General features: G+C 42.6%; 1 protein-coding gene across 3 annotated transcripts; it reads right to left on the bottom strand.

The window, feature by feature from the left end:
- Positions 1-22013: 22013 nt before the first annotated feature.
- On the bottom strand, positions 22014-89378 carry B4GALT6 (beta-1,4-galactosyltransferase 6). 3 transcript variants are annotated; one of them, XM_062201505.1, is made up of 9 exons: positions 88992-89377; positions 68636-68752; positions 60053-60166; positions 46250-46374; positions 39512-39628; positions 29017-29204; positions 26180-26302; positions 25826-25927; positions 22014-25149 (listed from the first exon to the last, which is right to left on the bottom strand). In XM_062201505.1, the coding sequence occupies exons 1-9, from the start codon at positions 89104-89106 to the stop codon at positions 25002-25004; spliced, it is 1149 nt and encodes a 382-aa protein (XP_062057489.1). In that variant the 5' UTR covers positions 89107-89377; the 3' UTR covers positions 22014-25001. The 3 variants fall into 3 exon arrangements, with proteins under 3 accessions (XP_062057489.1, XP_062057491.1, XP_062057490.1); XM_062201507.1 differs by lacking the exon at positions 88992-89377 and adding an exon at positions 83601-83688; XM_062201506.1 differs by lacking the exon at positions 60053-60166 and having other exon boundaries at positions 88992-89378.
- Between the last annotated feature and the right edge of the window lie 54801 nt (positions 89379-144179).

The raw sequence follows: 144179 nt of genomic DNA on the forward strand, positions 1-144179 counted from the left end.
ACAGTGACATGCACAGAGGCATGTGCATAGACACACAGATATAGATGCACACACATGCAGAGATGCACACACCATGGGGGAGAGACACACATACAGAGACAGTGATGTGTGCATAGTAGGAGACACCCACCACACACACCATACCTCACACACAGGTGTACACACATAGTGACACATACATAGGGAGACACACAAACATGGAAAGGGGAGAGAGGAACACACACACAGGACCAGGCCTCCCACAAACACAAAGGGTGAGGCCAGACCCCCACACACAGAGAGGGAGACATACACAGAGACTGAAGAGAGACACACAGAGGGAGAGACACACACAGAGAGGGAGAGGAGGATATACACATCGATAGAAGGAGAAAGACACAGAGATGGACACACATAGAGAAGGGGAGAGGGAGACACAAGGGGAAACACACAGAGGAGGATGAGACACACAGGGGAGATAAATGGAGAGAGACAGTTTCTCACAAAGGCACACACGAAGGAAAAAGAGGCACACAGACACCCACGGGGAGACACTCTCCCATACACAGGGACACCCAGAGAGAGACCCCAACACACAGGGAGAGTGGTGAGACACAAAGACACACATACACAGGGACTCAGGGATGCAACAGTGAAAGAGGCACACAAGGGAGATGCATACACAGAGATGCACACAGAGATGCATACACAGAGATTGATGTACACACAGATGCACACACATGGAGAGAGATGCACACACAGGGTGAGACACAGGACGAGATGCACACACGCAGAGGGTGAGAGGCACACATATGCATAGAGGGGGAGAGAGGAGGAGAGACACAGAAGGAGAGAGGGACAGAGCCAGAGCCATGCACACAGGAACAGAGATGCACATACACAGATTCACACAAATGCACACTGAGAGACACACTCAGGTGAGAGAGACAACACAAACATTCAGGGGGAGATATAGGCACACATTCAAGAGGAGAAATGCATACACATATAAGGGGGAGACACCCACACACTTACACACAGGGAGAGATGCACATACCCAGAGGGGGAGACACCCACTTCTGCATATACAGGGGGAGACACATACACAGATGTACACAAGAGAGATACACTGATCAAGAGACAGACACACATAGGGGAAGCACACACAGGAGGGAGAAGGTGAAAGACATGCGCATACACCAAGAGAGAGACACACTCATTGACAGAGTTCACAGACCCAGGAATAGGGAGATGCATACTGAGACATACATGCCAAGAGAGAGACTCTGACACACACACTCTTGCATACCCCTAGAGAGACACAAGGAGACAGACACATGCAAACATAGACATATATTCATGGACAGAGATGCAAACATGCAATGAGACACATGCACACAAGGAGACATACATAGGTGCTAAGAGATACACATGCATGTACCAAGAGAGACACAGACATGGGGAGGCAGACAAACATGCACACAGGGAGAGGTAGACATACACACACCAAGGGAGAGACATGAACACACTGAGACACATGTACTGAGACACAAAGACATACCCACACACCAAGGAGGAGAAAGGTACACACACACATCAAGAGGCAGGCATGCAGCACACACTGAGACATACATACAACCGTAGAGACATGCACACACACAGACTCATTGAGAGACAGATGCATACACAGGGAGAAAGACACTCACACACATGCACCATGGAGGGAAGAGAGACACATTACCACACACCAAAAGAGACATGTTCACAATCCCAAAGACACATGCACAACACCTAGAGATGTGCAGACCCCAGAGAGAAAGACACAAACACACCAAAAGACTCACATACATCCCTAGAGAGATAGATGCACACAGCAAGAGACATGCACACACATATGTGTTGAGAGACACATACCAGGAGAGAAACGCACATGTACACAGGGAGAGAGACACTCACATATGGAGATGCAGACATGCACATACCAAGAGACATGCACACAACCCAATTGACATACACACCCCGTAGAGGGACCTGCATGTGCACACACACACGTAGCAAGACAGAAGGACATGCACACATTTTCATCAAAAGAAAGATAAACACACAGAGGGTGAGAAACACACCAAAAGAGCAGGTGAGATGCACATATGGGAAGGACAAGCATGCAGCAAGAAAGAGACATATGCATCGAGAGACATGCACGCACCAAGGCACATGCATACAGCGCAGGAGATGCACATATCCCAAGAGAGACATACACACTGAGAGAAACAGGGACATGTGCACACACAAACATACCTTGAGACACACACACACACCAGAGAAAGGGAGACACACACTGAAAGAATTGCTCTCAGGGAGAGGATACACACATGTATCAAGAGAAACAAACATGCACACACATATTGAGAGAAACCTATCGAGAGGCACACAGACATCAACAGACATGAAGAGAACATGAGAGGCACGCACTAGGAGAGAGACAGGTACATACCAGGGGAGAGGGAGAGAGGTACAACAGGCACACACAGGAGTGGGGGGAGAGAGGCACACGGGGAGGGCAGAGAGAAGGGCAGAGTGGGAGAGGGAAAGGGAGAGAGACACACCGGGTGATAGTGGAGAGAGGGAGAAAGAGGCAGGCATATATGGAGGGGAGCACACACTAGGGTGGGGGAGAGAGACACACACACATATAGGCACATACCAGGTTGGGTGGGGGGAGAGAGAGGCAGGCAGGCACATACCAGAGGAAGGAGAAAGAGATGAACACATCAAGGGAGAGAGAGAGAAATAGGCACACACCAGAGGAGGGGGTGGGAGAGACAGACAGGCACACATCAGGAAAGAGCTGCATGCACTGAGAGACATGCGTGCGCATACACACACACACGCACACAGACACAGAAGCATGCACATAAGGCACAAGAGAGGCAGGCATGCACACACCAAAGGGGAGGACAAGAGGCTTGTGCATGCTCCAAGAGAGACACACATTGAAGCAGAAGCATGCAGACACACAAACCAAGAGACATGTACCCCAGCAGACATGCACACCTCAAGACACACATGCATGAAGAGTGATAAGGACATGTGTGAGCACATACCTAGAATGGGACACACACACACACACACCCTGAGAGGAAGACACACTCACACCAAAAGAATGACACACAGGAAAGAGACGTGCACAAAGGGATATAGAGGGACACACATGCAAACAGGGACAAAGACATACATATACATAGACACACATGGAGAGAGACATGGGAAAGATACACATGCACATAGGGAGAGAAACATGCATGCAAAGACAGAGGGACATACCTACACACAGGGAAAGAGACATGCATGCATATATCAAGAGACGCATGCACCAAGAGATACCCATCTAGCCCGAGAGAGAGACACACACACATTGAGACAGAGGGACATGCACACACACATCCCTATAGTAGGGGAGACATACACACAGACCCTGAGAGAGAGAGAGAGGGAGATGCACACATTTAGGGAAAGGAGGACAGACACAAAGGAGAGAAAGAGATACAGGGAGACATTAACACACACAGGGAGACACACACAAGAGAAGGACACTATGGGAGACAGAGATTCACACAGGGACAGAAGACACACAAGGGGAGAGAGATGTATGCATACAGTGAGGGAAATGGACATACACACTGAGAGGCATGCACATACTGTGAGAGAAGCACACATCACAAGAAAGACACACAAAGAGACATAAATACATCCTGAGAGAGAGAGAGAACATACACAAGGGAGACAAAAAGATACAAACAAGGAGAGGGAGATGCACACTGAGAGACACACACACCAAGAGAGGCATGCATACTCTAACATGCACAGATACACACACCAAGAGACAATACACTGAGTGACACATTGAGAGACACCAAGAGGCAGGGCACACTCACACCAAGAGACACACACTGACATACATTCATACACTGAGAGATATGTGCATGAGGGGAGAGACATTCACAGAGGGAGATGCACACAGCGAGAGACATAGACATGTACAAGAAGATAAATACACAGGGAGAGAAACACAAGGATAGAGATGTACACAGGGGACACAGGCACACACATATTGAGAAAGGGACGTGCACACACCATGAGATATGCCCACAACCCGAGAGAGATGCTCATAAACACACACTCCAAGAGAGAAACATGTACATACCCACAGAGAAGACACACATCAGCAGAGACAGAGGGACATCATGCACAAATACCAAGAGGTGGAGACAGAAATGCACAGGAAGAGAGACACAGACCAAGACAGACACACACACACACCAATCGGGAGGGAGGGAGACACACATACACAAAAAAATGAGAGAGTCATATGGAGATGGAGAGATACACAGGGGCAGGGGAACACAAACACTGGGAAAGGAAGAGAGAAACACATAATACTGAGAAAGAGGGAGATACACAAACAGACATGCACACGTCTCAAGAGAAAAACAAGGAGAAAGTCACATGCATGCAGGGAGATAGACACATACACCAAGATACATGCATACTCTCCAAGAGATGTGTGCACACCATTAGACATGATACAAGAGACAGAGGGACATGCACACATACCCACCAAGAGGAGTCACATACGTAGGGAGAGACACACAGAGATGCATACCAAGGGAGAGAGAAAGACACAAACGCACACCAGGAGGCATACACACAGAGGTACATATGCACTAAGAACAATGAGCACACAGAGATAATGCACACATCTAGAGATGCATGCACACACCAGTAGAGGCACACATAGAGCTTCATGTACACATTGAGCGTAGCATGCTCATACCCAAGAGATGCACACCCCGAGAGACACACGCACACTGAAACCAGCACTCGCATACCGAGAGATATGTATGTGTACACACACGAGGCATGCCCACACTGATTTACATATCCACACACAGACATGCACACACTAAAAAGGCACATATACTGATAGATGCATTTGTACACAGATGTGCATGCATGACACATGCATGCACACACATGAGATGCACATGTGCACTTGCACAGAGAAACACATGCAACCCGAGAGATGTGAGTAAACACTGAGACATGTGCGCATTCCCCAGGGCAGAGATGCACACACACACTGAGACACAATACAACAATAGACACATATAGACAGATGCACATACTTGAAACACACCAACAGACACACACCAAGAAACATGTACATGACCTGAGACAGACACATGCACACATACACCAAGAGACAGGCACACACCCCAAGTGAAACTAAATCAGACATGCACACTGCTATAGAGACAGGCAGATACATACACATAGAGCAAGACAGAGGGACACACAAACACACACACACACACCCCTAGAGAAGGAGACATGCCCCATGAGAGAAAAGGAGATACTTACACACTGAGAGAGGGAGAGACATGCATATACACACAGATGCACACACACCGAGAGAGAGGCAGAGATGGGGGGGAGACATGGGGAGGGGAGAGAGATGCACACACACACACACATACCAAGACAGACACATGAATACACGAAGGGAGAGAGGTATGCACACACCCTGTAATAGAAATATGCATACTGAGGCACATGCACACATCCAGAGACATACATGCATGTATCCTTGGGGGGAGGAAGGGACACACACATACATACACCAGGACACATGCATGCACTGAGAGAAAGACATGCATGCACTGAGAGAGAAACACATGCACAAACCCCAAGAGATATTCACACATATACCACACACATGCACATCAAGAGAGACAAAAATGCACGTATTGGTAAAGAGATATGTACATTGAGAGAGGTACACACACATGCACATGCCCCCAAGAAAGACATGTGCACATGTGTGTGCACAAATACACACGTTTAATGAGACAGAGATGCATACTCGGGCATGTAACACTGCCCAAGAGAAACACAGGGAGAGACATACACATACAGAGACACTTAGTGCATTACCAACACTGAAACAAATGCTCACCCACAGAGACATGCATATACACACAGATGGACAGAGAAAAACACATTCATACACATCAAGAGACATATACCCATTGACAGTGACAGGGATACACATTCTGAGAGAAACACACACAACATGCTACACACATACACTGAGACAAACAGGTGCACACACTGAGATACACAAAGGGAGATGGACACACATGCACAGACTGAGACATATCTGCACCCAGTTGGAGACGTACATGATTGCACCAAGAGATCCCTCCCACACACACATCCTGAGAGACAATATACACATACACTGGGATAGAGACTGAGACAAGCACACTGAGAGACACATGCACATACCCTGGGATAGACATGCACATGCCAAGAGAGGGAGAGACCCATGCACTGGGACACACACATACACTGAGACAGACAGGTACATACCAAGAGAGACACAGATACATACATTGAGACACAGGCAGACACATCCAATAAGACAGACACATGCACTGAGACATACACATGTACCAAGACAACATGTGCTGATGCACACACATGCACTGAGACTCACGCAAATGCATTGGGATGTGCACACACCCTGAGAGACACTCACACCTCAAGAGACATGCATAAGCACATGCTGAAAGTGAGAGGGACAGAGAGGTATATGCCCATGTCAAGAGAAAAAGGCACATACCCACAAGATACCTGCATGTGCCAAGACATACACACATGGCACACTCAGATACTTGCACATCCTTATGGACAAACACATGTTGACACACATGCAGACATACACATGGAGATAAATGCACACCCCCCAAGATACACACATGCATGTGGAGAGACATGCATACGCACACACAGATGGGAGGATGATGAGAGAGACAGGCATGCACACACTGATACAATCGTGTGTATATACACTGAGATACAGGAACACACATGTTGAAAAAGACAGGGAGATGCACACACCCCGAGAAAGAAATACAGCAAAGGAGATACACATGTTTCCAGAGAAACAGAGGGAAACACGCACATACACGTACATGCATGCAAACCCTGAGACACACCAAGAGAGGCACACACTGTCATGCACACATACACGCACCAAGACACCACACACCAACCGACCCATTGACATACATGCTCACCAAGAAAAATGTGTACATGCCCCAAAATAATGTACACACACCTTGAGACATATGTACATTAAGAGAGATAGGCAAAAACAATCGAGACAGATGCACACACTCAAAACACATGCCACAGACACACATATTGGAGACAGACACACAGACACATATTCTTCAAGTGACATGCACATGACCTGAGACAAACACATGCACACATACACCAAGAGACAGGAACACACCTGCAGGAGTCCAGCTCCAGCCAGTCTAGGGGTCCCAAGGTGTGAGAGGTGTCAGCACATGAAGAAATGAGACACACACTCACAGCAAGGCTGATGACATGGCTCTGGCTCTCGAGCACCGGACTATTTTTATACCATAAGTCAAATAATGATTCTTTTTATCACAATAACATGTCTGTTGTCCTTTTTCTTAGAACCATTGACCTTGTATTTATGTTGCCTTTAGATTCTATGTCTGTATCTAGTTACAATTTCTTTGATCTTCAAGGGCATATTCAGAGCATGAGTTACAATCACAGGTGCGAGATAATAGGCTGCTCACACAAGCCAAGGCCTGGAGTGCTGTGGACCTATGCAGAAATTGGCTACACAAGCTAGAATGTTACCTTCCTAATCTAAGCTTTACTAGAAGCCCCAGTGTTCAAACCAGGCCCTTTCAAAATGTATCCCGTTTTGCAGTTCTTTCTGTAACTCTTTAACTTCTTTATTGTACTTATCTTAACCATTCACTTAGATCTAGTCCACAGTGTTGACATCCTAACTGTTGTTGTATTTGTAGCACATTTTGAATTAAAGCTTTAATAACATTTACCTTTTAGTGGGAAGCATATACCAAGGAGCCTGTTGCCTTTTAATTCTTACCCACAGATAGCTTAACCTTGCGTAAAGCATCAACCTTTTCTCCTACCTAACATTTTGCCTGATTAAAATTCTACACATGCATACACTGAGACACTTGGTGCCTACCAAGACAGACACACATGCCCACCCCAAGACATGCACATACACACTGAGGGACACAAACACATGCACACATCGAGAGACATACACTCATTGACGGGACAGAGCTACACATACTGAGTCCCACACAAACATATACAATAAGACAGGCACACACACGGAAGACAGTGCACACATACCCTGAGACAGACACATATGTACACACTGAGAGAGGCACATGTACCCAGAGGGAGACAGACAATAATGCGCCAAAAGAGACCCTCCACACACAAACACATGCCCTGAGAGACAATACACCCATGCACTGAGATTGGTGCACTGAGATGGAGGCACATGTGCACAGAGACAGACATAGCAACACATCAAGAGAAACATGCACTCGCCATGAGATAGTGAATGCATGTGCTGAGAGACATGCACATGCCAAGAGTGGGAGAGACCCATGCACTGAGACACAGACACATACACTGAGAGAGACATGTACACACCCCGAGAGACACTCCAAGAGACATGCAAATGCTGAAAGAGGGAGAGAGGCACACATGCACACACTGACAGGCAAATACCTGAGACATCTGCATGTGCCAAGACACACTCACATGCACACCCTCAGAGACAGACACATGCACACAGTGAGACAGACATGTAGACATACACCTGGACAGAGATGCACACACCCTGAGACATGCATGTGGAGAGACACCTACATGCACACACTGAGACATGAGCATGTTGAGACATGAGACAGACATGCATGCACTGATACAATTGTGCACAAGTATGTTCAGAAAGACACAGAAACACACATGCTGAGAGGGGGAGATGCACACACACCAAGAGAGACAAACCAAGGGAGACACAGACACATGCTTCTGGAAAAACACAAAGAGGGAGAGTGTCTCTCTCTCTCTCTCTCTCTCTCTCTCTCTCTCTCTCTAAACCAAGGGAGACACAGACACATGCTTCTGGAAAAACACAAAGAGGGAGAGTCTCTCTCTCTCTCTCTCTCTCTCTCTCTCTCTCTCTCTCTCTCTCACACACACACACCACAAACATGAGAGATACACAGAAACACACACAGTGACATACATGGAGTTGGAGGCACAATGAGATATGGATCGTCTTCCAAAATGACAACAGACGGGGATTCGTCAGTCCGAACCCAGGAGCCAGCACTCCATCCAGGTTTCCTGCATGGGTGTTGGGGGCATAAAAACATGAGCCATCACCTGCTGCCTCTCAGGAAGTTCCTTAGCAGGAAGCTCGATTAGAAGCAGAGATTGACCTCAGCCCAGTCATTTCTTTATGGAATGTGGATGTCCCAAGCCACGGCTTAATCACTGTACCACAATACCCACCCCTAAAAATCTTTATTTACATATACAAAGTCCATTTCATCACATAAGGAAACACTTACATCTGAGAATTAGCATGTGGAGACCTTTGGGGGCCATTGTTCAGCCTATGACGGCATACATGTATTGGTTTACTCAACACATTTATTAAATACCTACTTTGTACCATATGCTAGAGCTGTAAAGATGCATGGAGCCACAGAGTCTATTTGTCAGGAAGGGAGAGAGGAAAATTGGCATTGCCCTAAAATATTTAAAATGCTATGGTCAGGGCCAGCATTACAGTGCAGTTAGCTAAGCTGCTGCTTGAAAGGCCAGCATCTCATATTGGAGTACCTGTGTGAGTCCCAGCTTCTCTTCTTTTGATCTGACTTGGTGCTAATGTGTCTGGGAAGGCAGCTTGGGCTCCTGCCACCCACATAGGAGACCCAGCTATGGCTCATAGCTCCTGGCTTCAGCCTTTCCCAAACCACACTGTTGTGACCACTTTTCCCCTTTCTCTGTTTCTGTCTCTCCAGCCCTTCCCTCCGCCCGATGCTATTTCAAGTCATACTTTTTTAAAAAATATAATGACTGGTACCATAATAGAAATATGTGCTCTGATTCTTGGGGGCCTGGAGGCCTTGTAGAGTGGACAACTGTGTTTGTCTCAGAAGACAGGTAGGAAGCACCAGGGAGGTAAGCAAGGAAAAAACCTTCCTGGAAAGAAGACTAAATTTCAGAGGAACTAAGATTGGCGACAGGAGAAGGATACTCGGAGAAAAGCAAGCTGGAGTTGGGTGAGGCCCTTTCTATGGCTTGGCTATTAACTGGGCTATTCTTCAAAGCGCATGTATTAGAGATTTGGTCCCTCAAATTCTATGCTGGCAGTTAATGATATGATCTGTCTGTGGCATTTAGGTGGTAGGCCTAGAGGGAGGTCCCTAGGTCACTGAGGGATGTGCCCTCAGTAGCAGTTCTTGTGAAAGGGCTGACTTGGGACCAGCCACTCCCTTTAGTGTCTCATCATGTGATTCCATCACTGTTATCCCACAGCCTCACCAGTTGAACAAACCAATGGAGTCCACCTGATCTTAGACCCTAAAGTTTCAAAACCATAAGCCAAAATCCTCTTCTTCCCAAGAAGCTTGTCTTGAGTACTTAGCTAATGATAATAGCTGATGGCCGGCGCCGCGGCTCACTAGGCTAATCCTCTGCCTGCGGTGCTGGCACACCAGGTTCTAGTCCCATTCGGGGCAACGGATTCTGTCCCGATTGCCCCTCTTCCAGGCCAGCTCTCTGCTGTGGCCCGGGAGTGCAGTGGAGGATGGCCCAAGTGCTTGGGCCCTGCACCCCATGGGAGACTAGGAGAAGCACCTGGCTCCTGCCATCGGATCAGCGCGGTGCACCGGCCCCAGCACGCTGGCTGCGCTGGCAATTGGAAGGTGAACCAACAGCAAAGGAAGACCTTTGTCTCTCTCACTGTCCACTCTGCCTGTCAAAAATAAAAATAAAAAAAATAAAGATAATAGCTGATTAATACAGCCTCCTATGGAGTGGCAGGAGACTGACAGGCCTTGTTAAGAGCTGAAGGAGCCTGCTGGTCATGGGAGAGCTAGGGAAGCTGAACAGAGCAGCAGCCTGACCCGGTCATGTTCTCTAAAGCCCAGTCTTGTGACGGGGGAGACGGGATGAGGGGAGCTGAAGGGCAGGTGAAATTGCCTAGTGGTGGGTGTGGTAAATCCCATTCATGTTTCTTCTGTTTTAATTTACATTACTAACAAGGAAATGTTATGATTTAAAGTCCCTTTCCTGATCTCAAAGTATCTGATTTTATAATTTCTATTCAATTTTTTCCTCCAATGGAATTAGTGGCTATAATACTTTAGCTTCTAGGGCCTAGAGTAAGAACATATGGGTATATATGTGTATATGTGGTGTATGTATAAACATATTAAATATAATATTACTATATATAATTATATATAAAGATTATATATAATATTATCATATATTTCTTACTGTAGGCCCAAGAAGCTAAAGTGTTATAATACTTCATATATAAATAAACATATATTTACTCATAGGAAAATGCCTTTAAAATTTTTGGTAAAGAGTGTCTAAAAATTATTTATAAAATAATTCACTTCCTCCAGTGTATCTTAATATACCTTTTACTAATTATTTCCTTACAAAAGTAAACCACAAAATCATACCCGATTCTTTTTTTCCAATGAAACCTTTTATTTAAGGAATACAAACTTCATGCATTTCATAAGTATAACTTTAGAAATATAGAGATTGATCCTACCATGCCTGCCCTCCCACCCATACGCCCACCCTTCTTCTTCCTCCCTCTTATTCCCAGTCCTATTTTTTACTAAGATCTATTTTCAATTAACTTTATACACAGAAAATTATACTGAGTTCAACAATTTACATGAAAAAAAGAAAAACATTCCCCAATAGTTAAAACAAGGACTGTTCAAAGTCATTGCATCTCAAAGTTAATTTCACTCCTTTTTTTAATTAACGTTGAGGCACCCAAGAATGATACATCTTTCACGAGCACTTAGACATAACTATAATTTATGAGACATAAGAATATCCTCCACTTAATACATTAAAATAAGTCTTTGAGAACAAGATTTATCATTAATTAAAGAAACACATAAGAAAATAAGCAATAGAATTGGACACTTCGGCATAACTGAAACTTATGAGACATAAGAATTTCCTCCACGTAATACATTAAAACAAAATAAATCTTGGAGAACAAGTTTTACTGTTAACTCTTAGAATACAACTCTTTTTATTTTTATTTTTTGACAGGCAGAGTGGACAGAGACAGAGAGAAAGGTCTTCCTTTTACCGTTGGTTCACCCTCTAATGGCCTCTGTGGCTGGCACGCTGCGGCTGGCATGCTGCGGCTGGCGCACCGCACTGATACAAAGCCAGGAGCCAGGTGCTTCTCCTAGTCTCCCATGGGGTGCAGGGCCCAAGGACCTGGGCCATCCTCCACTGCACTCCTGGGCCACAGCAGAGAGCTGGCCTTGAAGAGGGGCAACCAGGACAGAATCCGGTGCCCCAACCAGGACTAGAACCCAGTGTGCCGGCACCGCAGGTGGAGGATTAGCCTAGTGAGCCATGGCACCAGCCAGAATACAAGTCTTGAGGACAGAGGTCCTGCATGAGAAGTTAGTGCAGGGTGACTCTTGTTGTTAATTTAACAATTAAAACTCTATGTATTGGGGCCGGCGCCGATGATTCTTCCCAATGTACCCACTCTCCCACCTAAACTCCCACCCCTCTTTCCTCCTCCTCTTATTTCCACTCTTTAAAAAAAAAATTATTTTACAGACAGTTAAGTAAAGAGTTCAACAAATTGTATGAAAACAAAAACCTGTTCAACAGTCAAGACAGGGGCTATTCAAAGTCATTGCTTCTCTTTTACAGATTGCTTTTTAGGTGCTCTATTAGTTATCATAGGTTAGGGAGAATATATGGTATTTGTCCTTTTGGGATTGGCTTATTTTACTAAGTATGATGTTTTCCAGTTTCATCCATTTTTTTTTTTTTTTTTGCAAATGACCAGATTTTTTTTAATGCTGAGTAGTATTCCATGGTGTACATATCTCACAATTTCTTTATCCAGTCTTTTTTTTTGACAGGCAGAGTTAGAGATGGAAAGGTCTTCCTTTCTGTTGGCTCACCCCCCAAGTGGCTGCTATGGCCGGCGTGCTGCACCGATCCAAAGCCAGGAGCCAGGTGCTTCCTCCTGGTCTCCCATGTGGGTGCAGGGCCCAAGTGCTTGGGCCATCCTCCACTGCCTCTTTTGACATGTATTTGGGTTGATTTCATGTCTTAGCTTTTGTGAATTGAGCAACAATAAACATGGGGGTACAGAAAACTCAAACGTGATGCTGGCTTCATAGAAAGAATTTGGGAAGGTTCACTTCCTTTCGATTGTTTTGAATAGCTTGAAAAGAATTGGAGATAGTTCTTCTTTAAATATCTGGTAGAATTCAGCAGTGAAGCCATCCAGTCCTGGGCTTTTCTTTGATAGGAGGGTCTTTATTATTGATTCAATTTCTGTCTCAGTTATAGGTCTGTTTAGTTTTCTATGTCTTCATGGCTCAATTTAGGTACGTTTTTGTTTCCAGGAATCTTTACCTTTCTCCTAAGTTTTCCTGCTTTGTTGGCATACAGCTCTTTGCAGTAATTTCTGATGATTCTTTTTATTTCTGTTGTGTCACATTTCCTTTTTCATCTATAATTTTATTGCTTTGAGTCTTTTCCTTTTTTTTTTCTTAGTTGCACCAATGTTGTATCCAACCAGATTTTCATTTCACTGATATTTTTGTATTTTTTTGTTTCAATCTTTTTTATTCTCATTTTATTTCTTCATACTAGTTTTGGGTTTGGTTTGTTGTGGATATTCTGGGTCCTTGATATGGACTGATAGCTCATTTATTTGGTACCTTTCCAGTTTCTTCATTTGGGTACCGATTGCTATGAACTTCCTTCTTAACAGTGCTTTTGCTGTATCCTATAGGTTTTGATACAATGCATTGTCATCTTCATTTGTTTCCAGAAATTTTTTGATTTCTCTTTTGATTTCTTCTATGGGTCATTAGCAGCATGTTGTTCAATCTCCATGTGTTTACATATGTTCTAGAGATTTTTGAGTTGTTGATTTCTAGCTTCATTCCATTGTGGTCCAAGAAGATGCATGGAATGATTTTTTTTTTTTTAATTTGCTAGGTTGCTCTGTGGCCTTGCCTATAGTCTATCCTAGAGAATGTTCCATGCACTGATGAAAAGAATGTGTATTCGCCACTGTGGGATACGAGGTTCTATACATATCCGTTAGGTCCATTTGGTGTCAGTTAACTGTTTCCTTGCTGATTTTCTGTCTGGTTGATCTGTCCATTGCTGAAAGTGGGGTATTGAAGTCCCCTTTTACTATTGAATTGAAGTCTATTTCCCTTTAGGTCTGTTGACATTTTTTAAGTAGCCAGGTGCTCTGTAATTGGGTGCATATACATTTACTATAGTCGCATCATCTTGTTGGATTGATCCCTTAGTCATCACATAGTGCCATTCCTGATTTCTTTTAACATTTGTTATGTTAAAGTCTATTTTGTCTAGTGTTAGAATGGCTATACCAGCTCTTTATGGTTTCTGTTAGCATGGACTATCTTTTTCCATCCTTTCACTTTTGATCTCCGTGCATCTTTGTTGGTGAGATGTATTTCTTGTAAGCAGCAAATAGATGGGTCTTGTTTTTCAACCCATTCACTCAGTCGGTATCTTTTAACTGGATAACTGAGGCCATTGTCATTCACAGTGACTATTGATAAGTAATGACTTGGCCTGGACATTTTTCCATAAATATTCCCTTTGTTTGCTTTGGATTGCTTTTGTATTTATACTAGTGGCTTTTCTGCCTTCTCATTTTTTCATAACAATGGCTACCTTTCTGTGTTTCTCTGTGTAGCACATCCTTAAGCATCTTCTGTAAGGCTGGATGAGTGTTGACAAATTCTTTGTCTTTGTTATGAAAAGTATTTATTGCATTTATAAATGCAAGCTTTGTAGGGTACAGTATTCAGGTTTACAGTTTTTTCTTTTAAGACTTGGACTATATCTTGTCATTCCCTTCTGGCTTTTAGTGTTTCTAATGAGAATTCAGCTGTGAGTCTAATTGGCAATCCTCTGAAAGTAATCTGGCATTTCGCTCCCTCCTATCTTAAAATCTGTTCTTTGTTTTACTGTGGAAAGTGACTACAATGTATCATAAGAGTCTTTTCTGGTCATGTCTGTTAGGAGTTCTATATGCTTCCTCTACTTGAACATCTCTTTCTTTCACCAAATTGGGTAAGTTTTCTGTAATTAATTCACTAAATTTTCTATCCCCTTCCCTCTTTCTACTCCCTCAGCAACTCCTAAGACCCATATGTTGGGTCACTTAATAGGATCCTATAGATCTCCAACACTTTTTAAATTTTCTATTTTCTTGTTGTTTTGTCTGACTGTAAGATTTCCAAAGATTTGTCTTCTAGTTCAGATATTATTTCTTCTGCCTCATCAAGTCTGCTGTTAAGAACTTCCACTGCATTTTTTATTTGATCCATTGAATTCTTCATTTCTAAAATTCCATTTTTATTTTTCTTTATATTCTCAATTTCCTGGGGAAAAATTTTAAGCATATTATGGTTTTTTTTAGTTTATGGATTTGCTTCTGATTTTTTTGAGTAATCTACAGTTAATTTTCTAAATTCCATGTCTGGCATTTCCTCAGTCTCTTCATCTTCACATTCTAATATTGAAATATTTGTGTTCAGGGAGGGGTCATGGTGCCTTCCTTATTCTTTTTTCTTGAATTTTGACTTATTTTTCTGCATTTGTGGAATCGATTTTTAACTTTTTCTTTGGTTGGGTTGGGTTTTATCTTCAGGGTTCTGCTTCTGTGGCTTTGTGGAATGTCTGCCCTTTGAGTTAATACCAGGAAGTGTGTGGTAGAAGTGGCCTGAGGGCCCTGGTCAAGGCTCTAGGGTTGGGCCAGTTTCCAGGGTAACACCCAGTTGGGCGTGGTAGAGCTCCAAAGCCAGCTATGCCCTACACCTTTTCATGTAGCAACAGAGGCCTCAAAGTCTTAGCACTTAGGGCTCCCACAGATGCTGAGACTGGAGGGCACCACTGGCACTGGCACCCCTCTGTCTCTTGTAGCTGTCCAGCCACCTTCCTGTAGAGCTCTGAGGCAGCAGGGACTGCAGACCATTCCCTCCTCTGGTAGCTCTGGATCCCAGTACAGTCCCTGGTCTAAATGCCTGCCTGCCACTGCTGCCAGCACTGCATTCAGGTGTCCCATCTCAGTGAGCTCTAATGTGCGCACCTGCAGGCTTCCGAGTTGTAGTATTGATTTAAAATGGCAGCCACCCCATCTCGGCAGGGTTGAGGGTTCTGTTTTGTAGAGATTGATTGGAATCGCCCATCCTCCCCCCACACACACTTCCACTAGGACCACAGGTGACTGCCAGCTCCCTGGGCTCCAGTCCAGACCCACACCAGGCTTTCTCTTGCTCTATCCCCACAGATTGGTGCAGATCGACACCCCCCCCCCAACTGTCTCAGAAACGCTCAGGCTCTCCAGGGCTGTAGTTCTTTGGGTGTGCGTTAGCACTCACCATGCAGGTTCAAGCCATTTCCCTCCTCCTGTGGGCCTTCCCAGGGGGTTTTCTCTCTTCTCTGCCAAGCATGTACCTCCTACCCTGTTCTCTGCACTGTTTCCTCCTAGCCCTTTCTCCACTAGATTCTTTTTACTTTGAAGCAACAAAACCCTTCAGACTGTAGGCTTGGAACAGAGAACGTGTGTTTACTGCTGTAATAAATAGCTAGATTTCTTTGGGATTAAAGTCTAGAGTTGGGATTTGGTTTCTATAAAGGTTATCAGGTGGCTGTGGATGTCTAGCATGTATGAATTTTATCTACTCTTCCTATTCCACTTCAGTAGAGCCTCAAATTCCCCTTAACCACTTCCACATCCTGATTGACCTAGAATGGGCAGGAATGCCTTGCAGTTGCTTTTCTACTTCTGCTATAAAACCTCTCCTCAGTAGTTTTTGGACTGATCCTCACTCTGAGTAGCTGTCAAGATCAAATGAAGGACTACAGGGAAAGAGTTTAGAGCATGCCTGGATCACTGAAGGCCTGTGATATGTGATATACTGTCATTCATGAGATATGTAATATGTGCTATATTATCTATGTGAAACATAAATATTATCCTATAAAATATTCAAAATAGTAAATTCTTCAAGAAATAGTCTTAGAAATAGTCTACCATAGGTCTCCAGCACCTTTTCCTATGAAACAATAACTGATGTAGCTTTTGAAGGGGGGGGGGTGGATTCACATGGTCCCAGGCACCCTAACAGATTCCATCTGAGCCGGGTTCTTAAGATTTTATGTATTTGAAAGGCTGAGTTAGAGAGCAAGAGAGACTGAGATCTTCTGTCCACTGGTTCACTCCCCAAATGGCCATATGGTGAGTGCTGGGGCATGCTGAACAAGGAGCCTGGAACTCCATCCTGGTTCACTTGTAGGTGGCATGTGACCAGATACATGGCTCATCTTCTGCTTTCCTCGGCACATTAGCAGGGAGCTGGATTGAAAGTGGAGCAGCCAGGGGCCTGTGCTGTGGCATAGCAGGTAAAGCCACTGCCTTTGGTGCCAGCATACCATATGGGCACTGGTTTGAGTCCCAGCTGCTCCACTTCCAATCCAGCTCCTGCTAATGTGCCTGGGAAAGAAGTGGAAGATGGCCCAACTGCTTGGGCCCCAGCACCCACGTGCGAGAGCTGGAAGAAGCTCCTGGCTTCAGATTAGCTCAGCTCCAGCCATTGCAGCCATTTGAGGAGTGAACCAGCGGATGGAAGACCGACCAACCTCTCCCTCTCCACCTCCTCCCCCTCCCCGCCTCTGCCTCTCTATAATTCTTCCTTTCAAATAAATTAAAAAAATGGAGCAGCCAGACTTAAATTTGTGCTCATATGAGATGACAGCTTTGCAGGCACTGGCTTAACCTTCTGGCCACAGTGCAGCCTGCTTTTTAAATTTATTTTCATTTATTTGCAAGGAGAGGCAGATTTTTCATCTGCTGGTTTATTCCCCAAATGCCTACAACAGCCAGGGCTGGGCTAACACAAAGCCAGGATCCTAGCACTCAATCCAGGTCTGCCACGTGGGTGGCAGGGACCCAAGCATTTGAGCCCTGAGGGTATGTATTAGCAGGAAGCTTGATTGGAAGCAGAGTAACTAACACTTCAAGCAGGCACTCCAACATGGGATACAGGAGTCCCAAGTGGTGACTTACCCACTGTATCGGATGCCAGCACATTGTGTGTCTCACTCCCCAAATCTTATGTTGTGGTTGTCAAACTTTACTCACCAGAACCCCCAGAAGGTATGCATAACTACACTTTGCTTGGCTGCACCTGGACTGTCCAATTCCACTGGCCTTGCTACAGGTTCCCTGGAGATATGCTTCTACTCGCCCAAGAACCACACTTTGAGAACCTGGCTCACAGTCTAAATATTTGAAAATTCTCATGAGTGTCTGCCAGCTACAAGCCTACATCCATATGTAGTCAACCTTGGCTGCATTTTAGAGCCACTTAGGAATATTTTGAAGACTACCCGACACAGACCAATGAAGTCGACTCTCTGGAGGGTGCTATCCAATGTAGCTATGGTTTAGGAACTTTCCACAAGTGATTCTGACTTCAACTAGCAGGAAGACGCACTAACCTGAGCAGCACCGAATGAACAGTTCTCAAAGGCTAAGTATCTCCTAAGTCACTGGACAGAGAATGATGCAGGTGATTTCCAGGACGTTGTTCCAGACTATTCACAGCTCCTCCAATCCTGAAACTGTACCCTCTGAGAGTCGATATTTTGTTGCCTTAGAGAAAAGTAATTTTGAAAAACTGAATCCATACTCTACAGGAAATCCATACTGCTGGAGGAAAAGAATTTCATTTAACCAAGGTTTACTGAAGTCTTTGGAGAGCCTAGGAAAGATGAAATATTTTTCATCTTTCATCATCACTTATTAGTGGTTCTTGTGCTTAGACATTTCACTCCAGTAGGGCTATGGGATTTAAAAAAAAAATTATTTGAAAGAGTGACAGAGACATAGAATGGAGGGAGAGATCTTCAATGGCTGGTTTACTCCCCAGATGGCCGCAATGACCTGGCTAGGCTCGGCCAGAGCAGGAGATGCAGCTGTTTCCCACGTTTGGCAGGGTCCCCAAGCACTCAGGCCGTCATCCTCTGCTTTCCCAGGCACAATAGCAGAGAGCCGGATGTGAAGGAGCAGCAGCCGGTACTCAAACCTGTTACCCATATGGGATGCTGGCATCACAAGTGGTGACTTCTTGTTTTTAATTAAGAATTCTTTTTTAAAATATTTATTTGAAAGGCAGAGTTAGAGACAGAGGCAAAGGGAGGGAGAGAGAGAAGTCGGTCTTCCATCTGCTGGTTTACAACCCAATGGCCACAATGGCTGAAACTGGGCCAATCTGATATCAGGAGCTTCTTCTGGGTCTCCCACATGGGTGCAAGGGCCCTAGCACTGGGACCATCCTCTACTGCTTTGCCAGGCCACAGCAGAGAGCTGGATCAAAGTGGAGCAGCCAGGACTCCAACTGGTGCCCCGTGTGAGAGGCTAGCACTGCAGCTTTACCCACCATGTCACAGCCCCAGCCCCAAGCAGTGGCTTAACCAGCTTGCACTATAACACTAGCTCCAGAGCTGTTTTTTGTTTTTGTGCTTATCAATAACACATCATTTTGATCAAGCTAGTCAAAACTAATTTTAATGAGACCAAAGCTTTTCTAAAGGAGAACAGTGTGTGCCTACTAGCAATCATTTAAGAAACACCATCTGTGGGGTGTGGCATAGTGGGTAAAGCTTCCTGCAGTTGCCGGCATCCCATATGGATGCGTTTGAGTCCCAGCTGCTCTACTGCCCATCCAGCTCCCTACTAAAGCACCTGGGAAAGCAATGGAGGAAGACCCGAGTGCTTGGGCCCCTGCACCCACATGGGAGACCCTGATGAAACGACTGGCTTCAACCTGGTTCAGCCCTGGTCCGTGGCAGCCATCTAGAGAGTGAAGCAATGGATGGAAGATTTCCTCCACTCTATAACTCTTTAAAATAAATAAATCTTAAAACACCATCTGCATCAAGTAGAATAAGGGATTAAAGACTTATGTATCTCACAAACCTAGGGGACTTTCCTTCTTTATGGATGACCCTTTACAAGACTTTTGCTCATTTTTCTATCACATTTCCAAGTCGGTGCTAAGATATTCAGAGGACAAAATGGGTCAGTCCCCTTTAGAAACCTTCACCAAGCCTCGGCAGGGGCAGGCTGAGCCTGGTACAAGTAAAGCAGGAATACTTGGCTGACCTTATCCCCAGACAAGGGGGGAGCCACTGAAAGGTTTTAAGCAATATTTCAAAAGATAAAATTTCTTTGGCACTGTGGAGGGATTCAAAGGTATAACCTTGCAGTAAGAAAACAGGAGAGGGGGCAGAGTTGTGGTACCGAGGGTTAGGCCGCCAACTGTGATCCCAGCATCCCATGTTGAAGCACCTGCCAGGCTCTGTTTCAGCCTGGCCCAACCCCCAGCCATTGCTGCCATTTGGAGAGTGAACCAGCAGATCTGTCTACTTCCCTGTCACTGCCTTTGAAATCTTAAAGTGGGGGAGGGGTCCAGATAGTTGTGGGAATGAACAGCCAGAGGGACTAGAGGATGAGAACTAAGGAGTTTTAGACTATGCAAAGAGGGGGAATGACTCGGATTTATACTTTGAGTCACAAAGTGATTGGGGAAAGGATGATGACTAGGTTTTGATGGGGAATATGATAAATTTGGCTAAGATGATGGCTTTAAGTTCCTGTAAAACAGAGGGGCAGGGTGACCAATAAATGGTTAATACAGATGAACTAAGAATAAACCTGTGTTAGAGATAGGGGTTTGGGAGTCCCCTATGTATAACTAAGGGGTCCATGTGGCTAAAACTTTGTAAGTATGAGATCACCTGCTGCATCTGGCTACTTAAATAGAACTTAGTTAAAAAAACTGTTTCTTACTCGTGCCAGTCACAGTTCAAGGGCTTAAGGGCCAGTGACAAGTCGCTAGGGACTTCTATACTGGGCGAACAGATTTCGAACATTTTCATCACTGCAGAACATTTTATCAGACTGTTGCACAGTGGCTATAGAAAGTCCTGATCAAAAAAGGACAGAAGGCAGAGGCATGACCCCCAGAGGATACTGAGGACGGGTGAGGAGGCCAACCCAAAAGCCAAGGGAGATGGAGGAGACAGGGACTCGGGCACTGGGACATATAAGTTGTCCACCTCTGATTGAGAGAAGGTTACTGGATATTTCCCAAGAGGTCACACTGTTCATAAAAACTAGTAATATTTGAGAATTCATTACACAAACCAGTTGATAAAAGTTAGTTTCGCAATAGGCTCTGGATTTTTTTGAGATTTCATTGTTTGCCTTAAAGATCTTCAATACTACTTGATGCCTGAAAACACGAAATGAGCTGACTATAACACTACAGCTGAGTGTGGAGGTTGTGCAGTAAGAACACAACTGGTACCTAAATGAACTCAGAGAATGTGAAATACTCATCATGGCAGAACAAGTTGTAGTGATGCAAAATCTCTCTGCAAAAGCCACATGGTGATCTCTCAATGTGTTTAAGCCGTGGTCCCCTTATGTGGCAACCCTAGTGTCACTCAAAATGAGGGTACTTCAAAAAATTTGTGGAAAGCTTCATACAAAAATTTCTGAAATCCACATGTTTTCTTTATACATATTTTCCGTAACTGATGATCCCTGTATTCACGAACAGTTCACTTTAAGAAACAACAAAAACTCAGGTAACTGAAAGTTCCTGAGAGAAAATAATTACATCTTCACACAAAGTCTTTACAACATTATATTTCATAAAAGACAATGATAAAAAAGTACAAACATCTCCATGAGAAGCAAAACAAAAAAATGAGAGTACAAGAAATTACTAGCATTTATTTCAGTGCATTTATGTAGAAGCCTCTCATTTAATAAATAAAATCTTAAGTACACTTCTTTCTGAAACACTATGACCATTGTCGTTATCTCAATTGGCATATTTGCAAATCCAAGGCAATAAATCTAGAGTACTATTTATTGGAAAAGTACACAAAGAAACTGACAAGCAAAGGTCAAATCAAGGGACACAAATCCGCTTTCACTTGTAGGAAGCCTCCAAAAGGAGACACTGTATTGGATATTTTCCCATTTTGTACTAAAATGAGTATCTTGGCTGGGAAAGACGGTTTTAATACATAGTTTTGTGTTTATATAATAAGGTAAATATTTCTTACTAACCACCTCTTTATAAAATGCAAACTCAGTTATCAAGTTCTAGAATTAAATCCAAAGTCCCAAATGCCTACCACCACTGTGAACTAGATATACCTTACAGCTGATGTGTGCACTTCTCCCCTTTTTTCTAACAGACCCATCAATCATCATTTCACTAGCTGAAAGGCACTAAATAATCTTGTTCCTAGTACCACAGGGACCTAATAGCTCCAAGTCAACAGATAATGGTTTCTTGACTTTGACACGGAGAAATTTATCAAGTTACCAGAGGATGTCTTCATAATTGCAGAAGGGCTTTACTTGCTTGACTTTTTGAGGAATGAAATTATATTTTCCAATAGTCATACCTAGCACTGTACCTGACAGAGGAGATGATCAATACATCATCATAATTAAACCCAGCAAGCATACCATAATGATGGTTTGCACCTATAATGCATTTGTTAATCTTTATGGGGTAGATTTATTGTCATACAATGAAGATAACTGGGTAAAGCTCTGTCACTCTTATGGAAACGCATAAAGGTCACTGTTTATAAGCAAAAATTTCAAGTTTGCACTTAAAAAGCGAAATTAAAAACCACACTGGTGAGGTGGTTTTCACAGGATGATATACTCTATTTGAAACTGAGGAAAGAAACAATATTGATATCCTGTTCTTAAAAACTAGTCAGATTTTCCCCCCAAAAAGTAGATACTCCTAGTGCTGAGTTCTCCTAAAACTGTAAAATGTATATTAAAATGAAAACAATACCAAAAGTGGACAGCTCCACATGAAATGAGAGAACTTACTTCCCTAACATAATTCAGAAAAAATCCTGATTTCCCCACCACTGAAATCTTAAGTTTTATTGGGCTAATAATGCTCCACTCTCCTACTCTGTTAGTGGCCAACAAATGTTAACATTCCTGATCTTTTTTCCATCCAATTAAAGAACTACATTGGTGATGAGAAAGAAAATGAACAAATTAAATGCAAATAACTTCATTTTCAGAAAGTTTGATTTTTTTCATTACTTCAATTTTCAACTTTGAAAATTAAATTTTTGAAGTGTTTCTAATAAGTATGGAAAAATTCTGTTTGGTACATTAACAGATAAGCTATCAGTTTTCTCAAAGTATAGGAATTTCAATTATTTGGTTTGTGGTCATTTTTTATTAACAGAATTACCATAGAAAATGATAACTTCAAAATTAAGCCTAGAACATGAGATAAATAACCATATTTCTGTGAAATGTCCATGAGGCAAATGTTATCCAAACATTTTATAGATTTCTATGATTCATTATTGCTGAAGAGTCACCTCAGAGACAAATTTGTTTAATTTGTGACATCTTAATACTTCTGATAACTATACTTGATATCAAGTATTAAGACTTGTTTTCAGATGTGTTATACTAATGCGCTTAAATAACTAATGTATTCAAGATAATTCTATTAAGTAATCTCTGGTGTTAAGATTTCCTCACTAAACATTCATTAAAAGTGAAAAAATATATAATTTGAATGAAACTGACTGATGTTAAAGGGTCCCTTCCAAAAGTGAAATTCTGTAAATCGATAAACTTAAAATGTTTTATTACTAGGCATTTGTCATAAAAATATAACATTTAATTTCTTATCTAATAGAATATTTGTATATTATACGTACTATGGGGTTTTCCCTAGCTTATTCTTTTGGAAGAAAAAATATTTTGGCTCTCCTGAACTGAAAATAATGAAAATGTTGTTCACTATGAATTGTTAAAAAAAAAAAAAAAGTACATAAACATATGACCTTGGGGACATTTGAAGCACAAAATCCCTGACATGGCAGCAGAGGTACATGAGACACTTAACACACACAGGTCCTTTCTATCATGTCACATGACAACTTGTAAGATTTTCTTGGTAATACTCATGCAATATGCATAAATGATATGGTTGTGATTCAGCAAAATCTGATGAGATTGCAAGCAAGGAAAAAATTAGGTAATCCTGGTAGGAAGGAAAGCTTCAAGTCCTTTCCTTCTTTCCCTTGAAAGCCCTAAGAAAGCGTGCCTTCTTCCACATGAGAGGCAGAAGGGCTAAAGCTCAAAACTAGGATAAGTTGACTGTATTAATTGGCCATCAATTCCTGACAGCGCCTTCATTTTCACACAAGGGTTAACCTTTGTTTAGTGACATAAATTTCATGTTTTCATGCAATTAAAAAACATCTATAAAAGTCCAATAAAGGCATAACCAATTACATGCAAACTGCGGCACATCTTATTTTCAACAATTTGAACACGTTAATTTATATCACATATGTACAAAATGTTTAAACGGAAATAAAAGCATTCTCTTAAATTATAGATTTTAGTATAAAAATCTTCTTGTAGGGAGCTCTCAACTTCCAACTCAAGCAAAGGCTTCTGGTTTTTGCAGTGCTCGCCGTGGGGGGTGCACCCCTAGGAGGGAGGAGGGGAGAGGAGTGGAGAGGAAGGGTGGGAGAAGGTGACCACAGCAAGTCCAGGCTGTAAACACTGAGGACTGGGCTCTTCCCAGAGAACAGGACACTGCCACATCCAGCCACCAGCCTCCATTCAGAGTCCACTGCAGGTTTACAGTCCAGCATTGTAGTCTGTCTGGCCCTGGGGGCTACTTCTAATAGTCTTCTATTGGAGCTAACTCTGGCATGAGGTTTACAGTTATATTCGTATACAATCTATCAACCAGAATTTTTGGTGAATATATTAAATTGTTCAGCCCATCGATGTACTGACGCTCTTTAGAATACCTTAGTAATTTATACCTATAGTGTTAGAGGAAAGAAATAGAGTAAAACATGTTCAAACAGAATACTGATGAGGAATACATCCCGTGTCAACTTAAGCATTTAAAACTCGTTACCATTTTTGGTTTTTGTTCATAATTAAAAATCTCTAAACCATGATTCCAAATTATTTTTACTAGTCAAAATATACCACATGAAAAAAGTCATTTTGCATTCCTAGACCTCCCTAAGAAACTAAATGTGTTATGTTTATGTGAGGAAAACACTTTTTCGGGGCTGGCACTGTGGCATAGCAAATAAAGTCACTACCTGTGATGCCAGCAACCCTTATGGGCATGGGTTCCAGTCCCAGCTACTCCACTTCCAATCTAGCTCCCTGCTAATTGCCTGGGAAAAGCAGTGGAAGATGGCCCCAAGTACTTGGGCCCCTACACCCAACTGAGAGGCTGGGATGAAGCTCCTGGCTTCAGCCTGGCCCAGCAGACAAATGACTGTGCTCTGACTTTTACAACATTTTTTCAAATAGTTATTTATAAGATTTTACTGAATTCTTTGTAATGTGGATGTATATGGGTATCTCTTCAGAATGAGGACAAAAGTGCTTTCCTTCCATAAAGTTCCCTTCAAATTTTAGGGTGCAATTTTTTACTTTGCACATATTAAATATCATTGAAACCTTGGAATCTAAACTTACCGTCCTAAAAATTGGACTTCCCCTCGATGGTGATGAGGAATAGACTTGTACTTTCCCAAGTCTCCCTCTGGTCGGGTTACATTATATCCAGCATAGTGAACTCTACAATATAATATATGGAAATGAAAATACAAAGAAATAAAATCTCACCAAAAATGGATGTTGAGTTAAATTTTAAAATGCAAAAGAATACCCAAACATGTATGCTGTCAATAATTTCAGAAGCCACTCAATGGACAAAACAGGATTTAGGAACGTCAAATTTTTCATGCTTTCATGGAATACACAAGAATGACTTACCTACCAGGATGAAACTTACAGAAATTCTACTAAGCAGTTTATACCCTAACATACCTGTTCCAAAGATCGTCATCTTCTCCTCCCCATCCCCAGAAGGCATTAGGAAAACCATTGATCTTTCTAAATTGTTCCACTGTCAGTCCACTTACACCACCAAAAAACTCTTTGTATGGAAGACTGAAAGAAAGCAGATACATCAAGCTAAACACAAAACCAGACACTCTGCCTTAATGCAACCAAGTTTTCAATCTTTCGTGTACTTTATACAGAAAACAGGGAGGCAGACTTGTAAACACATTATGTAGTATTTTGTAAAATGTAAACTATACCAAGAAACAATATTTTTATATTCCAGAGAAACAAGTACTTGTAGATATATTAAAACACAAAGCAAAACATTGGTAGTAGAAATTTATTTACTTCAAGGGATAACTTGTCTGACTTGACTGTCAAGGAACAGTTTTGTGTTTCATTTTTTTCTTCATACTATTTGCTGAACTCTTTATTCAACATAGTTAATCATATGTGTATAGTCAACTGAAGATCTCAAAGAGTGGGAATAAGAGGGAGGCAGAAGACTGTAATTGTAAAACTGTATACATGCCTACAGACTCACATCTAAGGATACAGTTTAAAAATCTGCCATGGGATCCCAAATCCCATTAAACTGGGTGGTAAAAATGCCATTTTATGTGTTATAGTAAACATATAGATAGGATTAAGTGTTAAAGTGATTATATAAATAGGATCAAGTGTCTGGTAATAATAAAGATAGGATTAAAAAGGGAAGAATGTTCCAACATGGGAAGCAGTCCACACAGCAGACTCAGAATGACAATAGTTTTAAGTAGCACTCTGACCTCAGAATCAGCCCTTAAGGTATTCTGGTCTGGTCTATCTGAAAAGCCCACAAGAGCATTTCAGGCATGGAAAGTCATCACACTGTGGCAAAAAATGTTCTACATGAAGGATCTCTGTGAGTGAGACACCAGTGGAAACATGGGGCCATCAAAGAAGGATGTACTCTTCTCTAAAGGAGGAAAGAACTTTCACTTCACTTATGGCCTTGTCTAAATACTAATGGAGATTGTTGATTCAAAAGACTTCCATAGCCTAGAGAGCTTATGTCAAGAGCCTCAGGTGTTCACTGACTTTATATGTGTGCTAATTGTTAAATTAACAACAGGAGTCACTGTGCACGAATTTCCCATGCAGGACCTCTGTCCTTAATGAGTTGCATTATGAGAGTTAACTGTAAAATTTGTTCTCAGTTTATATGTATGTGTACAGATTGTTGAAATCTTTAGTATGAGTTGGTCTTCTGTGTACAAAGTTAATTGAAAATGAATCTTAATGGAGAACGGGACTGGGAAGGGAAGAGCGAGGTGGAGGGAGGGGTATGATGGGAAGAATAACTAAGTTCCTGAAGTTGTACTTATGAAATCTGTATTCATTCAACAAAAGGTTTCTTTGGGGGGAAAAAAATTTAGTGCTTTAAAAGACTCAAATTGCACAGTATTTTCACAACTCTAAGTGAACTTGATTAAATATAGCATTAACTGTCAATGCAATGTTAACTGTTGCTAAAATTAATTATAAAAGCAATATTTACTATATAAAAAAATCTAGCATTTAATTTTGAAATAGCTACTTGTTCATATGTTTGAATTATATTCATAAGATACTTAACTTTGAAATAACTTCTTAAATTTGAATTTTGTTTCTTACTCTTCCCTAAATTCATACTCCAAGGAATTTGCCAAACTATGCCATGTTTTTACACTACATTTTTAATCCTCCACATTGTTAGCAATACAGATTGGTTTCCTGACATAAAGGTAGCATTCCCTGACCTGCATTCCTGAAGAAATTACTGCAGCCTAGAAGGTGCTACTAGGGAGTGGCGTGCCACAGCCACTGTAGGGGTGAAGCCAACGTGCAGCACCAGCATCCAAAGTGCACCTAAGAGAACTCGACTAGGACTACAGCAAAGTGTTGCACAGTAGGGAGGGGCACACGCCTCACATTGTCAAGGCGGGAAGAAATGCTGTCTGCCCACCAGAACTTGAGTGGCCTGAGGAACCAGATGGAGTTGGGGTTGCAGGAGAAAGCACTTTTGGTCCCAGCCCAGGCTAACAGTGCCCCGGGACAGTAACAGCAACCTGCAGCCTAAAGGCTGTATCCTCTCCAGGGGACTTCCTGAGACCCCTGTCTGGGAGCTCAAGTGTTCGGGGGTTACCTGGGACCTGCAGTGTTCTGGACAGGGTTCTTTGCCACACCAGGTGGATTATTCTTGCTCAGGCTAGCAAGTCATCACCCAAGTATGAATAAATGAGTGTATGTGACATATATAAGTCAGCAAGTTTATCCCATTCCACTTGCTGTTCTGCTTAAGTTTGCATGATATACAGAATGGCAAATGCTGAGATAAAATGAATGTATGATAAACTAAAGAATGGAAAAGGGAACTCAACAAGCACAAATCTTCCAGTGTTCCTGTCACATTGTCCAAAATGGGACACTAAATCCGGCAGCAGTGGTCAGTGTAAACTTACACTGCAGGGCAGAGGGCTTCCCAGCTCCAAGCTACTGCCAGGGGGAGGGATGGCAGAAGGAGCCCACCTGAGTTAAGCACTCTGAAGTCACCTTCAGAGACAAATACAACTAACCAAGGGCTATACCTGTAAGTGTGGGAACCAAAAACTCAATCCTCTACGTAAGGAACCACCCAGATAGATGACAAAGCCTGCTCTCTACGTCCTGGCTCCTTAGCAGGTACTGTTTAGGCTCCTGAGTTTAGGTTTGGTACCTAATGCTGCTACCAATTCAGTTCTACTCATAGGGCTTCGTAAGAATACTGTACCACATCAAGAACAGGCTGCACTACTCACATATACATGTATTTATCCAGCTTTGCAGCAAAATGACGGGGCATTTCTCCACATCCGTAATAGTTGCGATCATTTTCTGGTAGATGATCCACATCGTGGAAGATGACACAGTCCCAGCCATTGTCTTTCATGGCCTCTTTGAAGCCCACATTGAAGAGCATCGCACGGTTAAAAGGCTGTGTGCCAGTCTACACAGGGCAAACCAAGTGGAGAAACAGAAATGCTATGTCATCTTATTTTCTATGTATGTTTAACTTGCTGAGTCATAGTGGGATAATAATTATACCCAAATAGTATAAGCAAGTAATAAACATACTTTGACTTTGAAAAACACAATTTACCACATTATACTATACTTGAATAACATACTATACTTGAATAAAATAGAAAAAAATTACTATCCAATCTATTAGAACATAATCACATTTATGTAATTTATATTCTATACTTCAAATACATAAATAATTTATGATCATAAATTAATCATCAAAATATAACATAGGTTTTGTTTGTGGCAGCTTTCTGTATGCCATAAAGACTAAACAAAGAAGGAAGCTAAGAGGGACTCGGTGACCCTCTTATGTGACAAAGCAGGGAGACCTAACTTTGTACTTCTAATGCTTATAATAAAGGCCAACATTTTAGAGGAAAAAAACTGCAATTTTTTTTTTGACAGGCAGAGTGGACAGTAAGAGAAAGGTCTTCCTTTTTTGTTGGTTTACCCCCCCATGCAGGTGCAGAGCCCAAGGACTTGGGCCATCCTCCACTGCCCTCCCGGGCCACAGCAGAGAGCTGGCCTGGAAGAGGAGCAACCGGGACAGAATCCAGCGCCCTGACAGGGACTAGAACCCGGGGTGCTGTCGCTGCAGGTGGAGCATTAGCCTAGTGAGCCGCGGCGCCAGCCAAAAACTGCAATTTCTTACACAAAATCTGCTTCCTTTATTACTGAGCACTTTAAGGGACAACAAAATAGGAGTATATGACACAGAACCCAACCACCTACATTGCAACCACTTTCCTTCATTTACTACTGAAAATATATTAAGGTATCCTGGCAATAAGTTTCATTCTGCATCTAAAGAGAATTAGCACTGATATCTTAATATTTCTCAATCATTTCTAAAATATATAGAAAGATTATGACACAAGGTAGCCATCATGGGAGTTCTGCCTCAAGAGTGAAAAAATCTTTAATTCTTTGCAAGTGAAATGGAGACAATAAAAATAACATTATTTTACATCAACATAAGCTTCCTGCATCCACATGGGAGACCAGGAGAAGCTCCTGGCTTCGGATCAGCGCGATGCACCGGCTGCAGCGGCCATTGGAGGGTGAACCAACGGCAAAAAGGAAGACCTTTCTCTCTGTCTCTCTCACTATCCACTCTGCCTGTCAAAAAAAAAAAATTGTTTTTTAAAAACGTGGACGTCGGGGCTAGGGCTGTGGCACAGCCAGTTAAAGCTCTAGCCTGAAGCACTGGCATCCCATATGGGTGCTGGTTCTAGTCCTGGCTGCTCCTGGGAAAGCAGAAGATGGCCCAAGTCCTTGGGCCCCTGTACCCACGCGGGAGACCCGGAAGAAGCTCCTGGCTTCCGATCAGCGCAGCTCTGGCTGTTGTGGCCATCTGAGGAGTGAAACAGCAGATGGAAGATCTCTGTCTCTACCTCTCTGTAACTCTTCAAAAATTAAATTTTTAAAGATTTATTTATTTGAAATGTGGACATGATGCTTAAAGTTTGTAAGTAAGTTACAGCATAATCCATCTCCATCCCCCAAGAGCAATGCATTCCAACTCTTCAAGCTGTTTAAAATATGAAGGTAAATACCAGAATAGTCATAAAAGTTCTAGTATTTCTCGCCTCCTTAACTTTAGCCATGGTGTTGACTTATGATAACAGAAGGGCTGAGCCACCACACAGACTCCCTCCATTCTCCTAATACACAATCATTTCAGAATTCTTAGTGAAGCCATTTACCTTGTTAGAATTCACTGAGTCCCAAAGAAATGTTCACAGTAAACTTTTTTCTTAAACTAGGGTGAAGTGTGGTTTTCTACGTAGCTCTTATTCCTACAACAGGCCCAACAGACATGCCCCCATCTAGCAACGTCTTCTCCATCGCTCAGGCCCAATTCCCACTACCCTCGCCTCCAGCTCCAGTTTGAATCAGTCACTCTCTGGACGTCCGTGACTGTCCTCCAGGACTTCCTCACACCCTGGACCACCCATTTCTTCTAGTTGTCTAGTGTGCTGTGGTACAGCCTCAGTAGCTTTCTAAGAAGAGCACATGGAAACCACTGTGTTTGTGTGCGTGCACACAGGCATGTATGCACTCAGTGACAACCTCCCTCTCGATAGTTTTCAGTCAGGAATTTTATACCCAAATTACTTTAACCTAGGGGCAGACATTTGGCCTAGCAGTTAAGCCGCCAACTGGGACATCTGTATCTCATAACATGTGCATGCCCCATCAGGGCTTGTGGGTTCAAGTCCCAGCTCTACTCCCAATTAGCAGGAAGCTTCAATTGGTAGTGGAGCTGGGACTTGAATAATGTGTACCCTGAGATACCACAGGGGATGGCTCAAGTAGTTAGGTCCCTGTCACCACGTGGGAGTACTGGATTGAGTTGCTAGCTCCCAAATTCACAGGCATTCACAGTAATTGGAGATGTTCTCTGTGTTGCTCCTCCTCTCAATTTTTAAAATTACTTTTCCCTAGAATTTTAAAAACATGATTTCAGAATCTTCTGGCTGTTAAGTATTACTAGGAACATTCATACATTTTTGATTCATAATTTTTCATTTTTCCCTAATATAACCATTTTAGTATCTTGTATTCTAAAACTTCAAAATATACTTCTATAGTGGATCTACACTTATTTTTTAAGATTTACTTATTTGAAAGGCAGAGGCAGGGAAGAGAGAAGTCGGCAGGGGACAGAGATCCATCTTCTACTGCTTTCCCAGGCCATAGCAGAGAGCTGGATTGGAAGTGGAGCAGCCGGGACTGGAACCAGCACCCATCTGGGATGCCAGCACTGCAGGCAGTGGCTTTTACCTGCTACACCACAGCACCGGCCCCAAGAACTTTCTTATTCTCCATTCTTTAATTCATAGTCCAGATCCACTGAGTATTTTTAAAAGATTTCCTTTGTTCCCTCTATGTATCTATTTTCTATACTCTTCCCCTCCTCCTTTTTTCTTTTGTTTCCTCTTGTGGAGCCTTCCTTCAGACTCTGGGGATCCTTAGGGCTGGTGGTATGGCACAGTGGGTTAAGCTGTCACCTACGTTCTGGGTCATGTCCCGGCTGTTCCACTTCTGATCCAACTCCCTGCTAATGTGCCTGGAAAAGCAGCAGAAGAGGACCCAAGTGTTTGGGCCCCTGCCACCCACGTGGGAGACCTGGATAAAGCTCCTGGCTTCGGTCTGGCCAATGCAGCCATCCAGGGAGTTAACCAGCAGATCTGTCTCTCCCTCTCTGTAACTTGACTTTCAAAATAAGTGTTAAAACTTATTTTAAAAAAATCGGGGATCCCTGACTACCTATTCACATGTGAGAAGACACTAAAAAGCTGAGGGGCTCTCCCGATAAGTGAACAGGAGGTATTGCAAACCACTCTTGACTCGAACACAGATAATCCAAACAGATTACAGACAAAAGGTACATCCCTCACCCAGTGTCCAAAAGTGCACAGCTCTCACAAGGGCAGTACCCTTCCTGTTCCAGACCAACACTGGCAACAATACTTGACCTCCATTACTCATGTCTCCTATCCAACTCGCCAGCAAATCACACCACGTTTAAACCTACCTCCTCCACTGGGACGGTAGCCTGCCAGCATCGGCATCTCCTACCTGGACAGCTGCACGCTTGGATCATGCCCCGTTCTGCTGCTGCCAGAGTCGTCTTCCCACTAGATGAGTCAGACTGTGTCATTCCTCCACTCAAAACCCTCCAATGTCCCTGTCCTTTAGTACTTGTTTCTCGCCCCATTTCTCCAGTTTCCTCCCAGGCGGCCGCCTCCACCTGCTGTTCTAGTGACACTCAATCCTCTGCCCTCCCGGAGCACACTCCCTCCACACCAGCACGGCTTGCTCCTTGGCTTCATTCAAGGCTGTTCTGCTCTTATCTCACCCCAGAGAGGCCTTGCCCTTTTCTCTGCCCTCCCTCAGCCCTGGTCCTGAGCGCTACCTGACATACTGTGCAATTATTTACCATCTGTTTCCTCCCCAAACTGGAGGAGGCCTCCTCAGGTTTGTTCACTGCACGAACCCCTTTGTGCATGAAGGAAAGTAGGCTGCAGAGGGGTGTGGTAAGTGAAGAATGGGTCTTTTCCTCTGGAGACCTCCAAATATTAGATCTGGATCTCTTCCCTGGGGCTAATCTGTTTCTCTAATGAAGATCTTACGTTCTGCCACCTTTGGGGGATTGAGGGGTTCACACCTGACTGCTGGCTTCAAAAAGCCAGACAGCGAAAAGGCCCGAGGGTCCCCTGGGTCACACAGCAGGATAATTTAATCCCCTGGTCCTCAACCCCCACAGCACAGCTGTGCGACCAGAGTCAGGAGCTGCTCTGGCAAACTGTCTTCACGGGATAAATTTTTCCTGTTCTATAACAGAGTGACTGCCAGGTAATACATGCAAAGATGAGGACCTAAGGACTTGGCTGTTAAAAAGCTAGATTATAAAACACTCTCTCTGGTTTTGTCCAGTGCTTCAGCCTGTTTCCTAGGCCAGCTTTCAAGTGCTGAGATTCTCGGGGCTTTGTCCAGCAAACTGACCCCATCCTTCACCATCAGGTCTGAACATCCCCTGCCCTGCTCAGGGGCTGCCAGGCCCCCTCTGCTTCAGCACTGCCAGCAGGTGCTGAACTCTCCCAACCACAACTCTCCCATTGTCCTTGTCGATTAATAACAGATATTTTCTCTCTCTCATTTTAGGATGTTGGAAAGGAGAAGAGGTAAACTCACATGTAATCCTCCATATTGAATCGGGATTTCTGAGCTGCTCTTCAACTGCTTAGCACTTCTCTGGGCATTCATCCAGCAGAAAAATTACTCTCCTATTTTATACTGATCAATGCTGAGACCCAGTCTTAAGAGGTTTGAAAATAAAAATATGGGTCCTAGTCACACTGTTAAGACTTCTTCATTACATTCACAAAATCGATCAGTGCTACTGACCTCTCAAGAGAATATGCCTTTAAAAATGGGTAATTTGTCTCCCAACACATTTCAAAAAAGGCAAACTAGCAATTGATAAAAGTGACCTAGAAAGCTATAATACAGTAGAAAAAATTTTGTTATCAGATTTTAAAAGGTCAATTTTTGAAGAACTAATTCCAATTCTTGTCCAACTATTCAAAATAATTGAAAGGGAAGGAATCCTCCCAAACTCTTTCTATGAGGCCAGCATCACCTTAATTCCAAAACCAGAAAAAAATACAACAAAAAGAACTACAAACCAATATCACCGATGAGCATAGGTGCAAAAATACTAGCTAATTGAATCCAACAAGGCAATAGAAACATCCTTCATCTGGACCAAGTGAGATTTATCCCTGGTATGTAGGGGATGGTTCAACATTTGCTAAGCAATGTGATACACCACATTAACAAACTGAAGAAAAAAAATTATTTCAATAGATGCAGAGAAAGCATTTATAAAATATAATACTCTTTCATGATGAAAACTGTAAGAAAAGTGGGTATAGAAGGAACATTCCTCAGTACAATCAAGGCAATTTATGACCAACCCACAGCCAGCATCTTATAGAATGGGAAAAGTTGGAAGCAAATATCTACTAAAATCCAAACCTTAGCCCAGGATGCCCACTCTGACCACTGCTATTCAGTATAGTACTGGAAGTTTTAGCCAGAGCCATTAGGCAAGAAAAAGAAATCAAAGGGATATTAATTGGAAAGAAGGAAGTCAAATTATCTGTTTCCAGACGAGATAATTCTATATATAGAAGGGAACCAAAAGACTCCACTAAGAGACTCTCAGAACTTTAATTAGAGAGTTTGGTAAAGTTGCAGGATATAAAATCAACAACCTTGGTATATATAGACAATGCCATGGCTGAGAAAGAACTTGTAAGATCAACTGATCTATTCAAAATAGCTACAAAAAATGTAAACACCTTGGAATGAGTATAACCAAGAAGTTGAAAGACCTCTACAATGAAAATTACAAAACATTAAAGAGAAAAATCTTCCACTCACATGACTGGAAAAATTATCAATGTCCATACAACTGAAAGCAATTTATAAATTCAATGTAATCCCAATCCAAATACCAATGGAATTCTCAGATCTAGGAAAAAATGCCAAAATTCATATGGAAGTACAGAGACCCCCAAATAGCTAAAGCAATCTTAACAAAAAGCTGGAAGCATTACAATACCACATTTCAAGACATTATAGGGCAGTTATTATCAAAACAGCCTGGTACCAGCACAAAAACAATAAACCAATGGAACAGAACTGAAACCCCAGAAATCAATCCACATATCTACAACCATCTAATCTTTGACAAAGGAGCCAAAATCAATCCCTGGAGAGCAGTCTCTTCAACAAATGCTGCTGGGAAAACTGGATCTCCGTGTGCAGACCCCAAACTCACACCTTATACAAAAATCAACTCAAAATGGATCAAGGACCTGAATCTATGACCTGATATCACCAAACTACTAAAGGCTAATATTGGGGGAAACTCTGCAAGACACTGGCATAGGCAAAGACTTCTCAGAAAAGAGCCCAGAAGCACAATCAAAGCAAAAATAGACGAATGGGATTACATCAAGCTCAGAAGCTTCTGCAGTGCAAAGAAAACACTCAGCAAAGTGAAGCGGTAACAGAATGGGTGAAAATATCTGCAAAGTATGCAACTGATAAAGGATTAATATCCAGAATCTATAAATAGCTCATGAAACTCAACAACAAACAATCCAGTTAAGAAAGAAATGGGCAAAGGACTTGAACAGGCATTTTTCAAAAGAGGAAATTCAAATGGCAAGCAGACACATGAAAACATGCTCAGGATCACTAACCATCAGGGAAATGCAAATCAAAACCACAATGAGGTTTCACCTCACCCCAGACAGAATAGCTCTCATACAGAAATCAACAAATGCTGGCAAGGATGTCAAGAAAAAGGTGCCCTAATCCACTGTTGGTGGGAATGTAAACTAGTACAGCCATTGTGGAAAACAGTGTGGAGAATCCTCAGAAATCTGAAAATAGATCTATGTAAACCCAGCCATCCTACTCCTGATAATTTACCCAAATGAAATCAGCATATGAAAGTTATCTGTACCCTATGTTTATTGCAGCTTAATTCACAATAAGCAAGATATGGGATCAACCCAGAGGTCCATCAACTAATGATTCAATAAAGAAAATGTGAGATGTGTGTGCGTGTGTGTATACACACACACACAATATGGAATACTACTCAGCCATAAAAAATGAAATTCTGTCTTTTGCAACACAATGGATGCAACTGAAAACCAATATACTTAGTGAAATAAGCCAGTCCCAAAAAAGACAACTACCCTGATCTAAGAGTACAAAAAATGTAATTTATATGAGAAAAACTGATTATTGTTTATACCCTTGTCTCTACTCTTGAGGAACAGCTTTTTCTTCTATTTGTTGAATTCTTTACTTAGTGGAGGGTTAATCTTATGCTTAGGAAACAAAACAATGTCACTGTAAAAATAAAGGAGGATGGGGAGGGGAGGGTGGGAAGTATCATTATTCTCCTAAATATGTTTATATGAAATCTGTCTACCTAATTTTAAAAACTGGAAACAAAGAGGCTGGCACAGTGGTGTAGCAAGTAAAGCCACCACTTGCAGAGCCGGCATCCCCTGTGAACGCCGGTTCGGGTTCCAGCTGCTCCACTTCCAATCCAGCTCTCTGCTGTGGCCTGTGAAAAAGAAGATGGCCCAAGTCCTTGGGCCCTGCAACCATGTGGGAGACCTGGAAGAAGCTCCTAGCCCTGGATTGACTGTTTCAGCTGTTGCGGCCATCTGTGGAGTGAACCAGCAGACAGAAGACCTCCCTCTCTCTGCCTCTGCTCTCTGTAACTCTGCCTTTCAAATAAATAAATCCTTTTAAAAAATTGAAAAGGTTAATTTTGATATGCACTTAAACATCACTGTATGCATAGGACATAAAATTTGAGAGGTTATTTACAGAAACAGATATTATATTAAATATCAAGTGTTTCTGGGGAGAAAAAAAGGCAAAAAGCTAAGAGTGAAAAATATTCTTCCACATAGGCAGATCCAGAATAAACAACAAAGCAGCTGGAAAAACTAACAATCTTAAGAATAAAACTGAAAACTTTCTAATAAAAAAAGGGTATCTAATCACATAAGAACACTATTTTGTTATTTATTGACAAAGAAATCTTAGTAAGCATTTTTGGTAGAAATAGGCAGATACAATGGGACAAAACAGACCAAAAATGGGCCCACATACTTGACATATTAACTGAATTTTAACAAAGGTATCAGAGCAATTCAATAAAGAAATGGTGATGCGACAACTAAATAGCCATGGGGGGTGAAGAGAATTCTGCATCCTTACCTCATATCTTATACACATATTAACTGAAAAGAGATTTGACAAACTCTTAAGATCTAAAACTATAAAACTTCTGGAAGAAAACAGAAAACCTTAGAGAACAATTTCTCAGGTACAACACAAAGTGCAAGTTAAAAAAAAAAAAAAAAAAAAAAACCTTGGGGGCGGGTGTTGTGGTGTAGCAGATTATGCCTCTACCTGTGATACTAGCATCCCATATGGTCGCCAGTTCGAGACCTGGCTGCTCCACTTCCCTCGAGCTCCCTGCTAGTGCATCTGGGAAAGCAGCAGAAGAGGGCAAGTGTTTGAGGCCCTGTACCCACAAAGGAGACCTGAAGCCTCTGGCTCCTGACTTGGACTGGCCCCGCCCTCGTTGTTGCAGCATGTGGAGAGTGAATCAGCACATGAAAGATCTCTATCTCTCCCTCTCTCTCTAACTCTACTTTTAAAGAAATAAAATCTTAAAGTTGAGAGATGACTTTTTGAAAACAAAAAGTTTGAAAATAAAAGTATGTTCACACTAGTATACAACTCCTAGTTTTTTTCCAGCACTACCACCAGGGTCTCATTCAGACATCCCTGATTGCCTAATGAGGTTGATCCAATATTTACTTTCAAAGCTAGCCAGCAATTACCCCTAGTCCAAGAGCTTTTCGATCAAGAATTACATATGGACACAGGCATTTGGCCCAGAGAATAAGATGCCAGACTAAAACACCTGCTTCCCACAACAGTGTACCTGGGTTCATTTCCAGCTCTGCTTCCCAACTCCAGCTTCCTGCCAATGCAGATATTGGAAGGAGCAGTGATTTAGTCCCTGCCACCTAAGGAGACCTGGATTATGCTCGTGGCTCTAGCCCCGGCTATTGCAGTCATTTGAAGGCTGAACCTGTAGATGGGAGATATCTCTCTCTCTCTCTCTCTCTCTCTCTCTTGCAAACAATGTGTTATCTACATTCAATTGTATATTTTTTTAAAAAAAACCCTTCATTTTCTGCAGTTAAATCCGTGGGTCAAAACCTGCACCACCCTTTCAAAAGTAAACACTGGAATGTAACTCAGGGGATTTTACATGCTTCCATATACTTGAGAGTAGGACTTTGAGCTGCACTCCAAAGCACACCAGTTGTAAGGATGGGGGTATTGAGTCTCAATGCTCCCATATAGTCTAGATTGAAAAATAAGCTGTTCTTCAATTAAATGAAACTATAAGAAGTTTTCAGGAATAAAGCAAGCCTAATGAAAATATACAAAGGCACACTCCTAAAGCCTCAGGAAAATTTAATCCTGTAAGGTAAATACCAGCTGTACCCTTATTTTAAAAATTATAGTGTGACAATTTAATGTTTAGTGTGTCATTAAGATGTATTAAGGGCTATCATACTAATGGCAAACATAACAGCTGATAAACTCACTTAACTACTATCAGAAAATTAAAATTATTACCAGAAAAAAAACCAGAGTCAATATAAAATATAAATGTACGCAACTATGAAACCAAGTATCAGAGTTTCCTAATTAGTCTTAAGCTAATTGTTTTAGTCAAACTAAGAGCTTAAGTTCTAGGGAGGGTGGTTATCCGAGCAGTTAAGGCACTGGTTAAGATGCCTGTGTCCCTCACTAGAATGCATGGATTCAACGCCCTGCTCTGGCTCCTGACTTCAGCTTCCTGCTAGAACCGACCCTGGGAGGCCACAGTGATGGCTCAGGTCATTAGGTCCCTGCCACCGTGTAGGAGAACTTGACAGCAATCCCATCCCAGCGTCAGAGGCTGCTGTGAGCATTAAGGGCAGGAAGTATCAGATCTATCTTATCTTCTGTCTCAATGCTTCCCCAATAAGTTTGTTTTCTTATTTTCTTTATAGTAGACTTGGTGATCATTTTGAAAAATATTCTCACCTGTTCAATGACATAAAAGGCAAATTCCAGGCGCTGTTTCTGGAGCATGGGAATCAGGTGCAAGAAAAAAATTGGAAGATGTTCATGGCGATTACGAAAAGGAATGAGAACTGCCACCTTTAAAACAAAAAAGCAACACGTAAGTCAACACAAACAAATCCTGCAGGCAAAGGTAAAAACTGATGTTTGAGAACTCCTGATGGTCTTAATGTCAAACCCTTTTGAATATTCTCACCAGAGATGTACTGCGTTGGCCTTGGGAGGCTGGGGAGGTATAAACAGGCCCTGAAGGCCGTTCTAAGGATTGTGGCCTTTATCCTGTGAACATGATGCACGGGAAACTACTGAAATATTTTTAAAGAGTGAGAAATCAGATTTGGTGATTACAAAGATTTCTGCAGTGGGAATATGGAGAGTAGACTGGAATAGACCAAAATGGATTTAGGCAAGAACTGGTTGGGAAATGCAAGGAAGAGGCAATGGGAGCTTAAACTAAGGTGAGGTGGAAAAGAAGAGAGGCATATGGATTTTTAAGACATTTAAGAGGTAAAGCGATTTGGTTATAGATTACATATGAGGAGCAAGGAACAGGGATTGTCAAGAGTAATTTCCAGGTTTTAAATAGATCACAAATAAACAACTTTTGGGATTTTAAATTGAATTTGGAAGAGGTTTCCTGGAGTATTTACCATCCTACACATAGTCTGACTTGCAGATATTTTGAGAAACATAACAAAAACCAAAATCTTCATACACAGGGTTCCAGCAGAACCTACTAAAGGAACTCATATGAAAGATTATCATGGAATATACATGAAATCTGATAATATTACAGTGTTCATCACAAGTTCTTGATACACTTTATAAATTTATTTCAGGGGTAGGATAATGTTCAGTTGAAAATGAAACTGATAATGAAGTTGTGGAAGAATGTTATAACAAGAAGGATCATCAAGTAAGCTGTGCAGACAAGAAATTTTTGTTCTCATCCAAGAAGTAAAACTAAAACCTATTTATGGAAATGAAATAATTTCTCAGTACAAAGTTCCTTAAACGATGAAATAACCACTTATTGGAACTCTCAAACTCAAGATTAAAATATACTATCTATAAAAAAAGTGATGAGAATGATTATCAATCATCAGTTACTCAAATCCTCTATTTCCTGGATCCAAACTTTGTCATACAAGTTCTTCTTACAATTCAGGGTTTACCCTTGAAAAAGCTAAAGTGATTTTTAAATTAATTTTCTTGACAATTTCTAAGCTAATATGACATTATCATAATTGTGAATTTTGTCAGAAAACAAATCTGTTTTCTACAGATCACAAATTCCAAAATCATTGAATTTTCAAAGAATATAACAGTAAAACTATATCTAACTAAAATACTTCTGTCTCTATAATATGGATTTCTAAATACAAAGCAAACTGATTATAAAATTAAGAACATCAAGATTTATTAAAATTTATACTAAATACATTTTACAAATGAATGTATAAATACAAAGAATTGAGAATACTTCAGTTTTTGACCTAATATTTTTTAAAACCAAGACATGACAACAGATATTATCAACAGCAAATAATATTTACCTGTGAATTGCACATTACCAGGAGAGAAACGTTCTAATTATTAAATGCTTTATTTAAAAACAAAACAGGGATGGGCATTTAACCTAGATGTTAACACACTTGCACCACATTTTGGAATGGCCAGGGTTCAAGTCCCTTCTCTGTTCCTGATTACAGTTTACTGCTAATGTATACTCTGGGAGGCAGCAGCGATACCTCAAGTCATTGGGTTCCTGCCAGTCACGTGGGGGACCTGGACTGAGTTCGTGACTTTTAGTTTCAGCCCTGACCCAGCCCTGGCAAGCATTTGGGGAGTGAACCAGTGAATAGGAGGACTCTCTCAGTTTTTTCAAAAAAAGAAACAAATGTCTGCTCTGAAGCTAATGTTTTCACATTCACAATAGTTATTTCATATTTGGTGAACTATGGGAACTAAGGAGCCCCTGGTGCCTCTGCCATTGCTACTACTTCAGACATATTTAATTTGCCTGCAAAGTATCACTTGGTTCACATGTCTGAGGACCATGAGGCTTCCACAGCAACACAGTCTCAACATTCAGGACTTCCACTCAACCTGCAACACAATGACCACTACCACCACAACAGGAGATCCCTACAGAGTGGGGACTTACTGATGGGCTTCACTATCAACTGTTATCACATTCAAGGAATTTCCAAATCAATACGGCTGCCAAACCAGTTCAGAAAATCCTAGGCTTACTCAATATAGGAAAATTAAGAAAGGTAAAAGGACAGAGAGGAGTTGGGTGGCAAGTACACACCCCTACCATCCCCGTGTCCTGCAGTGTATCGGTGTGACAACTTCTAGCAAAGTAAGGGTTGAGTTTCCCTTCCTGGTTTTGCATCTGACCACAAGTTGGCAGCCTATGACATACTGCACATGGGCTATAATAGCAGTTAAGGCAAATTGTAGATATCTAAAGCTATTAAATGGTTGCAGCATCCATATTAAAGACAGTCTTATTAATTAAATACAATTAGGCTGAATGATGCATTGACCATATAAGGATAAACCAAGGCAAAATCATAGACCCTATTACAATAATTTCTTCAATGAAGCATTTAAAATGTCAAGAATATTTTTTTACTTGAATAAGGAAACTGAGAATGTTGTGAGAGAAAAATAATTACCAGTGTCTTGGAAAATTCAAACAAGATGAAATCACATTGTAAAAGCAAATATCTAAATTTTATTGAGATGTTATCAAAGATTATGAGTGATATGCCTAAAGCACAATTTTTATTAGAATAAAGTTAAACAATATCTTACAAATTCACTGTGCATGGTACTTCTTATGACTACGGAATGACATTCTTAATAGTTTAAAAATGTATTGCCTAGGAAAAGACAAGCTCAATGTTCTGCAATCATTTATTTTGAGGTTTAATAGCCTTCATTTTAGGACATTCTTGTATATGCCCTAATTTGCTGTCTGAGGCACTCCCTTGTTAATACATCTTTAGTGGAGTTAGAACATCTGGTCATTATCCTCTGAAAAATCAACACTCCATCTTCCTGAAGCTCTCCTCACACAAAATCACCCTCTTCACTTTGCTCCCACTTCAAAATCTGAATTTATGCACCAGTTCTTCCATTGCTTATTTTCTCCTACACATACCATGAGGAGACAATCAAGAAAAATGCTTACCACATGAATTTCCCACCTAAATTTCTGTCTCACTTTCAAACTCAAAGCACTCCATCAGCTATAGTGTCCCTAAGTGACACAGCTTTGGATATGGCTACTCTCACAGTAGCATCTAGCTATTTGTCACTGACTCCAACCGAAGGAAGGAGTTTCTATCAAGCCCTCATTCTCCTACAGGGCTTGAAGTTCCATCTTTCTCTCCCTCTTCCCTCCCCGTACCTACAGGAACAATTCTCAGGGTAGAGACACTTGATAAAAAACATGGGTTCTTGTCCTTTCCCATCGACAGAATCAGAACACCTGAGGACTAAGTGCAACCATCTCAGGCAGTTCTGGAACAAGTGGCTAGGACACTTCACTGAGGAACCTAGGACTGGAAATGTAACTGAAGGCTGGAGTAGTAACAGCATCAAGCTAGCTGCCTGACTGGATGAGCCTGTAGGCTTTAGTAAGGCTAGTGGTTCAAACCCTACACCTGAACCCTGAATGGAGATGTGGTGTCACCAGTAATGACCTGAAAAACATTACCTTACCTTCCACCCTCCCAACCTCCCTTTTAAAAATAAGCTCATTTATTATGGTGTCCAACCTGTGCTGAAATCTTCTATTTAAACCTAAAGAATTCAGGAAAAGATCTCAGGTTCTAATTAGCTGGTCGTCAATTAACTTGGTTTTTTTTTTTTTATTTAAAAAAGCTTCAAATATTAATCAAGTTATTGACAGATATTTAACATAAATCTAGTTATTTTTTCCTTTGTCAACTGTGTTCAAACTGTGTTAAAAAAATACTAGAGGGGCCAGCACTGTGGCATAGCTGTTAAAGCTGCCACCTGCAGTGCCAGCATCCCATATGGGCGCCGGTTCGAGTCCTGGCTGCTCCACTTCCGATCCAGCTCTCTGCTACAGCCTGGGAAAGCAGTACAAGATGGCACAAGTGCTTTGGTCCCTGCACCCATGTGGGAGACCCGGAGGAAGCTCCTGGTTCCTGGCTTGGGATCAGCACAGCTCCAGCTGTTGCAGCCATCTGGGGAGTGAACCAGCAGATGGGAGACCTTTCTCTCTGTCTCTGCCTCTCTGTAACTCTTTCAAATAAATAAATCTTAAAAAAAGAAAAAATACTAAAATGACACATAATTAGACTGTAAAAACAAAAGAGCGGGGCATGGGGGTAAATTATCTAATTAAATACAGCAAGTGCAGCTCACTTTTGGAGGCTCTCCAAAATTTCCCTCATACCTTTAATTGCATAGCTCAGAACTAAAGACCCTGGCCCGAAGCGCCGGTTAGAGACCTGGCTGCTCCACTTCCAATCCAGCTCTCTGCTATGGCCTGGGAAAGCAGTGGAAGACGGCCCAAGTCCTCAGTCCCCTGTACCCATGTGGGAGACCCGGAGGAAGCTCCTGGCTCCTGGCTTGGGATTGGCGCAGCTCCAGCCGTTATGGCCAATTGGGGAGTGAACCATCAGATGGAAGACCTCTCTCTCTCCTCCTCTTTCTGCCTCTCCTCTCTCTGTGTAACTCTTTCAAATAAATAGATATTTTAAAAAATTAAAGACTCTGAGAAGGTTTGCTAAAAGCTGAAGTAAGAGCAGTTTCATACAGTTCTTAAATAAAATAAACCAATTTAAAAATCCCTGAATTTTCTCCTGGGAATTCCTTGCAATACTATAACCTACTGTTTCACAAGAAGTTTATACTCTACAAATATTTCTAAGTAGGAGCTACTCATGTGCTATACTATCTCCCAGAAAATAAGGAGGAAACAAATTATACAATTTTAAGGCTGTTTGATATAAACTGCTAAAAAAGGATAACAATACTAAAGTTTTCAAAAACCAAATTATTCTACTAGTATGCTACTGCGTATCCACCTGAGGGGTATGTTTTACATGTAACTATACTTCAAAAAGCTGATGGAAAAATGGAATTAAAAGATGTTTAATTTAATGCAAAAATATTTTGAAATCCAAGTATATAAGAGGTCTTCAAAAGTTTAAAAAAATGTACATTATGAAAAAAAACTATGCATAGTTTTCAAAAATATTTTGCACCAAAGTAAATACCTCTTAACTCCACTTTTCCTTGAGCTTTCTGAAGTCCCCTCAACATGTATACAAGTACATGAGTATCAACCTCCACACACCCCACAGCCTTTGTGACTCTTTTTCTTCCTTTAGCATTCAACATACCACCCACATAAAGATTTTTAAAAAACTGAAATTTATGTAAATTGAGCCCTGTTTTATACAGATGCAAATGTGAGGAAGATCAGTCTAGAACTGTGAGAAGATTCACTTATTAAATGAATGGACTCTGGGAAACAGCATAAGGCAATTATGAAATAGGACAGTTTGCTAAAATTTGTACTGAAAGCCATTTATACAGCTTCACAGCTTGTCTGAAGCAATGAGAAAGCTGAACATCTATTTATCATTTGTAACAAGGCCAAAAGTCATTTATTTGTCTCATAAAGTCAACTCAACAAAATTGTGTGTGGTGCTTCCCGTGTACAAGACAATTTGCTCTGCATTGGGGATACAGATATCAGTTATACACAGCCTCAGACACACTGAGTTCCAGGTCAGTGATTTCAGAGGCTCTTTTCCATTAGTTTTATAGCAAATAATGGTCCTTTTTATCAGTAATGGTTTTGTTGGCACTAACATACTAATGTTAGAATACCAGTATTTTAAAAGAGAAACTGAAAACTGCTTTCAGATTAGGTTACAACACAATCCTTAGAATATAGCATTTGATATAATCATTTGTGGTTTCCATTAGAATTAAGTAAATGCCATTTTCACTCAAACATTACGTGAATATGCACCTACCCAATTTCACAGTAGAGACAGTAATTCTGATTTAAATTACATTTTCCTTTTTTTTTTTTAAAGCAGCAGAGGCAGACCCACCCACTTAGTTTTCCAAACTATACACTGAATAGAACTGACACATAAAAAAAATCAAAGGCTTGTACTCCACCTTCTGAAACAGCGGGCCTGCAGTGACCTCCAAGCAGCCACTTCAGAATTACTGGACTCAGAAACAGAGCTTGAAAATGCCAATGCCAACCCCAACTAAAAATCAAGATAGTAATATACTCTAATGAGTTCTCATGGTTCCAGAAACTGGTGGGCCTCTGCATGGGGCATCAGTGTTCATCAGGGACACACACAGGAGACAAGAGAATCATAGCCTCTCTTACTAGACAATAAAAAATCTGTTTCCCAAACCAAATTCAAAGGATATATTTTTAACCAGGAACTCCAGGAGACTGAATGCATGAGCATATAGCTTGTAGACGCAGGAGAATGCACTTACGGTCTACACAGGTGCCACCATGACATCCCATTCAGACTGTAAATACCTGTGCATTAGATTATATGCATTTTCATCCTTAAATTTAAAGGTATTTCACTCTACATCTGAGTCAAGCATTTTTTTCTCAAAGGCATAGTAATAACTCACATTACTTATGAAAAAAATGTGCCTCACCTTCCATCTGGGTTTACAATCTTTAGGCCTCCAGTGACCTCCTGGCTCAATATCTAAATCCTTGGAGAAGAGTTGATGAATTTCATCAAAACTGACTTCACTTACATTGACATTGAGAAATCCCCCTGGAAGTCAAAAATGTGAATAACTGTGTTAATATTTTTTGTGTGAAAAATGAATGTAAGACAAACAACAACCAGCAGGGTGATAGCATAACTTAGTTGTCAGGACAGTGTGGTTTATTGCTATTGTCACCATCCAATTCTTAACAGCACACCCATTTCCTTTTTAGTTTACGTGATAATTTATATGCTCACCTTACTCTATGTAGTAAATCAGGTAAAGAAAATAAAATTCTTTAACCATTTTACTTTGGGGTAATATAACTGGATATTTTAATATCCATCAGAAAATAGCACATGCATTGTAACTTAGCATAATATTGCAATTAATTATTCAAGTATTTTTAAACTATTTTTAATTTCAACATTTTCAACAAATGGAATACGATGGCACAGTACTTCAGATTGACTGGAAGCTGAACCCTAGCTTCCACTCGGGAAATTATTTAACCTCGCTGTGACTCAGCATCCTCCTCTGTAGAAAAGAAAAGCAATGCCTGCCTCAGAGACGGCTGCACTCAACAGATAAAGTACAGCCGGCCCTGTACATACATGTTCTGCAACTTCACATGTCTGCAGAAAAAAAAGTTGCACCTGTACTAAACATGTACAAGCTTTTTTCCCTCGGCATTATTTCCTGAACTACATAGTATAGCAACTATTTACATAACCTTTATATTGTATTAGGTATTATAAGTAATCTAAAGTTTATAAGAGGATGTGACATGTTCTATTCAAATATTGTACCTTTTTATGCAAAGCCCCTGATCACTCTCAGACTGGGGACGAGGGGCAAGGTTTGGAATCAATTACCTGTAGATATCAGGGACAACTGTAGTCTGTGTGAAGGATCCAGTACTAGTTACTAGGAACCAGGCACTAGGTACACTCAAATATTAGCTACTATCGCTGTTATCCACTGACATTTCTTTTGGAGAGGGAATTTGCAAATGTAATTCAACATTTATTTTGAGCACCTATGATATTACAGGTCCCTTGGTATGTAACACTGGAAAGCCACTGACTTCTAACATGTTCCTGGTCTAATACTCACTCTCCAAATTAACAAATACATGACCTTATTGGATAGGTTTTTACTAATAGTTTTTCTAACATACACCACCGAAATACCAATGACTCAGTTGGAAAACCACTTCCATTAACCCAGTCAAAAACAGAACTGAGAATCAGAAAGTCTCTGTATCTTCGCTTGAGAATGACAACAGCTGCCTGATCACTAAGGTTCCCCCAAAGCAATGCTGCCCTCAATGCGTTCGCTGAGAGCAGTCCAGGAAATACTAGAACAACACTACAGATCGCCTTTTACCAAGTTACTGTCACATAGGTACAAAGTGCTCCAGGAAGCCTCTGGCCTAATTCTTACCTCTCACCTCCTCATCTCACAAAACACAAAGCAGAAAATGTTGAAGCTTCCATTTCAAGTCTTTGGAGCCTCTCATGGACACAATTTTACATATGGAACACTGAGTTTCTCTTTAGACAGCCCCTTTCCTCTGCTATCATATGTTCTATATGGTTTTCACAGTGTTCTGGCTTCTCATCCACACTTCATCCTAACCAGCAGGACTGTGGGCCTGCACTCAACACAGGCTTGCTAGAGAGCAGTATTTTTAAATGCAAATATCTATGTTTCCCAGTGGAAGCTAAGGAAAAAATTAGCTATCTGCTAGTAAAACTCCTGTTCTGTTATAATCAAATACCCACGCCTTTGTGTGACAAGATACGCAAAGTAGCTACTCTCAGGTCAACTTTACCCAAAGCAAGGAGAAACCTATGCACTTGCAAAGAAAGGGTAAGCCAAAGTAAGGCTGATAGTCAGTCATCCCTAAGTAGAGATTATCATGACTCAGCTGACAAAAAGACTCTAGAACTGTAATCAGATAAAAGCCACACAAATGGATCTGATGCATTTAATAGTACACATGATTGCTGAAATGATAGTAATTAAGCTGGATGATAAGCAGTTCACGTAAGTAACTAAAGTTGGTACTCTATGCACTGTTAGGCCAAAGTTTTTGTCTCTTTTCTAGATTTATTGCTTCAACAGCTGCAATCTTCATTATTGTCAGCAGTTGCCTTTGGTAGCATTTGCAGTTTAATTTCCTTCTCCAATGCACAGGTATGGGCAAAGTAAGGCAGGCCTGCCTCCTCCTCAACGAAGGAGCGGCCTGTTCATCACTATCCCCAGTGCCTGGAGCGCCCCTCCCCATCTACACCTGTCAGAGCCTCCACGTGCCTAGTGCTCTCTGCTCTGAAACCTTAATATCCTGCTGGCTGAGGGCCAGAAGCGACCCAGGGGCAGGCGGCTGTCAGCAGCAATAGCAACATTCTGACACTGGGGGGCGGCAGTGGAGGGGGTGGAAAACAGGCCTCCCAGCACAGGGAGAGCGCCACAGTCCATGCAGGATGGGGTGGAGTTAGGAAAAAAGATCCTGGAGTGGAAGGGAAGTGGAAAGGGAATGCTACAGAAAGAGGACCCAGAAAGCAGGAACCTCCCCCAGGGGCCTGTGGCTGGCAGAGAGAGGCCAGGTCCCCCACGGGAGCCTTGTTCACCTCTTCTACACAAGGGGTGTTCTCTTTAGATTCCATTCAAGAAACTTTTCCAGGGTTTAAAAGACTGCAGCCTCTGAAGCCACCTGCTATGAAAGAAGCCAGGGAGGCTCCATCCCCCTCCCTGGGACAGGAGTAAGCCAGCAGCCAGGCCGTCCTTTGCAGGTCACAGGCTGAGATTTCCAGGGCGTCTGAGGAGAAAGGAGCCACTGAGAATTCCCAGTCTTCACTCTCCACCGGGGCTAAGCCTGATGGTTTCCAATGGGAAAAGCGCTTTCCTTCCCAAGGTAGAGATTTAAAAGCCAAAAAAATATATGGACACTTCCCATGTGCTCGGTTGTGTTATCAATGTAATGATTGACCAAAGACTGAATCTCACTATTGCTTAAAGGTGGCCCTGGGGTTAGAAAAGAAAGAGCAGGAGGGGGCCGGCGCTGTGGCATAGCAGGTAAAGCTGCCACCTGCACTGCCAGCATCCCATATGGGCACCAGTTCGAGACCCAGCTGCTCCACTTCCAATCCAGCTCTCTGCTATGGCCTGGGAAAGCAGTGGAAGATGGCCCAAGTCCTTGGGCCCCTGCACCCAACGTGGGAGACCCAGAAAAAGCTCCTGGCTCCTGGCTGCGGATCAGCGCAGCTCCAGCTGTTGCAGCCAACTAAGGAGTGAATCAGTGGATGGAAGACCTCTCCCTCTCTCTCTCTCTCTGCCTTTCCTTCTCTCTGTGTAACTCTGACTTTCAAGTAAATAAATAAATCTTTAAAAAGAAAAGAAAGAAAGAGCAGGAGATCCAAGTGCCTGAAAAGAGGGCCTCTGCCAACAGCCTGGAGAGTAAAGGTAAGGAGTAGGAAATCAAGTCACCTGCAGCTCCCACTCAGACACGGCCACCAGGGCTGTGTCGCAAACTACAGCAGCCCCCTCACCCACGGGGAAGAACCTCAGGTCCCCCAGTGAATGCCTGGAGGCTCAGACAGCACCAGCCCTGAATATTACACACTGTGTTTATTCCTGTGCACACATACCTATGATAAAATTTAATTTATAAACCAGACACGGTAAGAGATGAACAACCTTAACCGATAATTAGCACAACATGCCGTCATAAAGGCTATTTAAAACTTAGGAACTGCTTATGTCTAGAATTTTCTATGTAATATTGTCACACTTCAGTTAACTGGAACCTGGAAACTGCGGATGAGGAGAGACTCCTCTGTGGCTGCTGTGTGGAAGAACAACTTCACTGCATGGTTGTTGATGCTGGGCGTTTACCCTAAACCCCCTACAGCTGACCTGGCAAGGTTCACAACAGTGCCTCTCTGGGGTGAAGCCAGACCCAGAAGGGCTTAGGTATCTTGGGTCCAAACGACTGGCTTATGGTGCTGTGGTTTATAAAGTATTACATGACATGACTTAGGATATTATCTATTAAAAATATAATTCTTCATACAATAAATATTAATACATAGGAATTACCCAGATATATATTTTTCTTATATTTCAGGTATAATTTAAGGTACAGAGTTGTTTTCTCTGTAAATCACTCACTTTCCAGCCTCCATCTGTTCCCATCTAAAGCCTAATTTTTGGATGCTTTGGCTTTCGTAAATGCTCTACCCCCAGGATTTCAAGTTATGCACAGCCCAAAACTGTAATGACAATGTGGGAGAAAGACCTCAATTTTCCCTAGAAATATCCCTTTAGATGAATTCACCTCAAAAATCAAAAAAGACTTTTCATGATACAAAGGCGTGTTCCCCCTCCTTCACCCCACTGTGCACACCCTGAGAACAACTCTGAGGTTGAACAGTCATGGAGCCATCCCGCCATCGGTCACCAGCGGTCCCCTTTGAAGTCAACACCAGACACTGCCTGTTTCAAATGCTTTGCTAAAGCTTCCTGAGCTCTAGAATTCTATGACCTCTACTTTAACAGATGATCTCTTACTTAACTACTCTTGAAGTGACCACAACCTGAGCCTTCTAGCCGTGGAAGGTTCCTAGTCACACATCCTCAACACCAAGAGCAGTGTCTGGGCATAGATGAATGAAAGAACGGGTAAAAATGACACGGCTAAGTTCCCTTCCTACCTACATTTTCCACTCCTAGGGCTCCATCAGGTGCTAAAATACGTCTTTAAGACATTTTTGCAAAACATGTCCCACATGACCCAAAATAGCAGCTCCATGTACATCCCAAGTTCTGGTCTCCTAATTTTGGCCATAAGACCCAGTTCTTAACACTCATTTTCCTCCCTTGCTTCTGGTTCTCTCTTGATTAACTCTGAATGACAAATATAACCTCCAGTTAACAGTCTTTGGTATCTGGTCCCAGCTTTGCCTTGTAATCCACCCATTGAAGCCTTGGTCCACTCCTGGGAGCCTCGTATCTTTCCTTACATTCTTCCAAACTGCTTTTCTCCTCCCTGACTACTGATAAGCTGACAACCTCCTCTGAAGTCATAATCCACAGCCCCTATGACTAAATTTCCTGAATTCTGAAACGCTCATTCACGTTTTAGCATGCTAACCCAGGGACATACCCTACAACACGTGCATTTAATGTACTGCTTCTTTCCTGTTTCTAAACAGCCACTATAAAATTAAAGAGGTCTGACAAGAAAATAGAATCATATGCTCCTCTTGGCCCTTTCAAGGTGCATTCTGGAACCGTTCAATTGTCAAGAACTTCCCATAGACTTTTCCTGCCTTTTCAAGAATATCATCCCCTCCATCACCAATTTCTCATCTTAGGAAAATGGTACTCCTCCTTTCAAACCATGCTAAGTAAAAAGTGCTCGCTTTTCTAGGTCTATGACCTTGGAGCCCAGCATAAAAGGAGGCATTGTGCACTATCATACCCACACCCTCTGAATAGCCATCTGCAGTACTCATAAATTCACCTCCTTTGACGTGCATGCCTTTTAGCCATACTGCCCTCCAATACCCAGCTCTGAGCCCCTCCAGGTGCCCACTCCTCCCTGCACTTCATCACCGTACACCCAGCTCTGCTTCCACACCCTGAAAACAGTCACCGGGACCATGGCACCCTCTCTTTAAAGCCTCAGTCCTCCCATGGACCTCCCACTCTCCCTTCCCACAGAACCCCTCCCCTCATTAACTTTAGAGACCTGAATTCCCATCAGCTATCTCCCCATTTTTTCAGTCGATCAGGCTTCCTAATGAAGTGGTTTGCTAATTCTGCAGCTGTGGTAGCTAAGAATACAGCTTACTGGCCCCACTGCCCCTGTGTCAGTAGATATCCTTTGGTCATGTCCACAGCCACCAACTTATATCTGAGTACACAACAACTGCCTAGACGGTCCGCTGTTGGCTCCTGCCTCCCAAAGGAAAAGCTAGCACCCAGTCTCCTAAGTCCTCTACCAGGCCGAAGCAGCCACATGGCTAGACAAATGGCAGGAGATCTGAAGCAGTAGTCACCAACACGGGGACAATAAAAAGAGTGGCAGAAGCTTCTGCTGTTAGAGAAACAGGTAGGGCACTTCTGGCCTGCAACCGGAGCACCACTGGGGATGCTGGGAGCTCTGCCAAGCGCCAGGGAAAGCTGCTGCACTAAGTGGTCTGGGCGCTGCTCTGGCTACTCAGCCTCTGACCAGCCAGGCTTTCTGTGGACTCCCTAACACCTTCTCATGGATTCCTCTTCATCTCAAACCAGGTAATGTGTCTACACCTAGAACCTTAATTTTTGCTATAATTCTGAGGCTTGGTTTAAAGGTCTGCATTTTTAAAATTTGTATTATCTGTATTTCCTTGAAAGAGAGAGAGAACAAAAGGCAGATCTTTCATCGACTTGTTCACTCCCCGAATGCCTGAAACAGCCAGATTGGGTCCGGCAAAAGTCAGGAGCCCAGACTCAACTGGAGTCTCCCACATGGGTGGCAGGTACCCAACCAATTTGAGCCATCACCTTCTGCCTTCCAGGGTGTGCATTCGCAGGATGCTGGAATAAGAAGCAGAGCCAGTGCCGGACCCCAGGACTTGAATCTAAGCACTCTGACATGGGTTGTGGGTATCTCAAGCGGTGTCTTAACCACTGTGCTGACACCGGCCCAGAGTCTGCATTTTTCACAAGCCTCCCAGCTCACGCTGATACAGGCCAGGCCCCAAGCACACTTAGAGAAACACAGCTCTGGGACCCTTGCCCCTGCACACTTATATCACCCCTACCCCCCCTCCCTCCTTGACCTGCCAGACCTAGACTGCCAATCCCAATCTTGGGGCAACAGTTTTCCATGCTCAGGTTTTCCACCTAACAAATCTAATAAGTAACACTGTGGACCAGAGAAGCACAGAGATTATTCCCGTCACTTGGGAGACAATATGTAATACATCACCTCAAACATAATGAGCTTCTGACAAAAAGAAATGCCATATTTTGATCCAAGGGGTGCTCTCTGGCCTAATCTGTTAATTTTCTAATTCATGACTAGCTGACCCAACTTTCCATTGCCTATACAACTTGACAATCATTTTCTCTTCCATTCCAGGCTGCAATGTGGCCTTCTACACTATCAGAAGCATGGATGCAACAGGAAGGCACCTTTCAACTTGAACTACCTCATCTCCAAATGCCTGCAGTGTGGCCTCAGGAGATGGGATGGTCCTACTACCTTCCAACCAGAGGGCACTTCTGCTTCCTTCCACAGGGCTCCTCTTGGGCTGCTCTCCATTAGACTTCCCACATCCTTTCCCTTAGCAGCTCCTTCCCATAATGCCTAAAACAAGCCCATCCCTTTATACAAGGCCCTCCCCTTGGGGCCAGCGTCGTGGTTTAGCAGGTAAAGCCGCCACCTTTGACACTGGCATCCCATATGGGCATTGATTTATGTCCTGGCTGCTCCACTTCCAATCCAGCTCCCTGCCAATGACCTGGGAAAAGCACCAGAAGATAGCCCAAGTGTTTGGGACCCTGCTACCCATGTGGGAGACCCTAATGAAGCTGCTGGCTCCGGCCTGTCCCAGGCCTAGCAGTTGCAGCCATCTAGGGAGTGGGCCAGCAGATGGAACATCTTTTGTCTCTCCCTCTCTCTAATTCTGCCTTTCAGATAAACAAATTTCTTAGAAAAAGAAAAACAAAGAAAAGAACAAAATCCTTCCCTTAGCCCACCTCTCCTATGGGGCCCTCCTCCCATTCTCCTTCCCTTTCCAAGCCAATTTTTTATTTCTAAACCAATTATTATACACTTCTGACTCACTTCTCAGCACAGCACATTTTGCTTCTTACCCTGTTACCGACTTTGTGCTTATTGTAATCTCTGTTAATTTTCCGTGTGCCAAATTCAATGGCTTTTTCATAGTTCCTCTTTCCACCTGCTCTCACTGAAGTATGTGACAAGACAGACCAACCTCTCCTTGGGACAGTCTCTCATCACTGACCCCAGAGACCCGTCCTCTGACTTCTCTTCATCCCTGGTGGTTTCTCCTTCTTGCACCAACTGCTGCTTAGCCCTGTAAAGGTCAACCCCAGTTGACGAGAGACCCAGGCTTAGCCTTCTTTCTTCCGGTCCCACTTCCTCCTATCTCCAGTCTAGATCTCTCTTACGCAACTCAGGCGACCCAAGTGAACTCTCCTGAATTTCAAACAAAACACGTCCAAACTGGACTCATTCACTTCCCCATTCTCCAAAGATGATGTTTACCCTGTGCTGCTTGTTCCAGCTCACAGTCACCAAGTCAGAAAGCCAGGAATTCTCTCTGACCCCTTGGTTGGGCCCCACATCTGGCCAAGGACACCCTGTAACTTCTTTTCTGTGTCTTCCTCTTCAGGGTCACAGCCCGGATGCATGCCCTCGTGGCTTCCGCTCAACTACTGCAGTGAGCGCCTCACTGATCTCCGTGATGCTCCTATTTCCCCATTCTCATCCATTTCTCTATTTTTCATCTGACTCATCTTTGAGTACAATGCTAAACCATCATGCATCTGCCTAAAACCTTCTCCAATGGTGTCCCCTCTCCCTAAAGTGGTAGGTTTATTTGGTTTTCACTTACCTTTTTTGTGCACCTAGACTTGGAAAGTCACGCACTGTCGCCTGACAGAAATACAGTCTTGTGAATCAACCCTTTGCATACAAGCTCAGGGACACCGCTCCCTCTGAGGTGCACCTCACGCATGCTTAGGCGTTTATGGAACACACGTGGCCTTTAGAGTCCTCAGTGCTTTACAGAGGGCTCAGCACCTGTCCAGTTTCATCTCTGCACGCCCCACTCACAGACCCACTCTGCCTGGAGCACACCACTCACAGAGCTACATTTCTGCAACAGAATGCTGTTCCTTCCCAGCTACCTACTCAACTACCCTGCAAGAGCCATTCCAATGCCCCTTCTCTCCGATGCCTATGTCTTCATGACCTCCTCACAGCACACTGCCTTACTCAAAGGGCTCCACTTGCTCCTAGGTACACTAGCTCCCAGTCAGCCTAGTTTCTCCTCTGCCTGCCTCTATGGAGGCTGTGCAACTGCTGCTCCCCTTTTCATGATAAATATATGCAGGACGGCTTGATGCATTAAACGCTATCTGAGCTTCTCTGAAGTTTGTTTGCTTATCTGGTCCCCCTCTGCTGATTTTCATTTGAATTATTTAAATTCATCTCAAAAAGTCCTTGCTGCTTTTGTGATATTCATAAGGCTAGAAACTATTAGGGTTTTTTAACCATAAAGAAAGCTATTCCAAACAGAAAGAATGCCTGGAAGTCACTGCAAATGTATTCTATTTGAATAAGAATTGCAAGGTAGGAAAACTTCAGGGAAGCTGATCTTCATTTTAATGCAGAGTGCACAACTGACATTTTCCATTTCTTCCTCATCCATTAAAACCCAAATCCCAGCACTCATGCTAAGCACTTATTATTCTTTAGCTTTAACGTGAAACTTCCATTTTACTTGGTTAGCTCAGAGTCTTATATAAATTCAATAAAGCTGAAAGTGGATTTGCCCTCTGGAGAGTCTATAAATACTAACAATAACAAATAAGTATTCACTCACACTCTTCATATAAATAATACACATTAAAATAGATTTCATAGTGTAATTGGCCACCATTGAACATGAAATGCTGCTGTAATCCATAAAGAGCATTTTATCTGAATTCAATTTGAAAAATTAAAACTTTATAGAAATCCAGTGCCAGTATTTCCATTGTGACACAAGGTAAGAAATCGAAAAGAATTTACTGTTGGATAATCAAACATACCAATTTTAAATGAATTTCACTTTTGGTTATTATAGGAAGATTAAATGTCACGCATACTCAAAAAGTTTTCACCTAAATAGATGGCATTCTTATACAGATAACTTCTAACGATTGGGGAAGGTATCATAATTAAATTATTTTGTGTGATATTATAACGAGATTTTACACTTAGGTATTTATATTTATTTATTGTTACGTATTTATTATTATACTGTTTTTTTCTATCAATGGGAAATATACTATAAATTTTAAAAAATTAAGGCAGCAAGCTAAGTATAAAACTTTTAAACTCCTTACATTTCTCCTAAATTTCCAGTCCCTTGATCATTGTAAAGTCAAACTCCATCATTCAAAGTAGTAAGGAGAAGGAAAGGTAGAATCAAACTTAAATCTATCAAGTTTCAAGCACTTTGCTTGAACAACACTCTGAAGGTGATACTGTCCCAGATCCTAATATTTTTTCCCTTTTATTTATTTTAAGGACAGAAATAGAAAGACAAAGACAGTTCTTATCTGCTCGTTCACTCCTCAAATGTAATGGCCTAGACTTGGCCAGGGCCAAAACTGGGAATCCAGAATACAACCTGTGTCTGCCATATTGCTGTCAGGAACCCAATTCCTATAGCTAGCACCACTGCCTCCCAAGATGGACATCTGCAGGAAGTTAGAACCTAGAGCTAGAGCTAAGAATCAACCCCAGTACTCTGATGTGGGACATGCACACCTCACCTGGTCAGCTACACCCTGTCCTCCAGACTTCACAAGTAGGTAAACTGAGGTTCCCCGGTGTAGCAGTTACAGAAAGGACTCTCCTAGACAGCTCTTGGAAGGCCTATAGGACAGAAACCTCATGATGCTGGCAGAACCCATAACCCCCTCCTAGAGTTATCTGTATGTGGCCCTTGCCTTAGCCAGTACTAACTAGGTGCTGGACCCCACGCTGGCAGCCCCTGAGGGAGACTGCCATAGAGTCAGCTGACCAGCCTAGCGCGGTCCTCACTGGAAAAGCATGCAGGACTCTAAGGGAAGCAGAAGGAAGAAGTAGCACCACGACCCCTGGCAGAAAGGCCGCACACAGCAGCACGCCACCATCTCTCACGGCCCTCAACAGAAAGACTTGCGAGAGCTGTCACTGGAGGAGAGGAAGCCCGCGCCAGGGCCTGGCAGGCAGAGGCTTTTAAACCGAGTTTAATCAGTACCCATAAAGCGCTAATTAAGAAAACAGCAGCTAAAGAACAGAAAGATTTCCTAAAACTATAAACCCCTGCATATGCAAATTATGAAGATGAAATTATTGTAATCAATATCTCAACACAACATTACCCAGCGGTTTCTCTATTGCACAGAGAAAAACATTCATTTTTAGGAAAACAGTCTGCAACAGAGTTATGGCAAATGTGAAGCCACAAAAAACCCTGAGCTGCTTTCTCCATGACAAGGCAGCACACAGCAGGATCAGAATCATCTGAGAACTTGTTTATTAAATATCAGCAGACAGGCCTCCAGTTAGATCGATAAAACCAAAACCTTAGGAGTTGGACACCCCCCTCCCCAAATAATACAAATTCCCCAAGCAATCCTAATGTGCTCCCACGGATGAAATCACTGCTCTGTACGTCAGGGTCTCAAAGCGTGGCCTGGAATGGTCAGCATCGTCTCAACTCTTGCTGGAAGTGAAAAGCCTGTGGGGCAGGGCTGCGGCACAGCAGGTTAAGCCGCTGCCTATGATGCAAGCACCACACATGACTTCTGATTTGAGTTCCAGCTGCTCCACTTCCAATCTAGCTCCATGCTAATACGCTTGAGAAAGCAGCAGATGGTGGTCCAAGTCCTTTGGTCCCTGCCACCCACATGGGAGACAAGGATAGAGTTCCAGGCTCCTGGTTTGCAGTCATTTGGGGGAGTGAACTGGTGGATGGGAGAGCTGGCTTTCTGTCTCTAACTCTACATTTCAAATAAAGTCCTTTATGTTTTTAAAATTTATTTATTTGAAAGGCAAAGTGACTGAGAAGGGACTAGAGGAAGAGGGAAGGGGTGAGAAGGGAGAGAGGGAGAAGGAGAGGGAGAGGGAGAGAGGGAGGAAGGAAGGGAGGGAGGAAGAAAGAGGCTTTCTCATCCATTGGTTCACTCCCCAAATGCCAGAGTTGGGTCAGGCCAAAGTCAGGAGCCAGGAACTCCATCCAGGTCTCCCATGTGGGTGGCAGAGACCCAGGGCCTTGAGCCATCATCTGCGGCTTCCTAGGATGCACATTAGCAGGAGGCTGAACTGGAAACAGAGGCAGGACTCCAACTCCAGCAATCAGAGAGGGGAGGGGATAGGGCATCACAAGACGTGACTTAACCCGCTCCGCCACAGCACCCACCCCACCTGCACTGACGGGATCTGCAAGCGGGCGGGGAACCAGCACTGCATCCTACAAGACCATTCTGGTGATTCTGACATACTCTCAGGTTTGAACACCGCATCCTCAGATGGCATTAAAAGGCTAATCTGTTATTATAGAGTATTTATCCACAAAAACTGGAGAAAAAAAATCCTACAAAAATGACAGGAAAAGGCTAATATACACAAGAAAGATGAAAAAATACACACTTAGATATTAAGGACATTCGTTAGAACACACACAGCAGACACAGGGTCATTGCTGGAACACAATCAATGCACACCTACAAATCAAGACAATCACCTGGGGCCAGCGCTGTGGCATAGCCAGTAAAGCCACAGCCTGCAGTGCCAGCACCCCATATGAGCGCTGGTTCGAGTCCCAGCTGCCCCATTTTCAATCCAGCTCTCTGCTATGGCCTGGGAAAGCAGTGGAAGATGGCTCAAGTCCTTGGACCCCTACACCCACTTGGGAGACCCAGAAGAAGCTCCTGGCTTTGGATCAGTGCAGCTCTAGCTGTTGCAGTCATCTGGGGAGTGAACTAGCAGATGGAAGACCTCTCTCTCTTTCTCTGCCTCTCCTTCTCTCTCTGTGTAACTCTTTCAAATAAATAAGTAAATCTTTAATTTTAAAAAAACAAAGACCCAATAGCCAGTAAGAAACTGATAAAACCCATGACTGAGCTAGCAACAGGAGAGAAAATCCAAAACCACAAACACATGAAAAGTAACTCAAACCCACTAGTAATTTCCTACAAATGAGACAAATAAAACAAATGAGATATCATGTTTAATCTATAAGCTTGGTAAAAATTTAAAAATCCATCAACATCAAAGTAGTATATTCATGCTCTGTTGTTGAAGATACAAAAAAAAATCAAGGAAACAGAATAATGAAAAGAGATAGTACATTTATACAGAAACATACTATACAATAGTTTAAAGAAATAAATTAGATCTATTTCTAACAACATGAGTACTTATCAAAAAATTAAGTAAAGTTATAGAATTAAATGCCATTTTTATAGAACCACTTCCATAAATTCTTAAGATCACTGAAACACACTTTCTGTACATCAAGTCATCTATGTAAAAGAATTGATAAATAACCTGTAAGAATACACACCAAAGTCACAACAAAAGTAAGGTTACTTCTGGGGAAGAAAGTGGGAGGTAGCATTGGGGGTGGTAATCAAAACTGGACTTCTGTCATATGCCAATACATTCAAAAAGAGATAACATAATTACTCTCTTAATAATCATTTTAAAGGCATTTGGAAAAAAGCAAGCCAAAATATCAGTTTCTAAATCTGAATAGCAGAATTATGAATATTTGTTGCTCGTGTTTTTCTTCAGCTTTTCAATCATCCCCTTCCAAAAAAGTACTTTTCCAAAATTAAAGAAAACCCATTACACACTGCATACTAGGAACACTAGCACCCACAGCAATGATCTGATCCTAATGTGCTCGAAATGGGATCTTCACTATCTTATTATAACAGTCAAAACTGGATCACACTTACGCATGTAAGGCAGTTTTTCTGGGCATGGGAGGTATGGTGAATATGTGAAGTTTTCCGGAAGATACGTTGTTGTTTGAACAAGATAATCACTTGAATTATTGCCTTCAGGATAATCTTGGGAAGAGAGAAAAAAGTTACAACCAAAAAATTGCCTTTTGCTTTGCCTCGACAGGAAATACGTCACCTGTTGCTATGAGACGACTATAACATGCAATCTACAAAAGGGAGGAAAAGCCTCTGTCTAGAACTGAGACACATAACACCGCAGAAACAGACCTCTCGGCATGATTTCCCAGAGGGCAGCAGGTCGTCAGCCTCACACACAAACACAGCAGTCCCATGTGCAACCCTCAGAGAACACCTGCTCCCATCCCCACCCCACCCCCCACTCCAGGGCTGAGCCAGAGCTACAGGAGCTGGGAAAGTACACAGGGAATCCTCTCCACTACCAAACAGCCAGGGGTGCCCTGAAGGACCATGCAGCCACAGGGCACTGCCACCACATCCACACACACACAGGGCAGGGGCGAGGTTTGCTCACCTCCTCACATTTCAGAAACAATTTACCCACTCAAACTACTTCTGTAACACAGCCCACTCTAAACCTGTAAGTTAGTCATTCCCAACAGTCTTTCCCTATCTGTGGGCTGCAGCTTCTGGGGAGCCCTGGTGCTGTTATGTTGTTGGGTCCACATCTTTAGAGTCAGTACATTACACAGGGTATAGAGCAGGGGTTACAAGTCCCAAAGTCAATGCCCGAGTTCAAATCCTTGCTCCAAAACATACCAGCTTTGTGATACAGGGTAGAAGGCAATGGAGTTTCTTATCTATACCTACTTTATATCGTCATATTCCAATGCCAGTAAGATAAAATATACACGGTGCCTAGAACAACTTCTGGCCCATTGAATAATTGTGGGGTTTAGACATGAGCACCTGATCCAACCTGAGATAGCCACAGCCTGAGGATTTTTTCATTGTGAAACCAAAGACATCTCATTTATTTCTAGAGCAAAGTTCTGAAATGCAAATCCGTGAACCATAGTGTGCCAGTTTCCTGCTCTGCAGAGGAAGCTGGCCTACAGAATGCAATTCACATGCAATGAGTAAGAGATGACGAGATGCAAATAGCTGATGAAACCACTGTCTCCTGGATCACAAACCACGCACCACGGGAAAAGCAGCTCTGCAGGACACACTGGGAAATATGAAGATATTCTTGCCATTTTCACTAATCTCCTCCAGTGATACAGACTGAAAGCTCAGACCCACGAGAAAACAGCAGCAGCCCGGAAACTGGATTTGAAGTATGTGAGAAGAGTCTAGGTAAACTAAGGCCCTCCCCATACAACTTTGTGTTACATAAATACTCATCGTGGGGTCAGCATCATGACACAACAGGTTAAGCTGCCCCCTGCGATGTCAGCATCCCATATGGGCACGTTTTTAAGTCCCAGCTGCTCCACTTCCAATCCAGCTCCCTGCTAATGGGCCTTGGTAAAGCAGATGAAGATCGCCCATGTGCTTGGGCCCCTGCATCCACATGGGAGAATCCAGATGGAGTTCTTGGCTCCTGGCTCTGGCCTGGCCCAGTCCTGGCTGTTACAGCCATTTGGGGAGTGAACCAGTGATTGGAAGGTATCTTTCTCTTTCTCCCTCTCTCCCTCCCTTCCCACTCTCTCCTTGCCCTGTAACTTTGCCTTTCAAACAAATAAATCTTTAAAAAATAACTAAATACTCATTGGTCATTCACATGGAGAGACAGGGCTGTAGCCTAAGCAGGACAGCACCGCAGAAGCCATCCATGGGGGAGAGAGTCCATCGAGGCTGCCAAGCAGAAGTTGAAGGAACAAAAGCACAGAGCCCAGTGCCAAGGAAGAGAAAGCCTTGACATTTTGGTAAGAAAAAAAACAAAACACAAAATAATTCTTAAGAACTAGGTTTCCAAGACTAAAAAAGATCAAAGGATAAAGTAAAAATAATCTCCCAGAATGTAGGGAGGGGGAAATAATCAATTGGAAAATAGGAGAAAAGGTAATAAAACTTGAGGATTCTTTCAAAAGTCACAAACCCAAATGGTAGGCATTCCAAAAAAAAAGAAGGAAAAGAAAAAAAAAAGGATCAAATTAATGATCCAGGGAGATTTCTACAGAGGACCACAATGTCCATGCTGATAGCAACAGGAGAAAACCAGAAACTCCATGATGCTCTTTCGTGACATTTCACAATGCAAAATGACCCTGAAGTCTCCAACAAGAAAACCCAGTCCAAGGACAGTAGCCATCATCAGAAAGCAATACCGGAAGAGCTAAGACAATGACTCAGGAATTCCAAAGCCCCTCTTAATGAGGCAAATTCATGTGCCTAAAGAGCCAGAAATACTCAACAACAGAGACATAGAAAGTCTCCCAAATGGAGGAAAAGGCTTTAACCAGTAGCTTATATAAAAATGGAAAGTTCCCACAAATGTAATGACCACTACTTGACTCAGAAGAACAGAGAAACCACAATGTACGTGCTCAACAACATAAACAAAGTTGATGTGGACTTAAATCAGGATTCGATGATACCAGCTTGGGGTAAAAGAACATGAAATTGGGATGTGCTATAAAGCACTGAATGCCCTCCCATCAAGAAACAGCAGAAAAGGAATGCCCACACCTGTTTCGGATTATGACCCTTTTCTACTTTTAAAGATGTAAATGGTGCCTGGGATGCCCACATTCCAAACTGGAGTGCCTGAGTACAAGTCTCGGCTCTGCTTCTGATTCCAGCGTCCTTCTACTATGCACCCTGGGAGCCAGAAATCGACGGCTCAAGTACTTGAGTTCCTGACCAAGTACCTGGGTCCCTGTCACCCACATGGGAAACCTGTAGTTCTGTGCTCCTGGCTTCAGTCTGGCCCAACCCCAGCTTTCAGAGGCACTTGGGGAGTGAACCAACAGATGGAAGATTTCTTTCTCTTTGCCTTTCAAATAAGATGAAAAATAAATTAGAAAGAATTTAAAATATATAAAAGTACTACTTCAAATAAAAATTTAAGAAAGTAACAGAGAGTTTGATTTTCAATATGAATAATGAATGGTTATAACCATAATACAGATTGGCAGTGCTTTTGCACGGAGTAGACAGCTCTCTCACACACACTCCCACGGAGTTTATCTCACAGCTTCTTTGCACAGGCCACCAGAGCAAACAGGCTAGCTATATGAACATGATTTTCTCAATCATTTCAGTCAACTGATTTTTATTAAACATCTACTACATACTAGACATTCATCAGAGCTGGAATTAGATGATAAATAAGGTCATCCCTAGGGATCCATTGCCTTTGTGTGTTCCAAAGATTCATTATCTTATTATCCTGAGATAGAAAAATACCATCCTTCACATGTGATCCTGAATGTCATGTATTAACTTTAGAGTATTTTCCTATTCTACAATTAAGAGTATTTTCTTACTCTACATAATTTATTAATTCTTTCCATTAATACTTATACCCTGCCACTTGTCCACACGCCCTAATTCTGTAGACTCCTATCTAACTCAAAGCTCTAAATGTTTCTCCAAAACAGATAGTTAACAGTTGCTCCTCGGTGACAACAGGAGAGCCAGAGAGAATTGCTTCACTTTTATTCTAGGGCTAGAGTAACTGCATCTTTCACAAAAGAACACAGCCATCAGTTTTATCAGCTTCTAAAGAACCAAATTTTTAAATGCCTTAAAGACACGCAATTATCAGTATATTCACTTTCTTTGAACACAAAAGTGTTCAAATGATATGGCTATTCTTGGCCATATCATTACAAACGATGAAGGAACCTAACTCACTGGCACTTACAGAGAGACCTCCACACTCACAGGCCTTTGTCCGGCAGCACTATGCCATTCCAACATATTAGGTTCATAAGTCTATTTGCCACTCAGGTCATTAGTCTGAGCATCTCTTCTAACTGAAATCAAAATGTCTCTTGACTTCTAGCATCTAGTAAAGGGCCTATAGCATTATAGAAACGTACTGCAATTGAACACCTCACAACTGATGACACAGCCAACAGTGGCTTAAGTTTTTGAAGACTACACTGTAATAAACCCATGAAATCATTATTCCTACAATAGTAGTTAGGTGAGCAATGCCCATCAAGGATAACCACTGCTGAGATGAGTTTTAAAGGGCTGTGCGTAACACAGGCATGTGAGAGATGCTACCGTAACCCTGCCGAGAGTAGACATTATTTCATCCACTCAACTCCCCTGGGCGTTTTCCTCCCTCCCAGAACCACACTCAGAAAAAGAGAAACACAGAATGAGCACTGCTGGACAGGTCTCCTATTCAACTCCACTGCACCTTTCCACTGAAGGCGAAAGTCGACGATGGCTGAAGTACACCTCTCAATTTTTCCTGAGTACGGGCAGCTCAAAACAGGTGGTACAAACTCAGTGAGGGTTCTTGTCTGTTTACTACTAACTTGCTGTGCCAGGTGGGTGGTGTTTGAGGGCCTCACTTTATACATCCATCAAATAAGTAATCGTGCTGGGATATTTTTAAGAAACCTAGCAGCTCTAACATTGCATGACCCTTATCACCTGCTTCAGGAATTCTTCACTGAACATACCTTGTTTTCTTAATTTGCCTGCCCTTGTAGGCTACAAGGAAAAGTGTCATTTGATTATCGGGGTACATGATTTCTTTTCAAAAGTATGTATCTATTTACATCTCATACTACAAAAAGTCAGGTAACATGTCTAAAATTGCTTTTGTGGGGCCAGCACTGTGGCTCACTTGTCTAATCCTCCACCTGTGGTGCCGGCATCCCATATGGGCGCTGGGTTCTAGTCCCAGTTGCTCCTCTTCCAGTCCAGCTCTCTGCTGTGGCCCAGGAGGGCAGTGGAGGATGGCCCAAGTGCTTGGGCCCCTGCACCCACATAGGAGACCAGGAATAAACACCTGGCTCCTGGCTTCGGATCAGTGCAGCACTGGCTGTAGCAGCCATTTGGGGAGTGAACCAATGGAAGGAAAACCTTTCTCTTTCTCTCTCTCTCTCTCTCTCTCTCTCTCTCTCTCTCTCTCTCCTACTGTCTATAACTCTACCTGTCAAATAAATAAAACAAAAAAATTGCTTTTGTTACATCAAATGTATTTTTATACTCACTACATATTAACTTCTTCCTCAAATAAAGAAAATGTGATATGTGTCTTTCTGGGTCTGGTTTATCTCAGTTCTACCCATTTTATTGCATTTTATGGTTGAGTGATATCCTATCATGTATGCATACCACATTTTCTTTATCTGATCATCAGCTGATGGACTCCTGGGGTGAATCCACAACTTTGCTATTGTGAACTGAGCTGCCATAAACATGTGAGTGCAGGCAACTCTTTCATGTGCTGATTTCACTTCCTTTGGATATATTCCCAGAAGTGGGAGAGCTGGGTCACATGATAGATTCATTTTTAGTTCTCTGAGGAATCTCCATGCTGTTCTCCATAATGGTTGGAACCTTTTGAATTCCACCAACAGTGCACATATCCTCACCAGCATTTTGCTATTTTTTGAATTTTGGACAACAGTCATTCTAACTGGAGTGAGGTAATACCTCATTGTGGTTTTTATTTGCATTCTTGTGATGGCTAACGATCCTGAGCATTTTTTCATGTGTCTTTTGGCCACTTGCACTGACCCTTAGTGAAATATATTTATAACAATCATAACCTATTTATCATTTAGTGTTAAATTTACAATGAGCCTCTATGTATTAATCCTTTCTCCCCTAGGCTTCAATTAGCTTATCGTACACCTTGTTGGCCATTATTTGCTTGTTGGTAGAAATAACCAATAGCATTATAGAAAACTAGATACGTTTCCATCTCTCCCAGAAATTTGAGCGTCTTTTTGTGTATGTTTATTTTTTTAAGGATTTATTTATTTATTTATTTGAGAGAGAGTTACAGACACAAAGAGGGAGAGACAGAGAACCATCTGCTGGTTTACTTCCCAAATGGCCACAACTGCCGGAGCTGGGCTGATCAGAATCCAAGAGCTTCTCCCGGGTCTCCCATGCAAGTGCAGGGGCCCAAGCATTTTGGTCAACTTTCACTGTTTTCCCAGGCCACAGCAAAGAGCTGGATCAGAAGAGGAGCAGCCAGGACTCAAACCAGCACCCATATGGGATGCCAGCACTGCAGGTGGAGGCTTAATCCACTAAGCCACAGTGCCAGCCTCTGGACATCCTTTTTCATGTCTCCAATATCCAGTTAAGTAAAAACTCCATTACACGCCAGTGCCCCCACAGTTGCAGATTCAGACTCCATCTCCCTTTCTCCTTGGGTAACAGAGCCCCAGTGTCATCCAGGGCATGGTGCGCCCAGCTCTAAGACTCCACTTCCCAGACGCTTGGCAGGAGGCCATGGGATCAAGTTCTGGCCAGGATGCTGTCTGAAGAAAAACCATATGGGACTTCTGGGAAGACGCTTTAAAAGGGTGTGCCTCATTTGCTCTTCTTCCTTTTCCCTTCCTCCTCCCTACTGGCCCAAGCACAAACAGGAAGAGGACTGGAGTCCTGGCAGCCACCTCGGGCTGCGAGTTAACTGGGAAGCCACACAACAGGGCAGAAGATGAAGAGTGTGTGACAACAATGTCCCAAACGGACGCCTCCACCACAGCTGCAGTTCCCCAGCATCCACACTTCCTTTATACAGGATCAAAAAGGTTCCAGTGACGAAGCCACTGACACTGTTGGGCCTCGGCCACACCCAGACCTAATTCCTAACTGACACAAGTACCGTCTCCTGAGCACAGTTCCACCATGTGAAAAGCTTTCAAAGGTTCACAAAAGACAGGAAACTTTCATCGGAGTAAGCACTAGTTTTTTGGTCTAGAAACTAACTTGCTGAAGGGAAGACAGGATTTTTTTCCTTTTTACTTGCAGAGTGCTAAAGGGAAAGTTTGTCTTGTTCAAGTAACCATTTTGCCTAACCAAGCTAGACATCCACACATAATGTGGTTTACAAAAAGTTCATGGGAAATGTGTATTATGAACACACTATGCAAGTACCCTCATATAACCTGCTCATATCCCAGGAGAAAAAAACCTGCTATCACAAAATTTCAGTACTCAATGATACGAACCCAGTAACCAAAAGATGTTTGATAATTCTTTCAGTCAAAATAAATTTTTTTGAGAGGCTGAGACAGAGAGAGATACAAGAAATGGCTTCTATCTGCTGTTTCACTCCTTAAGTGCCCCACAACAGCCAGGGAGCTGAAGCTGGAAGCAGAGAATCCAGGTCTCCCACACAGATGGCAAGAACTCAACTACCTGAGCCATCACTCAGGGCATCTCAAAGGAATCTTAACTGCTAGACCAAGTCACTACCTCCAAACAGATTTTTAATGACCACTTTCACAATCAACTTGGTCAACCAGCACAAGTTCTAAAGAAGCTTGTAAAATGTTTAAATTTATCCTAAAAGTGATCTCCTCTTCAGAAAACCCATTCATGCAAAAGACCAGTTAATGAGAATTTTACTGGACTACTAACATGTCACCCATGTTGAAAGTCTTCCTAAAAGAAATTTCTTTAAGGTAAGAAATTAAAACAATAACATTTGATTTGTGGCACCATAAACAAATTAGGCAAATGAGGAGAATGGATTTAGAATGGAAATTAAAATGCATACCAATGTTACTTACAGTCTTGAATTTTTCAATACAATCTAAAGCTACACCTATCTTAACAGGAAAGTGAGAAGAAAAATCTATAGTTAGGAGATAGACTTCCTATTATTAGAGAGAAGGGTGGGGTGGAGGTTTATATTGGCACAAAGAACTGCTGACCTGAATTATCTTTAAGTGTTTTAAATGAGAATACAGAGGGGTGCAATAACTGAAAATACCATGGAACTTTTTAATATAACATCTGATAACACTTTGTGAGCCACTGTGGGAACACTGCCCTAGAGACACCTTCGCATTCCTCCATAAGAGTTAAATCTATTTATATCAACTCTGCCAACACTGAATCATTAGCGCAGCCTCTTGGATTAACCTTATGGGATTCTACAGGACATTCTTTTTCCAGACAACATTTTTTAAATTTGAGAGCAGGTACTGATTTCTGGCTTTATAACATTTTTCTTTTAACCCCTTAAAAATCCCACAAAATTGAGAATATCCTGTAACTAAAAACAATACCTATTTTCCAGATACGGTTGGGAAAATATGTCAGGAATTAGAATAAGCATGAAGAGAGATGGTTGCCTGGCTCCTGAAGATGAATAAATCGTTCTGTTTATGGTTAATTTCTTTTCAATAGGTAAATTGAAAAAGTATATGCTGCTTTGATGTGTTTGTAAGAATAAGCTTAGGTATCTTTGTATGGAATTCTATCCCTTTTGTGACCACACCTGCACACACCCTAAAATGTGTGACAATCATCTACCAGCACACTTAGTAGAGATGCACGCACATTTAACAGAGCCGCATGGCGGCCAAACCAGAGTTTCAAAGCTCTGGCCTACTGCGTAATGGTTACAGGAGTAACAAGCGGAAGCAAAGCAAGGTCGGCAGAAAGCACTCTTACCTGTACCGTTGAGGGTAGTGTTTTTATTTGTGTACAGCCTGATCATATGTCCTATTGTTTTCACATTTTCTCTCAACATTATACCTCGAGCTTGTACCATAAAGAGATACGTGTTGGCTATAAAAGAAAAGAGAGATACAGAATGTCATGACTCAGTTAGTTTTATTTAATAAAATAACATTCAGAATTAGGGAAGTGCGCAAACAACAACTGACTCAATTAACATGTCCAAAAGAACACGATTTATAAAATTACTATTTTCCAACATGAAACTTGTAAAACAAACTGGTATTTTAAAACAAAAATGACAGCTTGTTTTTCTGTTGTTGAGTCTTTTGAGAAATGGGCAAATGATTTCAATAGACAGTTCTCAAAAGAAGAAATACAAAAGGCTAACAAATATAGGGAGAAATGCTCAACATCACTAGCCATCAGGGAAACGTAAATCAAAACCACAATGAGGTATCACCTCGCCCCTGTCAGAATGGCTAAAATCCAAAACAGAGAGTAACAAATGCTGGCAAGGATGTGGAGAAAGGGGAACACTTACACATTACGGGTGGGAGTGTAAATTAGTGCAGCCACTGTGGAGAACAGTGTAGAGATTTCTTCAAAAACTAGAAATAGACTTGCCATATGAATCAGCAATCCCACTACTGGGCATATACCCCAGAGACTTGAACACAATGTATCAGAGAGATACCAGCACCACCATGTGTATAGCAGCACTGTTCACAATAGCCAAAATCTGGAACCAGCTGAGGTGTCCATCATTAGATGAATGGATAAAGGAAATGTGGTATATATACACAAGGGAATATTATTCAGCTTTATTTAAAAAAAAAAAAGAATGAAATCCTGCCACTTGCAGCAAATGGTTGGAAAGAAGGACATTATGTTGAGTGAAACAAACCAGATACAGAAAGACAAATATCCCATGTTCTCCCTTACATGTGGGAGCTAAAATCTTAAAAAAGGCAAAAAAAGGGAAAGAAAAGACATGTTTGTTTGTGTGCAAATATAGTTTTGAAAAACTTTGTTTTATACCTTTGCAAAACCAGTGGTTAAAAATCTTATACTACGGCAGGTGCCACGGCTCACTTGGCTAATCCTCCGCCTGCAGCGACGGCACCCCAGGTTCTAGTCCCAGTTGAGGTACCAGATTCTGTCCCGGTTGTTCCTCTTCCAGTCCAGCTCTCTGCTGTGGCCCGGGGAAGGCAATGGAGGATGGCCCAAATGCTTGGGCTCTGCATCTGCATGGAAGACCAGGAGGAAGCACCTGGCTCCTGGCTTCGGATCGGCGCAGCGCACTGACCATAATGGCCATTTGGGAGGTGAACCAACGGAAAGGAAGACCTTTCTCTCTGTCTCTCTCTCTCACTGTCTAACTCTGCCTGTCAAAAAAAAAATCTTATATTACTATAGTTTTAATGACCTGTGATTACTTTAAAATTCACTGTATATGGTGATATGGTCATTTTTCCACTCAGGAATTGTTTATAGACATTGTCTATATTCCCACTAAACTATGCTCTTTTTTCTTTTTCCTTGCTAAATTTCTTATTCAATGAAGTATTAAGACTTTTTACTGTATTGTAAATTTAAAATATGTTGTCTCATAAACTAAAAAAAAAGAAAGGGAGAAGGAAAGAGGGTAGGAGGGGAAGGGGAGAGGGGAAGGGTATATCATTATGTTCCTAGAACTGTATCTACAAATCACATTGAAACTGTTAAAAACTAATTAAAAATAAACAAATAAATAGAAATTCTTAGGAAAAACAAAAAATGCAAAACAGTAATATCCACTGATCAAATGAAGCAGAATACAAATGCAAATATAGGGAACCTTGTTACCAATAAATGATTTTCTATTGTAAAATATATGTTCTTAGAAATTTCTAAAAGGCATTTTGTTATATAAGTACTCAATCCTATTATTACAAAAATTCACTTTTTCTATTCTGCATTAATTGCCTCAAACCAAAACTCCGCGAATGGATTGCTTATTTAATAGCCAACATATCCCAAATCGGCACACCAGCTAACACTACGTTCTTACAGTGGATCCTGCAAATTCTCAGTGTGTGTGTGGCAAAGGAGTGATTTATTATTGAAATGGAGCCCCCAGTGCTAATGCCTTTGATAGAGACCCCAGTCTATCTCCCTTAGCTTGCAGTTCCCAAGTCTTCACTTTGATTGTTACAATTCAACACCTTACTATAGGTTAACTCATGAAGTTAAGGGAATGGTGCCTGGGTCAGGTGGGGCCCCCACAAAGCTCCAGCTCACCAGCTTCTCAGTTTATGCCCTCTAAACTTAACATCTTAAAGCTAGAGTCTATTTTGAGATGCTTCACAGGAACCCCATGCTCTGATCAAACAGAGTTAATAACCAGTCTCCTCTCAGACCCCAGACAGACAGGGGCCCACTTGGCCATCTCAGCATTCTCAGAACACACCAGATGCCCTACTGCAACAAATCAAAGGAAAGTCACAGCACTGTGCAACAACCAGAGACCCACAAATGACCTAGTCAAGATCTACTCAACCCTGAATTTAATCTGTAAGATTCACCACACTACCACCATTAACCCTGAGGGCAGCCATAGCTGCTGATCCCTCCTTCTGCACATCACAAAATAAACTCCTACTTCCTTCCACTATCCAGTGTCGGGGAGGGGCTGGCTGTGTGTGGGATGGGCAGACCCAGGTGCAAGGGCTCTACAGCAGAATCAACATCGACTTTGGTGATGTCTCTCCCACGTGTTAACTTCTTTAACCTGTATGGTTCCTTTCGAACACAAACCTACCTATCAGGATTATAAAAGCAAAGGAAATCAAAATCAATGTGCATTTGAAGGTTGGCCACTTTAATTATTTAGGATAAACATTCAAAGTTAGGCACCTAATTTCTTCCTGTGGGAAAAATGGTAAGTTTTCAGAGATTCCAAGAACTTCTGAGAAATCCTGCCTCTTCACACAGGACTGGGACTGAAGTCAGAAGACCCTCCCAGGTCCTGATTCTGCCAGTGCAATGCAGAACCCTGGACAGCTCACTGGATCCATCTCCTCAATTTAAAAAGGCAGAATTGCACTAGGTATCCTGTGAAGCCTTTACATACTAAATTCTCTAATCAAAAAGCAAAACACACACACACACACACCAAAAAAACAAAACAAACAAACAAAAAAAAACACCTCCATCCAGATGAGGGTCAGAGGCTCGTGGCAAAGCCAAGAAGCTACCAGATCCCGCCAACAACCCTTTCCATTTAAGATAAGCTGCCTCGAGCAAGTAATGACAGTACGGAAAATGAGTGCTGAATGCTGAATGGAAGCACCAAGAACGCCAACTAATGTTCTGGGCCCTGCTCTACTTTCCCAAGACAGGACAGAGAGATGAACAAAATGCAGTATTGACCATCTCCTTTCCTATTTCATACATAAACGTGAACTTGCTCAAAGTACAAATGAGCAGAGCATAAATAAAACAGTAAGGAAATTGAGTACAATAACACTTTTTCTTTAGCCTTCAGTCCTTAAGAGAAACAAAAGTCCAGGTTTCACATCAGCTTTACCTCACTCATTTTCAAAAGCACATCTACATGCTTTCTAGAAAACAGTCACAATAACTAAACTTGTTTAAACTTGAATTTATTATACTGGTTACAAGCAGCATAAGGTTTTATTGTATTTCTGCACTTGAGCAGACTCTAAAGAATGAAGGGATCAGGCATTTGGAGTAACAGTTAAACTGCCACTTGGGATGTCCATATCCTTATCTGAGTGCCTGGTTCAAGTCCCAGCTTCCTACTCCTGTGCATCTTGGAAGGCACTCTACGATGGCTCAAATCCTTGGGCCCCTGCTGTCCACTTGGGAGATGCAGATGGAGTTCTAAGCTCCTGGCTTCTGCCTGGCCCAACCATGTCTGTTGGAGGCATTTGGGAAGTAAACTAATGAATGTAAGATCTCCACCTCTCTGCCTTTCAAATAAATGGAAATAGGGGCCAGTGCTATGGTGTAGTGGGTAAGGCCACCGCCTGCAGTGCTGGCATTCCATACAACCTCCAGTTCAAGTCCCGGCTGCTGCACTTCAATCCAGCTCTCTGCTATGGCCTGGGAAAGCAGTGGAAGATGGTGAAGTCCTTGGGCCCCTACACCCATGTGGGAGACCCAGAGGAATCTCACAACTCCTGGCTTCGGGTTGGCACAGCTCCAGTTATTGCAGCCATTTGGGGAGTGAACCAGTAGATGGAGGGACTTTCTCTCTTTCTGCCTCTGCCTCTCTGTGTAACTCTGCCTTTCAAATAATCTTTTTTAAAAAAGAAAATAAATTCTTAAATGGAGAAAGATGATGAAGACCAAAAAGAAAACTAAAAGAATAGTCAACCAAAAAAGTGTAAAGGTGTTCAATAAAAGCCAAACCAACATTAATTCTACCTAATCCAACATTTGAAGTTCAACTGAAATGATGCAGGGGTTAAGTATTCAATGGATCATTAATGCCAACTGGTTGATGGCACCCCAGATTACTGAATCCCAAAGTTATATACGAAATGTGTTATCAGTGACATGAACATCTCAGGTTTGTTCTACAACAAATGATAAAAAACAGGACTGCCATGGAGTAGCAAAATCAAGCAAAGGGTTAGAAACCCACATGACACCAGCCTGGGCAAGGAGATACAAGAACACGTGAGTATCACTGTGCAACCTAAAAGCATAATTTCTAGGTAACAAAACTAACCAGGAAAAAAAATTACTGATGGTACCTGGTGCCAAAAGTGAATTCTTTGCCAAATGGTGCATTTGGTATTCATCAAATAGATGGAGAAAAAAAATAGAGGAGGACACCAAGCTCTCCAAATGGAGAATCTATTAGTTTATTTTAAATCACATGCAGCTAATTGAGTTACAGTCCTTAGGTAAATGGTCCTCATGGGTTTAATCCCTGAAGATCTAAACCCATTAGGAAATCAGCTGTGTTTAAATACAATGCTGTTAACAGGAAGAAAGCAATGTGTCAAAGTGCTGCAAGGCACACTAAACAAATCAGCATGAGAATGTCCAACTTCCAAATATAACAAAACTACATTCATGCAACCAACAAATATTTGCTAGTTATCATTAATATAAAATGCAATGTCATATTGGTAAGCTTTTATGGGAAATCCTGATCTGAGTTTTATTCCAATTTATAAGAAATCATATTTCATAAAACAAGTAACGAAACCTTTCCCAGGCTCTCAGATCTCGAGACCACACACAAACACCATAAAACTACCACTGCTAAGTAAAAAATGACATGCTTCTTTAAGTTCATTTTCTATTTCTCTCTGCACTATAGTAAAATTCTATCTTATTTACCACTTCTGCTTTCCAGGATGAAAAATCTACAACAACCAAAAATTTTTAAAACCTTCAAAAAACTAAATTGATGAATGCTTCCAGGTACCCCACCCTGGGTTTGGGAGGGAAGAAGTTTCTGACCTTGCTTCATTGTCCACCTAGACAAATGAAGTGACTTATCTGCTTTACAACAGTCCCCAGCAGCTCTGACCAAGGAAAGCAGCGTTAAGTGCTCCAGACCAGGAGAACGCCAGTATGCATGGTTCTGGATATATTTCCTGGGCTTTGAAGGACTCGAATACAACATCACGATTCTGACACCCATGTTTGTAACTGCTCAGACACTGCTGCAATTTCCAGGTCATTTAACCAGAGGGAAGGGAGTCGCAGATTTTCTGAGGGAGACTATGTTGGTCAGGTGACCTAACATCAGTTATACATACAGGACTGAAGCTAAGAAGCGCTAGAAATACAACTGGAGGAAACACTTGCATGGGTGGTGAATTATCAGGAAAAGATTATCTAGAAGGTAATGACCTAACACGTAGAGACAGGCCTCAGATAGAAGGCACAAAGATGAAAGAGCCCAAACAAATTCATTCCAGTTTGAATGCACAGAAGATAATTGATTAAAAGTGAGGGGTGGCTCAACCATGTCAATGCAGCAGAGGACAGAAGAAAAACTTAAAAATTATAGATTAAAAAAGTTTAAATCTAATACACTTAATACATTCTGCCACACATCCTTAGACATGCTTTGCATATACCAACTTATTTAACCCTTAGAAGAAACCTTATATATGACAGGTGTTATTATTCCCATGAAGATAAATAGAGGCACTGAGTTAGATAATTTATCCAAGATCAGCTATTAGTTAACTCTTTACCATCATACCATTTAGCCTGTTAAAAATGCTATTAGGAGCAGGCAGCAGTGTGGCATCACAAGTTAAGCCACTACCTGCAATGCCAACATCCCTCTAGTTCAAGTACAGCTGCTCCACTTCTGATCCAACTCCCTGCTAACATGCCTGGGAAAGCAATAAAAGATGACCCAGGCCCCTGCCATCTACATAGGAGACCTGGATGATGCTCCTAGCTTCAGCATGGTCCAGCCCTGGATGTTGTAGTCATTTGGGGAGTGAATCAATGGATGGAAGCGCACGCATGTTCTCTGTGTGTGTGTGTCTCCCTTTCAAATAAATAAACCCTTTAAAAAATTATATTAGGGGCATAGCGGATTAAGCCATGGCCTACAGCGCCAGATTCCTATATGGGTACCAGTTCAAGTCTGGCTGCTCCACTTCCTATCCAGTACTGTGCTAATGTGCCTGGGAAAGCAGCAGAGGATGGCTCAAGTCCCTGGGCCTCTGCACCCACGTGGGAGACTTCAAAGAAGCTTCTATCTCCTGACTTCGGCCTGGCACAGCCCCAGTCACTGCAACCACTTGGGGAGTGAACTAGTGGATACAAGATCTCTCTATGCGTCTCTCCTTCTCTAACTACCTTACCAAAAAAAAAAAAAAAATGCCATTAGGAGCTCACTGCCTATTTGCAAGCAAGTAGTTTCAAGGAAGTAATGGGAATTAAAGGAAATTGGTAAACAGTTCAGTGGACAATGACAAAGTGAAAGCACAAGGTTTCAGAAAGGACAGCCAGCGATTAACAAGGTCAAGGAAAGGCTTTCTGGGAGAGGAAGTGCCCAAGCGTGCGTATGGCATGAGTGGAAGAAGCCAGAGGAAGGTGTGTGTAATTTAAGGCACTAAAAGAAAAGGAAGGAGAGAAAAGAACAATACTATAGATGGGAGAGTACAACACAGGCACTGAGGTGCACAAGTGCAGGCCACGGCCCAGAAACAGCAATCTTACTTGAGCAGAATTTGGTAACAATGGAAAATAAGAGCTCCAAGTGGATAGGTGATGTGAAACAAACATAGTGGTGGGTGAGAAGCTAGAGACCATCATGAGGATAAGATGTGGAATCAGACTGAGATGAGAAGGAGCCAGAAGGTGAAGAAGGCTGTGGTCTGAACAGGTGCATCGAAGGTAGGCCACAGCTGTGCACCAGGGCATGGCCATGCAGGGTCAGGACAAAGACCAAGACTGCATTCCTGATGGGCGTCCACTGGAATGGCCGTGGGGGACAGAGCGGGGTGGGAGCATTCAGAACTGAGCACCAACTGCCTCATTCTTCCAGGGATGCAGGATGTTGGAGGGCCAAGGTTTCTAAAGAGAAGGAAATGAATAAAGATCTACAGAGTACCAACTCCATCCAGGCACAGAGCTTAAGACTACACATAAACACATGTGCAAATGCAGATTTAACCATACTTCATTCAGTTCTTACAATCACCTGTAGTAGGTTGAATAAAGACTCCCTCAGAGATATGTCCACACCCTAATTCCCAGAACCTCTGTGCCTATTGCCTTATGTGGAAAGGGGTCTTGGAATACATAACCAAATAATCTTGAGATGAGACCATCCTGGATCATCTGAGTGGGCCCTAACTCCAGTGGCAAGTGCTCTTATAAGAGAAATGGGAAGGGGGATTTCAAACACCGGCCTTCAGAACCGTGAGAAAATACATGTCTGTGTTTCTAAGCCACTCCATGTGTGCTAATTTGTCAGGAAATCCTGGGGGACTAATACATCACCCCAGGAGAGGTAAAACATTCCCCATGACAAGACCAGACAGCAAACTCAGAAGCAAGGTACACAGATAGAATTGAAAATTTGGGATTCAGACATAGTTCTGAATGACACTGAGGAATGGCCATTTGGAAGAAGCAATGGTTCAAAGTCACAGCAGAGACGGAACAAGACAAGAAACAGAGAAATCCTCCGTGTAAAAACTTATGACAATGTGGCTTCAATTAATGCAAGGAGCAGACAGAAGCCAGAAGGGATTTGTAAAAGTTACAGAAGGGGCCAGCACTGTGCCACAGCAGGTTAAGCTGCCCCCAGCAATGCCAGCATTCCATATAGCCACTGGTTCGAGTTCCAGTTGCTCCACTTCCAATTCAGTTACCTGCTAATGTGCCTGGGAAAGCAGAGGAAGATGGACCAAGTGGTTGGGTCCCTGCCACCCATGTGGAAAATCCAGATGGAGTTCCAGGCTCCTGGCTTTGGCCTGTCCCAGCCCAGGCCACTGCAGTCATTTGGGGAGTAAACCAATTAATGGCAGATTTGTGTGGTGTGTGTCCCTCTCTGTAACTCTGCTTTTCAAATAAACAAATCTTTTAAAAAAGAAAAAGATTAATAACATTTTTTTAAAAAAACTTATAAGCCAGCGCCGCGGCTCACTAGGCTAATTCTCCGCCTGTGGTGCCACCCCTCTTCCAGTCCAGCTCTCTGCTGTGGCCCAGGAAGGCAGTAGAGGATGGCCCAAGTGCTTGCGCCCTGCACCTGCATGGGAGACCAGGAGGAAGCACCTGGTTCCTGGCTTTGGATCAGCACAGTGCACTGGCCACAACACGCTGGCCGTAGGAGCCACTTGGTGGGTGAACCAATGGAAAAAGGAAGACCTTTCTCTCTCTCTCTCTCTCTCTCTCTCTCTCTCTCTCTAACTCTGTCAAAAAAAAATTTTTTTTAAAAAGTTACAGGAGGGAAATGATCTCTTAATTCGACTATAAAATATGCAAAGAAATGAACAGTACAGAAAAAAAGCAAAACACTACTTACACATGCCTCTCACTGATACTCACTACAGATATCCAAGTCAGGTATCTGAATTTCTAAGAATTCACAAAAATCCTCTGTGGTAGCTGTTTCAGATGCTAAAATATTATTTTCCTCCCATATTTAGTTTCTTGCTTAATAAAGCCCCAGAAATTACTCATCCTTGCTGGTAAAGAAAAATATATTATCTCCAACAACAATGTAAAACCTAAGATTAGGCCAGACTACACACGAAATGTTGTCTATACTTTGCCCAAGACTAGGGTAATGCTCAGATTAAAAACAAAAACAAAAAAAAAAAAAAAAAAAAAAAAAAACAAACTCTGAGGCTCTGCCAGGTTGGTAACCAATTCCTTTTATGTCAAAGTACGATTTAAACAGAGGCTCTTACCATGGTATTAACAAATCCAAGCCAGGTATGGGTCAAGGATATCTACGGTGCAAATAATTACCAATGTGTAATACCCTCCTGTTCACCTTTCCAGTCAGTCATAGCAGACTCACAAATAAAGAGAATGAATGAACTCTGTTCAGAGTCCCATTTTATCCAGCAGTAATCAATAAAATGATCACATGTTGTGCTTATGATCTGCAGCCTGTAGGCTAGGACCTGAAACAGACCCGTATCAACTGCATGCCTATCATTTACCGAGCAATACCAAAAACAAGGGCCCTGAGGATTCCCTGCAAAGAACCAAGCTTGTGAAGAGGCACAAATGGCCTCTACGCAGAAGTGCACTGCCACACCAGATCATCAGTTCACCCTAACGTACATGTGGCTGACCATTCAAAAAGCAGGCTCTGAACCTAGCGACATAAAAACACCAACAAAAGGAAGCTCTCAGCCTTGGCACTTGTTAATTCACTCTATTATTCACAAACACATTGCTTCTTTAAAGCATTACAGGAGGGGCAGACATGTGGCACATGGGGCTAAGCTGCTGCTTGCCACATGGGCATCCCATTTGGGGTGCAGGTTCAATCCTAGCTATTCTGCTTCTAACCCAATTTCCTGCTAATGCATTCTGGGAGGCAGCAGATGATGGTTCAAGGGCTTGGAGGCCTGCCACCTACATGGGGGCCCCGAGTGGACATCCAGGTTCCTGGCTGCAGACTGGCCCAGTCTCAGTCATTGTGGGTATTCAGAGTGTGAACCAACAGATGGAAAATCAAGATGTCAGTATCTCTTTCCAGTAGATGACAATAATTAAAAATAAGTGTTGTTTTTTTTAAATGAAATATTATAGGAATTTTAAGTTATAAACTACACTGGGGGAAAAGGCAGAATCAGGAGGAAATGAGGGAATCAGGAAAGGAAGAACAAAGGGAATTAAACCGATTTTTAAAATCTAATCAGGAAACTCAATGACTTTACAGATTAAGAGATCAAACCATAAGCAAACATGCCCAGGAAACGCTATACAATTGTTGAAAGTCAGTGGTTTCAGAGTACATTCAGTGAATGCAAAATGAATCGCTATCCATTTAAAAGCTTTATCGAAACGAGCAAAATTAAGTGAGGACTATCTGAACTATGTTTTACAATCACTGCCAATTTCCTTGTGTTTTCACAATTAATACCATTTGAAATTTCAACTAATTTATCTATAAAGGAAAATGACCCTAAAGTGTAAGAAGGGACACTGAATGGGAAATCAATTTTAAACCAGTAAACAAGGCACCTTATAATTCTCTACCCTCATTTCTTGATTCAAAGAAAAATAAAGTCCATTTTTTCTTCCTATGAGTCAAATGGGAAATTATAATTAAGTCATAATTTCTGAGCAATTAACTTATCAGAGAAGCAATATATATAATACAGTTTTATTAACAGCAGCAAGCTTCAAACATGTAAAAAAAAGGCTATAATATGTCAATCAAGATTTCATGTTATAGCAATAAACCTCATAGAGATACCGCTGTAAAGATTTTTATACTGTTCTAACCAATTGCAAGGAAATTTTATCTATTAAATTCTTTCCATTGGGTAACCTACAATGCCATACACTTTAGCAACTTCTAATAATCCTAAGTGAATGACACTGTATCTTTCTAATGACCAGTGCAGAACACATGCCTCTATGATAAGAGCAGTGTACCTGTCCATTTCCCTTCCAAAGAAGTTCATCATGACCACCAGCCACCTCTATGTTGAGACAAAGGTGAGATCACAGGATTTATAATTATTAAATTGTAAATATTAAATTATTAATAATTTACAATTATTATTATTGGAAGAGCAGCTCTATCTAGCACTTCAATTCTTTCCCCCACCATCTGGGTGTTTTCAGAAACATAGTTCCAGAGCTGCAAAACTGCCCAGAGCATGTGTTAGAAACAAATCAGAATCACCAAAACCGAAATCTCTGGTGATAAGACCTGGGAAATACGCTTATTAAAGGGATCATCTTAAATAAGCTTAAGCACATTCATCTCTGAAAACCATGGCTTACAGTGATTCTCAAAATATAACTAATAGCCAAACAGGAAAATCTTCCTTCCATAGTAGTTTAGTTTGTATTAAAACTTTCTGTTACACAGTTTCCTAACAAAGACACAATTCATTCTGACATAGAAGATCTGTGTTTTCGTGGTGCCAAACACTTTGACTATCTTAAGTAATCAGCCATGACAATAAGTATGAGAGAGGCCGGTGCTGCAGCTCAATAGGCTAATCCTCCACCTTGCGGCACTGGCACACCGGGTTCTAGTCCCAGTCAGGGCACCGGATTCTGTCCCGGTTGCCCCTCTTCCAGGCCAGCTCTCTGCTGTGGCCAGGGAGTGCAGTGGAGGATGGCCCAAGTCCTTGGGCCCTGCACCCCATGGGAGACCAGGAGAAGCACCTGGCTCCTGCCATCGGATCAGCGCGGTGCACCGGCCGCAGCACGCTGGCTGCGGCGGCCATTGGAGGGTGAACCAACGGCAAAAAGGAAGACCTTTCTCTCTGTCTCTCTCTCACTGTCCACTCTGCCTGTCAAAAAAAAGAAAAAAAGATGAGAGAAAAAAGCTATATTTATTTTGCTTCAAGAAAAAAAAAAGTTAATTACAAATTTAAGATTTAAAATTACTATATTTTCTAAACATTTATAGTATTTTTCAAAAGATTTATTTATTTATTTATTTATTTATTTATTTGAAAGGAAGAGTTATAGAGAGGAAGAGAGAGAGATCTTCCATCGTCCAAATGACTACAATGGCCAGGGATGGTAAGGTCAAAGTCAAGAGCCAGGAACTCCATCTGGGTCTTCCATGTGGGTGCAGGTGTCAAAGCACTTGGGCCATCATCCTCCCCCGCTCTCCCAGGCACATCAGTAGGGAGCTGGATTGGAAGTGGGGCAGCCATTGCTCATATGGGGTACCTGCATCACAGGTGGCAGCTTAACCTGCAGTGTGATAACTCAGGTCCTTTCCTAAACATTCTGCTGTGCCTCAGAACTAAAAATATACTACTGTCCTAAGCATCCTTTAGGCTGACTCTTATTTCAACTAAGGAGGGTTTTTGCTTTAGCTTATTGCAAACTCTGCCAAATTCTTTTATGACTTAGAAACAAGCAAGCCCATAGAGGCAGTCTGACGATGAAACAGAGCAAATCAAATTGGTCCAACACAGCGTATATGGGAGACAAAAATAAAATTGTGATGCTCCCGAAATCCTTAAGTGAGTCCAAGACATGGGATTAAAAACATCTATGTATAATCAGAGCAAATGCTTAATTTTCCAAAAACTTGTTTAATGGCATCCTAAGCATCCTCAGAAAGCCTACTTTCAACCTACACTTGACCTGATCTTCTATTTGAATCATAATATTACCCACTTATCATTCTCTGTTATTCTTCTGACCAAAGGCTGAACTGGAAGCAAAAGGTCTTTTAAATACCAATCATTGTGTCCTTAGGAATTAAAAAAAAAAAAAAAAAAAAAAAAAAAAAACAGACTTGGGGATGGGGAAAGGAGACATATTGAAGAACTGGGGACAGAACTGCCCTGTTCAAAATGGGCAAAGTGCAGACTCGTGCAATGATGACAGGAGCCAGCTTGGTCCATGTGGCCAGGAACAGGTACCAGAGGTGGACACGCAAGGCCTGAGGCACTCCCTGATGTGACCCAGGAAGACCAAGCTCTAAAAAAAAAAAAAAAAAAAAATCACTCCACGGCGGACCTCCTCCTCCCACGCTTCTCACCTTAGCCTTCCCACCTGCAATTTAGAGGAACATGAAAGGCAGGCTGGGAAGGGGAAAGGAGCCACAAAAGGCAGGGTGCCCCGCCCCTCCCCGGGCTAGGTGAGCCAGGGCACTGCAGAGGTCAACACCACACAAGGCTGCAGGGCTTAAGAAATGTTCGGGCCGCCAGCAAAGCACTCTCTCCCTCCCTAACAGATGGTCACCTACCCTCAGCCTTGTGGAAGGAAAGGAGCACTTAGAAGACTACTTGTTTCCTTGACAGCAGGTCAGTTAGGCCGCTGGTGTGCTTTCTGTACAATGAGCCTAAAATCTCCCTCACTGTAATTCCCGAGTGCTAACTGAGGCTATCAAAGAAAGTTTTTGTCTCTTCTGGATGATAGCCCTTAAACTGATGAACACAGAGCTCCTATTTCCCCTAAACCTTCAATTTCCCAGGGCAAAACTGCTCAGTCCCTTCCACCCAGGAACAGTGGGCAGAAATGCATCCCACAGCGTTCCTCTGAGCTGTTCAGGCTTTGGGCAGGCGACCACCTCCAGGAGCCTTCTCATAAAGGTTGGCCCTGGCCACCTTGGGGCTGGAAGGGAGTGGCAGGGAAGGCTCTCTGTGGGGCTCCCTTTGGGATTTTGCTCCTAAAGCTTCTTTGCTCCTAACTTTGGCAGCAGAGGCACCAGCACCTGTGTCCAAGAGTCCCAAGACCTTGGGCATTTTGGACAGAGGAGCAAACCTAGGGATTCTGGCCAGGTAAGGGGCAGCAACAGCTGCAACCACTATGGCGTGAAACCTAGAAGCACAAGCGCCCCGAGGACCCAGGTGATAAATGGGCTTTTCATGCGATGGGTGTGTGGGAAAAGTGAATCAGACTCTCTGGGGGTCAGACCTGGAAAGCAGACCACCTTAAAGGAGGTTTGGATGAATTAGGGAATAAGGTAACCACCGTATAGAACACTGCCTCCAAAGGAAAACGCATTCTGTTTCCAAATTCCAAACAACACCGGGAACACCTATCACATACAGAGCAACCTAGTTTGCTCTTTTAAAAGTATCCACAGACCAGGATATTTTTATCATTAATAAACATTAAAAGGTAGTAATGATTAACACTGCTACAAAGTAAACACATCCCTACCTCACTCTGCCACACTGTTGAACAGACCCTGAAGTTATTCACAAAAGATGAAGTGGTAAATGATATTTAGCATGGCCATGTTTCAGTCTACCAATTTTCCCTTCAAAACTACCTAATTTCTTACAAGCCGTGGGAACTGGATTGACAATGACACCGTATAGCTGACAGTAACCTGACCGTGGCAGGGTACCTCTAAGAAGACCTGTGCCTCCCTCCCAAGTGTGGACTGGACCTGTTGGCTCCTCCTCACAAAGGCTGGGGAGAGAAAAGGGGGGCAGACTCACGGGAAATTTTCCACTACTCTTGGCCTCCCTCTATGTTTTGATTTTAATCTCTGTAATTCCATGTTTAAGAGGAACTCACTTAGTGAGTCACTTCCCCTGCAGGAGTGAATTTTATTGCTCAGGTGTGCTGGGAGAGAAAAAATAAGTGCCATTCACCTTTATGCTAAGGACACCCAAATAGCTCTCCTGGGCTCCATGCCCTTATTTCCATCTGCCAGCCTACTGACAAACTCTGCCTGGATAACCCCCTCAAGACAGGAGCCTCTCTGCATTCCCTCCTGCTGGCTCCCTGGTTTTCTCAGCTAGATCTGAGCATCACCTGGAACACAGCTACCAACCGTCACCTGGATCTCAGCTCCTCCTGCCAAGGCAACAGCAAGACCTTCCTCCCTGGTCTCTCTGCCGCTGGTTCTTCCCGTGGACTGGATTACTCCAGAACAAAGGATTGCATCATTCCCCTTTTCAAACTCTGAAGCTTCCTGTTACTCACAAGACAGAAATAGCACAGGACGCATGGCCAGTCAGGGAGGCCCAGAGGAAAAAGACGACCAACCCTGTAGCCCCAGTCGGATGGAGCCCTGAAACGGGCCATGAAGACTGAAGCACCTGGGGAGGAGGCAGGCCACAGGACCTGGGAAACACACAGCAGACAGCAGCAGCTCAGAACCAGCACAGCTAGGTCCTCCCAGCCTGCGCGAGGAGGCTGGAGGACTGCAATAAGAAAGCTGCAGGCCTTCCCAGCCATCCCAGGGGATACCCAAAGATCAGAGGGGCTCCACGCGAGCCCCCAACTATGCCACCTCTTTCACAGCACATTAAGTCACACACGCATCCCCCCAACTCCACCATCCCCAGCAGGGCACAGACCCAGGATGGCCCAGAGAACAAAGCACTTTGCGAAATTCCTCAGGGTCCCATAGGAATTCAGACCACAGTGACCTGACCAGATTCCACCTCTACCCAAAGAACAAAACAGCCCAGTGGTGTTGTCTAGGAAAAGGTCAGAGCCTAGAGTGAGTCAAATGACAATGAAATCTCACTCCCGGGAAGTTATGCAACCAACCTGCCCCATAATATCACCCCCCTGATCACAGGCACATTCATTTCTTTCTTAATCATAGGCAGCTAAAATAAAGCTGAGCCCAGACCAGTTCTGTCTGCCAGGAACTAAAGGGATCTCAAGGACCTGAGGGCTGGGCTGAGCAGTGAAGAGCCAGAAACCTCTCCCCATGGGGCCCACCTACCTGCCGCCCCACACCCTAAGTCATAGCCAGATGGACCTACTCCCAGTTCCGGAAGCTGTCCCACCTGAAATCCCTTTGCCCAGTCCGGATAAACGCTACCCATCTTCAATGGCCGACTCCAAACACCAGCTCTTCTGGAAATCCTCCACCAGCACCAGCACTCTCTTCCTCCACGCACGCCTTCCAAGGACCTGTCACACCTCTCCTGTGGGGCTTCTACCAAAAGCGAAGGAACTGTGCCTTACTCATCTAGCTCCCGTGCCAGAAACAAGGGCTGGTGTCTCTCGGGTGCTCCATTCATTCATGTATACCATGAATGAAACGTGTCAGTCAGCTCATCCACTCCTTTGAGATGACCACAGGGAAGACTGTGTTAGACTATGTTAGAACTGACTTTCTGTTAAATGGAACTCCATTTTCAATCCAGCCATGACAGAACCTTGGAGGGAAACTGCACTCACCTCTTTACAATCATTCACAAAGGCAGACACAGAATGAAAAGGGGGTGGTGGTGGCGTAGCAGGTAAAGCTGCCACCTGCAGTGCCGACATCCTATGTGGGCATCAGTTTGGCTGCTCCAATTCCAATCCAGCTCTCTGCTATAGCCTGGGAAAGCAGTAGAAGATGGCCCAAGTCCTTGGGCCCCTGCACCTACATGGGAGACCCAGAAGAAGCTGCTGGCTCCTGGCTTCGGATTGGTGCAACTCCATCCACTGCGGCCATCAGGGAGTGAGCCAGTGGATGGAAGACCTCCCTCTCCCTCCGCCTCTCCTTTTCTGTGTAATTCTTTCAAGTAAATAAATAAATCTTAAAAAAAAAAAAAAAAAGAATGAGAAACATGGGGAGCCTAGGGCCACGGGACCAGGACTTACTACAGTGTGGTTAGGGGGCAAGTATCTGCTGTCCAGTTTCCTTGGTACTGAAGTCTGGGTTGTTGTTTTGTTTTGTTTTTTAAATTTATTTGAGCCAGCGCCATGGCTCACTTGGCTAATCCTCCGCCTGCAGTGACAGCACCCCGGTTTCAATCCGGCGCCCCAACTGGGACTAGAAACCAGGGTGCCGGATTCTGTCCCTGTTGCTCCTCTTCCAGTCCAGCTCTCTGCTGTGGCCCGGGAAGGCAGTGGAGGATGACCCAGGTGCTTGGGTCCCTGCACTCACTTGGGAGACCAGGAGGAAGCACCTGGCTCCGGATCGGTGCAGTGCTGGAAATGGCAGCCATTTCGGGGGTGAACCAACGGAAGGAAGACCTTTCTGTGTCTGTCTAAATCTGCCTGTCAAAAAAAAATTATTTGAAAGCCAGAAGGACAGAAGCTAAAGTTTATAAAGGCTATCCCTGGGCTTCCTGCACGAATCAGAAATTTCAAGGAAAATGCTTCAAGTTATTCCTAAAATAATGAACTTCGAGCTCCAGGGAACTCATCACAGCTTAAGACCCAACTGGGCCAGAAAATGCTGAACAACATAGAAATGCTGGCCACTCCAGAGTGTGCAGTCTGCAACCGTGTGCTGTGTTTGCTCAGCAGGGAGAGAGGAACATCACTGGTACAGACAACAATAAGCACAAAAGTGATGGGGCCTGCCTGAAGGAAGACATCCAACACACACAGGTCTCTGGACAGCAACGGTGCAGAACCTTAACTGATGTCCTACCGAACAGGGGAGGTGCTGGGATTAATAAGGACGCCTTCACAGAAGAGACTTGAAACCTTGACTGAGGACCAACAGGAATATTCCTACACAAAACATATTTTAGTCATAAGAAAATTTTGCTCCAGTTTGTCATTCAAGTTAAAATATAAATTACTTGAAGAAGAATCCACATTTGTATATCTAAAGAAAGCCAGTTAAAAGAACCTAGTTTTGGACATATGTCATAAGAAAGAAATCTGTGATGAGAAGTAAGAATAAAGCATTTCTGCTACACACAAAATACCACGGTTTTTTTTAAAAAAGTATTTATTTATTTATGTATTTATTTATTTATTTATTTGAAAGGCAGATGTCAGAAACAGGAGTGGGAGGAAGAGAGTGATTCTCTCATCCACTGGTTTACTTCTGAAACAGTTACAGTAGCCAAGTCTGGGTGAAGCCAAAGCCACAAGCCAGGAACTCCATCCTGGTCTCCCAAGTTGGTGGCAGGGGCCCAAGTCCTTGGGCCATCTTCTGCTGCTTTCCCAAGCACATGAGCAGGAAACTGGATCAGAAACAGAATGGCTAGGACTCAAACTAGTACTCTGACATAGGATGTGTCTGTCCCAAGCAAGCTGCAGTTTAATCCGCAGGGCCACAATGCCAGCTCCAGTACCATGGCAGTCTCAAGAAAAAAACCACCCATGCAGCTTTAAAACTGCACTATAATCTCAGCCATATTTTTCTCATGGGACATCATTATTACTTGAAAGAACAACTGATCAACTATGGCTAAACTCATCTGTCTGACCTACATTTTCACAAAAATGAACAAAGTAAGCTTACACTTAAGAAACACAGACAGTATTTGTTGCCAATGATAAAATTCTAGCTTTAAAGCAAAAAATTGAATTTTGGAAAACAGCTTTCCAATACTTAAAGACATAAAAGCTTTAAAAAGGAGGTTGGGGGTTTTCGTTTTTGCTGTACAGTACAAGGTTTTGGAAACAGGTTCAGTTTTACAAATGTATTTTGTAAGCTTTGCTTTTCACTTTTCTTTCTGGATGTAATGAATTGTTTCAAATTACAAACTAAGGATCCACAAAAACAAAGCAGCGTAAACCATGTCAATGTGACTGCCTACAAGACAACTGCCAAAATTCTTATGACATTGTATCAGTGATGTTCTGCGAAACACAGTAAGCATTCAAATAAGAAAAATGTATTAGTATTTCACATCAGTTGAATTTTAATCTATAAATAATACATTAATGCACTGGCCAAAAGAAAAAGGAATGGCTTTCAAGTTAAAGCTAGAATTCTGATTCCCTTTGCTTAGCTTTCCGAGTAACATACTTTTAACCTGTTACTCAAAATCTCAAGAAAGTAAAAAAAAATTGTTATCTAAGTGCAAAAAACCAACAACCTTTTTCTCCAAACCTTTCAAAATTAAACGCCTGGTAAAACAGCATCCCCCAAGGCTGTGCAACTTTTGAAGAGGCATGTGAGGAAGTAAAGCCTGCTCTACAGTGAGAGTTCACTTAGAAAGCCTCCAGAATGGAACCAGATTTTTTAAAGCCCTCTGTTGAACATCTTGGATAGCGTCAACTCCACCAAACTACAACTGTTATTCTCACCACAGGCTTCAAGGAGGTGTTCTGTGCTTTGCATACGGTTACAGGAAAATAATGTGAAACTATTCATCTTTCTTTAAACTCTACCCTTAACCTCTGTTCTAGGATCCGTCAAGGTTTCAATAATTCATGCCTTCCAGCATCATTATCAGAGACAGATATCCTACCTGAACCCAAAAATTTAAAAAAGAAAAAAAATCACAGTCTTAAAAAATCAGTCCAGGTGAGGCTGGTCTCTTCCCTTTCCCCATGCAATGAATTACAGTAATCCATGCTACCCAAGGCAGTGCCCCAAGCAATACCATCTCAAAATGCTGTAGGTGTTCACACTGTGTAAGAGGCACTAAATTTTTAGCTCAGTTTTGAAATTGGCTCAAAACACCATCAGTGTGTCTAACATTCAGTGTTACTAAGGAACTCAGCACTGAGCATATAAGAACCAGGAAAAAGTTTAGGAAATATGTTGTATTTTAAGACCCATTTGAAGTTCCTGCTTTTCATTCCTTAGAAAAATACCACATTGGCTCTTTTTCAACAAAGGTGGGGACAAGGGTGAGGAATTACAATATTTAATAAAGAAGGTAAATCAAGCATATTATGCAAAAGTGTATTATGACAGGCCAAGATCAAACGGGTTAAAATGTTAAACTTCCGAAGGTCTTACAAAATTGTTCTTCTAATGACTACTTTATTTCAGAAGTTATCCTAACATGTAGCAGCCCAAACAATGGAACATTGTTGGGAGAGCAACCAAGTCAGCCCCTAAAACTTCCTAAGTGTGGCACAAATGCTCACTGACCCCATTCCCAAAGAAGTGGCCCAACACAAGCACCTTCTTGAACTCAATCGCATCCCCTGTAGGTTTCTCCATCCCGTGGTGACAGCCCATGATTCTGTCTGAGGGTGTCTGAGTAAGCATCGACGTTAAGCAGAAAAAGCCATCGTGAATACTCCGCAGGCAGGGCCATCACACTCCACTGTGTCGTGTCCACTTCAGGTGATGCTCTAAGTTACCTCAAGGTGCATTAACAAAGCTCGCACACCCGAGCCATGCCCCCAAACAGGCTGACGCGTCGGAAATAACCTCGCAAAGCGAACGCTGTCTGCTGGTCCCCTGGTCCCCTGGTCCCCCGACCACAGCGCTCCCCAACCCCAGACGCCGCATCCCTAGCAAGCTGCGTTCGCTTCGGGGTGACCGCGGGAGGCGAGGCTGCGCCTCGGTGCTTACCAATGCCCGGAGCCACGTAGATGAAGTAGAGACAGGACGAGGAGAGGGAGAAGAAGAAGATGAAGGCGAGGAGGGAGCGATTGGAGACCCGCATCATCCGCCTGAGTACCGACATCTTCCTCTTCCCCGCCAGCAGCTCCCGCTGCGCTCTCAGGCCGGACCCGGGGCCACCGTCCGGGCCCTAAACTTCCATGAACGTGCTCGGAACCCCGGGACTGTAGCGGGGTCTGCGCAGGAAGGCTCTGGGGAGAGGCCCGGGCGCCAAGGGGGAGAGGGAGGGAGCCGGCAGAATGAATGGAGGCCGGAGGGTAGGGATCGGAGAGGAGCCGGAGGACGCGGGGGAAGGGGAGGAAGGAGGAGAGGGGCTGGGGGGCTGGGGGCCTGGGGACCGGAGGCCCTCAGGAGGCCGAGGAAGGGCGCGGACGCGCGTGTGCTCCGCCAGGCAGCAGCGGGAGGAGGGGCTGCAGGTGGGGAGAGGCGCAGGCTGCGCGCCGCGGCGCCCCTGCGGAGAGGGGCGGCCAACTGCAGCACGCCCGGCTCTCCGCTCCTGGCCGGGTCCAGCTCGCCAAGCCCGGGCGCTGAGGGTCCGGCCCGCCCGCGATCGCTCCGCAGGCCCGCGCCGCCGCGGCTCGTGCCTGCGCGGGGCTAGCGTGGGCGCCGGGGCCGCAGCCGGTGCACGCGACGCGCGGGGGCCCGCGGGGGCCCTGGGGGCCAAGGAGCTGGGCGCTCGCCGGCTCGCAGCCTCCTCCTCATGCCGCGCGGGGCCCCGGCGCCCTGCGGCCGCCGCGGGAGCCAAGCGCAGGCCAGGGCGGCGTCCCGGCCCGCAGAGAGCGCGCTCCGGCTCCGGCTCCGGCGGCCTCCAGCTGCCCGCCCGGCCGCAAGGGCGGCAACGGCAGCTGCATTACCGCCGCCGGCCCGGGGTGAGGCGCCCCCGCCGGCGCCGCCCCCGCACGGCCCCCGACACCCGGCGGAGAGTGCTGCCGGCAGAGCCTTGGAGCCCGGCCGCCGTCGGAGCCGCGTCCGACTTGCACGAGGGAGCAGACGCGAAAGCGCCGGGGAGCTGGGACCCGCGGGCGCGCCCGGAGACCCCCACGGGCTCCGCGCGCCGACTCGGAACTCGGCAGGCGGCGCTGCGCCGGGACCCGAGGAAACCTTGGGGCCCCCACCCTCCCCGCGCCCGAAACACCGCGCGTCCTGATTGGCCCGCGCCGAGCCTCCCCCTCCCTACCTCCTGCGTCACCACCGCCGCCCCCGTCCGCTGGGGACCCCGCGCGCGCCGCGGCCGAGGGAGGCGAGCCAGGCTAGCGTCGCACTTTGCAAACGGGTCACGAAGGGTAAAGGAGAGCACTGCGATGCTGTAACTTCCGCACAAAATACTGGCTCGGGGGCACGAACACCCCGCGCCGTCCCTTCGTATTGAAGCGGACTGCCCGGCCGTGCCGTGGCCCTGCGCACATCCGTGTGCCAGGACCTGCTTGGCCTGCGCGGGGGGCCGCTGGGTCGCCCTGTCGTGGCCACGGGACCAGGCGAGGCTGACTCGGCTTCCGCGCAGCCCTAGCGGGTTCGCTAACCAACCTCCACCTGCCAGCCCGTGGTCTGCCCCGCTTTCCTCGAGCTGCGTTAATGCCCGTCCGCCCCTGTGCCACGTTTTCCCCACGTCCGCGTGCGCGCGCAGGTATTTCTCCTTGGGATCATCACGCAGGCAGAGGCTGCATGCCTGCTGCCATTATTTGCTGATGATTTCCAGATTTCTACTCTCGCCTGATGGGCAGCAAAGGTAGCACCTTCTTGCCGAAATGCCCAAGCTTTAGGTCATCTCTAAGGTAGTGCTATGCGGTGTGGAGCCTTAAATAAGAGTCTGTAAGCCCAGGTCTGGTGTTGGGAAAGCCCTGGCCCTGAGACGGTGGATGCGATACCGCTTTGCATTAAATGAGGCAACTGAAATGTTAACCATGGTCCCTGGCACTTAGGAGGTTCCCCTACACCCATGAGTTTCCTGGATGCTCAACACATTCCAACTCATTTTTAATATTTTGTGGGTTTTTTTGGAGCACTTAGAAGCTAGTCAAGCTTCTCTAATATATTTCATATGAAAGACAGGGATGCTGTTTTGTAATATTTTTAGATGCTTCAGGGAAATTCAAAATGCAAAGCAGAGGGGTCGACGCTGTGGCATAGCGGGTAAAGCCGCCACCTGCACTACCAGCTGCTCCACTTTGATCCAGCTCTCTGCTATGGCCTGGGAAAGTAGTGGAAGATGGCCCAAGTCCTTGGGCCCCTGCATCTACACGGAGACCTGGAAAAAGCTACTATCTCCTGGCTTCAGATCAGCTTAGCTTCAGCCATTGCAGTCATTTGGGGAGTGAACCAGCAGATAGAGGACCCAATTTTCTCTCTGCCTCTGCTTCTCTGTAACTCTGCCTTCCAAATATATAAATAAATCTTTAAAAAATATTCTGAAAAAATGCAAGCAGATCAACATATTAAGTAAAGGTAGATTCGCTTAAAAAAGATTTTGCCCTATGCAAGCAAAAGAAATCTATGAGTGTTAGGAAAGTAAAAATTGAAGATTTCTGCCTCTAAACCCATTGGTTCTTCATTTTTATTTGCACCTGTTCCACTGGTTGTTAACAAAGCTAAAACCACCAGCCACAAGTCTGGAGAGAACACCATGGCTTTGCTAGGCAAGTGATGGACAGTGCTTCTCAGGCAAGGTTAGTCGTTTTATAGGAAAGTTGACTATAAAACAGAGAAGGAACTGGCCAACGCTGTGGCTTAGCAGGTAAAGGGGCCACCTGAGGGACTGGTATCTCATTTGGGATCTGGTTCCAGTTCAGCTGCTCCTCTTCCTATCCATCTCCCTGCTAATGTGCCTGGGAAAGCATTGGGAGATGACCCAAGTCCTTGGGCTCCTGCACCCATGTGGGAAACCTGGAAGAGGCTTCTGGCTCCTGGATTCGACCTAGGCCAGCCCTGGCTAGGAGCCCTTTGGGGAGCAAATCAGTGGATGGAAGATTGTCTCTCTCTCACTCTTTCTCTCTCTCTAACTCTGCCTTTCAAATAAGTAAACAAATAAAAAAAAAACTGAGAGGGAAGTGTTAACAGCACAGAAATTGAGGATGAAATTTAAAACTCTGAAGCCAATGTACAGTAGTGCCTGGCTGGCTTGGGTGACTGCCATAGGTCTCTGCTAATTTTTGCACCATCTCTTTGGGTTTGACTTGTTTAATAAGTGCACTTAGGAATGAGCCATTCTCCAGCAGTCAAGTGGAACTTCATCACTGTTGTCAGGATAAAATTAAACTAGTTCATGCTTCTAAAAGCATGGAAAGGCCAGTACATGGTAAGCACTCTCTGAGTTAAATTTGTTTTCAAATCTCTCCTTTCTATTACTTTCAGCAAACAGTAACAACTGATGCTTGCTTTTGGTGTTTAAAACACTGAATTTCCTAGTGAGTCACCCATTCAGTCTCTGTCTCTAGTCATCTGAGGGTTGCGTCAAGGTCTTAGCTCATTTTTAAAACAGAAACAGATTAAATAATCAGAATTCAAGAAATGCTAACCGAGCATCTTCAAGCTGTCATTTTCAACTGATATTTCCCTGGAAACCAGGTAAGCCCCATAGCAAAGGAGTGACCTTGCAGAAATCTAGTAAGCTTAATTTTTATGGTACCAAAAAGACCTTTGTATTAGTCCATGTTTATTACAATAATGAAATACTCAAGACTGGGTGATGTTATAAAGGAATGGAGTTTGTTTTAGCTCGTCGTTCTGGTCTAAGAGTAAGAGCCTACATCTGGTGATGGCCCTTTTGCCGGAAGTCCCCACAGTGGCACAGGGCATCACGTGCAAGAGACAGGGAGGTACAGCAACTGCGTCTCCTCTGGCCTCTCTCTCATCTTACAGTCACCAGGCTCTACCCTGATGACCTAACATAACCCTAATCACCTCCAAAAGGCCCTACCTACCTTAATATGGTGGTCAAGATTAAGACTCTGCCTTCTTAATTCTTCACCAGGCGAATTAAATTTCAACACTCAAACTCTTGGGGTGTGGGGGAGGGAAGAGACAGTCAAACTATATCCCAACAACCTCATCCTTAAGCCCGTTATGGTAAGACAGTGAGACAAAAGTAGATTTTATGTAATTGCTTTGTCCTAAATACCACCAGGTATTCCTTTAATTATGTTCTGTCTACCAAAAACCCTGTGTTCAATAGTTGGATGATCAGGGACCAGCACTGTGGCCTAGTGGGTAAAGCCACCTGCTGTGCCAGCATCCCATATGTGCGCTGGTTCGAGTTCCAGCTGCTTCACTTCCGATCCAGCTATCTGGTTTGGCCTGGGAAAGCAATAGAAGATGGCTTCTGGCTCCTGGCTCCAGACTGGCGCAACTCCAGCCATTGCGGCCACTGGGGAGTGAACCAGCAGATGGAAGACCTCTCTCTATCTCTTTGCCTCTCATTCTCTCTCTGTGTAACTCTTTCAAATAAACTAAATAAAACTTTAAAAAAATAGAAGGATAATCAAACTGAATAAGTCAGAACTAATGGTTTGTTACTTGTATTAATAAGTATATATTATGGTGTTTGCCATTAAAAGAGATACTTTAATCAAATAAATGTTTTAGTTGGTCTATATTATCTGATTGAGGATAATAATGTCCACTATTTTGGATTTGTTCACAACTTGGTAAATTAAAAAGCTATAACTTTCTTGCTTGTGAATTGGGATGGGGGAAAAGGAATGATAGACATGGCATGTAGGGAGTGGGCACTTAGCCTACTGGTTAAGATGCCTGCACCCCACCTCAGAGTACCTAGGCTCAATTCCAAACTCTGGCTGCTGGCTCCAGCTTCCTGCTAGTAATGCAGACCCTCAGAGGCCAGGCTGATAACTCAAGCAACTGGCTGGCCACTCACATGGGAGACCTGGATTACATTCTCAGCTCCCAGCTTTCACCCCGGCCCTGTGGGCATTTGGTGAAGAATCAACAGATGGGAGCACCCCGCATTCTGTCTGCCTTTCAATAAATAATTTCTAAAAAAACAAAATAGCATACAGAATCTCACTTTTATGGTTGCTAAAAGTTTAGACCTCCATATAACAGTTATTGATTAAATATAGTAACTTTATAAATACATGATCTCAACATCTGAGATTCAACTAAATAAAATTAAGTTGATGAATTGTGCTTAGAGAATTTAATTTTTTCACTTATGTAATTGAATGTAGATTATACAAAAATTACACATTGGCATGATTCATAAAGTAGAACATATATTCCAAATTGTGTGGTACAAAAACTTCTCTTAAATAAAGTTTTCCATCATAAATATGATTAGAATTCTGCTCATAAAAATGGTCCCTGTTTCATATTTAAGTTATAGTAAAGAAATTTTAAAATAATTTTCTATATTTGTGAACAAACATCATTTTAAAAGTCAGATTTTAATAATCCTACATAGTATATATGAAATAATACAGAACTCTGTAATATTACTTTATAATTAACATTTAGAAAGAAACCCACTCTAGTGATAACAATCCCTCCTTTGTCATTTGACCCAAATTTCACACAAATCCCAAGTGCTTTAACTCTTTCATCCTCAGTCTAATATCAGTCTTCTGTAACATCAGAATGCCCTATAAGGTTTTCAAGGGGCAGGTATTTGGCACAGCAGTTATGTTGTTGCTCGGGATGCACACGTCCCATATCAGAGTGCCCGGTTCAAGTCCCCATTACTCTACTTCTGATCCAGCTTCCTGCTAATGTGCAACCTGGAGGCACTGGGTGATGGTTCAAGGTGCTTGCCACCTACATGGGAGACCTCAACTGAGTTCCAGGTTCCTAGCTCTGGCTTGGAACAACCATGGCTATTCTGGGCATTTGGGAAATGAACCAATGGATGAAGTAGATTCTCTCTCTCCAACCCCCGCCTCCATTTCCCTCACTCTCTATTACCTTCAAATAAAATGAAAATAAATATATGAAATTTTTAAAACATCTGCAAGCATTCGAACCATTTTCCTATCATATTCACCACATTGCTTTGGAGTAGATGCGGTATTAATACGTTATTTGGGGAAGAGGAAACTAAGGCACAATGAGGCTAAAGAAGCTGGCCTGGATTCACGTGGTAATAAAGTAGCACAGCTGGGAAAAGAGCCAAGATGTTATCAGCCTCCTTCAATGGTTGCTACTAACCACACCAGTTACCATCTGCACATAAATCTCTTCTCTCAGGGTAAACATTTTATGTAGTATATGTGGGTTTTTTTCTAGAAGTAAATACATGCAGTTCAGTGTTCAAGCTTTACTAATATTTTCTTAGACCCATGTGTCAGGACACTTAGGAAAAAAGGGTAGTACGTAAAGTTAAGGCCTCACGAGTCCTTGCTGCAATCAGTTGGTAAGTCCACATGAAAAAATCAGTAGCATTAACTTTATCCATTCTTTTTCTCAGCTTAACGCTAGGTTGATTCAACAGATTGCTAGTTTTGCCTTTCAAGGAATCTGAGCTGCCAGACTGTACCCAGTGACTGGCCTCTGATTCAAGGCCAGCAAAGCCAAGGCCAACTGGAGAAAGAAGACTGTCCAATAGAAATAACAATTTGTTCAGAAAAGCATGGGGATGGAGGGTGGGGAACGATGCACAGCCAAGACAGAAGATTCAAAGAGTTAAGTCACACAGAAGGCAGTGCGCAGTGCCTTTTGTGGAAAGCGACAATCTTTGAGTACCCACCAGGTTCAGTGTAGGAGGCTGTCGAGGCCCCATGCAGCATCCTGAAAGCTGAGGGACATCAAAGCCCTAGCACAGACCTAACCCACAGGGCACACGACACCTCAAGTGTTGTGTGCACCAGCTGGACAACTTAACCCTAAGGAGAAGCCCATAAACTTGGCCACTGAGCAAACAAAATAATACCCACATTTTTAGAGAGAGAAGCTATGACTTGTAAATGGTAATCAGTCCTGGATATTCCTGAGAAACACAGTTCTTGTTTTATTTAAAAGAAAAAAATAAGATTTATTTATTTGAGAGAAAGAGAGAGAAGCAAAGACAGAGATCCCCCATCCACTGGTTCTCTCCTCAGATGGCTGCAACAGCCAGGGCTGGGCTAGGCCAAAGCCAGGAGTCAGAAGCTCCATCCACGACTCTGATGTGGGTGTGGGGCTCAAACACGTGGGCCATCTTCCACTACTTTTCTCAGGCCATTAGCAGGAAGCTGCATTCAAAGTAGAGCATCCAGGACACAAACTGGCACCTATATGGGATGCCAGTATGACAGGTGACAGCTCAACCTACTATGCCTCAACACCAGAACCTTAGAGAAATACAGTTCTTATTAACATATATATTCTTGTCAAAAAGAAAAAAAAAACTACATAGTTCAAAGGAATCTGCTTATTATAGCCAAAGTAACTGACCTCAGTCAATGTTCAATGAAATCATTTCCTGCACACAATTTTGATGCTATACAGTAGCATCTCAGAGTTTCATACAAAAGCCGGGCAATGGGGCCATTGTGTGGTACAGCAGGTTAAGTCACTGCTTGTGATGTCAGCATCCTATAAAGGCACCAGTTTGTGTTCCAGCTGCTCCACTTCCCATCCAGCTCCCTGCTAATGGCCTAGGAAAAGCAGCAGAGGATGGCTTGGGCCCCTGCCACCCACATGGGAGACCCGGAAGAAGCTTCTGGTTCCTGGCTTCGACCTGGCTCTGCCCTGGTCATTGCAGCCACTGGAAAGTGAACCAATGGAAGACCTTTCTTTCTCTCTCTCTCTCTTTCCCTCTTTCTGTAACTCTTTCAAATAAATAAATCTTTTTTTTTAAAAAAAGGACAATAAATAGTTGTTGAATGCATAGAGTAACACACCCTTAAACTCTTACATAATTACGTATATTCCTTTGAATTTAGTGGAACAAAAAGTACAAGTTATTTCACTTTAACTCACCCAGAGCGTATCATCAAATAAAGAGTCACCTTTAGAAGTGAATGACTCATAAAAGAAAAAGATAAAATATATAGACAAAGGTAGAAGTAGTCTATCATATCAAGAATCTTAGCACTGTGGCTAACAAAAGCAACCTAAGAAATGTAATTATGATCCAGAACAGTCTTAATGAGGAACATTTCCAGGCCATTTTCTACTATTTATCATGACACTTAACATCAAGACACTCATTGGACTTTCTCTGTTCTTTTAGTGAATAAATCACTCTGAGAAAATACTAGTTTCTGGGCTTTGAGGGGTTAATATTAATGTGTGAAATATAATTCATGTCAATTTGATAAAGGATTTCAATGTTTCTTTGTTCAAAAAGGGAATTCTGCAATACTGAGGTCCTGACATAAGCTAAAATCGACAAGTTCATAGTCACAGGAAGGATTTAAGTTACTATAAAAAGACATGTGAAAATTAAGAACTTTATGTATACCAGAGCCAACCAGAAGGAAAAATGAAGCCAAAATCTTCGCAACCTGAAACATATGAATAATACCAATTCACCAAGGCCAATAAGGAAAGCTCCAGAAATACAACATTCGGCACATTGTTAACACAATCCAACATATTAGGTCAAAGAAAAAGACAGTATTTTTAAAGTAGGTAGTTATATAAATATGCCACAGTTTGTTTAGCTATCCTATTTTTTGTGAATAGACACTGCTTTTCAATTTCAGTCAATAATGAATAAAACTAGCATAAACTTAAGCATGTATGTATGCACTCCTGTTGACTATATACCTACTAGTCAGAATTCTGGGGTTTATGATATGCATATGCTTAGATTTAAAAGAAAATGGCAAGCAGTTTCCCATAGTGGCTATACCAATTTATAATTCCACCAGCAACATGTGAGGTTTTCAGTTGCTCACATTCTCAACATTATAGCCAACCCTATGCAATTAGCATTTCAGGTAGACTGTGATAATGTCTCATCTTGGCTTTGATTTGAACTTCCCTGAGGGCTAATGAGTTTGAGCAATTTTTCTCATTTCTATTGGCATACAATGTCTTTTTTTAAAAAAGACGTATTTATTTATTTGAAAATCAGAGTTACAGGGAGGGAGAGATAGAGATAAATTTTCCCATCTGCTGGTTTACTTCCCAGATGGCCACAATGGCCAGGACTGGACCAGGAGCCAGAAGCTTTATCCAGGTCTCCCACATGGGTGGCAGGGGCCCAATCACTTGGGCCATCTTCTGCTGCTTTCCCAGACCATTTGCAGGGAGCTGGGGATCAGAAGTGGAACAGCAGGACTTGAATTAGCACCTATATCAGATGGCAACATCACAGGCAGCGGCTTTACCTGCTATGCCACAGCATACAATGTCTTTTACAGAGGCCAAATGCATTTCATATAATTAAACCATATCTAATATCAATTTTTTTATAAAATGGGAGAGGATGTCTTCTTACTTTGAAAAAGCTAGCTCAAAAAAGTCAGTCAAAAAATTATTGAAGAATCATCCCCATTTAAATCATGAAAAAGATAAGAATTAGTTAATGAACTTGAATGAAAAAAATAAGAGGTAAAAGTAGTGGAAATAAAGTAAGAAAAATTATCATAATTTGCAGGTTATGTGATTTCTATAAAAAAGGTGTTAACTGCAAAACCTTGAGACTTAACAGGAGATTAATAAAAAGCCAATTAAAAAACATATGTACTTAGCCAGTTTAGCGTGGAGATTACTAGAAATTAGAGCTGGAACTGAACATAGTAATATGGGCACTGTAGTTCCTACAGAGAAGTATTTAGGCCTTGTGATTGCTCGATCTTCAGTTTTTAGCAATAATTAGAACTTCCTTCAAAATGTCGAAAGACACTTCTTTATTTTCTGCCTCCTCTGGTATTACTTTAAAGGCATCACAAGATGCCAAGACATTTTGGCATCTTGTATTCTAGCCTACTTCCTGAGCCTCTGCCTGACTCCCTCGCAGTATGTAAGGCACTACTGTAACTTTGAAAGTCAGTGAGGGTCGAAGTTACCAGAACTCCAAGAGCAAAACGAAAGAGAAGCTCAGCAAAGGAAACAGCACCCCTTGTGACCCACTCAGCTCAGGATGGTTTGGATGTTGCTTATGGGTTGTGCCTGGTGGTAGTATAGTCCACTAGCACATCACTACTTGCTATGGTTTGAATATGATTTGCTCCCCCACCCTCCTGCAGGAGTTTAATCCCCCAGGTCTTATGTTAGCAGTATTAAGAGGTTGGACCCTTAATCTGCCTATAGTGTTTAGTGGTAGGGCCTTTGGAAAGCACTTAGATTAGATCAGGTCATTAGGGTAAGGCCCATGACTGAATCCTGGTGACCTAATAAGGAGTGGGAGACAGATGACATAGATATAGACAGACAGACACACAGACACACACACGCACGCACACACACTTCTGTTTCTTGCCATGCAGTGCTCTGCACCATAGGCCTTAGACCTCAGAGGCAGGAGCCAAAATCAACCTATTCTAAAGTTAAGGTGCCTCAGGTACTTCATTATAACAACAGAAACCTTAAGATTACACCAGCTTGGGGCCTGCACAGGGCCAGCATCTCATTTGGCCAGTTCGGTTCAAGTTCCGACTGCTGCACTTCCTATCCAGCTCCCTGCTAATGCACCTGAGAAAGCAGTAGGGGATGGCCCAAGTCCCTGGAACCCTGCCACCCACATAGGAGACACAGAAGAAGCTTCTGGCTCCTGGCTTTCGCCTGGCCCAGCCCCAGCCGTTGTGGCCATTTGAGGACTGAACCAGCAGATAGAAGATTCTTTCTCTCTCTCTGTCACCTCTCTATATATAACTCTTTCAAAGAAATAAATAAAATCTTAAAAAAAAAAACCAAAATACTGGCTAAACCTATGATAGCACTCAGAGCATGGAGAAAAATGCTATCACCAAGATACCATAATAGGTTACTTAATATCTAAATGTCTATTATACATTCAGCATATTCTATGTTTTAAAATATAGATATTGCTGTTAAATCAACAATAGGAGTCACTGTGCACTTGCTCCCCATGTAAGACCTCTCTCCTTAATGAATTATACTATGAGAATTAACAGTAAAACTAGTCTTCAAACAATACTTTATAGTTTGTGTGTCTGTGTAGGTGCCAATGGTTGAAATCTTTACTTAGTATAGAGTTCATCTTCTGTATATAAAGTTAATTAAAAATGAAACTTAATGAATGGGATGGGACAGGGAGTAGGAGGTGGAATGGTTTGGGGGTAGGAGGTATGGGGGACAGAACTGCTATAATCCAAAAATTGTACTTATGAAATTTATATTTATTAAATAAAAGCTTTCAATAAAAAATAGATATTGCAAAGACAGTTAGCAAATGGGAGAAATATCAAATTATATTATAAAACTGATCAAACTAGGGCTGGCCTTGTGGCATAGTGATTTAAACTGCAGTTTGCAATGCCAGCATTCCATATGGGTGCTGGTTCAAGTCTCAGATGTTCCACTTCCAATCCAGCTCCCTGCTAAAGGCCTGGGAAAGCAGCAGAAAATGGCCCACATGTTTGGATCCCTGCTACCCACATGGAAAACCTGTAAGAAGCTTCTGGCTTCTAGCTTTGGCCTGGCCAAGCCCCTGCTGTTGTGGCCATCTGGGAAATAAACTAGTGGATAGAAGATGTCTCTTTCTCTCTCTTTCTCTGTGTGTGTTTCTCCTTTTCTCAAATTAATAAATCTTTAAAAAACTGCTCAAACTTAAAAAATGACCTTACATATGTGTTAACCTATGATATCATGTAACACACAACAGCAAAATGTTCTCACATGTGGGAGCAACAAAATGCATATGGTACCTCTGAACAAACTGAAAAGGAAGTGCATAAAAGCTTTGTGAAGGAAAAATGTTATTAACAAAAGCGGAGACAGACAGGAGCTTTAAAAGGGTAAGGGTAGGAGACAAAGATGTAGATTCTCTCTGAGTATGATCATGAATGTTGGAGAACAAAGCCAGAGTATTATAGTCCTTTTTCCCCAGAATGATAGCTTACGAGAGGACCACAAGCAGGCTTCCAAGGCAAGCCACAACCCCCTGATAATAGCTCCATAACTGACTTCAACAAGATTTATCACTATCAGCTTTGTTTCTAGTAGTCTTCACCTGACTAAACATGAAAAATGAGGTTGGTGTCAAGGGGACAGAGGAGATTCATTCATCTTTCAATTTTAAAAAGTCTTTCCTTCATGAAGATGTGAACGGGCAGTTTCCAGGCTGGTCCGTTAGTCTGAAATGGAGATCAGTACCAGTAAACCAGATTCACCTTCATGGCTGGAAGCATCAGTGCTTACGGAAAACGTAACAACCTTTGCTAACCCAGAATGCATATGTGTTTCAAGCGAATGGATGTCTTTAAACAGCCAACTTCTTCAGGGCAATAGGTAATGATTGCTTCATCTCTCCAAACTGCAATGGGGGAGGCTGACAATGAGGCGCTATGGGTTAAGCCACTGTCTGCAGTGCCAGCATCCCATGCGGGTGCTGGTTCAAGTCCTGGCTGCTCCATTTTTTTTTTAAAGATTTTATTTAATCAATATAAATTCATAGGTACAGCTTTTGGATTATAGTGGTTCTTCCCCCTCATCCCCACTCTCCCACCCCCAAACTGTCCCACCTCCTACTCCCTCTCCAATCCCATGCTTCATTAAGATTCATTTTAAATTATCTTTATATACAGAAGATCAACTCTATACTAAGATTTCAACAGTTTATACCCACACAAAGTATAAGTACTGTTTGAAGACTAGTTTTACTGTTAATTCTCACAGTACAACTCATTAAGGACAGAGGTCCTACATGGGAAGCAAGTGCACAGTGACTCCTGTTGTTGATTTAATGATGGACATCTTATTTATGACGTCAGTAATCACCCGAGGCTCTTGTCATGAGCTGCCAAGGCTACAGAAGCCTCTTGAGTTCACAGACTCCAACCTTATTTAGACAAGGCCATAATCAAAGTGGAAGTTCTCTCCCTTCTTCAGAGAAAAATACCTCCTTCTTTGATGGCCCTTCTTTCCACTGGGATCTCACTCACAGAGGTCTTTCATTTAGGTCACTTTTTGCCACAGTGTCTTGGCTTTCCATTCCTGAAATGCTGCTCCACTTCTGATCCAGCTCCCTGCTAATGCAACTGGCCCAAGTGTTTGAGCCCCTATACTCATGTGAGAGACTTGATGAAACTCCTGGCTCCTGTCTTCACCCTGGCCCAGCCCTGGCTGATGCAGCCATTTGGGGAGTGAACCAGCAGATAGAAACTCTCCTCTCCCTTCCCCCTCCCCTTTTCTCTTCCTCCCCTCTCCCTCCCCCTCTTCTGCCTTTCAAATAAAAATAAATACATTTTATCGAGAGAAAAAAAAAAAAAAACCTCTGCAAAGGGTTCATAGAGCCAAGGCACCAAAGTGAAGCTATGAAGTAGCTTTAGTCAAAGCCCTCTGCTATTAGATTCGTATCACTAGTTCAGAATGAAAAACACCTCTCTGATATTTGTTCCCACATGCATTTGCAGCAACTGGCAAATATTACTGAGTTAAATTGATTTAGGTCGTGGTTCCAATATGAGTTGTTTTCAAATAACTTAATAAAAAATTTCCCTACTTTCACTATGTGATAAAAACTGCTGAACTAAAATACCACTTTCAAGATACAGAACTTTAAAGTAGTGTGTGTAACAATGAAACCTAGAGTACAGAACACCTGAAACAAGTTTTACCCCATACATTTCACACAACAGTTATCCCGAGACCCTTTGTGTCTTTAAACAGTTAATGGTGGGATACTTTAGGCTAGATGAATTGCATAGTGATTATAAATAGGCACTTTTTTAAATGTTTGGTCAAGTTCCTGATTGCTGCTTGTAAAATAACATTAAAATCTTCTAGGAGCCTCTATAATTTATGGCAACTCTTAAGAACTGTGCTATACTGTAGAAAGAAAATATTAATGCTATGAAGTATATGCCATTAAAATAAGGTGGGAGTGACTGACAAAAACATACAGAAGAATAAAATTAGACCCCTACCTCTCATCACATACAAAATTCAACACACGATGGATCAAAGACCTGAATGTAAAACTCAAAACTCTGAAATAGGTAGAAGACATAGGGGAACTACTTCAAAACACTGGTGTGGGTAATGGTTTCTTGGATAAGACCCCAAAAGCACAGGCAACAAAACTGGACAAACGTGTTCATATCAAACTCAGAAGTTTCTGCACAGCAAACGAAACAAATCAGTGAGGAAGCACCTGACACAATGGGAGGAAATATTGGCAAGCTATTTACCTGACAAATGATTCATTTTCAGAATATTTCAGCAAGTGTTGAGTCAAAACACTCAATATCAACAAAGAAAACAACTAATCCAGTTAAGCTCTTAAAAGAGGAAATTTAAATTGCCAATACAGGAAAAAAAATTTCAACATCACTAGCCATCAGAAAAATACAAATTCAAAACCACAATGAGGTATCACTTCACTGCTGTCAGAATAGCTATTTTCCAAATGACAGAAAGTAACAAATGCTGGTGAGGATGTAGAGAAAGGGGAACTCTTACATACTGTTGGTGGGAATATAAATTGGTTCAGCCACTGTGGAAAATGCATAGATTTCTTAAAAACTAGAAATAGATCTGCCATATGACCCAGCCATCCCACTATGGAGTGGATAACCAAAATACATAAAGTCACTCTATCAAAGAGATACCTACTCTACCTTGTTTATAGTAGCACTGTTCACAAGAGCCAAAATGTGGATTGAACCAAAGTATCTATCATCAGAAGAACAGATAAAGAAAATGTGTCTATATACACAGTGGAATACTATTTAGCTACAAAAAAGAATGAAATCCTGTTATGTGCAGCAAAGTGGATGGAATTGGAGGGCATCAAATTGAGGGAAATAAGTCAGGCACAGAAAGAAAAACGCTACATGTGGGAGCTAAAATTTAAAAATAAAAATTTTAGTCTGAAGGCAAAATGTTGATTACTAGAGATAGGGAAAAGTTTGGATTAAAAACATAGGGAAACCTGGGTGTAGTTAATAAATTGTGACAAATATACAAATATAAGAGGCTAAAAATAGCAGAAGTGGGGTGAGGGGGATGTGGGAACTCAATGTATTACCACTTCACAACTTTTGATTTGTAAATTTAAACTTTTCTGAAATAAAATGTTAAAAAAAAAACATTCTGCCACTTCTGGAACTCCCTGAAATTAGCAAAACATCTAAATTAGAAAACATCTAAAACCTTGAACAGGATTTGAAGGGAACTTAGGAATGTTCCAGTCAGGACAATGCTGGAAGAGGGTTTCTGCCCAGTACACCTGCAACAGGTATCAGAGCGCAGAATTCTCTGAGGTCACAGAAACCCCAAGAGACAGAACCCCACGGTCTCCTTGGGAAGGAGGGGCCACGTCTGAGCTGCCTGAAGAGCCTCTCGAAACACACGCCAAGGGAAGAGTGCAAGACCTTGCACAGACCCTCCGTTTCTCTCCAAAGCAGGCACATGGAGGCAAAACTTGGGTTAACCTGCAACCCTGAGCTGCCGAATTTTCTAAGTTTTCTTAAGTTCTTTTTTTTATAAGTTTTTCTAAGTTTTCTAAGAGTTCAGAAAACTAAGCCAAAGGTAAACACACCTATATATTTACTGCAAAATTATATCACGTGGAAGTTCATGAAAAACCAGTGCAACTTCTCCTAACCTGGATTAGAATCCTGCCACAGGGCAAAGTGTCAGCAAGAAAGCATTTAGAGGCAACATCTTCAAATCCAGCCACTCTTCAGATGCACTCTCTATGAGATTAGGAATAACTCCATTCAAGTCAGGAATCATCACAAAGAATCCAGGACAAAGCACAAAAGAACAGGAGGAAAACGAACATGACACATGAAAAGTAGATAACAACATACCAGAAAGATTAGTCCAAGAATGAGTTTGAAGTGGATTTTTTTTTTTAATTTTCAAAAAAATTTTGGCATGCACACACCTGTACACACATATACCTTGTCCCTGTAAATATGCAGAGGGAGAATGCTTCAAGGAAGCATATGTGAAATGAGCTGACTGAGCTTGAGAAGAAAAATAAGAAGAACCACCACCATAGAAATTTTGGCCACCTGGAGAGTAGAATTTAGAAAGACAATGGCAACAGGCAACAGTAGTCAGTCCCTAATTGACCTGCTTGCTCACTGCTTCTTTGCAGTATGTTCAGTAAGTCTAGCTCTGTTCATTCCAAAAATAAATAAATAGAGGCTGGTGCTGTAACATAGCAGGTTACATAGTTTTATCTCTATCACTATTGCAATTTTCTTACTACTGATGCTCTATAGTTTCAATTCCATGGTCCTGAGTAACATACTAAGGACTCAGTGTTGTCATGTCATTCTTAAATTCTGGGAAGTTCTGAATATTGCTGCTCTCCCATTCTCTCTATGTGCTTCTTGAGGAATTCTGTCTGGCATATGGGGGATCCTCCCATTGCCACTGCCTGTCTATTGACTTCCCATTTAATTTTCTGTCTCTTCATCTCTGTATGCTTTGCTGTGTTGGGCCCTCAGCTGAATATTTAATTCAGTTACGGCTTCATTTCTCTGTTTTTATTCTTTATCTTTTTGATGTGTCTATAATGGAAGTAGGGCTCACCTCTTATAAATTCAACTACCATCTTATAGAAAGTTGAAGGCTTAAATCAACATTTAAAGGACAAACTGTGTCACAGAAAAAATAATACAGATTACTCATCACTGGTTAATATACTCGGTAAACAATAAAAAAAAAAAGTCTTACATAGATCCAAACAAAAAGTTCAGCACATTAAAATGGGAGTAAAAAGATTAACTACCTCTGGATTTCTCTCCCAGGACGTTGAATTCCATAATAATTTTAGAAGTCCTATGGGAAAGAAAATGCTATGCAATAATTTTATAGTCATGCATGCCATTACTCATTAAAAAAGCAACAGATAGATACTTTTAAACATGGAAGAAGTCAGGAAATGCAATTCCCATGAGCCCCTTCTCAAAAAAAATGCTGCTCTTTGGAAAACTTCAGCTCCTAGGTAGTTCAATAGTGGTGAAGGGGACATTGGTTATCATTGAATCAACAGAAAATTAGGACAGACTAAGGCTAAACAACTGTGGTAATTAGGATATTGACTGGAAATTACAATAACTTACCACACAAAGAATGACAGAGAGCTTTTCCATTTTACAGTTAAGCAACTCATAACAACCTCATTTGTATAACACACACAATAATCAGCTGCAGTTAGTGAAAAGAGCCATGTGATTAACACTTAAAGTTTGAGAGATATAAAAAATGAACACAGGCATTCCAAGTTACATCTTCACTCTAACTGTATTAATATTCTATCTGCCAAAAGAATTTGATATAACCTGAAATTTTTGAAAAATCACAAATACAGTACTAAACTAGCCAAACAAGATAAGTAAGATAAAAGTCATATAATAAATAAGAAATCATATTACTACAGTTATTCTCAGTGTAGACATAGGAATATAGAATAGAAATGACCTGTTCAAACCAGACCTTTTTACTGCTTTATAAAATATGTGTGATTTAGCATATTTGAATCTGATTTGTTTTTAACTCTACCAAACTAATAATAAAGTACTTACACAATAAAGTGTATGAACAGATATGATCTAAAACTTGGATGTAAGGCAAAGAAAATACAGTGTGTGAGTTCAGTATCACCCTGGGGCATTAACCAGCCCACTCACAGATGACTTAATCATCCAGGCTAACATTCCTCTCCTTGACTTTTGTACAGACCTCTCTGTGTGATGTGCACATGAATTAAGACCTGAGACTCTGTGAATTTATGTTAAATTCTAGATAGACCCAGTGAAACTACAAGTAATTCCAGCAGGGACCAAAAGACAGCTTTATAAATTATGTTTTTGCATTATCCAACAGAACAGTCTTATTCCAGTGTTCCTCCTAAATGCCCACAAACACCTCAATATACTCTGTTTTTTTTAAAGATTTCATTTATTTATTTGAGAGATATAGTTACAGTGAGAGAGAGAGAGAAAGAGAGAGAGAGAGAGAGAAAGGTCCTCCCTCCGCTGGCCCACTCCCCAAATGGCTGCAACAGCTGGAGCTGTGCTGATCCAAAGCCAGGAGCCAGATGCCTCCTCCTGGTCTCCCATGCGGGTGCAGGGGCCCAAAAACCCAGGCCATCCTCCTCTGCCTTCCCGGGCCACAGCAGAGAGCTGGACTGGAAGAAGAGCAACCGGGACTAGAACCGGCGTCCATATAGGATGCCGGCGCCACAGGCAGAGGATTAACCTAGTGCGCCACAGCTGCCAGCCCCTCAAAATACTCTTTGAACAGCTTTATTATCTTGCTAATCCCCTCATTAATGAGTAAACAAGTTTTTGGTATATATTTTTTCTGTGCTGGAATGAGAATCATGGTTTTGGCTTTTTGAAAATTATATTTGCACATGTAGTTACAATGGTTCAATGAGAAAACATACTTAAGACATAATAAATGTTCAATAAATATTAGATTTCAAGCTAAATGCCCTGATTCTTACAACATCATAAGGAGAAAAGATTTGCACTATTCACAGATGGGCTAAATACCTACATGTGTATAAATGCGTTTGATATATACATGGACATAGCTATATTCATAAATACATATATTATATAATATATACATATATTATAGATAAAGGAAATATATGTATTTATATAATACATATATTATACTATTTATACATAGGTACATTGGTGTACAAATCATATTCATAATTGACTACCCAGAAGCCAGTTTGAGTCCTGGATGCCCCAGTTTGTTTTTTTTTTTTTAAGATTTATTTATTTATTTGAAAGTCAGAGTTACACAGAGAGAGAAGGAGAGGAAGAGAGAGAGAGGTCTTCTATCTACTGGCTCACTCCCCAGATGGCCACAATGGCCACAGCTGCGCCGATCCAAAGCCAGGAGCCAGGAACTTCTTCTAGGTCACCCACACGGGTGCAGGGGCCCAAGCATTTGGGCCATCTTCCACTGCTTTCCCAGGCCATAGCAGAGAGCTGGATCAAAGTGGAGCATCCAGGACATGAACCAGCCCCCACATGAGATGCTGGCACTGCAGGTGGTGGCTTCACCCGCTATGCCACAGCGCTGGCCCCTGCTCCACTTCTGATGCAGCTCCCTGCGAATGGCCTGGGAAAGCAGTAGAAGATGGCCCAAGTGCTTGGGCCCCTGCACCCACATGGGAGACCCTGAAGAAGCTTCTAGGCTCCTGGCTTCAGCCTGGCCCAGCTCTGGCTATTGCAGGCATTTGGGGAATGGACCAGCAGATGGAAGATCGATCTCTCTCTCTCTCTCTCTCTCTCTCCCTGTAACTCTGCCTCTCAAATAAATTAATAAATCTTTAAGAAACTTTATTTAACTTAAGCATATCTTTATTTCCTATTCCTTTGATTGACTTTAATCTTTTCTAGAAACTGCAACGTTAGTAACCAATAACAAGATATTGAAGCCTGATTTTGGCTTAGGGTCTTGACCTGAAAGCATCTAAATAGACCAAATCAGAAACAGCCATGGCAGAATCCAGATAACTTGCTGAGCGGTGTATGACTCCGGAAGTGAGGCTTGCTGAGTGCTCTGGGAGAACTCTAAGACATTAACTGCACTGGCAAACCTAAACAGAAAGTGTCACCTATCCATAAATACCCATTTTGAAAGGAGAGACACAGAGCAGCAGATGCAGTCACCACTATTCTGTGCTGTCTCTCTCTTCATAGGAGTGGCCACAAGACACAGTGTCTGGATAACCATTTACCTGCAGATAAAAATATGAAAGTCAGCTTGTCCCCGACTTTTTTTTTTTTTTTTTGACAGGCAGAGTGGATAGTGAGAGAGAGACACAGAGAGAAAGGTCTTCCTTTTTGCCATTGGTTCACCCTCCAATGGCCGCTGTAGCCGGCGCATCTCGCTGATCCGAAGCCAGGAGCCAGGTGCTTCTCCTGGTCTCCCATGCGGGTGCAGGGCCCAAGGACTTGGGCCATCCTCCACTGCCTTCCCGGGCCATAACAGAGAGCTGGCCTGGAAGAGGGGCAACTGGGATAGAATCCGGCGCCCCGACCGGGACTAGAACCCGGTGTGCCGGCACCGCGAGGTGGAGGATTAGCCTGTTAAGCAACGGTGCCGGCCATCCCCGACTTTTTATTCAGGGATCTACACTGATTAAATACATCCCTACCCATGAAAAATAGTTAATTGTGGTGGTTTTTTTTAATTTATTTTATTTATTTGAAAGAGTTACAGAGAGAGAGAATGAAAGAGAGAGAAATTTTCTACCCATTGGTTTACTCCCCGAATGGCTGCAACAGCTAGGGCTGGCCTGATCCAAAGGCAGCAGCCAGGAGCTTCATCCAGGTCTCCCACATGGGTGCAGGGGACCAAAAACCTGGACCATCCTCCACTGCCTTCCCAGGTGGATTAACAGGGAGCTGGGTCAGAAGTAGAGCAGCTGGGATTCAAATAGGTGCCCAAATGGGCTGCTGGTGTCATGGGCAACAGCTCTACCTTCTATTGCACAGTGCTGGACCCAAAATTGTGTTATTTTTAATTGGTTTTCTTTTTAAAAAGTTTCATGTCACACAGGAAAACAATCTGCTTCTCCCTCTCCAATAAAATACTCCAGCATACTAGAGTGTCAGTATATTGTGACATAGTTCCTGATGCCTGTGATGCAAACAATGTATCTGGCTTGGAAGATGATCTTTTTCTTTCTTTTTCACTCATGGAAGCTAACTGAGCTTATGAAACATCAGAGTTTTGCCACAATGAAAAGGTAGGCAGGAAATTTTGCATTCTTCCCTGTTATAGATGAGGAGGTTAACTTGGGTTGCTCCACTTCTGATCCAGCTCCCTGCTGGTGCACCTGGAAAATCACTGGAAGGTGGCCCAAGTACTTGGACCCTTGCCATCCATGGGGGTGACCTGGTTGGAGTTCCAGGCTCCTGGCTTAGGCCTGGCTCAGTACCCCTGCAGTTGTGGCCATTTGGGCAGTTAATCAGCAGATAAAAGATCTCTGTCTCTTTTTCTCTCCCTCTTTTCTGTCATTCTGCTTTTCAAATAAATAAAATAAATCTTTATAAAAATAAGAAAAAACGATGTTTTTGTCAAATATCTAAATCATAAATCAAATGAAAATAAGTTATTTACTTTCTAATGTGCTATATTACCTCCTTCTGTTAGAATGTCATAATCATACTGTGAGGTGGGCACCATTGCTGGCTCCATGTTACAGATGGAAAACCTCTAAGAGGCATAGGGACTTGTCCAAAGTTGACCCCTTTGAACATGATGGATCCAGCCTGCAGCCCTGCCCTGACAGAGCCAGAAGCCTCTGCTTTCCTGTATTCTGATTGTTTGTAACTCAGTTTGAGAGGAGCAACTTCCACCTGTCACTTGCCTAGGCACCTCAAAGTTCAGTGTATAGAGGCCAGCACTGTGGCATAGCAGGTAAAGCCATTGCCTGCAGTGCCGGCATCCCAAGTGAGCATTGGGTCCAGTCCCAGCTGTTCTACTTCTCTTTCAGTTGTCAGCTATGGCCTGGGAAAACAGTGGAAAATGGCCCAAAACCTTGGTCCCCTGCACCCACATGGAAGACCCAGAAGAAGCTCCTGGCTCCTGGCTTCAGATCAGACCAGCTCTGGACATTGCAGCCATTTGGGGAGTGAGCCAGTGGATGGAAGGACTCTCTCTCTGCCTCTGCCTCTCAGTAACTCTGCCTTTCAAATAAATAAATCTTTAAAACACACGTACACATACATACACACATATACACACACACAATGAGCACAATTTTTAAAAAGTTCAGTGTTTAATTGCTCTTTTTCATAAAGGTGAGATTGAAATGTCTTTTTAAATCAAGATTCCCAAAATCAAATGCCCATTGAAACCAAGCAGATAAACAAGTAAAGCAGGCAGGGCATAAAAACAAAACGAAAGCAAATCACCATTGACAAACTAGAGTTAACTGATACCTTGAAGGATTGTAGACTTGGTGTTGCCCTAAGATATCCTGTTATTTTTAAAAGCAGCCAGAAATTCAGGTTTTCATCTAAAATCTCATATTAAATGCTGGCAATTAATCAGGCTCGTTTGTTCTAGCTACAAACCAAATGATGTCTCTGAATTATGCCCACACATTGTAACTCAAATGGACTGACCTTGGCCCTTAAAATACATGTCCAATATGGTATCCACATGTCACTATTTAAATTTTAATTAAAATTACACAAAAGTAAAAAAAAAATCAATTTTTCATTCACAGTATGAATGCTTCGGATATTCAGTTGCCACAGGTGGCTCATGACTACTGAAACAGACTAGGCAGAACACTTCTACTCCTGCAGAAAGTTCTATTGGACAGAGCAGAACCAGAACAACCAATCAGCTGTTTTCCTGTCCTCCCTCCTGATCCATCACTGTGTACAGTGACGTGAAATCACCACTCCCCAGGACCATCTTGGATCCTCCTCTTCCACCTAAGCACACAGAGATTGCAGACAACCTGCCTGGCTGGGTTTCACTGTAACTGAGGACAAGTCGAACCATGCCCCTGCTGGGAAGCAGGTAGAATGAGTCTTCAACACTCCCCTGTGTCCCAAATCTGGGACTTGTTATCAGCCCTCCAACCTCCGCTTGCCCAAGAGACCAGGACCTCATATGCTCTCTGCTCACTTTGGAAAACTCCTTTTTAGGTGGTTCAAATAAAGTTCAAATAATGCATACCTACCAGAAGCTTTTACACCTCCCTTTGGTGTTTGTATCTACACATGTCCTCTTACAAAATTCTAAGAGTAAAATGTCAGGCCTAGAAGAAGAGAGTGAAGTAGGATTTTTGATTTCTTCAAGAAGACCGGGCTTATCTCCCTGGAGCAACTGGAACCTTGCCATGGCAGGGAGCTCACGTCCTGGTGTGTCAGGGGTTATTCCTGATCAAGGTCATGTACAAAGCAGGCTGCTCAGGAGCATGACCTGTGCAGGGCTGTTAGCTGTAGCAAGTAGTCATGCACGTTCCCAGTTGAGGTGCAGTTTCAGATTGACAGTGAATAGTATTTTAATATAAATATGTCTGTCACATGTGCTAAACGCTACATGTCTTACTGGAAACCCTACCCTACGGCCCTCCAATGAAACTACAAAAATCTTTTGGCCTTACTAATTCTAATGTTCATTTAGATTTAGGAACTCTGACAAAATGAGGGGACCTCAAAAAAGTTCATGGAAAATTGCACCAAAATATGTCTGTTTTGGATGTAAAACATTTTGAAATCCATGTATCACTTTTTCATAATATACATTTCCTACAAACTTTTAGAAAATTTCCTTATATTTAATTTCGTTCCCTCTGGACTGTGTTTTATTTCTTAACCAAATTTCCATCTCCTATAGGACCATCTTCTTTTTTTTCCCCCCAAAGAAACCTTTACGACCATCGTCTTAATGGAACCGTCTGCTGGAGTGCACTACAAAGTTACACATGACTGTCCCTTGCACTGTGCTTTTTGCTCACAATAACCCCACAAAGCAAGAAAGGCAGAGTCCCTCCACTGGGTCAGTGACAAAATGAGGCTCAGGGACTTAAGGAAATTTTTCAGGCACAGAGGGCTGCTAAATGGCAAACCTAGGACCCAAACTCAGGTCTCCTGAGCTCCAATTTCAATGTTTATTTAACTATCCAGTGTTGTGACTGAAAGAGTAAGGCACTAATAAGTAGACAGAAAAAGAGACAGAATTTTCCTGCAAGAGTATGGTTAAACAAACAATTACTACTCTGTGGATGCACACCTGTGACTCACCGCTGAATTATGAAGTTAAAAGGGCACACCAGGGTCATGGAGCTCAGAAGGCCCCAAGTCTGCAGGAATCTAGGGGCCTGAGAGAGTTCAAACTGGGTGATGCAACAAAATCAACCTGGAAACTGGCTTTGGAACTGGTAATGGCAGTGACAAGAGAATGCCTCAAAGAACGTTTTCTGCTCAGAAGTGTCATTAAACTGAGTAATGAGAAACCACACCTGTAATTTACCTCAACCGCCGGTTCAGTCCCTGGAATTCGCTCACAGAACCGTAATGAGCAGCTCTGCCTGATCTGACCCCATGTGCTGCGCTGCCGTGAGCAGGGTCAGAGGGAGGTTACCGCACACAAGGAGAGGAAGTCGGAGAAACCACACACCTGGGAGAAGGCTCTCCACTGAGAGTAAAGTCTCAGCATGCCATCTCCATGCGTTCTTTCCTCCAGAAGATCCTCCAAGTCATCACACAACATGATTACGACAGATACTGTGCTTGTGGAAGAAACTCATTGCATTTCTTTTTTTTTTTTTTTTTTTTTTGACAGGCAGAGTGGATAGTGAGAGAGAGAGAGACAGAGAGAAAGGTCTTCCTTTTTGCCATTGGTTCACCCTCCAATGGCTGCTGCGGCCAGCGCACCGCGCTGATCCGAAGCCAGGAGCCAAGTGCTTCTCCTGGTTTCCCATGCGGGTGCAGGGCCCAAGCACTTGGGCCATCCTCCACTGCCTTCCCGGGCCATAGCAGAGAGCTGGCCTGGAAGAGGGGCAACCGGGATAGAATCCGGCGCCCCAACTGGGACTAGAACCCAGTGTGCCAGCGCCACAGGCGGAGGATTAGCCTATTGAGCCGCGGCGCCGGCCCATTCCATTTCTTAAAAATCCAATTTAGTAATCTGAATTTCCCAAAAACTTGGAGTTGCAGCATCATCTATCCATTTCAGTGTATGTCTCATACGTAGCCTTTTCTAGGAAAAGATGCCATTACAGACAGTTAAGGCATGTTATAGTGTTCAATAAGCACGTGACACGTGAGCGAGAGTAGGCATTACAATGCATTGTAAATCAATATTCTTAATAACTGAGCTCGCCTTATTAGGCTGTAGCAGACTGAATGAGTTATTATTATAGACATTTAACCTTCATTAAAAAAGGTGAATAGATTGAATCATTTTGGACTTTAGCAACCTCCAAACACTCAAACAGTGCTCCTGAATAATATATAACATGGTTAAATTCCATGGCAAAATGGCAACAGCTAATCAGATTTCTTTTTCACTCTTCCGCGGTGTTTTAGTCCACTTTTCCTCACTATACTGAAATATCTGAGGCAGGCTACATTATAAAGAAAGGATGTTTTTCCTGGCTCGTGGTTCTGGAGGTGCAAGGTGCAAACACCATGGTTCAGGCTCTGACAAGGGCCCCGTTTGGTCACCTTACATCATAGCAGCAGCACGTGCATCTCTGTGTTTTCTCTCTCCTCATAAACCCACCAGGATTCAGTCATAGGAGCCACACCCTAATAAGGCAATTTAATTCAATCATTTCCTTACCTGCAAACATCATATTTCAGATTGTTTTCACATTCTAATACCATTAACATAAGATTTTGTGTACTAAACTCCTGCCTAATTCAAGGGAACAAACCATGTTCAAGCCACAGCACATGGTGATGAGATTCAGATTTTTTTTTTTTAAGTAGCCAATAGTTAGAGACCAGGGAGAATTATTTTCTCAAGGAGATTTTTATTAAGGCTGAAATCATGAAGTTGCCTTTAATAAGACATCTGAATTGGTAGACACAGGATCCCTGAACTTCTGTGTCAACCTAAAATCGTCATCTTACATGGAAACTGGGGGGTTAGAGATCAGATGGCCTCACAGGTTACTGCCAGACACACAGAACAGTAGCAAGTGTACACTTAGTAAAATAAGGCAATCAAAGATTCATTCCTACCCCTAAGGCTGCATCAGATGTTACTGGAGGAAAATAGCAAGTGCATTTTTCCCCCTTTGAGGTTAATTTTTCAGTGGATCCAGTTGGGTACTGTGCCAAGAATAAGGGTGTTGATTTATCAGCAGGTGGTGTCAGGCTTTACAATTGAAGTTGCTAGGCAACAAAGAGTACATGCGCAGGCAAGTGAGAGGTCAGACACCTAGGACCATCGGAGGCATGGCCTGCAGAGCAAAGTAGGACATCAGGACCCAGGAGAAGGGAGAGGGGGAAAGGCTTTTAGAAACCTCTGGGCGTGGAGGCCCCAGCATCTGTTGGAAATAAATGATGGCCTTTGTGCTAGCACAACTCAGACTTACTTCTTTTCTCTCAGGCTTTAATATCTCTGTTGTTTTCTATAAAAATCATTGTCATGCATGATCTTACAGACTATCCTGGGTGCCACCTCTATAATGATGAAAGAGAAAACGTTTTCATTAGCTCTAATCATTTTCTTTCTATTATTTCTTCTAGAAGCTTGAAGCTGGTCTCTGTCAGGAGACTAACCTATTAACTCAGATGAAATGTAAATGTTTTATTGTTGAGAAAAAAGATGGTGAACAGATTTTTGTCTCACTTTATAACATCCTATCAAGGGGCTGGCACTGTGGCATAGTGGGTCAAACAGTTACCTGCAGCACTGGCATTTCATGTGGGCACCGGTTGAAGTTCTGGCTGTTCTACTTCTGATCCAGCTCCCTGCTAGTGCACTTGGGAAAGCACTGGAAGATGACTCAAGGGCTTGGGCCCCTGCACCCACATGGGAGACCCCAAAGAAGCCCCCAGCTCCTGGATTTGGCCTGTTCCAGCGCCAGCCATTGGCCATTTGGAGAGTGAACCAGCAGATGGAAGATTCCCCACCACCACCACCATGTCTGTCTCTGTCTCTTTCTCTCTCCCTGTAAGTCTGCCTTTCAAGCAAATAAAATAAACCTTTTAAAAATTAAAAAATAAGGGCCAGTGCCATGGTTCACTTGGTTAATTCTCTGCCTGTGGCGCTGGCATCCCATATGGGTGCTGGGTTCTAGTATCGGCTGCTCCTCCTCCAGTCCAGCCCTCTGCTGTGGCCCAGGGAGGCAGTGGAAGATGGCCCAAGTGTTTGGGCACTTACACCAGTGTGGGAAACCAAGAGGAAGCACCTGGCTCCTGGCTTCGGATAGGCATAGCTCCAGCCATAGCGGCCATTTGTGGGGTGAACCAACGGAAGGAAGACCTTTCTCTCTCTCTCTCTCACTGTCTAACTCTATCTGTCAAATAAATAAATAAATAAATAAATAAATAAATAAATAAAATTCTATCAGGCTTAACAGAAATAAGTGCCAGAATGGATTAGTGACTCTGTCATAGGTGTGGGATGGGAGAGAGCTAAAATGGGCCAGGTGTGTACCACCCCTGATTTTAGAATACTTCAGACCTGGGGCTGGTGCTGTGGCGTAGTCGGTTAAGCCTCCACCTACAGTGCCAGCATCCCATATGGGCACTGGTTCATGTCCTGATTACTCCTCTTCTGATTAAGCTCTCTGCTTTGGCCTGGGAAAGCAGCAGAATATGGCCCAAGTCCTTGGACCCCCTACTCCCATGTAGGAGACCCAAAAGAAGCTCCTGACTCCTGGCTTTGGCCTGGCACAGCTCTGGCTGTTGCTGCCATTTGGGGAATGAACCAGCAGATGGAAGACCGCTCGCTCGCTCTCTCTCTTTCTCTCTATCTCTCTTTCTCTCTCTCTCTGTAACTCTGCCTCTCAAATAAATAAATAAATCTTAAAAAAGAAGAATACTTCAGACCTGAAGGATAACCATGCATTAATGCTGAAAGCCCAAGGTACTTTTTTCTATAATGAGGAACAAGAAAACAAAGGAACTGATCACCAATAATACTAAGCACTTTCCAGAATGCTTTAGCTAAACAATATGACAGAAATTAAATGCTATAAACACGGAAAAGACAGTGAAAAAATTATCTTTATTTTCAGATGATATTGCTCTCCCATCTAGAATTACTTATAATAACTTTTATACTAAATAACAGAGATTATGTTCTTAAACTTTCTAGTAACCAAAACCATGTTTGCAACTCAATAATTAGGACTTCCAGAATAAACAGGTCTACCTAACTTGAGATTCTTTTTTCCTGTCCACTGTGTGGAAGTCCCATAAAAGCAAAGGGGAACATGAGTAAAATTCCATAAACTCCATTTTCAGTAAAGTGGAGGACAGGTGTACTGTGTAGACTCCAAAGTATCTATGAGTCTCTCAGCAGTGACTGGCCAGAAGTCACACTGTGGATACTGAAGAGAAGCAAAAGAATGCTACAGTGCTGGGCGGGGGGAGGCAGCATTTCTGCAAAATGTTCATCTTAAAGGCAAAAGCTGGATCCCTTGCTTGTTAAGAAGAGGGAAAAGTAGGGTGAGGGGACAGCAGGAGTCTCCCTCAACCAAGTTTGGTTCAAAGTAGGAAGGGGGCGGGTTGCACGGAAAGGGGGCAGAGAAGCCGCCTTTGCAGGAAGCACAGTCATCCCCGCGGATCCACAGAGGATTGGCTCTAGGACTGCTGGGATGTCAGAATACGTGGATGCTCAAGTCTTTTGTATGAAATGATGGGATAGTTGCAAATAACCTACTCAATCCTCCATTATACTACTATGTTATTCATAATACCTGATACAATGTAAGTCCTATGTAGTTGTTATGCTATGCTGTTTAGGGAATAACGACAAGGGTAAAAGTCTGCACACAATACAGAATCTGTGGATGTGGAGCCCACAACACCAAGAGTCAACTGTAGCCCTTCCCAGAGGCTGCAAACGAGAAAGCCTTCGATGACCCTGGCCCTCCAGCTCAACCCTCACTCCCCAAAGCTCCTTGCCAGGAAAATGCAGTCATTCCAAGAGGAGTTACCAAGCAAAAAGGAGTCACAACATTGATACAAAGATGCTAAAAGAAAAAAAGTGGGAGAGAAGCTCAGCCAAACTTAATACAGCTGATTCACATTCATCAGAATACCATTTATATAAGACAGTTGAAACTCGTGACAAACAAGTCGCTTCTAGGAAGGAATACAACACAGCAGAAATTGCAAAACTTCAGAAAAGATGTTTATCTATTCATTAAAATAAAATAGGAGCTGTGGGAATAAAAAAACAGAAATGGACAATTATAGAAATAAGGAATAAATTTAAAGGAGAATAAAATTTTAAATAATTAAGCAATAAGATAGAACAGAGGAAAACATGCATGAAAATTTTTACAGTCCTGGGATGAGAAAGGTCTTCCTAAACATGACCCCAAAAAGGACAAAAACAACAAGGAAAACACTGACAAATTTAACTGTATGAAAAATTAAATACTTGTTTTAATAAAAAAAGTTCTGAGAAATATTTGAAACATACTTGATAAACAAAATAAATCCATGCACACAAGGAGCCTCCAAAAAGTCCATGGAAAAGACATACTATAAAAAACTACATGGGGATCACTGATGTGGCATAGTAGATAAAGCCCACTGCCTGTGACACTGGCATCCCATATAGGCACAGGTTTGAGGCCCGGCTGCTCTACTTCCAGTCCAACCTCCTGCTGATGTGCCCGCAAAAGCAGTGGTAGAAGGCTCAAGTGTTTGGGCCCTTGTACCATGTGGGAGATCCAGGTGAAGCTTTTGGCTCCTGGCTTCAGCCTGGCCCAGCCCCAGCCTTTGTAGCTATTTGGGGAGTGAACCTGTGGATGAAAGAGCTCTCCTTTTCTTTATCAATGTCTCTTCCTCTCTGTGTAACTCTGACTTTCAAATAAATAAATATTTTATTTTTTAAAGATTTATTTATTTGAAAGATAGTTACAGAGAGGCAGAGGCAGAGAGAGAGGGATAGAAATCCTCCATCTCCTGGCTCACTCCACAAATAGACACAACAGCTGGAATGGGGTCAATCTGAAGACACAATTAAATATACTAAAAATGCTAAGTGATATAGACTATTATAAGCACAATGACTTTGAAATATTATTGAGCAATTTCTAATAAAGTCAGATATACAAGCACCCTAAAAATAGAAAATCTACCTCTAGATATATAATCAAAAGAAATGGAAGAACACACATACACACACACAAACCTGTATAGAAATGTTAATGGAAGTTTTGTTTGAAATAACCAACACTTGAAAATAATCCAGATGTACAACATAGGAGAACAGATAAACAAATTTTATTCTTCTATGAAATACTAATCAATTGTACCTTAGTAAATGTGTTTTTAAAAGGTAAATGAGGCCGGCGCCGTGGCTTAACAGGCTAATCCTCCACCTTGCGGCACCGGCACACCGGGTTCTAGTCCCGGTTGGGCCGCCGGTTCTGTCCCGGTTGCCCCTCTTCCAGGCCAGCTCTCTGCTATGGCCCGGGAAGGCAGTGGAGGATGGCCCAAGTGCTTGGGCCCTGCACCCGCAAGGGAGACCAGGAGAAGCACCTGGCTCCTGGCTTCGGATCAGCGAGATACGCCGTCCGTAGCGGCCATTGGAGGGTGAACCAATGGCAAAAAGGAAGACCTTCCTCTCTGTCTCTCTCTCTCACTATCCACTCTGCCTGTCAAAAAAAAAAAAAAGGTAAATGAATAATGAAGAACACCATTTAGCAGTAAGAAGCAACAAACTTCATACTTGAAAAAACATGCAGAAAGTTCAAAAAATATTCCGGTATGGACAAGAAGCCAAACGCTAAAGAATATGCACTTTATAATTCTATCCACACAAAGGTCAAGAATTCAGACTTGCAGTTGCCTCGCTGAGTGAGAGATACAATGTGGACTGAATGGGAAAGGCACCAGGGGAACTTCTGGCTGATGGAATGTCCATATCTTGGCTTGGTGATAATAATAACTTGAGTGCACACATTTGAGACATTTCCCCAAGCTGCTTACAATCTGTACATTTTCTGCAAGTAAAATATATACCTCATGAAGGAAAATAAATAGCAAGTTTTAAAATGTGCAATTTATACAAGTATGACATATGCAATGAAATACTATACACTAAAAACTGTGATGTAGACTATATTTACAAACGTGGAAAGATGTCCACAATATATTATTAAATGTAAAAACAGAATGAAGAATACTATTTTTGTAAAGAAAAACTATTTGAAATTACATGGTATGTATTTTTAAGCCATGTATGAATGAAACCACCTAGATATTAAAACCAGCAACTACTGGACAAAATATTTTATGATGAATTTTCTACTTCAATCAGAAACAATGTATTCCATCCTTTTGAGGAGCAAACTATGGCAACATCATCAAAATATGATCAAGTTCTAAATGGATGTTCCTCTTCAGGGACAATCTGTACCCATTTCCCCCAGAGAACACTTAGCAGCTGGTATACGTGTTCTATTGTCTCAGCTGGGAAGAAATGATTTGGGTGCCTAGTAGTTAGAGGACCTCATATTTGTCTGGATACATCCACTATTTTTTCCTGTCTGCCAATTTGGCCTAGAGCAGGTTGCCGGAAGATGCGTCTTCTTGCTTACCTTGCCTCTACTCCTTCTCAGCTTTCTTGGGAGTGAAAACTGTTGGCTTTGTTCCCCCCACACATCATAGCCTGAGTTCTCTCTATTCAAGGGGATTCCACGGTGAAATCAGAAGGGTCAACAGCTTACAATGCACAGGACAGTTCCCACAAGTCTTTCAGCCTAAGATGTTGATAGTGTCAACATTGAGAACCTGGCTTATCTAAATGAAAATTAAGATAGAGGTGTTTATAAGAAAGAACTAGTGGAAACATGCGGTGTTGACTTATAATGGGCCCACATCAGAAACTTCAAGGAACTCCTTCCAAAAAAGTTCAGACACTGCCTCGCCTTCAGAATCTCTATAAATGCCTCCTGCTGCCCCTAACACAACATTCTCACCACATACATAGAGGACAGTACATGCAGCATCAACTGCGTGATGCTACTAAAAGCCACACCCGGCCCATGTCAGAAGAGGCGAGTGTAGAGACAGAAACCTCTGAGATGGATGTGGATGCCCAGAAGCAGATGTGCCTCTCCGATCCCTGCATCCTCTCCAACCCTGAGGAAAGGAGCCACTGCCAGGGAAGCTTCTGCTTATTGGGAAAATGGCTCCAACTCCCCACAGAGTCTTAGAAACAGCTGCTTGCTAAAAGAAATATTTAGATGTTGCTTCTTTTTAAATTTTTTCATTTAATTTTTTTTGAAAGACAAAGAAATTTTCCATCCTCTGTTTCATTCCCCCAGTTGCCTGCCATAGCCAGGACTGGACCAAGCGGAAGTCTGCAGCCTAGATCACAGTCTGGGTCTCCCCGACGGTGGGGCGGGGGGGCAGGCATCCAAACCCGCCTGCCAGGGTGCACATTAGCAGGAAGCTGGAGTCTGAAACAGAACCGAGCCTCCAACCCAGGCACTCCAGTATGGGATGCAGGCATCCCAAGCAGCATCTTATCTGCCGTACCACATGCCTGCCTCAAGGTGCTGTGTTGTCAACCAAAGCAGCTTTTTGAGTCCATAGCAAGATATTACCAAGGTAACTTTTTGTTAGAAGAGAAAGCAATGAAGTTCTAATTACTAAATCACGATCCAGACCCTTCTGATTTCACCATGGCATTCCCTTGAACAGAGAGAACTCAGGCTGTGACGTAAGGCAGAAGCCTGCCGTGTGGGAGGAGTAAAACCAACATTTCTCACTCCCAAGAAAGCTGAGAAGGAGTAGAGGCAAGGTGAGCAGGAAGACACAACTCTTCCAGCAACCGGCTCTGGGCCAAATTCCCAGACAGGAAAAAGCAGTGGACGTATCCAGACAAATATGAGGGAAGTGTGGAGCCAGCTACTCCTCTCACCTATGTCACTAGGAAGCTAAAAGCCCCCACGGAAAGGTCATGTTGTATCTGACAGGAAGAAAACCTGTCAGATACTGTGGTATAGCAGCTAAGCCACTGCTTGCGATGACCACATCCTGGGTCAGAGATCTAGGTTTGAGTCCCAGCTGCTTCACTTCTGGTCTAGCTTCATGCTAATGAGCATCCTTTTTAATAGAGATGACTTATTTCACAGAACAGTATGGCTTCTTAACATTACACAGCATCTAGTATTTTTAGGTAAAATTACAAACCCATGGTCTCCAAACTCTGCAGCCCTGAAACCATGCCACACCTAAACCATGCCAATATGAGACATAAGCCAAAAAGGAATCATGTGGATGAAATCTCAACAGAAGAAGTACTCAACACACAATGATCTGCCTGGTGAGGCACCCAGGCCCTTGACCTGCAGTGAGGTTTTTCATGGCGTGTGGCACAGCAGACATATGGAAGTGAGTAAACACATGCCTCCTCATAGCGTGTACCGGGAGATGGATCTCCCCCCTAGCCAGGATGTGGTTCTTCCTGGCTCCCTGCCCAGGGACCAGAAGAAAATGCGTGAAATTTGGCTAGAATGAAAGGTATCTGACAGAGGGCTTTTAACTTTGCTTTTGTTTTGTTTAATGACACCATGTGGGGCAGGCATTGTAGCACAGTGAGTTAAGCTGCTACTTGGGATGCTTGCATCCCACATTGGAGGGCCAGTTCACAACTAGCTACTCCACTTCCAATCCAGCTTCTTGTTAATGTTCCTGGGAGGCAACAGATGACGGCCCAAGTACTTGTGTTTCTGCCACCATGTAGGAAGCCTAGGTGGAGTTTCTTGTTCCTGGCTTCAGCCTGACCATGTAGGCATCAGGGGAGTAAACCATTGACTGGAAGATATATCTCCCTTGTTCTCTATAACTCTGCCATCCAAACAAAAAAAATAAATCTTTTTAAAAATGGCATAATGTGGAATTTATCAGGTCTTAGGAACTTGGGCCTGTCTAAAAGGACAGAGTAAAGGACGTGAAAGATCTCCCGTTTACATTCTACTGTGTAACCATGGATCCAGGAGGATCCACAAGCCACAGAACATGGTAGAGATTTAACTATTATGGATTATGGATTTCGTTCTTTTTTGCTCAGGTAGAACAAGTGGCAAGATTTGGGAGTGTCATGAATGGACAGGACCTCAGGGTTTTAGCCTCACTGCCTCTGTTATGGTGAAACAACTGTGAAGAAGATATTGTAAGGCCACCACAAAACACACCAAACACCGGGGTAAGGGAAAGAGTTTATGGGGGGAAACGCGACAGACTGGAGGGAAGGGGTAAAGAAGGAAAAAGAGGGAGAAGGAGAGTATAAGAGAGAGAGACAGAGATTAGGAGATGGGGAGAGAGAGTGAACCACATGTTCAAAAACAGGTCCTTTCAAAATTTGCCAGGCGGTGGGCGGGGAAGTAGGGGCAATGAATCCCATTTGGATGGGGGTGGGACTGACACCGGTAGTTGGGCCATGTGGCAACCTGGCTTCCAGCAATGGCGGCAGAGGCTAGAGCCTAGGATGATGTCAGGGTGTAGATCAAGCCATAGATAAGACTGCACCATTTTACTAACAGATATTATTACTTTGTCTCACATGGAAGAAGAATTTCCAAGCAGACAAGGCAAAGAGAAAAGTGAGATTTAAAGATTTAAAAGCAAAATTTATTAGAGTCAGAGCATTCCAGCCAGAGTGGCATAGAGGGGGCCTCCAAGAAAGACAAAACCCGAAATGGCTGGTAGCAGTGGAGTTTTTAAGCACAATTTTGAAAAAAACTTGACAATCAGATTGATATTCAGTTACAAGGCGGGAAGAAAACCTATCAAAAGACCTGATTTGCAATCCTGTATCCTGTCTGACTGGCTCAGGGTTAAACAAAGTGCCATCAGAAGAGTAGGATACCTAAGTTACTTTACAAGGAACTGGGACCTCAGTAGCCACTGCCTTGCTATTCTCAAGATAAGACTGAAAGCTCTCCAGGAGTGGGCAGGCAGGCACTTCTAACCTTGCTATAAAGATAACTTTTGGGGGAAACATTTTTCACCCTCAGTTTCCACTGACTGCCTATTAACCCATCTGACTCCTCACACCTCTTTTGAAACAATAGTTTTTAAAAATATTTTTATTAATAAACTAAAGTCAAATTGCATTTTACATTGTGATCCAGTACACACACACATTTTACCAAGAATATGAGTGCATATCCAAAGCTTTATGGAAGATGGGATCAAAAGATAAGTTTTATATTGGTGTAAAATATTTTTTAATTCTTGCACATGAAGAGTCTTTAGAAAGTTCACGGAAGTGCTTTTCATGAAAAAAACTATGCATGGATTTTGAAAAAATTTTACATCAAAATAAACTTATCTTTTACTTCCATTTTTTGCCATAAACTTTTTTTTAAGATTTTATTTATTTGAGAGGTAGAGATATAGACAGTGAGAGGGAGAGACAGAGAGAAAGGTCTTCCTTCCATTGGTTCACCCTCCAAATGGCCACTACGGCCGGAGCTGCACTGATCCAAAGCCAGGAGCCAGGATCTTCTTCCAGGTCTCCCATGTGGGTAGAGGGGCCTAAGGACTTTAGCCATCTTCCACTGCTTTTCTAGGCCATAGCAGAGAGCAGGATTGGAAGAGGAGCAGCCGGAACTAAAACCAGAGCTCATATGGAATGCCAGCGCCGCAGGCAGAGTATTAACCTACTGCACCACGGGGCCAACCCTGCCATGAACATTTTTAAGTAATCCCCATCCCTATTCCATATGATAAAGTGAAAAAGTAGCAAAGCTAATACAAATATGATTTTATTATTACTTAATTGCAACACTGCTTCTTTATGTAACGCTTATGGCAAGTCACTGAAATGATTTATTTACTTCTGCTTTGCAAATGGGAGTTTGAAATATTAAACACATAATTTTCCAACAGAATTGGCCTTGCTACAGAGTAAGGAAAACAAATCTAACAGGTAACATCTGTGAGATATAATTTCTGAGGCACTGCTCTAAGTGTGCCATAGATGTATTAACAAAGTTCATGCTATCAGTAATTGTGTGACAAAGGTACTATTTTTATTCCCATTTGTACACATTTGGACAAAGAAGCATAAGGAGATTAAGTGCTGCTTAAGATTATACAACTAATAGAAAACAGAGGTCACATTTGAACTCAGATTTTCATGCTCCAAGGCTGCATGTTCATCTGTGATAATGTACTTTTCTGCCCCATTTAATTTTCAGAGCATTGAAAATGAAACTCCGCAGTCCTATTCAGTTTAAAGGTGAGGACCAAAATGACCTAACTTCACACAAATTACCTAACTTCTTTTTACCTTTTTTGAGTCCTGAGGCTGTTTCATGAGTGAGCACTACCCCAGTCGAGGTGAGCTGGGTGACAAAGCCAACTAGGAAATCCATAGTTTGTCCTCCCAGGATGAGACACAATAGCAAATATGCAGCCTACAGAATTACCCGATGTGCCCATTCAGCCTGTTAGAATCCCTAGCAAAGTTCTCTCCAGTCCACCTTTTACACTATAATCAGAGTAATTTTGATAAACAGAAATTTTACTGGGGCCAGCGCTGTGGCACAGCGGGTTAATGCCCTGGCCTGAAACACCGGCATCCTATATGGGCGCCGGTTCTAGTCCCGGCTGCTCCTCTTTCAATCCTGCTCTCTGCTATGGCCTGGGATAACAGTAGAAGATGGCCCAAATGCTTGGGCCCCTGCACCCATGTGGGAGACCTGGAAGAAGCTCCTGGCTCCTGGCTCCTGGCTTCGGATCAGTGCAGCTCTGGCTGTTGTGGCCATCTGGGGAGTGAACCAGCAGACGGAAGACCTCTCTCTCTTTCTCTGCATCTCCTCTCTCTGTGTAACTCTGAATTTAAATAAATAAATTTAAAAAAGAAATTTTACTGTTATTTCTCTTAGTTATTTTTTACTTTATTTATTGGAAAGACAGAAGGACAAAGAGAAAGATCTCACCCACTGGTTCACTCCCCAAATTCCCACAACAGTGGGGACTTGGCTAGGCCAAAGCCAGAAGCCCAGAACTCCATCTGGGTCTCCCACATGGTGCCTAAGCCACCACTTACTGCCTCCTTCCTAAGGTGTGCACTAGCAAGAAGCCGGAAGCAAAGGCACAGCTGGGACTCAATTCCTGGCACTTGGATTCAGAATGTGGTTATTTGACTGCTGTGACAAATACTTGCCCCTTAACTGTTATTTTTTCTTTATTTCTTTGAAAAGCAGAATGACACAGAGAAAGAGGCGGGGAGGGGGGGATGGAGACAGAGAGACAGAGATAGAGAAAGAGAGAGAAACAGACAGATCTTCCATCTTCTGACTCACTCCTCAAATGGCCACAGGAGCCTAGGGCTTCATCAGGGTCTCCCATATGGGAGGCAGGGACCGAAGTATTGGGGCTGTCCTCCGCTGCTTTCCCAGCAGCATTATCAGAGAGCAGGATGGGAAGTGCAGCAGCCTGGATTCTAACTGGTACTCATATCTGATGCCAACATTGTAGGTGACAGCTTAACCCACTGAACCACAATGCCAACCCCCAACTGTGTATTTCTTAAAACCATCAATGACTCTCATGGTCTACCCAAAAAAGCCTAAATAAATCATGACAATTTTAGTCATGACCTTGCCCCCACTTAACTCTAATCTCATTCTGGCAGGCGTTGTAGTGCATAGGGTTAAGCCACCAGCTGTGCCACTGGCTTCTCATATGAGTGCACCAGTTCAAGCCCAGGAGGCTTCACTTCTGACCCAGCTCCCTGTTAATGCTCCTGGGAAAGCCACAGAAAATGGCCCAAGTGCTTGAGCCCCTGCCACTCATGTGGGAGAAACTGATGGCATTCCAGAACTCCTGGCTTCAGCTTGACCCAGTCCTGGCCACTGTAACCTTTTAGGGAGTGAACAGAAGTTCTCTTTCTCACTGTCTCTCCCTCCCTTTCTGTAATACTACCATTCAGACAATTAAATATTTTAAAAAATAATCCCATCATATATTTCCCTAACACAGAACCCCAAATCTCTTGCTTTGATATAAACTATATATAGCTAAAATTCCCTTTCCCATCTTGTTTGCCTAGATCCTTATTTATTCTTAAAAATCCAGTTCAGGGGCCGGCATCATCATGCAGTGGATAAAGTCAGCACCTACAATGCCAGGATCCCATATGGGCACTGGTTCATGTCCCAGCTGCTCCACTGCTGATCCAGCTCATTGCTAATGATCTGGAAAAAGCAGCAGAATATAATCCAAATGCTTGGATCCCTGCACCTATGTAGGAGACCCAGGTGATGTTCCTGGCTCCTAGCTTATGGTTATCTCATTAGATGCACAGAAAGCATTTGACAAAATACTCAAAAAAGACCCAGAAGCACAGGCAATCAAAGCAAAAATAGACAAATGGAATTACATCAAGGTCAGAAGCTTCCACAGTGCAAAGGAAGCACTCACCAAAGTGAAGAGGTAACTGACAGACTAGGAGAAAATATCCACAAACCATGAGACTGATAAAGGATTCAGAACAGCCAGAATCTATAAATAGCTCACGAAGCTCAACAGCAACAAAAAATCCAGTTATGAAATGGGTAAAGGATTTGAACAGGCATTTTTCAAAAGAGGAAATTCAAATGGCAAGCAGACACATGAAAAAATACTCTGGATCACTAGCCATCAGGAAAATGCAAATCAAAACCACAATGAGGTTTCGCCTCACCCCAATTAGAATGGTTCTCATACAGGAATCAAAAAATAATAAATGTGACGATATTAGGGAGAAAAAGATTCCCTAATCCATTGTTGGTGGGAATACATACTAGTAGCCATTGTAAAAGACAGTATAAAGATTCCTCAGAAATCTGAAAATAGATTTACGATGTGACCCAGACATCCTACTCCTGGGGATTTACCCAAATGAAATGAAATCAGCATATGTAATAAATCCCCATGTTTATTACAGTTCAATTCACAATAGCTAAGCTGTGGAATCAATACAGATATCCATTAACTGATGACTGGATAAAGAAATTATGGTATATATACACCATGGAATATCACTCAGCTGTAAAAAAGAATGAAATCCTTTCTCTTGCAACAAAACAGATACAACTGGAAACCATTAAACTTAGTGAAATAAGCCAGTTTCAAAAAAACAAATACCATATGTCTTCCCTGATCTGTGGTAACTAATAGAGTGCAAAGAATGTAATGTATATGAGCAAAAATTGACATTTTGGAGAATTGATTTTTCTTTATGGCCCTTGTCTCTACTGTTATGGAACAATGGTCATCTTTTTCTTACTTTTTACTGAATTATGTATTTACTGGAGGTGTAATCTTTTGATTATAAACTGAAAGTATGTCATTGTAAAAAAAAAATTAAGAAAGGAAGGAGGAGGGAGGGTGGAGCATGGGTGGGAGTAAGGGTAGGGTGGGAAGTATCACCATGCTCCTAAATCTGTATATATGAAATACATGAAGGTTGTTTACCTTATATAAATTTAAAAAAAAAGAAAATCTTTCTTTTGCAACAAAATGGATGCAACTGGAAATCTTTTTGCTTAGTGAAATAAGCCAGTCTCAAAAAGACAAATATTGCATTTTCTCTCTGATATGTGGCAGTTAATATACTCCTTGTTTATACTATTGTAGAACTGTGACTTTTCTATTTTTTACTTGTTGAATATTATGGTTAGTGGTGAATTAAGCCTGTGATTTGAGAGTGGATTGAAATTATGTCTTTGCAACAATTAATGAAAAGAAGGGAGGGGAGGAGGGGGACTGGGGGATAAAAGGGGGAGGGAGAGAAGTGATTTTCTTCTTATAACTGTTTCAATAAAATACATAAAATTTATTCTCTTTATATTAACAAAAAATACAGGATCAACCCAGATGTCCATTAATTGATGACTAGATAAAGAAAGCATGGTATATATACACGGTGGAGTACCCCTCAGCCATAAAAAAGAATGAAACCTTTTCTTTTGCAACAAAATGGATACAGCTGGAGACCACTGTGCTCAGTAAAATAAACAAGTCCCCAAAAGACAAATATCGTATGTTTTCTCTGAATGGTTGTAGATAGTATGTAGAGTACAAAAAACCCTTACTGTTTATTGAGCTAAACTCAGATCTCATTATTTGATTGCTGTCTATAACCCTTTTCTACATCCCTGTGGAATAGTGGTCTCTACTTTTTACTTGTACAGCTCTTTGTTTATAGGAGCATTGAGCCTGTGATTATAAATTGAAAGTATATTATTGTGAAACACTAAAAGAAGAAAAAGGAAAGAAAGGAAGGAGGAGGGAGGGAAGCATCATGCATTCTTGGAATCATGAAATCTGTTCTCTATATATTAATAAATACAAAAATCACCAAAAACAAATAAATTGAATATATATTCAAAAAATCTTCTTAAACTGAAGAAGAAAGAAGGAAAGAAAGAAAGGGAGGGAGGAAGGGGAGGAGTAAGAAGGAGAAAGGGAAGTATCATTATATTCTTAGAATTGTATCCATGAACTATCTTGAATATTTTCTTTGTATTAATATTACAGTAACAGCCGCCTCCGCGGCTCAATAGAGTAGTCCTCCACCTTGCAGCACCAGCACACCGGGTTCTAGTCCTGGTCTGGGCACCAGATTCTGTCCCAATTGCCCCTCTTTCAGGCCAGCTCTCTGCTATGGCCCGGGAAGGCAGTGGAGGGTGGCCCAAGTCCTTGGGCCCTACACCCCATGGGAGACCAGGATAAGCACCTGGCTCCTGCCTTGGGATCAGCGTGGTGCGCCGGCCATAGCACACCGGCCACGGCGGCCATTGGAGGGTGAACCAACGGCAAAGGAAGACCTTTCTTTCAGTCTCTGTCTCTCTCTCACTATCCACTCTGCCTGTCAAAAAAAAAATATTACAGTAACATTAAAAGTATCAGAAAGAAAGCACAGATCAATAGAAAAGAGTAAAAGCTGATTAGTAGACTCACACAAATTAGTTCATGTAGTAAAAAGGTACAAAGGTAATGTGATCAAGATATGATATCTTCTTTTCAAAAATTTTTGAACCAAAATGGACATGTTTTAATTTCACGTTCCCCAAAATATTGGAATCCCCCCATCCTTATGGGTTCTCAGTCTCCTCTGGGAAGCCCAAACTCAGGAGCCAGTCTGTCTAACCCTAACTATGCCATGTTTTAGGTGAATATTCCATGCTTTGTAGTATTTGTAATCATAGTCACAGTTTCATAGAAGCACATTTGCATTGTTTCCCAAACACGTTATGTTACTTACAATAATTTCATTCACCATCAGCCCCGGCCAGGCGTTAATGTAAGTTCTGTCTCCAGAGTTTCCCCTTCTGGGTGTGCCATATAATTGGAATCACATGGTATTACCGTATGTGGGGCTTTAGCTCCTGATTTCTTTCTCTTGTTCTTTTCTTTTTTGAGTGTCATTCTTTTTGTGGGCTGTCATTTCTTAATTCATTTCCATTGCCAAATAGGATTCCATTACAAAGATGAGCTGCACCCTGTTTTTCTTCCACAGTGGTTTTGCGATTGTTTCACATTTGGTGCTCATGGACACAGCTGCAGTGAGCCTTTGGGTGCCTGTGGGTTTTACACCTTTGAGTGGCATACCTGGGAGAGAAACTGCTGAGGCAATATAAGAACCCCATGTAGAGTATGTTGAGAACCTGCCAGATTGTTTTCAAAGTTGCTGTGCTGTTTTGCTGGCCGTGTGTGAGTTCCATGTTCTCCACATGCCTGTCAACGCTTTTCTCCAGGTGAATCAGAGTCATTTTACAGGATGTGAAGTGGTATTTCTTGAGATTTTGATTTGCACTACCATGATGACTAATATTAGACATATCTGCCTTGCAATGCTAAAAATATCCCGTTCAATATCATTACACTCACCTTCCCCAGCAGAATTAAGTACAACTCCTAGAACATTGAAAGAGATTGCTCAGCGGGAACCAGAACTATGACTAGTCTAACAGCTTAAAACGATCCACAGAAACAAAGCAGAACCTCTTTCACAAGAGTATAGTAAATCTCCTAGCTGAGACAAGCACCTCAGACATCCTAGACAAGAGAGTGAACCAGTGCAGCTTCTATGAACACGAACATGGCATGACAGTTAGCTTTTGTGTGTCACCTTGGCTGGGCAGTGGTCTGCAGGTGAAGGTATTTTGTAGATGTAATTGACACATACAATCATTTCACTTTAAATACAGAAGATTACCCTCAATAATGTGAGTGAGCCTATTTCAACCAGTTGAAAATCGTCAGAGAGAGTCTGAAGTCTGATTGTGTGAGTCAACTCTGTGCATGTATGTGCACATGTATGGGGGGTCCTAGTTTTCAGTTTCTGTGGAACACCCTGGTTGATAAGATACACCTGCTAGTATCTATCAAGATGGCAAAGGCACATATCCATTGTGCAAGCAGGAATTCAATATAGAGATGTACTCATGCCTAAGTGAAAGTATGCATGGACAGCGTCCTGGAGTACTGCAGAAATAATGCTCTCTTACTGAAGAATAATTTTTGAAATTCTGATGCATACATAGTTAGAATAACTCACAATCAGAAACAAGAAAGCTCTCTATATTCTTAAATTTCCTCTAAGACAATATTAAGTGAAAACTGCAACATGTAAAATAAAGGCTATGGCTACTACCATTTGTGTGAACGGAGGGAGGAAGCAGAGTATCCCCCCCTTCTCTCGCTTTCTTGCTCGCTCTCTCTCTCTCTCTGTCTCCAGAGGATATATAAGGCATGGGTAAAATTGAGAAATAAGATTATCTTTCTGTAACTTTGGAATTTGGTACCACGTATCATGAAAATCAACTTGAAGATAAAATAGAAAATCACAATATAACTTGAAGACAAAAGATTTAAAAGCACAGCCCTGAATTCTTTAGAGAAGGCCCATAGAACCCTGGATCCCGGGTTCAGGTGTCTTCCTCCTCCCACGCGCTCACGGCCTGCAGCTGCTCTGCCCTCTAGAGGCTGCTTTGGGGAGCGCTCAAACTGAGCGTGGCCACGACCCCTCCTCAGCTCCACTTCTCAGGAGCAGGAGTTCTGGCCTGAAGCTGCCGCTCCCAGCCACAGCTGTTCTCCCCGCAGGACGCCTTTCATCCAGCAACAGTGGTTCCTAGAATCAGAAACTGAATGAACCAAAGCACCACCTAACAGAACTACACATATCAGAACAGAATTGAATAGGTCTTCAGCCACTAAGGAAATACGGATCCTTCTTTATCACCCAGTTCTGGTAAAAAGTATAAACCAGAAAATATAAACCAGAAAAGACTTACCATTCATCATGATCACACTGTTGGATTTTAAATTCAGACACATTCAAAACATACAGAAAGGACACTGCAGGCTCCAACTGAATCATGAAATATGGAAAATAAGGGGTTTGTAATATATAAATATATAACATAAGTATAATATAATAATATAACGCATTTCCACTATCACAAGTCATTGCTGACATTTTTCCTATTTGCTTCCAACTAACTTTTTTTTTAAAGATTTATTTATTTGAAAGAGTCATACAGAGAGAGGAGAGGCAGAGAGAGAGAGAGAAATATTCCACCTGCTGGTTCATTTCTCAGTTGGCCTCAAAGGGCGGAGCTGCACTGATCTGAAGCCAGGAGCCAGGAGCTTCCCCTGGGTTTCCCACACAGGTGCAGGGACCCAAGGGCTTGGGGCATCTTCTACTACTTTCCCAGGCCATAGCTGGATCAGAAGTGGAGCAGCTGGGACTCGAACCAGCATCCATAAGGGATGCTGGCACTGCAGGTGGCAGCTTTACCCATTATGCCACAGTGCTGGCCTCCCAAATAACTTTTTAAAATTAAAACATAACAGATTCTGCTGATTGGAAAATGATGACATGTTACAATTTCAAAAACATGAGAGGTTTGCGGCAGCTGGTGCAGGCTTGCTGAGCCTGGGGAATGTTAGTGTTCCATGCCCTCTTCCTTCTCCCTCCATCCCTCGCCTGCAGGGGGCGGCCTGCAGGAGTTCGCTCTGCAGTTTGTGTCAGATCAACCCAGGACCAAACCTCAGCCTCCTTCATTACACAGTGCCCTTGAATTGTATTCCTGGAGTTTGCTGGGCATTTCTCTCCCATGTTCCCTTGGTTTAAAGAAGAAGAAAAAAAGGCCTTAACTGGCTGAGGGGTCACTCTACTTCCAGCACTGTTTGTTGGACAAATGTCCCTCCCAGCTGGGCTACTCTTGGCAGCTCCACGGACTGTCCTGCCTCACTGTGCCTGCCTCGCACCCTTGCCCTGTGAGCTGAGGGCATAAGCCAGAGACTTTAGCATGACTTCCACCTCCCTCCTATCACACAGCAATGTGCTAAATATATGCACAACTGTGGGTCTGTGCCTGGAATCTTCTTTTGCTTTTCTTCCATTTGTATCCTTGGGAAGACCCTCTGTGGTTTATCCTCTGTGCTATAGATTTTGTCCTTTTCAGCCCTGGTGTCATTTTACGCTCTAATATTTCTTCTTTGGAGAATCTTCAGTGACTGCAGGGAAAATATCTATCAGATCACCAGTGAACACGGCCATCTCACTTCAGACAGCTCTTGTAGAACAGAAGTCTCCTGGTGTACTACTTCCATTGCTGTTGACTCATCAGGGAAGTGACATTGAGGCTCCATTTTGGTACAGCTGCGAGTGTCTGCAAGGAGGAGCTGTTGCATGGAGCCCCCAGACCACTTGTGGGTGATGCACACACAGGAAAGTTTGTATTCCCAACCCTGAATCCAGGTGCAGGAGCCCCTGCCTGGAAAGACTGGGAGTAGCCCTTGCTCATGAGAGATTGTGGAATAGGCAGGTGTGGACCTGAGTGAACTGGGAGGGTCTTAGACTCTGATCATTACTGACTACAGACAGTCTTACATCATTTTTAAAAAGATTTTATTTATTTATTTGAGAAGTAGAGTTACAGCCAGTGAGAGGGAGAGACAGAGAGAAAGGTCTTCTGTCCATTGGTTCACTCCCCAAATGGCTGCAATGGCCGGAGTTGTGCCGATCTGAAGCCAGAAGCCAGGAGTAGAATTCTTCTGGGTGTGCATGTGGGTGCAGGTGCCCAAGCACTTGGGCCATCTTCTACTGCTTTTCCCAGGCCATAGTAGAGAGCTGGATTGGAAGAGGAGCACCCGGGACTAGAACCAGCACACATATGGTATGTCGGTGCTGCAGGCGGAGGATTAACCCACTGTAACACAGCCCTGGCCCCCAGTCTTACATAATTTTTAAAAATTACCCTTTTGAGACATGAAAAAAATGTTAAACAAAATAGGAACACAACATACCAAAACTTGCAGGATGTCATAAAATTAGTTCTAAGAAGGGAGCTTATAGTGATAAATTTCTGTATTAAGAGAAAGGAAAAATCTCAACTAAAAGCAACCTAACATTAGGCCTAAAGGAACAAGTAAAAGAAGGATAAACTAACTCCAAAGCCAGCAGAAGGAAAGAAATGATAAAGAGCAGACATAATAACTAGAAAAACAATAGAAAAAAAATCAATAAAACTAGGAATTGGCTTTTTAAAAAAATGAAAAAAATTGACAAACCTTCAGCTAGACTTACTAATAGTAAAACCAAACTCAGACTTTGAAAATTATAAATGAAATAGGAGATATTACAACTTGTACCACAGAAATGAAAAGGATATGAGATTATGATGCATAATTATATGCCCCAAAATGAGTAACCTAAAATAAATGAATGAATTCCTGGACATATACAATCTGCCAAGATTGAATCATGGAAAAATAGGAAGTTTGAACGGATCAATATTAAATTAAGACATTGAATCAGTAATCAAAAATCTCCTAACAGGCCTGCGCCGTGGCTCAATAGGCTAATCCTCCACCTTGCTGCGCCGGCACACTGGGTTCTAGTCCCAGTTGGGGCGCCGGATTCTGTCCCGGTTGCCCCTCTTCCAGGCCAGCTCTCTGCTGTGGCCAGGGCGTGCAGTGGAGGATGGTCCAAGTCCTTGGGCCCTGCACCCGCATGGGAGACCAGGAGAAGCACCTGGCTCCTGCCTTCGGATCAGCGCAGTGCGCCAGCCGCAGCACGCCAGCCGTGGCGACCATTGGAGGGTGAACCAACGGCAAAAAGGAAGACCTTTCTCGCTGTCTCTCTCACTATCCACTCTGCCTGTCAAAAAAAAAAAAAAAATCTCCTAACAAAGAAAAGCCCAGGATCTGATGACCTCATTGCTGAATTCTATTAGTCATTAAAGGAAGAATGAATGTTAATCCTTTACAAACTCTTCTAAAACATCAAGAAGAGAAAACACGTCCAAACTCATTGTACAAGACTAGCATTACTCTGAGACATAAGAAAAATAAATGACCAGCCAATATTCCAATTAAACACAAATGCAAAAATTACTAACAAAATACTAGCAAACCCAACTCAACAATACTTTAAAGGGATCACTCTGCATGATCAAGTGAGATTTACCCCTCCAATGCAAGAATAATTCATCATATGCACAACAAAAAATGTGATACACTGTATTAATGGAAGGAGGCAAAAAAACCATGTGATCACATACTTCCCTTCTATTAGACTGTACCTCCCCTTTCATTAAATGATGTAGATAATGTTAAATGCAGTTCAGAGTCAGGGCCACTCCCCTCCAAGTAGGCCTCACTCTGTGGAGTGTATATTTTTTTGCTTTCTCCATCAAATGCTCACTGATTACTAAATAAATAATATTTTAAAAATATTATCATTATAATAAATGCAGAGAAAGCATTTCACAAAATTCAGCAACCTTTCATGATTATAAGAACTTTCAACATAGTATACAATAAATGTAATTCAACATAATAAGGGCCACATATAGGACAAGCCTATAGCTAACATATATTCAATGGTGAATAGCTGGAAATTTTTTCCCAAAGATCAGGAAAAAGACAAGGATGCCTATTCTTTCCACTTCTATGCAACATTGTACCATAAATCCAAGCAGGAGCAATTAGGCAAGAAAAAGAAATAAAAGTCATACAAATTGGTGAAAGGAAGAAGTAAAAATGTCTCCATTTCAAGATTGTGTGATATTATATACAGAAAATCCTAAAATCCCTGCCAAAAAAAACTGTTAGAACAACTGAGTGTACCAAAATTGTAGGGTGCAAAAATCAAGCTACAAAAGTCAGTAGCATTTCTAGAAATTAACAATGAACTATTTTAGAAAAGAATTCAAGAAAACAATCCTATTTATAGTAGCATCAAAAATAAAATACTTTGGAATAAATTTAATCCAAAAGCTGAAAAAATATATACACTTAAAATTATAAAACATTAACTAAGGAAATTAAAGAAGACACAAATAAATGGAAAGATATTTCATGTATTAGAAGAGTGAATGTTGTTAAAATGCCATACTACCCAAAGCAATCTACAGATTCAACGTAATTGCTATCAAAATTCAGATGACATGTTTTATAGAAATTTAAAAAAAAACCTTAAATTCCTATCCATATGAAACCAAAAGACTCTGAATAGCTGAAGTATTCTTGAGGAAGAAAAAAAATCTGCTGGCACCACACTACTCGGTTTCGAAATATGCTACAAATCTGTAGTAATCAAAACAGCATGACATTGGCATAAAAACAGACAAACTGACCAATGGAGCCAAAGAGAGAGACCAGAAATAAATCCATAAATCAGTGGTCAATTGGTCATCAACAAAAGTGTCAAGAACACACAATAAATAGGGCTGGGAAAACTGGATACCCACATGCAGAAAAATAATGAAACTTACCTCACTTGATACATAAAACTCAACTCAAAACCGATAAGGGGTTAACATCCAAAAATATATGAGGAACTCAAAAAACTCAACAGTAAGAAAATTCATAACCTGATTTACAAATCAGCAAAGAACTTTGAAGATATTCAAATGACCAATAGGTATGTGAAACATGTTCAACATCATTAGTCATCAGTGAAATGAAATTAAAACCACAATAAAATGTTATTTCATACTTGTTTTAATGTCTATTATCAAAAAGATGAATATAAAAATATTAGCAAGGGTATGAACAAAGGTAATCTTGTACATTCTTGTGGCAACATAAACTGATAGAGCCATAGTGGAAAACAGAATGGAGGTTCCTCAAAAAATTAAGAGAACTACTACATGATCCTGCAATCCCACTTCTGGGTATATACCCAAATAACAGATATCAATATATGGAAGAGTCATCTGTACTCCCATCTTCATTGCAGTGCTGCTCACAAAAACCAAGTTATGGAATTAAATTGAATACCCATCGATAGTTGAGTGAAAAAAGAAAATGTTGGCAAGAAGGCAGCCACCACAGGCTCAAGAGTGAAAGTCCCTCACGATTTCCAAATGTTGGGAGAACTCAAAGAGGGCCAGAAAGGGGTAGGAGATGGCACAGTTAGCTGGGGTCTAGACAATGATATGAAGACATGACACTTCCAAGATGCACAGGGAATGCAACTGGGCCTCTGGGAACAATTTATGAAAACTGAATATAGAACCTTAAAATAGAATGCAGGCCTAAATACCCAAAAGCACCCCCTTTGAACAATTTTAACAAAAATTAATATTAATGGAGTTAATAGTTCTAACCCAGTGATAGACCCAAGAGACCAGTGCTAGCAAAAGGGCAGAACTCACATAGAATTACAGTCACCCTGCAAGAGCTATGGCACAAAATGATGTCTAAGGAGAATATGGAAGTCCCTCAGCCACCTGAAAGACAGTGTCACTGCAATGAGCAAATAGGAAAGCCACAGGCCCTTCCCCTCCCCTCGTTCAATTTAAGTAGTCTTCATCTTCCACATTAGTAAATGCTCTAGATTCATATTATAGACCTCAAAGTACTGGAAAGCAAGGTCTCATTCAAAGGAACTTTATCATAAGATACTGTAAATATTAATTTCATCCATTTGAAATATATGTTGTGCTATACCATCAAAAAAATGGAATGTTCTTTATTCTTTAAAAATTTATTTTATTTATTTGGAAAGGCAGAGATAGAGAGAGAGAGAGAGAGGGAGAGACAGAGAGAGAAGTCTTCCTTCTGTTGGTTCAATCCCCAAAAGACTGCAATGGCTGGGGCTAAGCCAGGCCAGGCTGAAGCCTGGAGCCAAGAGCTTCATCCAGGTCTCCCTTATGGGTTCAGGGGCTCAAGGCCTTGGGCCATCCTCCGCTATTTTCCCAGGCACATTAGCAGGGAGCTGGATTGGAAACAGAGCAGCCGGGACTTGAACTAGTGCCCATATAGAATGCTGTCATCACAGGTAGCAGCTTTATCTGCTATGCCACAACATCAGCCCCAGAAAATGTTCTTTAATGTGAGTACTTCAAAAAGTTAGTAGAAAATGGGATTAAAAGATAAGTTTATTTTGATCCAAAACATTTTTGAAATGCATGCATCTTTTTTTTTTTTTTTTTTTTTTTTTTTTTTGGACAGGCAGAGTTAGACAGTGAGAGAGACAGAGAGAAAGGTCTTCCTTCAGTTCGTTCACCCCCTAAATGGCTGCCATGGCCAGCGATGCACTGATCCGAAGCCAGGAGCCAGGTGCTTCCTCCTGGTCTCCCATGTGGGTGCAGGGCCCAAGCACTTGGGCCATCCTCCACTGCCTTCCCAGGCCACAGCAGAGAACTGGACTGGAAGAGGAACAACCGGGACTAGAACCCGGTGCCCCAACCAGGACTAGAACCCCGGGGTGCCGGAGGATTAGCCAAGTGAGCCGTGGCGCCGGCCACATCATTTTTTATAATACAGGTTTTCTATGAACTTTGTGAAGATCCCTTCCTCTACACAATGGAATACTATTCAGCCGTTAAGAAAAGGAAATGCTGTCATTTGTGACAACATGAATAAAGCAGGAAGGCATTATGCCAAGTGAAGTATGATAGGCACAGAGAGAAAAATATTACTATTGCACGATAGCACCTTCATGTGCAATCTAAAAGTCAAACTTAACAGAAGTGGAAAGCAGACTGGTGGTGGCCAGAGGCTAGGACTGGAGTGCATCGGGGAATGGGGAGATGTTGGTCTAAGGGTCCCAAGGTTTGGTTAGCCCGGGGAAGTAAGCCCTAGGGATCTACCGAGCTGCAAGTGACTACAGCTCACAATAATGCGCTGTATGTCTGAAAACTGCTAAGAGTTAGTTTTCAGTGTTCCCACCGCAGAATAGTGACTATGTGAGGTCATGGTTATGTTAATTAAGTGAATCATGTCAAGATATAAGCATGTATCAAAACATCATGCTGTACGCCATTAAAATATACAATTTTAATTTGTCAACTATACCTTTGTAAAATGAGAGAGGAGGAGATAAATAAAAAATGTTTAAAAAAACAGAATACAGGATAACTGAAGATCATGTTCACTTAGAAATACAAGCACTATAGCTCAGCAGGTTAACACCCTGGCCTGAAGCGCCGGCATCTCATATGGGAGCCGGTTCTAGTCCCGGCTGCTCCTCTTCCAATCCAGCTCTCTGCTGTGGCCTGGGAAAGCAGTAGAAGATGGCCCAAGTGCTTGGGCCCCTGCACCGTGTGGGAGACCCGGAAGAAGCTCCTGGCTCCTGGCTTCGGATCAGCGCAGCTCTGGCCATTGTGGCTATCTGAGAAGTGAACCATTGGATGGAAGATCTCTCTCTCTCTCTCTCTCTCTCTCTCTCTCTCTGCCTTTCCTTCTCTCTGTGTAACTCTGACTTTCAAATAAATAAATAAATCTTAAAAAAAAATACAAGCCAGAAAAAAATTGTGTTTAAGAATTCATTTATTTATAAGGCAGAGAGACAGTGAAACAAACAGACATCTCCCATCAACTAGTTTTCTCCCCAAATTCCAGCAACAGCCAAGACGGATCCAGTCCAAAGCCAGAAGCCAGGTACTTCGTCCAGGTCTTTCACGTGGATGTCAGGAGCCAAGCCACGTGGGCCATCACCTTCTACCTCCCAGGTGCACCTTAGACGAATGCTGGAATCAGCAGTAGAGCCAGCACTTGAACCCAGAAATCCAAAATGGGATGCAGTTGCCCCAGGTGGTGTCTTAACCATTACACCAAACGCCTTCCCCACCAAATTGTCTTATAGCTGATCACATCTAGCAAATGAAGTAAAGGCTAATGTAACCAAATAGGGTTGGATTTAGGAAATCAAGAACAGTTTGAACACTAGAAATGCATGATTTATTTATTACACTGAAGGAAAACAAAAAACAGGATCATATTAATTGGTGTTAGAAAGCTCAACTAGTCACTGTTCATATTTAGCAACTCTGTTTAAGATAAAATGAATCTTCCAAACATGTAGAAAGTTATTTCCTGGAAATTAGTAGTAAACATTTAAACAAGAAACATAAAAGCATTTTCATTAAAATTGAAAAGGCAGGAAGGTGTTCTACCCCTAACAGTCATCACTATCATAGATGATGGTGTAATGGTCAAAACAGAAAACCAAAAGTAGCACATCTTCACATCTTATTACCATTGCTGTCCCAGAGATGTAGGACTGTGGCCTTCCTCTGTTCATGGACAAACAGAACGTGATCAAAAGTAAATGGATCAGGAGAACAGGGTGAGGCGTTCAGGGCTCCAGTTGCCAACACATGCCTAAACTTCCAGTCCTCTAAAAATAGAAAGTAAAAAGCCAACCACATTTTCTTATCAAAGGTAACATTTTGCCCTCAAAGTCAAGCTGCCCTATTATACTTTAGCTGTTTCATCCAGCAAATTTTGGCAGTAAATATGATAAAAAAAAAAAGTCTCATTATAAAGTGACATTTGTTAGTAGAGCTGCAGGTCCCAACACAGGATTCCCAAGGTACCTGTAACAGGACAGAGGGTAAACTAATAATTCTGCCTCTTCATTACAAACCTATTTAGTCCAAGGTTTCTTTTTCAAATTCATTTACTTAAGAAATTAGATCATTCATTACAATTAATTTGGCAAGTGACGACAGCCAGCTGCTCAAGTCAGAGCCCAAATTATCTAACAAATAGAATCAATGCTAATTTGTTGGTTTGTTGATATGATTATAGAATTAGCAAAATGGCCTGTTTCTCAGCATGAAAAATTAAGATCCAAATTATTTCATTATGGCTTAATTCTGTTATAATTAAATGGTGTGGGGAATCTATTGTTCTCTAACTAAAAAAAAAAAAAAAGCATTGGTGGAAATAGAAACAGACTTGCGGAAATGACAAGAGTTGACCTTATGGAAGAAGAGAGAAAAGTGGTCTCTAGAGACTAAGGAGTGAGTAGTCAGACATCAGATAATTGGGACCAAAATATACTCAGGTAGGAGAGATTAGTTCCAGTGTTTGATATGATAGTGGGGTAATTGTAGTCTACAACCATTTATGACATATTTCAAAATAACCAGAAGATTCCATGACACTCCTAACACCTGGAAAAATGATAAAGGTTTGAGGAGATGAAAATGCAAATTTCTCTGATTTGATCATTTGACATTATATTCATGTATTGAAGTATCACACTGCACCCCATAAATATGTTCAAATATTATGTGTCAGTTAAGAAATAAAAACAAATAAAAATTTGCTTTTAAAATAAATAAAGGCCAGGTCCAGTATTGTGGTATAGCAGCTAAAGCTGCCACCTACAATAACAACATCCCACAGTGGACCTGGTTCAAATCTAGCTGTTCTACTTCTGATCTAGCTCCCTGCTAATGCATCTGGAAAAGCAGCAGGAGATGGCCCAAGTACTTGGACCCCTGTACCCACATGGGAGACCTGGATGAAGCTCCTGGTTCCTGGCTTTGGCTTGGCCCAGCCCTGAACATGATGACCATTTGGGCAGTGAACCAGCAGATGGAAGATCGATCTCTCTCTCTCTCTTTCCCCTCCCCCCATAACTCTGCTTTTCAAACTAATAAAATAAATCTTTCAAAATAACTAAGAGCCATTTGAATAAACTCGGGAACCTCCAGCTACAGGCTGTGGTAGCCATGGGGCCCTTACCCTTCCTCTCTAAGAGGGAGCCCCCATCCTGCCTTGAATGGCACTCCTTTCTCCCAGGTTTCTATTCTCAAACTGCCTTCCCACATGACAGGAATCTCATTTTAATAGAATTAAGTTCCATGAATGCCTAATTTTGTTTACTTCCTATACACAGCTCTACTGTTTGCAAGAACTTTTTAAAACTGCAGGAAAAAGCGAGAGGAAGTGTAGGTTTATTGTGTGCTCATGCTTTAAACCTGCAGAGGGGTCTACAGAGGGTCATCTTCCTAGGAAGAGTGCCTGTGTGCAGCTGGCGAGAGGGCAGTGCCTGTTTTCATGCTGTCTTCCTTCCATAAAGAGCAGGAAACAGTACTAACAAGGGTATGAGCCTCCCCTCACCATCTCTGACTCTGCTTCCCTTGAGAAACATAGACTTGCCAATTTGGGGAGAGTAGGACAAAGAATGGGCTCCCTGTGTGTCTTTCTCAATCTTTCTGCAAGTTCTCCATTCCTCTGGAGCTCCCTGCTGGGCCTGAACAGCGAGCAATGAGAGTGCCAGGGAAGGGCAAGGATTGCTCTTGGAGATGAGCTTGGGAGCCCAAGGTGTTCTGCAGAGGCTGGGAGTGGTGGCAAGCTGGGCTTCTCCATCTGGCTGGGGAGACGAGCACTTACTAAGCTGTGGCAGTGGGTGAGAAAACTCCAGATATGAGGCAGGACAGGAATACAGGAAGATCCGTTCCAACTCAGCACACCAGAGGCCTTGTATTTTGGAAGATTTGTGGTATTCTTTAAGCCTCATATAATTCCTGTCATTGTTTTTCAAATTTATTAAAAGATGAGAAGGAGTGTAATTATATATTTTTCTTAATTCTTATTCATTTGAGAGGTAGAGACAGAGGAAAAGAAAGAAAGAAAACTTCTATCCTCTGATTCATTTTCCAAATACATGCAATGGCTAGAGCAAAGTTAGGAGGGGAGCATAATCCAGGTCTCCCACACGGCTGGCAGGAATCCCATACTTGAGCCATCATCTGCTACTTCCTGGAGAACACATTAGCTGGAAGCTGGGTTCAGGAGCCAAAGCCAGGAATCAAACCCAGGCACTCTGATGTAGGACTAGGACTATGCACTATGTATGTGTGCACTATGTCTTAGTGCATATCTTAACTACTAAGTGAAACACTCATCCCAATTGTATTTTTTTAATTCGCATAAGCACATCTTCCTAGCTTTCCCACATCCCATCACTAAATCATTCACTTCATAGCCCTGAAGACTTTGGTTAAAATATTACTGGGGTTAGGGATGGGGTATGTTTGGCACAGCAATTTAGATAGCACTTGAAACACCCGCATCCAATATCAGAGAACCTCAGATCAAAGCCAGACTCTGATTCTGATTCCAGCTTCCTGCTAATGTACAGCCTGGGAGGCAGCAGGTGATGACTCAAGTACATGGGTCCCTGGCACCCACACGGAAGACTGAGATTGAATTGCAGGTTTCTGTCTTCACCCTGATTGAGTTCTGGCTATTGCGGGCATTTGGAGAAAGAACCAATGAATGAAAGATTCTCTCTCTCTCTCCCTCTCTCCCCTCCATCCCTCCCTGTCTTCCCTCCCTCTCTCCCTCTTCCCCTCTCTCCCTCTTTCCCTCTTTCCCTCCCTCTCTCCCTCCCTCCCTCTCTTCCTCTTCCCTCCCCTGGTAAAGGACCAGGTTAGATGGGAAATTGTGAGTCCATGGAGCTACAGACAGCAGCAGGAGGGGTAGTTTGGCAAACTTCATTTGAAGTTCCATATGGGAAAAAAGAGAAGGTATAGAGGAACAATGAGGTCAGGCACCTCTGCCTATCTACGTCCCTCCCCACAACTGTACCTGCAGCTGGCTGGTAAAAGCCATTTTGCTTTTTCACATTTTCAAACATAAGTAGGGGACTACCGCCTTTGACTCCCATGTACATGCTCATCAATTGCTAGGGCCACCTCACCACACCCCTCATCCAGGAACAAGGACCACAACATTTCAGAATAAGTTCTTCCCCACCATGCAAGCTGTACAACAAGGAGAAGTCCTGAATAACAAAAAATCGAGCTCACTCCATCCACCAGTGAGAAGCGAGCTGGACCCTAGTAGGTGGAGCTCAGTGCACCAGAGCTCATACCCACCCCCACCATGATTGAGAAGTGAGCTGGGCTCCAGTAGGTGGGGCTGCATGCTTTCACTTGCAACTCACAGACACAAAGCAGCTCATATCAGATGGAAACCTCACCACAAGCACAAACACAAATTAAAGAGAAAAGTAACCAGACAAAAAAAGAAAAAAATACATGAATGCCAAAAAACAAAGGAAAAACCCTAAATAAGAATGACCCCCCTCAAAGGAACACTACAGCTCTTCAATAACAGAAAGTGAAGACAAAGAGATCAATGATATGCC

This window comes from Lepus europaeus, chromosome 9, assembly GCF_033115175.1.
Source record: "Lepus europaeus isolate LE1 chromosome 9, mLepTim1.pri, whole genome shotgun sequence".
NCBI classification, from domain to species: Eukaryota; Metazoa; Chordata; class Mammalia; order Lagomorpha; family Leporidae; genus Lepus; species Lepus europaeus.

Excerpts from the sequence above, each read along its gene's own strand:
- B4GALT6 (XM_062201505.1), bottom strand. The coding sequence starts at position 89,106 with ATGTCGGTACTCAGGCGGATGATGCGGGTCTCCAATCGCTCCCTCCTC. Across the intron at positions 60,167-68,635 it reads CACTACCCTCAACGGTACAG|ATTATCCTGAAGGCAATAAT; the intron begins GTAAGAGTGCTT and ends TCTCTTCCCAAG. Across the intron at positions 25,928-26,179 it reads GATGACGATCTTTGGAACAG|AGTTCACTATGCTGGATATA; the intron begins GTATGTTAGGGT and ends ATTATATTGTAG.